Source organism: Aquarana catesbeiana, linkage group LG01 (assembly GCF_042186555.1).
Source record: "Aquarana catesbeiana isolate 2022-GZ linkage group LG01, ASM4218655v1, whole genome shotgun sequence".
In the NCBI taxonomy this organism is placed as follows: domain Eukaryota; kingdom Metazoa; phylum Chordata; class Amphibia; order Anura; family Ranidae; genus Aquarana; species Aquarana catesbeiana.
The window spans coordinates 95,163,622-95,307,800 of NC_133324.1; the positions used below are offsets into that span (position 1 = coordinate 95,163,622).

Sequence of the window (144,179 nt, forward strand, 5' to 3'; positions counted from 1 at the left end):
CCACCAAGTTAAGGACGTGAGCCAAACAGGGCACATGGGTCATTTGTCCCTGTCGGAGGGCAGAGAGGAGGTTGGTGCCATTGTCGCAAACCACCATTCCTGCCTTAAGTTGGCGTGGCGTCAACCACCTCTGAACCTGCCCCTGCAGAGCTGACAAAACCTCTGCCCCAGTGTGGCTCCTGTCCCCCAAGCACACCAGCTCAAGCACCGCATGGCATCTTTTGGCCTGCGTACTTGCGTAGCCCCTTGAACGCCTACGGAGCACCGCTGGTTCCGAGGAAGAGGCCATGGAGGAAGAAGAAGAGGAGGGGGTGGAGGAGAGAGGTGTGTCACAATCAGCATTTTGGAGGCGTGGTGGCAGAACAACCTCCAACACTACTGCACCTTGTCCTGCATCCTTCCCAGCTGCCAGCAGAGTCACCCAATGCGCCGTGAAACTTAGGTAACGTCCCTGTCCATGCCTGCTGGACCATGAGTCAGCGGTAATATGCACCTTACCGCTGACCGCCCTGTCCAGCGAGGCATGGACATTGCCTTCCACATGCCGGTAGAGAGCCGGAATCGCCTTCCGTGAGAAAAAGTGGCGTTTGGGTACCTGCCACTGAGGAACCGCACATTCCACAAACTCATGGAAGGGGGCAGAGTCTGCCAACTGAAAAGGCAGCAGTTGAAGTGCTAGCAATTTTGCCAAGCTAGCATTCAACCGCTGGGCATGTGGATGGCTGGGAGCAAACTTCTTTCGGCGGTGCAGCAGCTGGGGCAGGGAAATTTGCCTGGTACAATCTGACGTCGGTGTACCAAAAGCAGATTGCCCACAAGTACTTGGCTGTGACACACCTAATTCTACACCTTCATTCCTCTCACTGCAGGTCTCAGAGAGGACTGAAGGTCTAGTGGGGTTGGAAATCTCAGCTGATGAGGAGCAAGGAGAGATCCTCTTTGTTCTTTGGTGTGGGTCTTTTAGATACGCTTGCCAACGAACTGCATGGCAGGTCAACATATGTCTGGTCAAGCATGTGGTACCCAAGCGGGAGATGTTTTGGCCACGCGAGATACGCTTGAGACATATGTTGCAAATAGCAGCGGTGCGATCTGATGCACTCGTCTCAAAAAAGGCCCACACCAAAGAACTATAACGCGCAGAGACTGCAGTGCCCTGCACATGTGGAGCTTTGGGGTGTGATGCAGTCAATGTGCTGCCCTTAGGCTGGCCCCTGGAGGGCATCCTGCCTCGTTGGTGATGTGCCGCCGCCTCCTCCTCCTCCTCCTCCTCCTCCTCCTCCTCCTCCTCCTCTCTCCTATCAGGCACCCACGTTGAGTCAGTGACCTCATCATCCCCTCCCTCCTCATCACTGGAGCAAACCTGGCAGTATGCTGCAGCAGGGGGAGCATGACTGCCAGATTGCTGTCCTTCTTGGGCACCCCCTCTGTCCGTGCTCATGTTACTGCCTTCATCGAGCTCAGTATCGTCATCAGAGCCTTCCAAACGCTGGGCATCCTCCTGGAGCATGTACCCAACACTGTGGTCAAACAGTTCGAGGGAATCCTCATGAGGACATGGTGGAGCTAGGGAAGGAGTCACTGATGACATTGAGCTGAGGGAAGAGGCCGCTGCTTTGCCAGACAAAGCACCCTGGGCATGGGTGAGAGAGGATGAGGAGGATGAGGACGGCTTGGTCATCCACTCGACCAAGTCTTCCGCATGTTGCGGCTCAACACGGCCAGCTGCCGAAAAAAAGGCCAAGCGTGTCCCATGGCCACGTGCTGATGAGGATGCACCGTCTCCACGACCAGCACTAGACACAGAGCCTGCTTGCCCTCTCTTATTGGCTTGTGACTGTCTGCCTCTCCTTCTTGGCCTTCCAGACATACTAATGGCCTGTAGCTGCACTAAGCTGGGATAGAACACCTGTAATTTTCTTCAAGTAGCTTTATATACTGTAACCAGACAAGCCTGCCTGTCAGTAGGAAGATAACAGGAACGGATCTAGCTGAACACTGTGAGCAGGACGCACTGTACTAAATGTAAATAGTCTAGCTGCCTGACCGTGGTACTAATAGGATCAAATAGAACACCTGTAATTTTCTTCAGGTAGCTTTATATACTGTAACCAGACAAGCCTGCCTGTCAGTAGGAAGATAACAGGAACGGATCTAGCTGAACACTGTGAGCAGGACGCACTGTACTAAATGTAAATAGTCTAGCTGCCTGACCGTGGTACTAATAGGATCAAATAGAACACCTGTAATTTTCTTCAAGTAGCTTTATATACTGTAACCAGACAAGCCTGCCTGTCAGTAGGAAGATAACAGGAACGGATCTAGCTGAACACTGTGAGCAGGACGCACTGTACTAAATGTAAATAGTCTAGCTGCCTGACCGTGGTACTAATAGGATCAAATAGAACACCTGTAATTTTCTTCAGGTAGCTTTATATACTGTAACCAGACAAGCCTGCCTGTCAGTAGGAAGATAACAGGAACGGATCTAGCTGTACACTGTGAGCAGGACGCACTGTACTAAATGTAAATAGTCTAGCTGCCTGACCGTGGTACTAATAGGATCAAATAGAACACCTGTAATTTTCTTCAGGTAGCTTTATATACTGTAACCAGACAAGCCTGCCTGTCAGTAGGAAGATAACAGGAACGGATCTAGCTGAACACTGTGAGCAGGACGCACTGTACTAAATGTAAATAGTCTAGCTGCCTGACCGTGGTACTAATAGGATCAAATAGAACACCTGTAATTTTCTTCAGGTAGCTTTATATACTGTAACCAGACAAGCCTGCCTGTCAGTAGGAATTTAACAGGAACGGATCTAGCTGAACACTGTGAGCAGGACGCACTGTACTAAATGTAAATAGTCTAGAAGATAACAGGAACGGATCTAGCTGAACACTGTGAGCAGGACGCACTGCACTAAATGTAAATAGTCTAGAAGATAACAGGAACGGATCTAGCTGAACACTGTGAGCAGGACGCACTGCATTAAATGTAAATAGTCTAGATAGAAGATAACAGGAACGGATCTAGCTAAACTGAATACAGTGTATATATATATATGCAACACCTGGGATGCATATATATACACAATACACTGTAAGTGCAGCTAACTGACTGACTGTTCTGCCTAATCTATCTAACTCAAATCAAATGACACTGTCTCTCTCTCTCTCTATCTCTCAGCACACCGGAACACACACTACACAGGGCCGCCGTGCAGGCGGCCTTATATAGTGTGGGGTGTGTACTAAATCCCCTGAGCCATAATTGGCCAAAGCCACCCTGGCTTTGGCCAATTACAGCTCTCTCTACTGACGGCGCTGTGATTGGCCAAGCATGCGGGTCATAGTGCATGCTTGGCCAATCATCAGCCAGCAATGCACTGCGATGCCGCAGTGAATTATGGGCCGTGACGCGCCACACGAATTTAGCGCGAACGGCCCATAACGTTCGCAATTCGGCGAACGATCGAACAGCCGATGTTCGAGTCGAACATGGGTTCGACTCGAACACGAAGCTCATCCCTACTCCCTGAAGACCCAGATATTACATTTTTTGTAGATTTGAGTATGCAGTTTATCACCCAGAAGGATACTCTGTATTCAAAGTCATTGGATCCTTTTTGCCCAGCTCAAGAAGCAGAGCTCCATGTTTTAGCAAAGCCTGTGAGCTATAAAAAGAATGTATATTTATATAGATAGTCGAGATATAGAGTGCTTTTGGTTCCATTTGAAGGGCCAGAAGTTTGTTTTTACTTCGGCAGGTAAACCAATAAAGCATGCCAAGTTAATTTGATTGGCTGTTTTCAGCCTTCCAGCTTCTTGCTGAGGTAGCCATATTAACTTTCACACATGGAAGCAGACCAGGCGACTAAGGATGCTGCATTTACAGCCCCGGAAACTTGATGGGTCTGTGCAACTCACAGATTCCACCCTAGTTCTGGCCCAGTATAGCTGGGATTAATAATTCAACTTTAAGGACCCCAGAACGAGAAGAACAAGTGGTCCACAGGGGGCAACTTCTTATGAAACAGGACTTTGGAAAAGGTGATCATTTATGTCTGCCAGCCACTCTTTTCCCTCCAGCTTGACACATGGACTGTGTCATCAGTCACAAGCAGTTATGGCTGCCTTAGTAAATGAGCGTGGGATAGAGCCAGGGTTCTCCACAGTTGTTTTTATAACATACCACTTCTTGTTTTACCTGTTACCAAAGGTGTTACCAAAAGCTGAACATCCCTCCCAGAGATTACAAAAAAGATATATCCAGATGCCCAAGTTAGGATCTTACAAGTATGCATTTTGTCTGTATGGACATGTTTCTTGGATGTCCAGTGGCAAATGCTACTGCAAAGGCCACAGAAAAAGTGTTATCAGAAGTAGTTTGTAAGTACAGAGTGCCAGAAAGTACAGAGAGTAACAGAGGAAATCATTTTTTATAGGAGAGTCCTTAATAGAAGTTTTGAGGTTTTATTTTTACACCCCTTACTGTCTACAATGTAGCGGACAAAGTAGAGTAAGAAACTAGAAAACTTTTGCCTGAATGTTTTCTTAAATTTTATCAGGCTTTTAAGGGGGATATTGGACTCTCTCCCTATGAGATTTGGTTTGGGAGTGTGTTACTCACTTGCTTATATTTTGTCTCAGCAGCTGAAGTCCTCCATTCGGATCTCACGGAGAATGCTGATGATCTTTTAAGGTTTTTTACAAACTCATTTATGTGTTTTCTCCCTAATTCCAGATCCTAAAAGTTTGGAAGGATCTAAAACTAAAGCCAGGTGACTTGTGGATTGTTAAGAGACATTTATATATAAGGAAATGTTTGGAGACTCAATACAGCATCTATTTCATGTACAGTTTTTGCAAAACTTGAAGGAAAAGTCACCTGGATCCACACCAGACACTGCAAAAATGACTAAATTAAAGAAATCTCTGTGTTTGATTTGTTTCCCTATTGTGATCACAGTCTAGGGTACTTTTTGATTCAATTACTTTAATTGTAAGGGATATATTTGAAAAGTAGTTTAGCCATGTTGAAGTCATATTTTGTCTTTTGTATGTCTTCCATTTTATGTAGAATTGTCTGTGTTTACATATGCTGATAAGTCAGCATATCCACAATTCAGCTAGAAGGCCATTCTGGCCACAGGAGTGTACAGCCAGTACTCTGTAAATATGTCTTATCAATCATTTGTTTTTCACAATGAAAAGTCATTTTGTAATGAAAAAGTTGCTCAGCTATTATTTTCTCCACAATGGAGTTTTTTGCCTCTTTGGCCAGGACTACCTCCACCTAAGCGTGTGGAGGTTTCCTGGTTAAAGGTGATAGCAGGTATGGTTAGTGATCAAAATATTGATCAAAAGAGGGGAGACTGTAATGGAAATTTGTAAGTTCTGTATATAATTGTATTGTATTTTGTATGTATTGCACTCTGCCCTCACTGTGCACACGGCACTAATAATGTTTTCAGTAAATGTTTACATTCTTTCGAGTCCTGATTAGAATTAGCCTGCCTATGTAACGCCCCTTGTTACCATAAATGTACAATTGTAATATTAATGTGATACCTACGTAATCATGTGCATAAAAACCTTCAATTGCATCATAATAAAGCAGAACAGTAATTTGGAAAGATGCTGAGCGTATCTTTTGTGTCTGTTCCCTACTGCAGTAGTTATTATTAATTTGGAACCACTAATCAATATGAGGATAGGGGTTGCCTATCATCAATTTAACCGAGTCACTTTGTAACCAGATGTCCTTCCTCATTCTTTATGGGGCCAATATGGTCTGTCCTCCCTTTTTTACTGTTTACATACTTACATACTTAAAGAATTTCTTGGGATTTTTTTTGCTCTCCTCCGCTATGTGTCTTTCATGTTCTATCTTAGCCGTCCTAATTGCATCCTTACATTTCTTGTTGCATTCTTTATAAAGTCTGAATGCTGATGATGATCCCTCAACCTTGTATTTTTGAAGGCTTTCTCCTTTGCTTTTATATGCATTTTTACATTGGAGTTAAGCCATCCAGGACTTTTGTTCGCTCTTTTAAATTTATAACCCAATGGGATGCATTGGCTAATGCCCTTATTTAATATGCTCTTAAAGCAAACCCATCTCTCCTCCGTGTTCTTTGTTCCTAAGATTTTACCCAATTTATGCCTTCTAGCAAGGTTCGTAGTTTAGGGAAGTTGGCGCTTTTGAAATTCAGTGTCTTTGCATTCCCCTTATGTTTCCTATTTGTGTGAATTATACTGAAGCCAATTGACCTGTGATCGCTGTTACCTAAATTGCCCTGTATTTCCACATCCGTGATCAGGTCTATTTTGTTGGTAATCAGTAGATCCAGTAACGCTTTATTTCTAGTTGGTGCGTCTACCATCAGACCCATAAAATTGTCCTGCAAGACATTTAGGAACTGGCAAGCCTTAGATGAATGTGCGGTTCCCTCCGCCCAGTCTATGTCTAGATAGTTAAAATCCCCCATTATGATAACACTTCCCATCCTTGCTGCTAATCCAAATTGTGATAGGAGATCTGTCTCCCCTTCCTCCCTCGAGTTAGGGGGCTTATAGCATACTCCCAGTATTATTTTCCCCTAAGCTTCATACCTTTGGAGCTCTACCCATAAGGATTCCACCTCCTCCCTAGCTCCCTCAGTGATGTCATCTCTCACATTCACTTGTACATTATTCTTGATATATAGGCATACCCCTCCCCCTTTTTACCCTCTCTATCCTTGCGATAAAGGGTATACCCTTGAATGTTTGCCAGCCAATCATGAGAGCTGTTGAACCAGGTCTCTGAAATTCCCACAAAATCCAAATCCTCCTCCTACAACAGCCTTTGGTCAATACTTTGCTGAAGCACCTTTGGCACCAATTACAGTCCCAAGTCTTTTTGAGTATGATGCTACAAGCTTGGCACACTTTGCAGGACCTCTCAAGCCCCATCAGGTTGGATGGGGAGTGTCAGTGCACAGCTATTTTCAGATCTCTCCAGAGGTGTTCAATCGGGTTCAAGCCTGGGCTCTGACTGGGCCACTCATGGACAGTGACAGAGTTGTTCCGTAGCCACTTCTTTGTTATCTTGGCTGTGTGCTTAGGGTCGTTGTCCTGTTGGAAGATGAACCTTCGCCACAGTCTAAGTTGCAGAGTGCTCTGGAGCAGGTTTTCATCAAGGATGTCTTTGTGCATTGCTGCATTTATCTTTCCCTCGATCCTGACTAGTCTCTCAGTTCCTGCTGCTGAAAAACATTACACAGAATTATGCTGCCACCACCATGCTTCACTGTAGGGATGGTATTGGCCAGGTGATGAGCGGTGCCTGGTTTCCTACAGACATGACGCTTGCCATTCAGGCCAAAGAGTTCAATCTTTGTTTCATCAGACCAGAGAATTTTGTTTCTCATGGTCTGAGAGTCCTTCAGGTGCCTTTTGGCAAACTCCAGGCTGGCTGTTATGAGCCTTTTACTGAGGAGTGACTTCCGTCTGGCCACTCTACCATACAGGTCTGATTGGTGGAGTGCTGCAGAGATGGTTGTTCTTCTGGAAGGTTATCCTCTCTCCACAGAGAAACGCTCTGTCAGAGTGACCATTGGGTTCTTGGTCACCTTCCTGACTAAGGCTCCTTTTTCCCGATCACTCAGTTTGGCCAGGCGGCCGCTCTAGAGACAGTCCTGGTGTTTCCACACTTCCATTTACAGATAATGGAGGCCACTGTTCTCATTGGGACCTTCAATGCTGCAGAAATGTTTCTGTACTCTTCCCCAGATCTGTGCCTCCATACAATCCTGTCTCGGAGGTCTACAGACAATTCCTTGTACTGGCTTGGTTTGTGCTCTGACATACACTGTTAACTGTGGGACCTTATCTAGGTAGGTGTGTGCCTTTCCAAATCATCTCCAATCAACTGAATTTACCACAGGTGGACTCCAATCAAGTTGTAGAAACATCTCAAAGATAAACAGTGGAAACAGGATGCACCTGAGCTCAATTTTGAGTGTCATGGCAAAGGCTGTCAATACTTATGTAGAAGGGATTTTTTCATTTTTTATTTTTTCACGTTGTCAATATGGGGTATTGTTTGTAGAATTTTGAGGAAAATAAGGAATTTAATCTATTTAGAATAAGGCTGTAACATAAGGCTGCAACATAACAAAATGTGGAAAAAGTGAAGCGCTGTGAATACTTTCCGGATGCACCGTACAATGCGATACGGTTGCAGCGAGTTTCCAAAAGTAGTGCATGCACTATTTTTGGTTCAGTGCAGTGCAATTTATTTTGAATGGGCTGATATTGCACCGCCACAGAACTGGATGTGAATTGCACAGGAATGCACAGCCCATTCCAGTGCGATTCCCACAGTGAGCGGGCCCTAAGCAACACAGCTGGGTAACCTCCCTACCCCCCGGCTAGTAATTAGACAATGAAGAAGCAAAAATATGCTGATGAGCTCATCTCCTTGCTCTCACCTCCTGTCAGAATGTTTCTTGTCAGCATATTTGCATGCACCACATCTGCTGTTCTCACTCTCTCGGACCAAGTTCTCTGGTAAAGAGGATTAAAACAGGCTGATGCCAAGACAAATTCAGACACAAGTTGAATTTATAGAAATATATATTTTTTAATGAATACATAACTGCAATAACTGTTTTTTTTCCTGAGAAATAATCAAGTGGGTTTTGGAGGGACTGTATACAATTATAGGACATACAAAACAAAGCTAATGCAACCTGGATCTTTACAACTCCAGATCCAAATACTGTCTGCATTTTAATTAATTTTTAATGTACATGTTCTGTATTGTAAAACTTGAGTGACTCGTCTACTTATTGATCCATTTGTACTCTGCTGAAATGAAGCACTACGTCCTCCACCTGTAGTAATACTAGTATTAACTTGACTGATGGAACTGCTGCTTTGATGCCAAAAATCTTCTCTCTATAAGCCAGACGTTCTGCACTGGGAGTCAGAGAGGCCGATTAGCTGCAAATTTATCTTTTCAACTTTGGTGCCATAAGTAACTAATCAACCTGGGCAGTTACGAGGATGACAACTGTAAAAATGACTGTTCCAGGTTTCAAGTCTCTAAATCTCATATTTTGTGCTATATGAATAGTTTTGACAAATAGATTTGCTGAGTTTGTAGCCATGTTTGGAAGCCCTCCGCATCAGGACTCCTTCCAGGCTACAGACCAATTTCCACGACCCTATATTTTTTTAAATTATGACTTATAAATTATTAAAGGAGGACTGCAGGCTATGATACTATGTACATTTACATAGGCACCAGCCCATTTACAAAAAATCAAACAATAACATACGTGATTTAACTGACTTTTTAAAGTGAACCTGTCCTTTGCCCTTGCAAGCAAAGAGCAAAAGGCTCATTTCCTCCCGCTGCCTATGCCAATAATCCATTTGGCTGCAAAAAGTAAAGAAAAAAAAAGAAGAATTTTGACTCACCTGTAAACTCCACATAGGGTGCAGTACAGGATACAGGTAAAGTATTTATAGGGCTTGGGTTATAGGCTCATACCTTCATGTGTATGGACACTGGCAAAGCTTTCAAGGGCACCTCCCCTATAAACTATCCCACTCCGTGAATCCTCGGTTTTGTAGCAAGCAATGCAGTGTAAACAAGGAATTGAAGGGAGGGCGGCCAGTGTCCTGTACTGTATTTCAAGATATGGCATTCACAGTTGAAGTGTCTGTCACCCTAAAAAAAAAAAAAAATTGATCTTGTTCCTTTAAAGCATGTTATATAGCACAGTGCTTGTGCTGTGTAATTTGGCCCCCTGTAACGCCTGAAATACCTGGCTGATCCTGCTTGGTTCTGCTCCCCCCTCTGTAAACTGACCATGGTTTATCATGGCTGCTGAACCCTGACACCGTGGTCAGTTTACTGCCCTCCGTCATTTGCAGCTCTCCTCTGTCCTCCTCTCCCCCTCCCTCCTTGCCTGTCTGCTCATGACAGTGCCTGCCCCCTCCTGCTGCTGAAATAACACTTAACGTGTCATATAATCATCTGTTTTTTGTTATGCTATGTGCCTCAGTCTCTGTGTTTTATAAAAAAAATGTTGCCTATACCCCATTTCAGAGCGGCGCTCACATGACCGGCTGGCTCTCTCCTCCTATCATCTCAACTGATGTCAGCGGGGGAATCTCGGCCCCTCCCGCTCTAGCTGTCAGATCGAGAGGGGAGAGAGGCGGCCGGTCACGTGAGTGCCGAGCGACGCTCTGAAATCAGGTATAGACTGCATTTTTGTTATAAAACACAGACTGGGGCACATAGCATAACGAAACACAGAGGATTATATAAATATGCCAAGATGATTATCTTAACCGCTTCAGCCCCGGAAGATTTTACCCCCTTCCTGACCAGAGCACTTTTTGCGATTCGGCACTGAGCTGCTTTAACTGACAATTGCGCGGTCGTGCGATGTTGCACCCAAACAAAATTGATCTTTTTTTCCCACAAATAGAGCTTTCTTTTGGTGGTATTTGATCACCTCTGCGGTTTTTATTTTTTGCGCTATAAACAAAAAAAGAGCGACAGTGTCATTCATATGGGTTTACCCTCCTGTTTTCAGTGCCAATATTAATGTAATAGATCATCTATGGCCCCAGGTTATGTTGCAGGCATGTTTGATGTGTGCCATTTTTATAAGGGTCTAATAGCTGAGGGAACAAAGGTATATAGTCCTCTAGGAAGCAGAGTTTGCTGCTGCACTAACGTGATGGTACCCTATGGTGCACCGACATATCATGGCCACTATGAGGGAGAGAGACACAAAACTACAGTATTTCACAAAAGTGAGTACACCCCTCACTTTTTTGTAAATGTTTTATTATATCTTTTCATGTGACAACACTGAAAAAATGGCACTTTGCTACAATGTTAAGTAGTGAGTGTACAGCTTGTATAACAGTGTAAATTTGCTGTCCCCCAAGGGGCGGAGCCAGTGAGCGGCATGTGAGGAGCTTGGGAACGGAGCTCCGTAAGCAGATCCTGTGGTAATCCTGGGCGAAAGACACTAAACTTCTTCTCAGGAGTGCAGGGGATGAGTACAGGGACACCCCGGGAACCTCCGGGGATGGTGAAATACGGTCCCCCCTGGCCAAAATCGACCGGAGAACGGCTGGCGAAATATGCCTGGGATCCCAAAATGGCGCCGGCACACAGGAGGAGGAGGGCGAATAGCCGCCGCTCCATAGACCCAACGTTAGCCCGCAGAAGGCGTCACCTCAGCTGGACAGGGTGAGTCCTAAACAACAGAGGGCTGATGTGCTGAGGAGGGGGAGATCCTTAGACAGGCTGAGAGACTGCAGGGCCAGTGCTGACAGGACTGCGGAGGGGGGAGAGGAGCCATCCTTAACTCAGATTATGGCTGCCATACAGGGATGTCAGAACAAGTTGATAGACCACTTTGAGGAGCTGAAGGTGGAATTTTCCTTCATGAAACATGACATGCAAAAACCAAGGGAGAAAGCACAGCTCACAGATCGTCGCATTACTTCCCTGGAAGATATAGTCAGGCCCTTGGATACAGCAGCACAGGTGACTAAGAAGACACTGTCTGAACATACATTAAAGATGGCTGACATGGAGGATCGTATGAGAAGGAACAATATTAGGCTGGTGGGGTTCCCGGAGGGGGTGGAAGGGAGGCGTCCTGAAGAATTTCTTGAGAAATGGCTGATAGAACATATGCCTCCTAACACCTTTACAACCATGTTTGCCATTGAAAGGGCACACCACATCCCAGGAAGGGCTCCTCCGAAGGGAGCCCCCCCCCCAGATCCATGATAACAAAAGTACTGCATTTTCGTGATCGAGAAAATATCCTCAGAGGAGCCCGGACGGGCCCTGATTTAATGATTGATGGATGTCGTATATCAATATATCCAGACTTCTCTGCAACTATCCAGAAGCAGAGGGCCTCCTTTCAACCTGTAAAGAAGAGATTGAGAGACCTTAGCCTGATTTACAGCATGCTTTACCCTGCCAAGCTGAGGGTGGTGGATAATGGGAAAACATATTTTTTCAATAACCCAACTGAAGACTTGGAGTGGTTGGATACACGTGGTCGCCAGCGAAACAGGATTTCTCCCCACCCGCCATGATTGCGGCGTATGAAACAACAGGTCGGGGGGAAAGAAAAGAAGAGAAGGACTGTCGGGGGAAAAAAAAATTTTTTTTGGATTGTTTTTTTCATGTTTTATTTGATGATTAGTCTTCAAAGATATTCTGGATCCTCATAATGACAGCTTCCCATATATACCTGGAGGGGGGCGTTTTTGATTTAGTTTGAGCTGTTCCGGGTTGTTTTTTATGCTTTATTCTTTGTGTTGGTATTTGGAACTGTTCTTGACACTGTACAGTTCTAGAAAATGTGCCTACACTTGTACGGATATGTAAGAACAATGATCCTCTTATGGGACAAACAGCCTGAGGAACAGAACAAAACATTTTTTTTGGTTTCTTTTCATATTCTTTTACTATCTTTTGCTGATATTGGGACTGTTTATGTCACTTACCAGTAATGTATGCTGAGTCTGCAAGATGCTCTAGGCTCTACAGTGTACCTAGTTTAGACCTTTTTTATTATTTCTTTGAAAGTCACAGGGGGTGAGGAAGGAGGGGGGAAAGGTAAATCATTTTCCCTGTTTTTTTTTTTCATGACATCTCTCGTCCCCTAACAGGAGAACAGTTATTGAATATAAGGTAAGGTATAAGGTAAGAGATGGCCGCCCTTTGGTGACCAGTCTCATGTGACAGTTCTAAGTCGCAACTCTGTTACCTACTCGAACACAGGTTATGGGAATAAAGTGCCTAGCAAGTTGGGGCTGGGTGCGGGGAGGGGGGTGGGGGAAGTTGTGGAGTTTTTTAGGGCAAGGGTTCTATGTTAGCGTACAGATGGGATTGTCTTCATTCGGTGTTTTTGCATTAGGTATTTCCAAGGCCTAAAGTGCTATGATATGTGTGTGGGGGGAGGAGCCTGGAGACCCAACTCTAAAGAGGATCATACCCGAAGGTGGAGGGAACACCTTCACTCAATTCTTCTCTCTTTATACGTACCCGTCATGGAGGAAAATCTTAAGGTTCTGGCCTGGAATGTCTAAACGCTAAATTTAAACGCTCTTTGATATTTGATTGTATTAAAAAATACAAACCTCACCTAATACTCCTCCAGGAGACTCACCTTCAGGGGTCCAGGCTTCTTTCCCTAAAAAGGGCTTACATAGCTGGGGCTTATCATTCCAGTTATTCCTCCTATGCGAGGGGAGTTTCCACTTTGGTCACCAAGGCAATGCCCATATCTATTCACACAGTACGAACTGACATTAAAGGGCGTTATGTTATACTGGTTTTGAAGGTAATGAATAAGTTGCTAATATTTGTAAACCTGTATGTGCCTCCTCCCTTTTCGCTAACACATATGGATGATATGATGAAGGATACATATGAGGTGGCGGAAGGGAGGATCTTCATTTTGGGTGATTTTTAATTCCGTCTCTGACCCAGTTTTGGATAGGCTGGGGGGACAATTGGCACCCCTGCCCCCCTGGCGGGGTGGGTGTTTACTCATGGTTTTAGAGATGTCTGGCGTTTTCACCATCCTGATGTTAGGGAATATTCCTGCTATTCGGAAACGCACAAGACGCTCTCCAGAATAGACACTATCCTGACTGAGGGGGAGGGTATGACATTAGTTAGGAAAGTGTCTTACTTACCCAGAGCACTGTCTGACCACTCCCCTATGATGTTGGAACTTAATCTGGGACGGAGGCCTGGGTTGCGCCTCTGGCGGATGGAGGCTAGCTGGCTCCAGGAAGAATATGTAACAATCAAGTGAACAGAGGCTATCAAACATTATTGGGTTGACAATGCCGGTTCTGGGTCCTTTTTTCTTCAATGGGAAGCCTTTAAAGCCACGCTGCGGGGGGTGTTTATAGCGGAAGTAAATAGTTTTAAGAAACAGCTAACCTCCACAATGCAGCATAAGGAAACAGAGGTGTCCCTGGCGGAGGCAGAATATGTTAGGAACCCCACAGAGGAGAGGTTGCTGGTATTGCGGATGAGAACCAGGGAGTACAAGACAGCACTAACTGACCATACCACGAAGCTTAGCCTGGCCCAGCACAGGCGTATATTTGAATTTGGCGACAAGAATGGCAGGTTACTGGCATACTTGGCGCGGCCGGAATATGTTTCGGTCCATATCAAATCGGTCTTTGATGACTGCAAGTTGGAAGTCTGTGACTCGGCGGATATCTTGAATACTTTTGTTCTATTCTATAAGGATCTCTATAAGTCTTGTGCTCCTCTGGGGACAGAAGCAATGGAAGCATACATAGGTGACATTGATCTCCCTAGGTTGACCAATGATGACAGCGCTGCTCTGGAGGCTGGCATTACGGTACAGGAGGTGGAGGAGGCGATTGCCTCCTTTCCCCCTAGAAAGTCCCCTGGCTTGGATGGTCTTCCATCGGAGTGGTACTGTGCTTTTCGTTATAGTCTAGCTCCCCGTTTGCTTAGAGTGTTCAATACGGCCAGGTCGGATGGTGAGTTACCCCCTTCTATGAGGGAAGCTCTGGTTGTTTTGATCCCTAAGGGGGGAAAGATCCCCGGGAGTGTGACTCGTACCGTCCGATCTCGATGAACGTGGATACAAAAATATTGGCCAAAATAATTGCAGGTAGGCTGCAGGTAGTCATCTCCAAATTGGTAGATGCAGATCAAACAGGATTTATCCAGGGTTGGTGCACCCAAATTAATATTAGGAGGCTTTTTTTTGAATCTTCAGACTGTTCATGACAACTCCGGGACTAGAGTGGTGGCTTCTTTGGATACAAAAAAGGCCTTCGACTCGGTGGAATGGCCGTACTTGTTTCACTTATTGAAATCATATGGCTTTGGCCCTGTTTTCATCTCCTGGGTGCGGTTGTTGTATACAGATCCACTGATCAGAATAAGGGTTAATGGCATTATCTCAGACCCCTTCCCTATATTTAGGGGCACCAGACAGGGGTGTCCACTTTCACCCCTCCTGTTTGCCCTGGCCATAGAGCCTTTAGCAGTCCAACTGAGATCTAGCCCACGATTGACCGGTTTGAGGATAGGGGAATTCGAGGAGCGAGTGTCACTCTATGCAGATGACATGTTGCTATATCTGCAGGATCCCGGATCCTCACTCCTTGAGGCTTTCCGACTGATTCAGGAGTTTGGAGACTATTCTGGATTCCGTATAAACTGGAAAAAGTCTTCCCTTTTCCCCATTGATGAGGCGGTGAAAGTCCCACCGGGGTGCCCCATTCCGCTATCCACATCTTTCAGGTATCTGGGAATTGAGATTCAGTTACCCATTTCTAAGTTCCTGGAGACCAATTTGTCACCGATTGTGGGAAGGTTTCGGGAGAAGGTTCAAAGGTGGCAGAACTTGCCGATTACCCTGATGGGACTGATAAATCTGTTTAAGATGATTTTTCTACCCAAGTTTCTCTATATTCTCTCAAACTCCCCAGTTTTTGTGACATTACGGGTCTTTAGGCATATTGACTCTATTATTGTAGGTTTTTTGTGGGGCTCTAAAGCTCCCAGGGTGTCACTAGCGATCTTGAAACTACCAGTTAAATTGGGTGGGATGGCCCTTCTGGATCTGCGCTCCTATTTTCTGGCCTCACAGCTCTCTTTTCTGCACTGGCGACTGTCTCCACAGACACCCAATGCAACTACCTTGTTGGAGGCGGCAATTTTCACTTCACAGGAAACCCTTCAGAACATACTATATAGGAAAGGGATTCCGGGGAGAAAGGTGGGCTTGGTAATGTCGTTACCGGGGAAGGTCCAGTGACATGGGCAAATATGGTATTAAATATTTGCACCACATTTGCAGGGATGGCCGTCTGTGTACTTTTGCTCAGTTGAGAGAACAATTTGGAGTGCCTAGGACTTGGCTCTTCAGATATGCGCAACTAAGGCAGGCAGCGTATACCCAGTTTGGTGGGTTTGAAATTTGGGTACAGAACACTGTTCTTGAAAGAGTTCTGATTGACCCGGATGTGTCTAAGAGGATTTCCAGATACTATGGGGCGATTGACCCGGGGAAAGTGAGCCTAACTTTGAGAGCCAGGGAGAGATGGGAGATGATTGTCCCGGAGTTGTCGGAAGAACTGTGGCAGGAGGTATTGGACACATTCTTAGTGTCTGTTATCTCCTCTATGGATAGAATGATTCAGTATCGATATTTGCACCAACAGTATTATACACCGGCTAGATTACATCGAATGCATAGGAGGGACTCTGCTACTTGCCATAAATGTGGGAAAGAGGAGGGCACTTTTGTACATATGGTATGGGAGTGCATAAAGGTGAGACCGCTATGGTCTCAGGTCACTGAATTTATATCAGACAAGTTTGCTTTACCAAATATTTGCTCTCCCATGAGGTGTTTGCTTGGGATTTTTGACCAAGAGGAGATGAATGCACACACTAAATTGTTCCTACGAATCCTGTACTTTGGAGTAAAAAAGCTCATTGCGAGGAAATGGATACATGAGGAACAATTAACGCTGGGGATGTGGATTAAAATAATAAATGCGGATTTGATGATGTACAAAATGACATATGAAGCTAGAGGGGCTACCAGGAAGTTTAGAAAGATTTGGTTCAGGTGGATAGACTCTAATGCCGCGTACACACGAGCGGACTTTACGGCAGACTTTGCTTGGCGGACGGGATTTGGTCGGACAATTCGATCGTGTGTTGGCTCCAGCGGACTTTGTTTTCTCAAAAGTTGGACGGACTTAGATTTGAAACATGTTTTAAATTAATCCGTCGAAATCGAGTCCGGTCGAAAAGTCCGCCGTCTGTATGCTAGTTCGACGGACAAAAAGCCACGCTAGGGAAGCTATTGGCTACTGGCTATGAACTTCCTTGTTTTAGTCCGGTCGTAAGTCATCACGTACAAATTCGACGGACTTTGGTGGATTGTGTGTAGGCAAGTCCGTTCATTCAGAAAGTCCGTCGTAAAGTACGTTGAAAAGTCCGCCGGGCAAAGTTTGCCGTAAAGTCCGCTCGTGTATACGCGGCATAAGAATTCTTTGGATGAGGAGGGGTTCTAGTCAATGCAAAATATATGGTGGATGGATATCGTTTGCTGTACTCCCTTTCCTATGGGTAGGCCAGGTATTATTGTCTATTGAACGAACAGGAACACTGAATTGTTGACATCCCGGGGGGGGGGTTTCTTTCTTTATATGCTGTTCTGAATTCATACATTATAGTAAAGTTCTAAATATATTATATTAAAAAAAAAAATGCACATGTCTATCTCAACATAGGGTAGGTTCGGTGCCCGGAACGCCATATTCTGGATACAGAGCTGTTTGCACTATGGCTGCTATGTTTTTTTTTTTTGGCAATATGTTTGAGGATGTAATATATGTACTAAGTACTGTATGTATACTTCTGTTGTGCACAATAAAAACGTTAAAAAAAAAAAAAAAAAATTCTGTCCCCTCAAAATAACGCCACACACAGCCATTAATGTCTAAACCGCTGGCAACAAAAGTGAGTACACCCCTAAGTGAAAATGTACAAATTGGGCAGAAAGTGCCAATATTTTGTGTGGCCACCATTATTTTACAGCACTGCCTTAACCCTCTTGGGCATGGAGTTCACCAGAGCTTCACAGGTTGCCACTGGAGTCCTCTTCCACTCCTCCATGACAACATCACAGACCTGGTGCATGTTAGCGACCTTGTGCTCCTCCACCTTCCGTTTGAGGATGCCCCACAAATGCTCAATAAGGTTTAGGTCTGGAGACATGCTTGGCCAGTCCATCACCTTTATCCGCAGCTACTTTAACAAGGCAGTGGTCGTCTTGGGGGTGTGTTTGGGGGTCGTTATGTTGGAATACTACCCTACGTCTCAGTCCCAAAGGGAGGGGGATCATGTACTGTGAGATATTGAAGGAGAGCATGTTGGCATTCATGGTTCCCTCAATGAACTGTAGTGCCCCAGTGCCAGCAGCACTTCTGCAGCCCCAGACCATGACACTCCCACCATGCTTGACTGTAGGAAAGACACACTTGTCTTTATACTCAACTGGTTGCCGCCACACACGCTTGACACCATCTGAACCAAAATAAGTTTATCTTGGTCTCTTTAGACCACAGTACATGGTTCTATTAATCCTTGTCCTTAGTCTGCTTGTCTTCAGCAAACTGTTTGCGGGCTTTCTTGTGCATCATCTTTAGAACAGGCTTCCTTCTGGGACGACAGCCATGCAGACCAATTTGATGCAGTGTGAGGTGTATGGTCTGAGCACTGACAGGCTGACCCCCCACCCCTTTAACCTCTGCAGCAATGCTGACAGCACTCATATGGTTCTCCTTCAGTATCTCACAGTACACTTCCCAAAGACAACCTCTGGATATGATGCTGAACATGTGCACTCAACCTCTGTGGTCGACCATGGCGAGGCCTGTTCTGTTAAACCGCCGTATGGTCTTGGCCACTGTGCTGCAACTCAGTTTCAGGGTGTTGGTAATCTTCTTATAGCCTAGGCTAGTGATGGCAAACCTATGGCACATGTGCCACAGCTGGCACGCAGAGCCATCTTTTTGGGCACTTGAGAGGGTCCAGGTTCACAGTGGGGAGATCTCGGCAGCAAGCAGCGGCGAGGTGCAGGAAACTGTCTGCACGAGTGAGTGGGTGGCCCCACATGGGAGGGAGAGAAGAGCTTCACCACTTACTTGAGGGCTGAAGAGGGGGGCAGCAGGTGCAGCATCCCTGGTGCCTTCCAGAGCCTGGACTATCAAACCTCCTCTTCAACAGTGAGGCCTGGAGAACAGATTGACTGTGGGACTGGAAGACGAGGACAGGTGGGAGGTGCAGGCTGCGAGGGAGCCGCTGGATGGAACAGAGCAGAGAGCTCTCCCGGATCAAGGGCGGAGACAGGTACCGGACCCAATTATACACTGACTACATGCAGACAAAGACTGAGGCAGAGCAGGGACTGCAGAATAGGACAGAGCTAGAGGTCTCTCTCCCCTCTCAGCCCCTCTCTTTTTCAGTCTCCTCTCTCTGTGTCCCCCCTCCCTCTCACCCATTTCTCTCTGTTCCCCCTTCTCTCTCAGCATCTCCCTCACACTCCTCTCCCCCCTCTTTTTTAGTTCCCCCTCTCAGCCCACCTGCCTCTTTCTCAGCCCCCCTCCCTCTCTCTGTCCCCCCTTAATCTTAGCTCCCTTCTCTCTCAGCATCTATCACAGTCCCCCCTCTTTCTCACTGTCCTCCCCTCTCTCAGCCCCCCTCTTTTTCAGATCCCCCTCTCTCTGTCCCCATCCCTCTCTCTCTGTCCCCCCCTCTCAGAATCTCTCTCACACCCCTCTCTCTTTCTCCCCTTTCTCTCTCAGCCCCCTCCCTCTCACTTAGCATCTATCTCACACCCCTCTCTCTCTCACACACACCCCCATCTCTCACAACCCCTCTCTTTCGCGAATTGCCGTATTGGCACTTTGAAAAACAAAATCAACTTATTTATTTCAGTTTAGGCACTCAGGCTCAAAAAGGTTCACCATCACTGGCCTAGGCCATCTTTATGTAGAGCAACAATTATTTTTTTTCAGATCCTAGGAGAGTTCTTTGCCATGAGGTGCCATATTGAACTTCCAGTGACCAGTATGAGAGAGTGAGAGCGATAACAAAAAATTTAACACACCTGCTCCCCATTCACACCTGAGACCTTGTAACAAAAACGAGTCACATGACACAGAGGAGGGAAAATGGCTAATTGGGCCCAATTTGAACATTTTCACTTAGGGGTGTATTCACTTTTGTTGCCAACGGTTTAGACATTAATGGCTGTGTGTTGAGTTATTTTGAGGGGACAGCAAATTGACACTGTTATACAAGCTGTACACTCACTACTTTACATTGTAGCAAAGTGTAATTTCTTCAGTGTTGTCACATGAAAAGATATAATTAAATATTGACAAAAATGTGAGGAGTGTACTCACTTTTGTGAGATACTGTATATATTTTGCCCACAAAACAGCTTTTTCCTGAGGGACATAATTCATGCCCTAGCAGTGGACCCTCCTTTAACTTCCTGCTACCGAGGGTAGCCTCCATCTAATGTCAAAACGATAAATTTGCACGAGTCTTGTTTATTACGAAAACTTTTACTCAGATCTTACTCCTAGGATATTTATGCTTTACGACAGTATGATGTCTATGCAAGTCTTGCTGGTATGAGTTTGCACTTTGGGCTTAGACTTACCATTGTCATTGAACATGTCCAGGTAAAACGTTTTTTTCTCTTCATGTTTTTGGATAGAGCATGCTCATCAGGTTTTTACTGCTAAAGAGATTCCCCCCTTACTTCGGGCTTGTGTTGATGGTATCAGTTTGAGACACTTCTTAGATCATTTAGAATTAATAGGTGAATTTGACCTGCAGTGGACCTCCTTCTTACCTACTTCATGTGTGTTTTTGCATTCCCATTAACTTATATAGGAATGCAAAAGCCTGCCGACACAAGCCCTTGCTGTCCTAGTGACAATAGTTTTACCAGACAGGAAATTAGAGAAAATGTTCAACAGTCAGACATAAAAATCTAACAGAGGTTCTAACCTTTCCCTATTTTCTGTCTCTGGTGCTGCTGGATATTTCCTCATTTCTGTCTGGTTTAAGTATTCTCTATCAGAGCCCTGGATAGTAGAGTTGAGAAGGGTTAAAATCCCTGTTTTTTTTCTAATCAAAGCTAGGGAAAAAAATGGCAGGACAGAGTTCAGGTGTATGTAAGAGCAAAACTTCTTTCTGGTTTTGGATAGTGTGGGGAAGGGTTAGACCAACCCGCGGTCCAAGAGATTTCAACATGTGGGCAAGCTTGTAGGGACATCATGCAAGCAGAGAAGCCATTGTGGTCAACAGGGACAAGCTAGATACAGCCATGTACAGCCAACAAAGAAGATCCAAGCAGACACCACTGGAGGGATGTCAGGGCTGCTAAGTTTGTAATAGCACCGGCAGCAGTGAAGGCAGGGACTCCTGATAGCGCAGGCAAATAAATGCCACATGGCTGTATCTAGGGAGGTGCCCCCCCAAAGCCTCCTGCCCACAACCTCCCCACACAGCACCTATAGTTGAGATCCAGTCCCTTTATCTATTATTTTATTTTTTGTTAATTCTAGCATGGCTTCCACATCGCAAAAGAAAACAGAATCCCAAAAAAAGAAAACCTGCAGATAAAGTTAGATTGTTCAAGGAAAATTATTACTCAGATAGGTACATTATCTACATCAGTGATTGTAAACTTGTGATCTGACTTTTTCTGCTCATCAGCTATCCTTATTGATTTTGTATTTTACGTGTGGCCCAAGACAATTCCTCTACTTCCAAGGTGGCCTAGGAAGTTCAATGGGTTGTACACCCTTGCTTAAACCTTCTGCCAAGTTTCTGGCATGGTCTATCACCTTCACCAAGACGTGAGGGGAAATCTTCCAATGATGACAAATGTTCCAATGACATCTAACCATGATTGCAATTTCCCTCACTTTTGGGGGATTTGCTTTTACTGTTGCATCTCCAAGTCAGGACAGGAAGGGAACTCTCTCCAGCAGGACACCAAAAAGTAACTTGATAGGAATTTTAAGGCTGCTTTCACACTGAGGCGCTTTACAGACACTATAGCGCTAAAAATAGCACCTGTAAAGAGCCTCTTCTCTCACTCCAGTGTGAAAGCCCGAGTGCTTTCACACTGGAGCAGTGCTTAGGCAGAACGCCAAAAAAAGTCCTGCAAGCCACATCTTTGAGGCGCTGTAGGAGCGGTGTATACACCGCTCCTACAGCACCCCTGCCCATTGAAGTCAATGGGCAGTGGCGCTTTGTGGGTGCATTTAACTCTTTATCAGACGTTAGCGGGGGTTAAAAGCTCCCTGCTAGCGGCCAAAAAAATTACAGTAAAGCGCCGCTAAAAATAGCGGCGCTTTGCCTCCGCCCCCAACGCCCCCGTGTAAAAGTAGCCTAATACTTTTTCATTCAATTCAAAAGTTTAAAAAAAAAAAAAAAAAAAAAAAAAAAAAAAAAAAAGGGGAGGAGAGAATGCCCCTAGAAGATAGATTCCTTCTATTTCTAACCTGCACTGGGACATGGAAATAATGCTATGCTTTAGAAATTCCTTTGCAATGAAGCGTCTACAAGAAAACATTCTATTAATTTGGAATGTATTGTATTGTATTGTATTGTATTGTATTAAGAGAAGAGGCCACAAGCCTTCAGTTCATCAAAGGCACACTGCCAAATAGTCCAGGCTTCTATTTGCTGTATGACAGTTACAATTTATGTCTGACCACTGCCAGCAGTACACAGTATTAAAAAAATCTTTATTTATCTATATATCTTTATTTATGTGCAGCAGATATTACTTTCTGGAGGAAAGCAGTATGTCAATGTCTTTTATGGCCTTTGAAGTCTTTTCCAAAACTGAATGTATATTCATGTCACCCATTGTCTGCCGCAGGCTGTCTTCTGTGCTGGGCTGGCTGGAGAGTTTCACATCAGCTCTGTGGCTCTCTGTGCTCCCATTCTCTAGAAGAACTCAAGACCAGATGGTTAAGGATGTAAAACAAAGTACAGTTTTTGCTTTTTAATGAAACTTATTTTCATTAAAAAAGCACAATAAATGCTTCTACCTATTATTAATGGAAATGTAGCTAAAATGCAAATTACCACATCTAAGAGCAGGACTGACATGTCAATATAATTTTTTTTTTTTAACAAGAAAAGGAAGGAGTCAGCTGCACCACTGATTACTCACTATTGATGTTGACATGTCAGCCCTGAAGGAGTCATTCACCTTGCAGCAGCGCATGTCCAGAATGACCTGGGCCTTCAGTCATTCAGAACTTTCTGAGGTCAGTCAGTGCATGCACTTCCATTGCATGAATGACTCATTCAGGGCCATCAAAACAGTGTGTAATCAGTGCTGCTGGTTACACATCATTCAAAGTGACAGGTCAGCCATGAGCAGCAGCCAATAGGGTGCATTAATGATGTACCCTACATCATTAGTGTCTGCATGTAAACAGAAGGGAAAACTTTTACATGTGTTCAGCGTAAAAAATACCAATGTTTTTGGCACCTGGATGCAGCTGTGTCCTATTTTTTTACACTGCTGACCACAGACTAGCATAATTCTGCAATACCTGTATACAAAAGCAGACACTGAGTGCATCTGTATGCAGCAGGCCAGGCATGCTTATGAGTGGTGATGAAGGGGACACCAATTGGTCAAAAAAAAAAAAAAATAGCAAAATAGTTAGATTGAAAAAATTATAATATATATATATATATATATATATATACACATATACATATACATATACATATACATATATACACACACACACACACACACACACACACACACACACACACACACACACACACGGTACACCTGTTCAATTGCTTAGTAACAAACTGCTAATCAGCCAATCACATGGCAGCAACTCAATGCATTTAGGCATCTAGACATGGTGAAGACGACTTGCTGTAGTTCAAATCGAGGGGAAGAAAGAGGATTTAAGTGACTTTGAACGTGGCATGGTTGTTGGTGCCAGACGGGCTGGTCTGAGTATTTCAAAAACTGCTGATATACTGGGATTTTCACACACATCCCTCTCTATAGTTTACAGAGAATGGTCCAATAAAGAGAAAATATCCAGTGAGTGGCAGTTGTGTGGACAAAAATGCCTTGTTGAGGTCAGACGATGGGTTCTAGATGATAGAAAGGCAACAGTAACTCAAATAACCACTCGTTACAACCAAAGTAAGTAAGAACAGAAAACTGAGGCTACAGTTCGCACAGGCTCACCAAAATTGGACAATAGAAGATTGGAAAAAGGTTGCCTGGTCTGATGGGTCTTGATTTTAGCTGCGACATTCAGAGGGTAGTGTCAGAATTTGGCATAAACAACATGAAAGCATGGATCCATCCTGCTTTGTATCAATGGTTCAGCCTGGTAGTGGGGGTGCAATGGTGTGGGGGATATTTTCTTATCACACGTTGGGCCCCTTAGTACCAATTGATCATTGTTTAAATGCCATGGCCTACCGGAGTATTGTTGCTGACCATGTCCATCCCTTTAAGACTACAGTGTACCCATCTTCTGATGGCTCCTTCCAGCAGGATAATGCACCATGTCACAAAGCTCAAATGATCTCACCATTGGAACATGACAATGAGTTCAATATATTCCTATGGCCTCCACAGTCACCAGATCTCAATCCAATAGAGCACCTTTGGGATGTGGTGGAACAGGAGAGAGTCAAGAGAAGAGCAACAAAACGAATAAAGGGACTGGAGGACCTTAGGTTATGAGGAAAGGTTACGAGCACTGAACTTGTTCTCGCTTGAGAGGGGATATGATTTCAATGTACAAATACCGTACTGGTGACCCCACAATAGGCATAAAGCTTTTCCGCGAAAGGCAATTTAATAAGACACGCGACCATTCACTAAAACTAGAAGAAAAGTGGTTTAACCTTAAACTGCATAGCGGGTTCTTTACTGTAAGAGCAGCAAGGATGTGGAATTCCCTTTCACAGGCGGTGGTTTCAGCGGGGTACATCAATAATGTCAAAAAACTAAAAACTTAGATAAGCACCTGAACAACCACAACACAAAAGGGATATACAAAGTAATACTGACATATAATCACATGGGTTGGACTTGATGGATTTGTGTCTTTTTTCAACCTCGCCTACTGTGAAACTCATTGTTGTACATAAGTGGCGAGTGTGTGAAAACACACACACACACACACACACACACACACACACACACACACACACACACACTAAATCATCAGGCAGGGTTCACACCTAATACTGATGCGGCTCACAGCAGGGGTCTGTTGCATTCCTGTTTTCTGTTTCAGGGACGAATCAGGCCAGAATTTTTGTCGGGCAACTTTTTCAAATTTCTTGGGGCACCTACAGACAATGGAGTTGATTTACTAAAAATGGAAAGAGCAAATCTGGTGCAGCTCTGCATAGAAATCAATCAGCTTCCAATTTTTCTGTTGGCAAAGCTTAATTGAAAAAGCTGAAGTTAGAAGTGGATTGGCTACCTACACTGGGCTTTGAGCAAAGCATGCCCGCTTACATCAGCACCTCTGCCAACCAGACCACAGTGACCCCCGCTTCAGTGCTGTATGGAGAGTTTTGGCATTGTTCGCACTTACACTTAAGAGAACTCCTCCAGACCACGAGTAAACTGTGCCTAGGACCTCTTCCAAGTAGTACTAGGCACAGTGAGCGTAACCGTTCCCAGGCATGGTTCAGAGCACTCACACTACAGAAATTAACCAGACCAAGAGGATGGGCCATGTCCAGATATGGTTCACAGTGCACTCAGACACCCAAGGGTGGCACATTTGTCTGCCCAGTAGTGAGTAAGGCTCAAAACAAACTCAGAAAATAAAAAAAACGCAGTCATGTTCTTTCATACAAAGGATACATTGAAACCTCCGAATTTTCCGGAGTTCAGCTTCCACAGACCTAGAAAAAAAAAAAAGGAGCAGCATTAGAACACTAAAATCTTAAACCTCTCATAATTAGGTTATTTTAGGCCTTTGTTATCAGGGTGACTCTAGCCAGCTTTATCCCTTTCTTTTGACGTTTATTTTTTTAATGCTACAAAATTGATTGACTGCAGCTGGATAATTATTTTATAACATTTTTGGTGCAGAGTCACCACATTTATAGTGATAGAGAAGGCAGATTGGAGTTCCAATACCAAAGATGTTCAATGGCGTTGAAGTTAGGGGGTCTGTGCAGTTCAGTTCCTTCAAATGCCTCATCAAACCTTGCCTTAAGACCTCTTTCACACTGGGGCCACCCATGCGTTAAAGTGAGCGGCGCTAATTAAGCAACCCTTTTTGGCCGCTAGAGGGGCGATTTGAACCCCAAAGAAGGGGTTAAAAACGCCCGTGTTACGGCGCTTCCGAAGTGCTGCCCAATCATTTCAATGATGCTGCTTGCATGACTTTTCCTAACTTTCCGCAAGCGCACCGCCTCAGTGTGAAAGACACACTGAAATGAATGGGAGGTGCTATTTCTAGCGCTAAAAAACTCTTGAAAACCGCCTCAGTGTGAAAGGGGTCTTAGGGAGCTGGCTTTGTGCACAGGGGTACAGTCATGATTAAAACATAAAATGTCTTTCCCAATTTATGCCACAGTTTTGGAAGTAGACCATATTCTAAAACATCTGTGTGCTGTAGCATTAACAGTATGTTTCACCGGAAAAACCTAAAGTCAAAACCCATCATTTGCATGCTTGTTAAAAGGCTTGTGATACAGTAATGTAAGAGAGAGATGGAGTTAGCACCAAGTAACTCAAATTAATACAAGCATGACAAAACTTTAAAAAGAGGCCATTTAATACACTTCCATTTTAGGATCTGGAAGGTAGAGTAGAATTTTTTTTTACTTAGAGCCAATTAAGACAACCACTTTAAAATGACCAAGGTTCACTCCAGGAAGAAATGGAGTACTGCCTCATGTACATAAACGTATGCAGAACCTCCCACCATCACCTACCAATTTTCTGTAACAACTGGAACAGGTATACTTCTCTGAGCTCCGTCATCTAGACTTCGGCACCAGGCTACTGCAGGTCTGATGTAGCTGTAAGGAAAAAAGCATAATGTGTAATCAGCCTTGCTGCTGGTTACTATCATGGAGTGCATTTGGTCATCTTAGGTATACCTTGCATACTCTCCAGGACTTTCCAGTTCAACTAGTTTTGATGCACCATTTGGAAACTGCAATCTACACCATCCAAGATGATTGTGTTTATGAACGAAGGATAAGGGAGATATATTCATGCTGTCTTGCAGCTAAAAAAGGGAAAAGATAAAAAAAAAAAAAAGTTTCTTATACAGGCATTATAAACATTTCAACACAGTGAAACTCACCTGAACTATGGTGGAAATACTCCATAATAATTAGCGGTATGCTAGTAAACCTGCCCCATCTTCAAAGCTGATTAACTTATTCAACACCGCTTCTTTTCAAGTGTTTAAAGAAATAATTACAAAAGGTGATGACTCACATTACATTGTTAGTCAGACAATGTATAATCTCTTCCCCAAATGAATGTTTTTTAAATTTTCATTCCATTTCGTCGTTGTACACGATTATACAACACAACGATGCACTGCTTGCCTTGAATTGGGCATTTAGACAAAGGGATGACATTCCCTATATACAAAAGACGTTTGAGGTTAGTGCTTGAGTACTGCCTCACACAACTATTTCTGGTATGGAGGGCATTTTTTAAACACAAAAGGTGCGGCGTTGCAATGGGTGCAAAGTTTGCACCGAGTCTAGCCAACCTCTTTATGAGTGAGTGGGAAGATAAATTCATCTATGCCCAAAGGACTGAGTTACTGTTCTTCAAAAGGTATATTGATGACCTGTTCCTGGTATGGGCAGGGACTGAACAGTCTTTGAAGGATTTTATGAGTTTTTTTAAAAATAACAATAAACTTGAATATCAATATAGTAAAGACAAGGTCAATTACCTAGATGTGACTGTTGTGAAACAGACAACTCGCTACCAAAGTATTTTTTAAATCTTCAGACCAAAATAGTTATTTGTCAATGAACAGAGGGCATCATCCAATCTGGCTAAGAAATATACCAAAGGGCCAGTTTACCCGAGTCAGAAGGAATTGCACTTTCGGTTCTGACTTTGTGGCCCAATCTGAAATTTTAAAAAATTAATTTATTGAGAAAGGATACCAAGCGGATATTCTTGACTCAACAATACGCCAAGTGGGGCAATCTTCACAAACTACTTGCTTGGAAAATATTATAAATTATATAATATTATTCCTCTCATTGCACTCATTTCCACTCCCTCTATATAATCATTTTTCATTCACACACACTTCAAGACACCCCACACCCTATCCCTAAAATCAACCTTTCACACCCCCCCCCCCCCACCCACTCCATCACAATAGACACTAATTTAGGATTCTACATTTGAAATTTCAATAGTACTTGACCAAAAATAAAAAATTCCAATTTGATTCTTATTTAAAAACAACCAATACTTGAATCAAAAACCAAATGGTATCCTATAAATAAATAAGGCACCTGTGGCTAATTAGCCATAATATGGGAGATACCATATAAAGTGCACAGCCTCCAGAGGATTCCAAGATGATCCCAGGAGAGCTGCTGCACATGAAAGATCCCAGTCCTAAAAGTGCTTTTATTTGGAATGCTGAACTAATGTTCTGTGTTGCCAACACTTCATTTAATAAGAACTAGAGAGTCCATTTATATTATTTTTTTATTTTTTATAATTCATAGGCACATCCCTGCACATCAGAGCGATATACCTTTGTTGTCAGGAGATTAAAAATTGCAACATTTGTCCATACACATTCCTTAACAGCTAAGGTAACTTAGTGTATTTTTGTGCTTGGTTATTTTTTATTTACACAGAATGGTTTACACAATTTTGCACTTTTAAACTCTCACATATTTTGTTCACTCACTTTACACACTAGCATCCATTAAGATATACATGGCACTTATTATTCCTCTCACTCTTTCTACATAATATATACATACATACATACATACAACCCTTCAATCCCCCCCACCCCCATCACAATAGACACTAATTTAGGATTCTACATTTGAAATTCCAATAATACTTAACCAAAAATAAAAAAAAGTTCCACTTTGATTTTTATTTAAAAAAATACTAATACTTAAATCAAAAACCAAATGGTATCCTATAAATTAAATAATATTAAATATATAATTCCAAACGGACCAGTATATATGGACATTAACAGACTCAGCATGTTCCACTAGTACTGCAAATGCACAAAGTAATCATTTTTAATCTTACTACACTTTTACCATTTCATTGAGATTATTGCAAAACATTACAGGTGCTGTACATTTCCCCATCCCAGGAGGGTCCATGTGTGGCTCCTTGTAGGCCTTCTGGACCCGGGCTTCATCTTGAAGAGGTGGGAATGGAATGTGGAGATTTTTTGACCGCTGGGATCTTTTTAAACAATTTATGGCTATAGGGTAGAGTTCCATTTCCTGAGCGGTAATCATCAATTTACTAATATATCACGTGCACAAATGCTCACAGAATATGAGGTATTGAACATATGGATGTTTTGATATAATCTTTTTAGAGCAAAAAAAAACCCCTGAAAGACTATGACCAAATAAGTTGAAATGCATTGTAGTGTTCGTGTGGATATCATTCTTGTAACGTACTGTCAATTGATAGTTTTACTGTGTAATAATTGACAGCTGTAATGGAACATGATTGTACAAACCTGTAGCCAGAACTCATTAAATCATATTCCCATTCTTGTACTAATTTTGTCCAATAAAGATTTTACAATATTATGAACTATATCAAAACTTGATTAGAATACCTAGCTGCTAAAAAAAAACCCTTGGGGGAATCCTTCCATTTTTTTCAGTTATTCTATGGTGTGTAACCACCCCCCTCCAAAGTAATGCTTGCAGGGGAATGCAGTGTGGGTGTATCAGGGATGTAACTTCTTTCATAAAAACTAGAAAGGGTCATCTAAGTGGCTGAAGCGGAGGATCCCTAGCTCAGCATTGAATCACCAAGAGAATTGCACACATCCAACTAGCTTGCTGCACTCAAATAGTTTCAAGGTAAAAAGGCAACACATGCTGTCAGGTCTCCTGAATGGTTTTCTATTCTAAACTCTGGGGCTGAACTATATAACTAAGCCATCATTCTCATATTTATAGATACATCAGCTTCTTGTGTGCAGAAATGTACAATTTCAAAACGACACAATTTTAACTACTTGCTTACTGGGCACTTATACCCCCTTCCTGCCCAGGCCAATTTTCAGGTTTTAGCGCTGTCACATTTCGAATGACAATTGCGTGATCATACAACACTGTACTCATATGAAATGGTTATTTTTTTTTTTTTAAGACAGATAGAGCTTTCTTTTGGTGGTGTTTAAATCACCTCTGGGTTTTTATTTTTTGCTAAAACAAAAAAAGCTGGGGAAACCACACACACACACACACACACACACACACACTTTCTTATTTCTGGTAAGATTTTGCAAACAAGTAATTTTTCTCCTTCACTGATGAGGTCGCAGTGATAGGCACCGATAATCAGTGCCCATATCCCCTGTCAGGATTGCCGGTTACCGGCTCCCCTCACACTGTGAGAGCGTGTGAGGAAAGTACTGGCAAGTCTGTTTACACTATGATCAGCTGTGATTGGACACAGCTGATCATGTGGTAAAGGGCCGCTGCGATCAGAGCGTGCTGTATGTGTACCCCAGGGGGCGCGCAAGGGGAGTGGTTCCGGAAGGACGTCCATGGATGCCCTCCCAGAATAGAGCCGCGCTGTAGCAGTCTTCTTTCAGCTACAGTTCAGTAAGGAAGTGGTTAATGATAATTAGCGCAGCCCGAATGCTTTTATGACAACTGTATGAACTAAAACTGTATAATAATTTTAAAATATTCAACCTATTGTATTGATGTGCTATTCTAAGAATAATCATGCCTTTATGGGACCATGTACAAACAGCAATTCTGCCTATAATTCATATCAGTACACAGAATAAGTAGTAACATGCTAACCGATGAAACAAGATATTACATCATTATAAAAAATTATATTATGTTAAAGATATTACATTAACCTTCTATGAGGAGGTGAGTTGCCATCTAGATAAAGGAAGGCCCGTAGACGTGGTGTATCTGGATTTTGCAAAAGCATTTGCCACAGTTCCCCATAAACGTTTACTGTACAAAATAAGGTCCGTTGGCATGGACCATAGGGTGAGTACATGGATTGAAAACTGGCTACAAGGGCGAGTTCAGAGGGTGGTGATAAATGGGGAATACTCGGAATGGTCAGGGGTGGGTAGTGGGGATCCCCAGGGTTCTGTGCTGGGACCAATCCTAATTAAATTTGTTTATAAAAGACCTGGAGGATGGGATAAACAGTTCAATCTCTGTATTTACAGACGATACTAAGCTAAGCAGGGCAATAACTTCTCCGCAGGATGTGGAAACCTTGCAAAAAGAGCTGAACAAATTAATGGGGTGGGAGACTACATGGCAAATGAGGTTCAATGTAGAAAAATGTAAAATAATACATTTGGGTGGCAAAAATATGAATGCAATCTATACACTGGGGGGAGAACCTCTGGGGGAATCTAGGATGGAAAAGGACCTGGGGGTCCTAGTAGATGATAGGCTCAGCAATGGCATGCAATGCCAAGCTGCTGTTAATAAAGCAAACAGAATATTGGCATGCATTAAAAGGGGGATCAACTCCAGAGATAAAACGATAATTCTCCCGCTCTACAAGGCTCTGGGCCGGCCGCACCTGGAGTATGCTGTCCAGTTCTGGGCACCAGTCCTCAGGAAGGATGTACTGGAAATGGAGCGAGTAAAAAGAAGGGCAACAAAGCTAATAAAGGGTCTGGAGGATCTTAGTTATGAGGAAAGGTTGCGAGCGCTGAACTTATTCTCTCTGGAGAAGAGACGCTTGAGAGGGGATATGATTTCAATTTACAAATACTGTACTGGTGACCCCACAATAGGGATAAAACTTTTTCGCAGAAGAGAGTTTAATAAGACTCGTGGGCACTCATTACAATTAGAAGAAAAGAGGTTTAACCTTAAACTACGTAGAGGGTTCTTTACTGTAAGAGCGGCAAGGATGTGGAATTCCCTTCCACAGGCGGTGGTCTCAGCGGGGAGCATTGATAGCTTCAAGAAACTATTAGATAATCACCTGAATGACCGCAACATACAGGGATATGTAATGTAATACTGACACATAATCACACACATAGGTTGGACTTGATGGACGTGTGTCTTTTTTCAACCTCACCTACTATGTAACTATGTAAAAAATAAAATAAATAAAAAAAAAAAAAAAAAAAAAAAAAATTATTATTTACCTCTTGCTCTTTATTAAAATTAGTAAAGTCCCAAATCATGAATAAAATTGCACCATCCAAGAAGTTGCCAAGAACCAGATTGTCAGAATAAACAGCAAACTTTCCTTTGTCCGGCATGAAACATTGTTCCAGCAGAATTGGCATTGTGACGCCAGTATCAGCCCCAGAGTCCTGCAATGAGAGGGAGGTTTATATATTAATTTGCATAACCAGTCATTTGTGAGCAATAGCTATAATAGCTATAATATAAATATACTTGCACCAAAAGAGGAGTAGGCTGGAATACCATGCTTGTGCCTGCAGGCACCATGACAGAAGACAGTGTGTGGGCAATGGTCTGTGGACAGCTAAGCATCACACGCATATAATCTTGTTAGACATCCCACCACAAAACAATGGGAATGAAAATAGCTTTGCGTTCCCCCCAACAATCGGTCAACCTAATAGAGCAATTTTAGATAAAGAAGAGTATCACATTTATGAAATGCCCCACTGGGACCCCTTAAAAAAGGTCTTGAAAAAACAGCAGAGTTCAATGGAAACTAAGAATTTTGGGTCAGTTTTATTTTGCATCTTCTTTCAGAGTTTAAAACTGTATAAAATGATATACACATAATCTTTGTATTACAAATACACATTTACTATAGGACACTAGACACATTCAGTTGTGGTTCAAATTTCAGCATGAGCTATTGTGCTCTGTAACAGAATTTAATAGAATGAAAATTTGCAGGAAAGGAGCAAAGTGCACTATAACATCTTGAATGTAAACGCATTTTTTAGGGTGTGCCCCCCCAGGTCTGTTTTTTATTACCCTTCAATGATATGGAAGAAAGGACTTCCCCATTGTCAAGGCTGGGTTAGAAATCCAGAAGACTGGGGAATTCCTTGCTTGGCTGAATAGAAACAAAAAGGTAGGTTGAGAGAAGGATTGTGCTTGTTCCATACCAAGATTAAGGAGGGATTAAGGAGGGATATGATCAACATGTACAAATACATAAGTGGTCCATATACAGGGGGTCCCCGGGTTACAAACAAGTTAGGGACTGTAGGTTTGTTCTTAAGTTGAATCTGTTTGTAAGTTGGAACAGGTACATTTTTTAAGTGTAGCTTCAGCCAAAAAAAATATTTTTAAGCTTTTTGGATAGCATAGGGAAGGGTTAACACCCCTATAACATTTGTTTTGCTGTCTGTGCCCCTGTTAAGAAGATTTCACCTCACTTTGTGTCCCAATGACAATTGGATTTTGAAAATTTTGGGTTGTTGTGGAAACGAGCCTTGGTGATAAAGCATCAGTGGAGGTACCTTTTCCCCATAATAGCTCTTACAGGAGCGAATTTCCCTTCCTAGGGGTAGATTTCCTCTCACTTCCTGTTGTCTCCCTCCGTTTGTAAGTCGGATGTTTGTAACTAGGGGACCCCCTGTAGTAAACTTGGTGTTGAGTTATTCACTTTAAAAGGTCATCACAGAGGACAAGGGGGCACTCTATGTTCAGAGGAAAAAAGATTTCATCTCCAAAATACGGAAAGGTTTCTCCACAGTAATGCCCCGTACACACGGTCGGACTTTGTTCTGACATTCCGACAACAAAATCTTAGGATTTTTTCCGACGGATGTTGGCTCAAACTTGTCTTGCATACACACGGTCACACAAAGTTGTCGGAAAATCCGATCATTCTGAACGCGGCGACGTAAAACACGTACGTCGGGACTATAAACGGGGCAGTGGCCAATAGCTTTCATCTCTTTATTTATTCTGAGCATGCGTGGCACTTTGTCCGTCGGATTTGTGTACACACGATCGGAAATTCCGACAACGGATTTTGTTGTCGGAAAATTTTATAGCCTGCTCTCAAACTTTGTGTGTCGGAAAATCCGATGGAAAATGTGTGATGGAGCCTACACACGGTCAGAATTTCCGACAACAAGGTCCTATCACACATTTTCCGTCGGAAAATCCAACCGTGTGTACGGGGCATAAGAGCTGTGAAAATGACTCCCTCCAGGAGGGGGTTCTGGCCAGCTCGGGCCTGGATCCTTTCCTAAATTTATATAATATAAAACTGGGTACTAACATTTATAGGTAAAGTTGATCCAGGGAAAATCTGATTGCCTCTCGGGGGATCAGGAAGGAATTTTTTCCCCTGCTGTAGCATATTGGAGAATGCTTTGCTGGGGTTTTTCGCCTTCCTCTGGATCAACTGTGGATGAAGGATTGTGTATATGGTATTGTATTTTTTTTATATATGTGTTGCATGATTGCACAGTTGTCAGTTAAAGCGAAGCAGTGACATATCGCAAAAAATGGCCTGGTCAGGAAAGGGGTAAAACCTTCTGGAGCTGAAATGGTTTAAAAAAAAAGTAGGCTATCATGAGATTCAAAACTCTCATGAAGAAGAATCACATGAGTTGAGGTCTCTGACCCTGGGGCCTGAGCATGAGATCTGAGAGAGACCAATTTGCTTTCTGAAGCCTGAATTGTCTGAATAGTGTTGCGGACGTTTGCAAATAAGGGAGAGGAGTCTTGCAGAAGAAGGCCCTCTAGATACTTTGTGAACTGAATCAGGGCTGTCTTTAACGAGGCAGCTGGCTAAGGCCCAGTCATTGTTGTGGGGCCCAAAGCAGCTGCCCCTTGAGCCCGCGCCAGAGGCACAACTACCAGCGGGACATTTGAAGGGTCAACCCCGATGGAGGGTGCTGAGCCACGCACAGCACAATTCCGGAATAGAGCGTAGGAGAAGAGGGCAACACAACACCCTGCATCGCTCCCTCTGCCCGTCTAGCCACGCCCACTCACGGCATTACCACCTACACTGCCCGTTCCCGCTGTACCACTCCCTCTGCCCTTCTAACCACACCAACCCGCGCCATCACCCCCTTCACTGGCCACTCCCGCTGGGGACACGCCCAGCGGGAGGGGATGCACAACTTGGCAAGATGATATGCTATTACTGGTATGTGTAGGAGAGTGCTGCACATGACGGCCGGGGAGCGGGAGGGGTCAGGGGGAGAGGAAGGAAGAGAATTTAGGCTCCAAGCAGACAGCTAAAATATGTATACATGGTACAGTGTTCTGTCAGGTCTCCTCAGCTCATTCTTCAAACTCCAGGACTGGTGTGGGCTGGTGGGGGCAGGGTGTGCGCTTACTGAAAGGGTCAGTCCAATTTACCAAAAATCTGCTGCTGTAGATAAAAAGGAAACTGTGCGCCTATGAACAATGTTGAATTATATACCCCTCCAGAAGCCTGTCCAAAACTCCCATAGGAGAGTTCCCTGGCCTGCCCTGTTGCTAGGAAATTGCTATGGAGCACTTGCCTTTGTTGCATGCCTCCGTCATCACATGTCCACTCCCTCAGGATTTAAACACTGCACATGCACTTTCTTCAATGTTGCCATGGTGATGAGCTCGGCATCATGGCAATGGGGTAGATGGTCACAGCACTAGTGTGGCATTTGAATCCAAGAGCTTGTGGTGGGCATCAGCGGCTGGAGTGCCACAGCAACATCTCTTTGGATTCAGACATGCAGGTGCACGGTGCGCCATCTACCTTATTGTCATGACATTGAGCTGGCCACCGTAGAAACTAGAGAAAATGCAATAATTGGTGTTTGCATCAGGGAGAGTGTGCTCTTGCAATGGCAGCACCAGTATTTGGAGCTCCAGAAAAACTCCCACAGCACGTGTTCCCCCATCCTGTTGCATTGATGCCCTCTGCCATGGCAAGAGCAGACGTTCTCACAATTCAAACACTGCCCATTCTCTCTCCTGTTGTCATGAAGCGGAGCTCAGTGCTGTGGCACCTGGTTAGATGGTACACTGTGCATGTGTGGCATAGCCGGTACAGTGAAGAGGGAGAGTTGGAGGTCTCCATTGTGTGGAGAGATCGATCTTGGGGAGTGAGGGAGACACGTGGAGGGAGCCGAAAGAGGGGAACCGAATGGAAACTGACTGACAGGTGACGGCAGATGTCACTGACCCCATCCTCACCCAGCACTGCCACTCATCCCATTCCCCCCACCAGCACTGCCACTCATATCATCCCCCTGCCCCCCTAGCACTGCCAATGAATAATAAAACCCCCTCCAGCAACCAATGGGTAAGTGGTAATGATGTGCTGTAACCTCCTATAAGCCAATCAGTGAGCGGCAAGGATGTGCAGTACCTTCTAGCAACCAATCAGTGAGCAGTAATGTGTGCTGTAACCTCTGGCAACCAATTGCAATCATTGCCTGATCTGCTGTAGTAAAGTGGTTTTGAGTCTACCTGCCATTTATTGCATGTCTCAGAGCAGGTGGAGAACGAAATTGGGCCGGGGCCACCGGCCCCGGTTTGAAGGACGATTCTATCATTGTGCATTTTGAGAAGTGGCTCTGACAGACAGAGTCTGGATTTCCCCTATCGTACGTGCTGTAGTGATGGCCACGAGGAAAATGGTTTTGAGTGTCAGCAGGTGTAAAGAAGATTTCTTGTAGCGGCTCAAAGGGACTTTTGATGATCCCCCTCAGTATCACCGACAGATCCCATGTGGGACATCTGTGTCTTGGGTGGTCTGTATTTTGCCAACGCTCCGCAAAAGCGAGAGACCAACGGGTTCTTCTTGTAGTGTCCGTTCTAGATACACCGACAGCGCTGCTATCTGGACCTTCAGCGTACTGAGTGCTAGACCTTTATCAACACCCTGTTGTAAGAACTCAAGAATAGTCGGTGTATCCATCTTTTGTCTGTTATTTTCCGAGCACCAGCTGTTTAATTTTCTCCAGGTCTTTCTGTAGATGGCCCTGGTGTTCGGCTTCCCAGTGCTCAGAAGCGTCGCCACCACTTTATCTGAGAGTGCTTTTGATCTCAGGAGGTCTTCCTCAGTAACCAGGCTGCCCATTTGAAGCTTTCTTGTCTTAGGCCTGTTAGGGGTCCCGGACACATCAGGTCGTCCCTGAGAGGAAGTAGCCACGGCCCTTCGGCTGAGAGACTGAGAAGCTGAGAGAACCAGGCTCTTTTGGGCCAATATGGTGCTATCAGTATGAGCTTTGTTTGCTTTTGTAGGAATTTCTTCACCACCCGAGGAATCAGATGTACCGGAGGACAGGCGTAGAACGTTATGAAACTCCGCTGTTTTGGAGTGCGTCTGTCCCCAGAGGCCGGTCTTGCGGGTTTAGCGAGCAGAAACGCTTCACCTGGGTGTTTTTCCCGGGATGCAAAAAGATCTATATCTGGTACTCCCCAGCGGGCTGCAATTTCCCTGAACACCTCTGGGTGTAATACCCATTCCTCTTGGGAGATCTCTTGGCAGCTGAGGAAGTCTGCCACTTGATCTGTTTTCCCCCCCTTAGTTGAACCACTCACCAGCGACAGTAGGTTCCCTTCTGCCCATCGACATATCTGGTTGGTGAAGTGGCTTAAGGAGGGGCTCCTCGTGCCCCCTTGTTTGTTCACATAAGCTACTGCCGTGGCGTTGTCCAATAGGATCAGGGTGTGATGACTTAGTTGGTCTTGGAAATGTTTTATGGCTTTGGCTATTGCCATAAGCGCCCTCCAATTTGAAGACGCCTGGGCCTCCTCCGGGGACCATTTCCCCTGAGCAGGTTGCCCCGCTAGGTGGGCTCCCCATCCCCAACTGCTCGTATCTGTGTTAAATTTTTGTAAGGGAAAAGATCGGGAAAGACCATGCCAGACCTTGGTTTAAAATTTGTGTGGATCCTCCACCACCAGAGCGACCTCTTCACTGAGGTTAGGAGAATGCCCCATACACACAATAGGATTTTCCGATGGAAAATGTTTGATAGGAGCTTGTTGTCGGAAATTCCGACAGTGTGTAGACTCCAGTGGACATTTTACATCAGAATTTCCGTCACACAAAATTTGAGAGCTGGTTCTCAAATTTTCCGACAACAAAATCCGTTGTCGGAAATTCCGATCGTGTGTACACAATTCCGACGCACAAAGTTCCACACATGCTCGGAATCAAGCAGAAGAGCAGCACTGGCTATTGAACTTCATCTTTCTCGGCTCGTTGTACGTCACCACGTTCTTGACGTTGGGAATTTCCGACCAACTTTGTGTGACCGTGTGTATGCAAGACAAGTTTAAGCCAACATCTGTCGGAAAAAAAAAAACATGGATTTTGTTGGGTGTACAGGGCATAGGGGTGTCCTGTCCAGATTTTCTTATTGATCTCTTAAGAGAAAGACTTGTAGGGGCCTTAGATGATTGTACTGCTGGTATCGTCGAGGTCATCAGACCTAGAACCGACATCAGCTCCCTGATGGATATTGAGAGGATGTTCTCTACAGAACTTACTCTCTTGACAAGGCCTTGGATCTTCTCCTCCAGTAGGGAGGTCTTCTGCTCTATGGAGTTGAGCAGATATCCCAGAAACCTAATGTTCTGCGTGGGACACAGGTTGGATTGGAAACACTAAAGCCTCGTACACATGATCTGATTTTTGGCCAATACAGCGTCAGACTTTTGTCCGTAGGGTGTGTGCCAGGAACTTGTCTTGCATACTAAAGGCACACAATTGTCGGCCAACAAACACGAACATAGTGATGTACTACGTGGAATTTCAGCTCTAGAGCACCACCTTTTGGGCACCTTCTGCTAATGTCGTGTTCGGTGAGAATTGATTCCGAGCATGCGTGTTTGTACTTTGGACTTGTGTCGCGGACTTGTGTACACACACGATACATAAATCTGACAACAGACCGTTGTCCACCGAAAATTTACTAGCCTGTCATCCAACATTTGTTGGCCGAAAGTTGGACAACTATTGTCTGATGGAGCGTCCGAATGGTCGGATTTTAAGCAAACAGTCTGTCATCGCACAATTCCCTGCCGGAAATCCAATTGCGTGTACGAGGCTTAAGACTGACCAGGGACCTGAGGGACCGACTTTTTAAAGAAATTACTGGCAATGTGTTTCCTGTGTGTGAGGAGGAGCTTCATCTCTCAAGGGCTGACCTGGAAAACGACTGGGGGAAACATTTTACCAGTGTTCAATCACCTGAACATACCAGCTTAAAATCGAGTCTGTGAAAAATCAAGCCTATGTCTTGTACTGTGTGATTAACATAAGTTTTTGTTCAGCTGCAAGCAGTGTATATAGGAAAACCCTCATGAAAACTAACTATATGAAAAACTTTCTAAAGATTCAAATCAGTCAGAATGTACAATACACGGCAAACAGCATGCAAATATGTTTAGAGGTGAGCCTTTTCTGTGACAATTTCCATTGTGGAAAGGAAATTGGTTAGTCTAATACACACGAAAATAAAATGTTCAACAGATGGGTTACCATACCATTTTCCAGCAGCCGGAGTAGGAAAGGGAGTTCAGACTAAGCTTCTTACTGCAACAGAGTTCCAGAAACCTACAGAGCAGGGGAACGAAAAACGGGAAATAAGAAGCCTTGGAAGTTCACTACAGAAAGATTGGCTCCAGACAAATACAATGATTTCAGTTAACTGCTAAATCTGTCCAGGAAATGGTGTGACCCTGCCAAGTCAAAACGTCTGTCCACTTTACCTTACATAAATACTACAATAATGGATTAAAAGGTGCCATGAGGATTTACTGATCCAGTATACAAAATAATGCCTAGGGCATAGTTGGACCTACTTAACAGATGCACATGATGTAATGTTTAAATGCAAAATTATTGCATGTTTGACTGAAGCATGACCTAAGAGAACCTGTTATCAGGGTCAAATTTCTGCACAGTCAACACAGGCCATTGTCTGAGGCATTGGGGTCACCAGGTCATCACCCATATATAATGTTGCTGACTATAAGGCCTCATTGCACACTATGTTTTTACATCTGCTGTTTTTGGCTTCAGACGTTTTATTCTGCAGCCAATAAACTCCCCAGTATGTTATCCTATGTATCCATGCACACATAGGCTGTTATCAGCAGGTTTTGGCAGGGGTGTTATCTGGCTGGAAAAAACCCCCTGAACTAGTAGGTTTTGAGAGGAGTTTTTCAGCTGTAAAACAGCTCCAACTCTGTAAAAAGCTGAAAACAGCCTAAAAACGTGGCTATAAGATTTTATGGGAGTATAATTTTTTGCTAAAAAAACACTACAGCCAAAAAAACACTAGTGTAAAAATGCTGAAAAACTCTCTACAGCTAACATTACTGGCTTTTTGATAACGTCCAGTGTGCATGAGGCCTTAGTAATACATTCTTGTATACAATAAAGTAGGGCTGAAACAACTAATCGATTAATCGACAACTAATCGATTATGAAATTAATCGATTACTATTTTCATAATCGATTAATCGGCCAGTAATATAATGGGATTAAAAAAAACCTAAAATGAGCCCTTTATAGTACAAAAAGAGCAAATAATCGCTACTGCAAATATTACTTTCACAGTTCTACACTGAAAAAAATAAACCCCTTACAGTAGTGATTATCTGCTTTTTTTTGTACTATAAAGGGCTAATTTTAGTTTTTTTCACCCCATTACGTTACTAAATGTCTTAGGCCTGGTTCACATCTATGTGCTTTTTGCAGAAACGCACTACAGTTCATTTGCATGGTTTCACGGGAAACGGTGCTTTTTTGGTTCAATATACTTCAATAGAGAAGCTGCAGAAAAGCATTTAATGCGTTTTTGCAGCAATATGTGTTTTTTAATCCGCCCAACAAAAAATTGGCCAAAAAAAATGCAAAAACGCATATCGCAGCAAAATCACGTGCACAAAAATCAAAACACACTGCAGAAACAGATGCAAACTGCATAGGTGTGTACTGAGCCTTATGCTGGCCACACCGATCAATTTTCAGACGAGAACATTCAGACGAAAAATCTTTGTACATTCGCTGAATGAAAGAACGAATGTTCTTAAAATTAAATTTTTTTTTTTTGAAGGAAGACATTGTTTTTGTTTTTAATAGAAAAATTTGATCACCGAGTCTGATATTGACCAGATTCACCCTTTAATAGTATATACAGTATATCTCTCCTCTAATAGTATATACAGTATATCTCTCCTCTAATAGTATATACAGTATATCTCTCCTCTAATAGTATATACAGTATATCTCTCCTCTAATAGTATATACAGTATATCTCCTCTAATAGTATATACAGTATATCTCTCCTCTAATAGTATATACAGTATATATCTCCTCTAATGGTATATACAGTATATCTCTCCTCTAATAGTATATACAGTATATCTCTCCTCTAATAGTATATACAGTATATCTCTCCTCTAATAGTATATACAGTATATCTCTCCTCTAATAGTATATACAGTATATCTCTTCTGTCTGTTATGCTCAGAGTGGATTCGATATTTTGCTCCCTAACCATATAGTTTGTTATTTATATTTTACCACTGCATAGAGATATTTAAGAATAAATTACCTTTTTTTAAAACTGTACACATTAACTAAATTATACACCACACTTTTTTTTAAGGTTATTAACCGAATAATCGATTAATCAAAACAATAATCGGCCAACTAATCGATTATGTAAATAATCGTTAGTTGCAGCCCTACAATAAAGGGTTTCGGACTATTCTGCCTGCCAGGCGTTTGTCAATGTCATTGACATGTGCCCATATTAGGTCAATGGTCACAATCATCTCCATCCTCAAGGGCTTGACTATGACAGCTGACTTTTGGGTTCAGACCAAAATCGGAGCCAAAATGCAAGACAATCCTCAAAGCTCATCTTTAGCCAGTACCATCTAGCTGGGTCCTTATAGCTGCCTCTGTAAACTATGTACTTTTATTTTGGGGGAATAATGTCTTACATACTTACAGTTCACCCAATAATATCCATACACCTGAAACCAAACTGCTAACAGAGTTATGCCGCGTACACACGATCACACATTCCGACAACAAAATCCATGTTTTTTTTCCCGACAGATATTGGCTCAAGCTTGTCTTGCATACACACGGTCACATAAATCTTGTCGGAAATTCCGATAGCCAAGAACGCGGTGACGTACAACACGTACGACGAGCCGAGAAAAATGAAGTTCAATAGCCAGTGAGGCTCTTCTGCTTGATTCCGAGCATGCGTGGAACTTTGTGCGTCGGAATTGTGTACACACGATCGGAATTTATGACAATGGATTTTGTTGTTGGAAAATTTGAGATTCAGATATCAAATTTTGTTTGGCGGAAATTCCGACGGAAAATGTCCGATGGAGCCTACACACGGTCAGAAATTCCGACAACAAGCTCCCATCGAACATTTCCCGTCGGAAAATCCTATCGTGTGTACGCGGCATAAGGAGACAATTCACCCATTCTTTTTAGTTCTAAGTATACTGATGCAGAGAGGAGAAACAATCTCCCTTAGACCTCTCCACTATCTCAGAGTGCCTTGTGTGGCTTTGACTTATTTTTTTTTTGTTGGTGTTATAGTAAATAAAGGAGTTGTAAACCCTCAGGGTTTTTCATCTTAGTGCATTCTATGCATTAAGTTGAAAAACCTGTGCTGCAGCTGCCCCCCCCAGAGCCCCCTTTTTTTTACCTGAATGTTCTAGTGATGAGGACGAGCCCAGCTGCTGTCTTGGGTCTTCATTGGATAGATTGATAGCAGCGGGAGCCATTAGCTCCCGCTGCTGTCAATCAAATATAGTGACATGGGAGTCGGGGGTGGGGCAGAGTCCTGCTGTCTGTCAATAGATGCAGCAGCAGGACTCGGGAGTGCGCCCACACGAGAGAAAGAGGAAGAGAAGGATCTGTGCAAAACACCTTGCGCAGAGGAGGCAAGTATAACATGTTATAAATAAAAAAAAAAAAAAAAACACACACCCCACACACACGAGACTTTACAATCACAAGTCTATTTATACACGTTTAAATTGCACTCATTCAGCCTAATGGCTGGTCAAGAGAAAAATTACTTGACACTCCAAAGACATGCTGGTAGGTCAATTGGCTCCGATCTAAAAAATTGGCCCTAGTATCTGTATGGAAATGAGGTAGAGACCTTAGATTGTAAGCCATTTGAGGGCAGGGACTGATGTTAATGTCCTATATATATATATATATATATAAATCACTGTGTACATATGTCAGTGCAATATAAATATCTGTATTTATTAAAATAAGCAGCTGCAAAGGTTGATTGAAAACCAGAGCACTGACTTCATCTGATACGATGCAGTTAGTGTTCATGTGAGAATTTTCCACCCAAAATTTTAGCAGATTAAAAGCGGAGTGCCACCCAAAAATGGAACTTCCACTTTAAAGGAAGGTGACCCCCTGACATGTCACATTTGGCATGTCATTTTATTTTGGGGGGGGGGGGGGGGGGGGGGGGGGAGTGGATACCTTCTTTATAGAGGGTCCCAGCTCTCACTTCCTCGGCACTGGAAGGGAGATCACCTCTCCCCCCTCCCTCTCGGTAATTATATGGGACGCGTCACAGATGATTGCCCGGCCAGTCACGGCGCGCCTTGTGCATGCGCAGTGCGTGCCCGGCTGTGAAGCCACAGCCGGGCGCCCACAGTGACTATGCCGGCGCCACAGAGAGGAGGGGGAGATGAGCGGGGCTTCGTTCCCCCACATCACTGGACCCTGGGACAGGCAAGTGTCTGATTATTAAAAGTCAGCAGCTGCAGTATTTGGAACTGGAATTCGATGAAATTTGAGCCATGCATGGCTAGCTTAGGGTTAGACCAGGGGTGTCCAAATTTTTTTCAAAGAGGGCCAGATTTGATGAATTGAACATGCCTGAGGGACGACCATTTTGCCTGACATTCTTTGAACCATTAAAATTAAATGCAAACTAATACATTGCCCAACAAGAATTATCTTTCCTTTGTGGCTGTGTGTGAAGAGTCTAAGGATGAGCTCAGGCGTGTTATTTGAATATACCGTATTTATCGGCATATAACACGCACCTTCACTTTAAGAGGGAAGTTTCAGGAAAAAAAAAAAAAATTTACCTTTTAAATAAAAGAACTGTGAAACAAAATAAAGGGTCAATACCCATCTGCAGCCTCACCATTGCCATGAATGCAGCCTGATCTATGTCCATCTGTAGCCTCGGAGGGGACAGGGAGCGGTGCGGGATGAGCACCAACAGATTACATACAGGAGAATCTGTATACTCAGCGGCCTCTTTAATACAAAGTCCCGCCTCCTATGATAGACAGAACAGTTGTCCAATGCCAGCCCAGGAGACGGGACTTCCTATTACAGATGCTGCCGAGTAAACAGGAGATTCTCCTGTATGTAATCTGAAGGCACTCGTCCAGCCCCCTCCCAGAACGATAAAAACGGTATATATCTTTTGTGGCCCCCCAACAAATCCTCCAGCGGCGCTCGAGGATATGTTGGGGGCCACAAAAGATAAACATATCCAAAATTACCAGTGGGGCTGCATTAAACCAGAACATGGGCTGTAATTGGCCCGTGGGCTGGAATTCGGACATGCTTGGGCTAGACAGATGCGAATCTAAGAAAAAAAAAAAAGGAAGAAGCAGCCAGGCAACTAGAGTATAAGTATGATCTGAAATGAGATGAATTGTTGTCCATGGAACTTTGCACACAGCTGAGTAAAGATATACAGCATTGGGTACAGATCAGTAACAAAAATAGAAAAGTTTGAGTGGAGTAAGTGAGAATATCACAATACTGGCAATGAAGAAGAATTGTACTAGTCTATATGCTTGCACAGCTTTACAGTTTTTGGCCCCTTGCACATGGACGTCACCAGGTTCCTGAGTAAACATCAGTAAAATTATAAACGCCCGTGTGCAAGGGGCCTAAGAGAGGACAGGAAGCAAAAATCCAGCCCTGCCTGTACAGAATCCAGCCCTGCCTGGCTTTTGTTACTAATTAATCATTCAGCGACAGAACAAATATACATATCAGAACTAACATTCACTGGTCACATGCTTGCTCCAGTGCAGTGGCTTGCTAGTAAAGCAAGGATAATGCACTGGAGCTTGTGCCATCCAAACAAGTTAATAAAATTCCTCTTTTCTAACAAATGTCCTTTAAAGCACAAAAGCTCAGAGATATGGCAAAGCGATACTGCCGACCCCAAATTACACAATCCAGCAATAGACATTCCTTCTGCAATGCAGACCAAGTACTTATACATATGAATAAAATGACAAAGAATGTGAGAAGGAAAAAGGGAAATGAAAAGGCTTATATACTTCTAAACCAATATCCCATTACAATAAAAAAAAAAAAATGAATACTGCCACAGTACATATGCATGATTTACAGATGATTACGAACAGAAAATTCACAATACATACACTACCAGAATAATAAGAGATGGCCAATAGAAAATTAAACATATAAAAAATAAATAAATAAATAGAAGTAAAGACAGATACTTTCAAGGGAAATTTCATGTATGGCAGGCGAGGAGAGTAATTATTCATGATCATTGCAGGGCTACTAGACTTAATTTACAATATAGTTAATAAAACAAAACAATCTCATCGCTATATACTGCTACACTCACACAACTACACTGAAACAGTTTATACATAAGATCCATCCATTTTGACCATTACCCCAAAAGTCATAAGGGGGCAGATCTGACATGGAAGAAAAGCCCTGCTCCTCTATCAAGATGGCTGTTTCCAGACAGAAACACAGTGTGTAATGAAACATGGTAAGTCAGTAAAGGGGAAAAGATCAACTACAGAGAGCAAATAGGCAAAACGGACGATTTCTCTTTTTTCCTCAGATTTTTTCAACACTACTGGTTCTCTTTAAAAAGATACAAACTATGGCTCTTCATGCAGATACTTCCTTTACTAACTTAGTGGTTACCGGCATGAAATAAGCACGTTTCAAGTGTCTAAAAACCCGCTAATACTTCAGCTTCGTCAATGCTGCACCAATTATTGAAGTAAGAATAAAAACAACACCTTTAGGAGTTGCTTCTTCAAAAATAAGCTGGCGGTGGGAGAGTCCATATTTGATAGGTCTCTTTTTAAAAAGTGTGTCTGTACTAAACTCTAAACCTGCAATGTGTTAACAGAATTCCATCCTAGATGAAGTCAGTATTTGCATAGGGTGACCGACTTCATCACAGAAAGTGTCTAAAAAGGAAGAAGTGTCCATGCAGTACGGCACGATGAAAGGTAGAATCAATTTAGAAGGTTGGAGGGGGTGGGCAAGCTCTGTCACTACTGGGAATTGCCAAAGCTTTGCCCAATCAGCCTGGTATTCAGGCTTAGCGAAGGCAATGAAAGCTGGTGCAGGATTGTGGAGGCTGCTTTTAGGTGCCTGCACTTTAGACCTGCTATGAAAGCTTTAGCAGTTCAGTGAAGAAATCCAGTTGTTCTCTGGCCTGCTGTTTGAACCAAGCACCAACCTTTTAGCTTGAGAAAGGATGGAACGGACTGAATACAAAGTTCTCGGCTTGTCTGGAGGCAGGTCTCTGACAGTATACAGCCGGTCTTCTACCTATAAAACATAGAACAAAATTGAAGTCAGTTACTTTGAAACCCTTGGCGAGACATGTGGGCCAACCTAGAAGCTTATCCTGTATCGTCCATTAAAGTGGTTGTAAACCTCAGACAATAAATATGAACAGAGCATATCCCTCTATAGTGTGTACTTGTCTCAATTAAAAGCACTAAGTGTAATTTCTGTCTGCTGTTTTCATCCTCTGCCATCAGCATGAGTCACTTCTGACATGTTTTCCTGACACCAAGAGAGAAAAATGGTGACAGCGGGGGGACCTCCAACAGATTGACAGCTTCAGCTCTGTTCCTGTGAGCTGTGTAAAGGGGGCGTGTCTCTTCCCTCCAATCAGCTCTGAGACCTCTCCTTGCTAAGCTCTGCAGAGTGTAACTTCAGCTCTCCTCCCCTTTTCTGAGCTCTCAGACAAGGTTATAAATTCTGGACTTTGAACAGATGTAAAGAGAAGACTGCGGATAAACCGATTTTCATCTCTGTATCACCTGAGGATAGTCCCTTCACTGGGTATACATAAGGATTTACAACCACTTTAATGTGACTAACATCTTGTGCCTTCCCCCGCGCCAAGAAAAAAACCTCCACAGTCCTATTACTGTCCATTCTTTGAAGACTTGGGATAGTGTGAAGTATTCAGGTAAACTGCTATTCCCTCACATGCCCCTCCCAACCATCTTGGAAAACACCTGGTTCATGCCTGGTTTGGAACTACCAAGCCTTTTAAAATACACAAATAACACAGCACCCTTTATAAAATGAAATAAACAGTGCATAAACATCCTACTCAGCTAAATGGTGCATAAAAAAAAAAAAAAGCAAAAAATAGTTTCCTCTCCTGAAAAGTCTAAGACTAAGGAAATGCATTGGCCAGGAATAAGCAATGTTACATCATAATGCACACAGATGGCTGTTTCAATGTGTAATCTCATCTTTTTACCTCTATTTATGGGGTATATTCTTTATCTGGGACCCGATGATGGGATGAGTAGATCAGGTCTGAATGGTTTTGGACAAGCCTACTGTATTTTGACTTATATTATAAGTGATCAACAGAATCTGATGAGTACACCTGAATAAGGAGAGTGGTAAAAAAAAAAAAAAAAAAAAAACACACACACCACACACACACACACACACACTGATTTACTAAAAGGCAAATAGACTGTGCACTGGTACTGTATATCCAAACCAGAAGAATAAATAAGTAATGTAAATGTTTAAATAAAATTGTTTGATGCAAATATTTGTCATAAGTTATCATTCAAGCAAATGTGTCAAAAAAGTGTCAGTGCCTAAAATTAAAGTGCAATCCATGACTTCATGAAAATATTAAACGTTTAAACAAAAAAAGTCCATTGTAAAGTGCAAAAAGATTTGATTGACATATGGATCAATTACATCCTCTCGGACGATCCCCAGTGCTCTAAAAGCGACAGTGCAGTGGTATTAAACTTCAATTTAGTCCATGTGCGCTGTGCCCCAGACCCATTGGGTCCAGACTCACCAAATGTAGTTGACCTCTTATAGCGAATGCAAAAAGAGATCAAAAGAAAGCTTTCAAAAGCTCCGCTGTGTGCGTCTAGGTGTTCCTTAATGCGGTCTCCTTTTACACAGGCCAGTCTTGGAGTTAACATGTGTATAAAGCAGAGAGGGATATCATCACACAAAAACATCAACACACAAACACATTCACACATAAAAATGCTACTCACATTGTTTGGTGCCTCCCCGGCACCCAAGGATCATCTGCCAGTAATATTTTTAAAAATGCTGCTAACCGCCGCTCTGGGGGCGGCAGCCGATACTGTCCATGTATGGACTTGGAGACTCGAGATAACCCGCTCTCCCCTGCTCGTACGGGTTTCGTCTCTTAATTAGACAATCAGGAGGCAGGGTTCTTTGTTTGAGCCTTGGTTCACACTGTAGCGATGCGGAAACCAGCACGATTACAGCTCCGATTTCCGCATCGCATCTCTCCCACAGGTAGTTCACACTGCCCTTTGCAAACTGCGGCGGGTGTCAGTACAATGTCAATGACACCCCTAGATCGGTTTGCAGAGCGAACTATGAAAACACATAGGAATCAAATCGAATGGGTGAGAATGTGATCCGATTCCAGTGCAGGAAAAAAAAAAAAAAAACAGCCCCTGCACCATTTTCCTGCAAATCAAATGCAAGTTCAGCCATACAACTGTATGGCTAAACTCTCATTGCACAGACATCGCATGCGATTGGCACCGCAGTGCGGGTGCGAGCCACATGCGATGTCTGTGTTTGCACAAGTGTGAACCCAGGCTAAATGTTTAATATTAATTTTCATGAAGTCACGGATTGCACAAAGTAGATCTTTGCCTTTCAGTCACGTCTTTATTGTACTTTTTTATATATAACAACCATAATGTATAACCTTGTGAATATGTATGGATCCCCTTACACACACACACACACACACACACACACACACACACACACACACACACACCTTTTGATAAATGAATCTTTAAAAAAAAAAATATGCTAAAAAGTTAGCATCTGCTATACTCCTGATGTAATAAAGAGAGTTTAAAAAAGTGAGTTTGTTTAGAGGACAATAGAGCACAGGCAGCATGTAGCCCGAGTCTCACATTTCCTGCTGAAGTATCCATAACAACAAGCAAACATTGCAGCAAGAAGAGGGAGACACCCATATCCCATAAAGTCTGCAGCAGATGGGTAGAGCTGGGGCAGAGCTCTGGCTGCAGAGTCCCAGAAAGTGGTAAATGAGTAGACCCGACATCTTAAAAATATTCTTCATGGAAGTGCACCTGTTATATTACCTGTCCTATTTCTTTATTAACGAAATAATGCTTGAAATATTTTCCGAGGTGCTCTGCCTCAGAACGGAAAACAGATCCATCTCCTGGGTATATTTCCACTGAAAGAGTGCCATCCATATTGAACCTAAAATAGATGATCACATTTACATATAAACATGAGAAGAATGCAGCTTAGAATTATACAAGTGATGTTATGTACTTCATTTTAGAGCTTTACAGAGCAATACTGCAGTATTAAAAGGGCCACTCTTCATAAAGGACATATATTTCAGTTATTGACAAATGCTGCTGGTTTGACTCTCTGGCTTCCAGACAGGATCCCCTATTAAAAATCCTTCCATTAAGCCCCGTACACACGATCAGAAAATCGTACAGAAAATACCGCTTTTGAAGCGATCGTATAATAATCTGATCGTTAATACACAGCTTTCGAGAGCTGACAGTTCATCTGAAATTATCCGATGGGACAAGCATGAAAACTTCTCGTACGATAGCAGATCGTACAATTTTTGTACAAAAATACGATGCAATACATCACTTCCACAATTTTATTAGAATTCAGAATTTTTGTAATTTTAGTAACCTCTTCATGGTTGATATGAGATTAAAATGCAAAAAAAAAAAAAAAAATATATATATATTCCGATAATTTCATCGTGTGTACCAGGCATTACGTCCACACACTGCAGAAATAGAAATCTCATTGTTTCCGACCGATTCAACACACAAGAAACTATCCACTACCTATATACCTGTTACTTAGGGAGCGACATGGGCAGACAGGAATTACCCCTTGGGTCCTTTCACAAGGGGTTGTCCGTTTGACAGACTCCACTTGCTCAGCAGGGGATCGCTCCGTTAATCTCCTGACAGATCTGTCTCCACTCACCGTGCAGAGATGGACCTGTTAGAGCCCGGTTCTCCTCTATGGGGAGATCGGATGAAAAGGACCGCCTGTCCATTTATATCCGATCCCATAGATGGATGAAAAATAGGGTCACCATCCGTCTAGATTTGGCGGACAGGATCGGATAGCAGCGGACATGTCACCACTGACATCCACTGCTCCATAGGGGTGAAGAGTGTCCGATCTGTTTCCGCCTGAAAAACGGACAGGCGGACCTAAATCGGAAAGCCTGGAAAGGGCCTTTAAAGTGGTTGTATACCCCAATTTGTCATTTTTACCTACAGGTAAGCCTATAATAAGGCTTACCTGTAGGCAAAATTAATATCTCCTAACCCAGTACAGTTTAGGATATATTCCATTTGCCTGCAGCCGCTGACATCAGCGGCCCATGCGCTCCTAATGTCCAGCTGAAGGTCTGGCCGACGCTGCCGGGAAGAAGGTTCCCGCGTGCATGCGCAGGAGTGACGTCATCTTGGCTCTGGCCACTCACAGCGCTGGAGCCGTGAACCCAGACGAAACGCAGAGGCCAAGATGTCAGCTCCCTTGGTGTGGACCAGGCATCAATACGGGGGCTTTGATCTAAGGTAAGCATTTCATAATGAGCTAGTATGCGGTGCATACTAGCTTATTATGCCTTTGCCTTGCAGGGTTTTTTTTTTTTTTTTTTTTTTTTTTTTTGGATGTGTGGGTATACAACCTTTTTAAGTACTTCAATATGTTTATTACTTTGCTGGGGAGGTTTTCCCCCCATCCCAATAAGACAGAAACTTCACACAGTGATAGTACCAACAACCAGCCATGCCAACCCCTGTATGTATGTTTCAGCACAGGGCATATGGAGAATGTAGTATGTAATGCCACGCCATGCCAACACATCAAGCCATTTATTCAGACAGTTATGAGCTTTAGGATGTTAGCTGGATTTGCATATCCTAAAAGATGCTATTAACATGTGATATAGTCATCAATACATCCAACCTGTAAAGGACACCATTGTGAATCATCACTTTTAAAGGCAGAGGATGAGCTGTCAGAAAATCTTCTTGTTCCAAAGTGAAATTAGCAAAATTCCATCTAAAATAAAAAATATCGGTTGAGAATTTCACCTAAAACATAAAGCCTACACTGGGCAACTGAAATACAAAAAACAAATATAAAAATGCATGTGTGTGTTTTATGTCATAAATTTAAATTACAGCCCCCGCATATAATACAATCATTTAAAAATATGAGGATATTCATATCATATTTACCATCATTTATAAAATGAGGATAGAATGATATTGTTAATGATGAATATGATATAACAGTATAAAGCTTTTTTTTTCAGGGGTGATAAAATAAAAACTAGAACAACAATAGGGTCTCTATAAAAGCCCTAGTTCTGCTGGGCTCTCGAGGGCCAGGGAAACCTTTGAGTGAGGAACATTTCCCCTCCTAGACTGTGTACTGTTGCCTTTAGCATGTCTCTTATAACCTTGGAATGTGTAATATTAGCTATTAAATAAGTCAGCAGAATAAAGGCAGGAAATAAAGCATCCAACTCCATGCAAGTGATGCTTGCTATTTGAGTATAGCTTATGCCAGGTACACATGGGCCGAATATCACCAGAAATCAGCCAGTACAGTAGAAACCACCTGACATTCGGCCCGCGTGTAAAGCTCCCTGTCCGACAGAAGGTGGTCTCACGATTGGTTATTGTCGAACGGGCATGCAGCCAATGTCCTGTGTGTTCTGGCGGGGGGGTCACCCTGTCAGTACACAATAGCAAAGAGGGGGAGATCGCTGTACTAACTTCACTTATGTTAGTACAGCAATCTGTCAAATTTTTTTGTTCAGCCCCCTGGTTGAATAAAAAAAAACAAAAAAAAAAAAATACAAAACAAAACCAAACACCACACACACAACTTATTGTGTGTGTACCAGGCTTTAGGACAAGGGCTTCTTTGGGGGGGGGGGGGGGTCTTTGAATAATGAGAGCATTCAAATTTAGAAGCTCAAAAGTTTTTTCCAATTACTTCAGAAAACTCTGTGACAGACCTAGCCGGGAGAGAGACTTCTGTTATGTCCATCATAGGGACTGGGCGTGACTGAACGGCGCCGAGAAGAGCCGAGAACCCTCGGCTATGTGTATCTCGGCTCCGCCCAGTCACTGTGTTCCCGGCGGCGCTCGTTCAGCTGAACGAGCGCCCCCGAGTCCCTCCGAACTCCGCGGCGCCATATTTAAAAATACACAGTGTAACTTGTGTATGTCGACGGCGGTGTATGTTGGGGACAAGGCTGCACTGGGGACAAGGCTGCACTGACCACTGGGGACATGGCTGCACTGGGGACAAGGCTGCACTGACCACTGGGGACATGGCTGCACTGGGGCAAAGCTGCACTGACAATTCTGCACTGGGGCAAAGCTGCACTGACAAGGCTGCACTGGACACTGGGGCAAGGATGCACTGACAAGGCTGCAGATGGACACCGATAACGCTGCATTGATGGGCATTTAAATGTAAGTTTTTTTTCCTTAAACTTCCCTCCTAAAAGTTTTTTTCCTTATAATTCCCTCCTAAACTTGGGGTGTGTGTTATATGCCGGCGCGTGTTATACGCCGATAAATACGGTAAGTCTCTAGTATGGGATCTAAGAGTCATTAGATCCCCATTGTTATTTGTGTTTAATTAACTCTGCTATTGTGATAATGTGGATTGGATTTTCTGAACTTACATGGCCAGTCTGGCCTAAAGGTCATGTCTGAGTCATCTAGGCTGTCTAAAGGGATTAATTAGCTCATGTTAATTAGGTTAATTAGGTTACAGCTGTATTGTTAGAGTAATATGAGCAGGAGGTCTGCACCTCCTCTTTTAGTGTATAAAAGAGCCTGTATATTGCAATAAAGGAGATTCCTGGTTGAACTTACATACAGCCTGCCTGGTGTTTGTTCTGAGCTATCACAACTGGGTTAGAACGGCACATAGCTGTAGTTCTAATCCCAGAGCATTGGATGACCGAGCAATCAGATGTTGCGATCTGCAATCTGATTCTATAGCAGCAGAGGAGTGTCGGGAGAGTGGAACCGAGCAAACAAGGGGCTCGTTACAAACTCACAATCATTGGTGTCACTGGGACCCATTGTTAGCATCATTGGGAAGAATTAGTATCAGTGAATACATTAGCACCCCCAAGGGCCTCATAAAAAGCAAGCAAAAGGGCCGCAGTTTGGAGACCACTGCTGTAAAAAAAAAAAAAAAAAAAAAAAAAAAGAAAAAAGGGGGAGGAGTTAACAATGTGAGTGTTCATTGCAAGGTACATCCCAATAGGTCTGAGGATGGACAGGATCACCATATTGTTCTCAGTGAGGTTTTTTTTACCGTACTAAGAACAATATGGTGATCCTGTCCATCCTGTGAGGTATATCATATATTTATATTTTATCTCATATACATTCTGAGCTTTGGAATTCAGGCAGCAATGCATTATGGGAGGGTTGCAAAGCATGCATGTGTGTATTATTCTTTGGAATTTTCAGAAGGGCACCAGCAGTGATCAGAGGAGTAGATGGATGCAAAAGCAGTCAATGGGGTTGATATACTAAAGGCAAATATACTGTGCACTGAAAGTGCAGTTGCTCTAGATCTGAGGGAAAGTGCTGCTGATTTCTAAAACCCAATCACGTGCAAGCAAAAAATGCTGTTTTTTATTTTCCTTGTATGTGATTGGGTATTCTGTGCAAAGTGAAACTCAGGAGCAAGTGCACTTGCAGTGCACAGTATATTTGCTTTTAGTAAATCAACCCCAGTTTTTACACTAAAGGGTGCCTATTGTTTAGTGAAGGAGGAGGTGGGTTTGTTGGGTATTATTTTATACAGATGTGCTTTAGGGTAACCCAGCCTGATTCTTACAATCTGTGGGTGGACATACAGTAGATGCCCCACTTGTTAGGAGGGAACCAGCGATCCATTGTACACATTAGAAAACCTGCTCTGATCACGGTTATTCCCCCCCTTATAAGCAAATATCTTCAGCCACTACTCTGATGCATTCCCTCGCCATTTACAATGTGTGGACAGAGATGAGCTACTGGCACACACACTCGCCTGACTTTGTGGCCTGCAGAAAATCAGATCATGTACACGTGCCCAACAGATGTCCAAACTCTGTATTTAGCTTTAGCATTATATGGCCCTGGGCAGAGCAGCAGACAATACACAGGGCACAAAATAAGTACCTGTGCAGGTGTGATGCAGGACAGCTGAGAGGCAGGGCTCGAGGTAAAACAGATGAAGCTCCTTTCCTGAGATGTTTTGAGCACTCATCATCAATAATCGTACAAATATCTGAAGATCGCTCTGTATCTCTTTGTGTGGACTGTGTGTGGAAATGAAGAGCTAAGTTCATGGGTTGGTGGAATGACAGTGGACATACCGCTGTAGAGTAGCGCTGCACCAGCCATGTGTACTGGAAGGCATGCTTTGTCACAAATGATTGGGAGTCTTCTTGCAGCACACAGGAGGAATATTTCCATATTCTACTGTCTCTAGTTTTATCACTTGTTGGGTTTGGTTCACTGCTCACTGGGTTCTCTTTGTTCTGTGATGTGGGGATACAGCTGAGCTGGCATAAAAACTCCACTGTGAACTCTTGCTGAGAGATGGGCATGTATAAATGGGCATGTCCATCTACCGAGGAAACCTTTACACCGCCATCTTCCAGACGTGTCACACACCCGGCGTCATCATCCACAGAGGGCCATGTGACTTCAGATATATCCTTCATAAGGCTCTGAGAGAACAGGGAAAAAAAAAAAAAACAAAACAGCAGTCATTGCATTATCTCCTTCTGTCAATCATTAGCAAAATACAGAATTCTGCTTTAACACTGTTTTTTTGTCCATTTAAAATATATTTTAACCACTTGACCTTTAGGCCTTTTTTTTTTTTTTTTACACTATTGCTTACATGTAAAAATCTGTATTTTTCGCTGAACTATTAGTTAGAACCCAGTTCCAAAACATCTGGGATGCCAAGGTTCGCCATCACTGCGTTAGAGAATAAATTGTTTTGCAATTTTTTTTTTTTTTTTGTCACATGGTATTTGCACAACGGTTTTTCAAATGCAAATTTTTTATAAAAAAATAATTTTTTTTAAAAAAAATTTAATGCAAAAAAAAAAAAAAAAAAAAAAAAAAAAAAAAAAACGCACACACCACACAATACATAACCCAATTTAAAATATAAATGATATTACGCTGAGTAAATAGATACCATATATGTCACGCTTTAAAATGGCGCAAGCCCGTGCAACGGTGAAAAACTACATATATTTTACTATCCATAGGCGACCCTTTAAAAGCCTTTACAGGTTTGCTAGAATTACTGCCCATTATTGGACGTACGTGGCGATACCTCACATGTGTAAGACTGTTGCCGTTTGGGTGACCGACGCATGCGATGGCCTTTGCGCTAAGACAGTGGCACTTTAAATTTTTTTTTTTAGTTATTTTTACACCTTTTGCTTTAATTTTTTACTCATTTTTTTTTATCACTTTTATTGCGGTCACAAGGAATGTAAATATCTCTTGTGACAGCAATAGGCATGTGACAGGTGCTCTTTATGGAGAGATCTGGGATCAGCCTGGATTTCACATCACTTCCTCAAACTCAACCTACCCAAGACCGAGCTCATAATATTTCCTCCCCCTACGTGCCCCTTCTGATTTCTCTGTCAAAAGCAACAGCTCAACTATCAACCCCTCCTCCTCATGCCAAGGTTCTAGGTGTAATCCTGGACTCTGAATGATCCTTTCGGCCCCACATCCGATCGCTTTCCAAAGCTTACCGCCTCAGCATCTCCAAGATACCCCCCTTCCTAACCTATTTTTACCACAAAGCTTCTAATCCACTCCCTGGTTATCTATAGCCTTGACTACTGCAACTCCCTCCTCATTGGCCTACCCCTAAACAGGCTATCCCCCCTTCAGTACATCAGGAATGCTGCTGCAAGGCTCATCCACCTTACAAATTGCTCAGCATCTGCTATCCCTCCATTGGCTGCCACTCAACCAACAAATTAAATTCAAAATACTAATGCCGCGTACATACGGTCAGACTTTTCGGCTACAAAGGTCCGACAGCCCGTCCGACAGACTTGCGGCAGACTTTCTTACAAACGGACTTGCCTACATACGATCACACAAAAGTCCGACGGATTCGTACGTGATGACGTACACCGGACTAAAATAAGGAAGTGGGTTTCTGCCCGTCGGACTAGCACACAGACAAACGGATTTCTGGGTCCGGCGTAGTTACGACGTAAAGATTTGAAGCATGTTTCAAATCTAAAGTCCGTCAGATTTGCGGCTGGAAAAGTCCGCTGAAAGTCCGCTAAAAGTCCGGGGAAGCCCACACACGATCGGATTGTCAGCCAGCTTTAGTCCGTCGGACTTTTGTAGACGAAAAGTCCGACCGTGTGTACGCGGCATAACAATAACTTACAAAGCCATTCACAACCTGGTCTCAAAATACCAACCAAATCCTCCTCTTTGCTCCTCCCAAGGCCTCCTGCTCTCTAGCTCTCTTGTCACCTCATCCCATGCTCGCCTCCGGGACTTCTTCTCAGCCTCTCCCATCCTCTGGAATGCTCTACCCCACCCTGTCCGACTATCTCCTACTTTATCTACTTTCAGACGATCCTTGAAAACTCCTCAGAGAAGCCCATCTGGCCCCCACCTAACATTTCTACATTTATTTTTGCCATCAGCACATTTCCCACAGTTATTATCTCTTGAGCCTCCCTCTTAGACTGTAAGCTCTAATGAGCAGGGCCCTTTGATTCCTACTGTAATAAAGTGTAATGTATTTGTACTGTCTACCCTCAAGTTGTAAAGTGCTGCGTAAACTGTTGGCGCTATATAAATTCTGTATAACCCCTTGCCGCCGAGCATATGCAGATGTGCGTACTCGGCTTTCGGGTGTTATACCGGGATGATGCCCGCAGCTACAGGCATCATCTTGGTACTGTTTTTTAGAGCTAGCGATCGGCTTTCCAGGTATAACAACCGATGCGGCTAAAAGCCACTCGGCTGTTATACCGGAGGAGCAGCAGGGGACATCCCCCCCTTCCGCCGCCTCCCGCCGCTCTTACCGGCCGCCCGATCACCAATCCGCCGCCTAGTGACATGGCTTCGTTCCAGCCTCCTAATTGTAAACGCGGAAGCTACGTCATGACGTCACTTCCCGTTTACTCGGCTGCCAAAGGCGCCGGCTTTAAAAAAATATACAGTATTCAGATTTGCCGAAAACGGCGATCTGAATACTTTGAAGTGCAAAGGAGGGATCGGGGGTCTTTTAGACCTTTAGGTCTTCTCTGTAAATTGACACTTTCTCGATTTATCCAAATCTATAATATTTCTCAGCAATAGCTGCAAGTTTGGTGTGCAATATTTAGAAAGTCCTTTTTGTTACATTTGTGTAAAAGGCTGCAAATTGTCATAGAAGCAATATCTTCACACAGAGGTGGATAAAATACATACAATTCTTTTCTCCGCAGGGATGAGACTTGATGGCAGAAATGGACGGCTAGAGAAAGTGTTGCGAAAGTTCAGGGCCTGAAGAACTTGATCCTAAAGAACAAAGAAAAAGGGAATAGAACATTTCAGATTTTTAATTTTTTTTTTCCTTTATTTTATTTAGAACTTGGACCGATTGGGACATGCTGGAAATCTTTTGTTGATCGGTGGCTGCTGGCGCTTATCAGTGTATTCTGACAGTTGCGAGTCCCACTGTCAGACTACAATGTCCTGGCAGGGATATTGCTCCATCAACCTCCTTTGTGTGGATGGAGGAACCTTTTATTTATTTATTTTCATTCAACCTGCTGGCTGAATAATAAAAAAAACAAAAAAAACAAAACACCCCCCCTATAGTCTTGCTTAAGGTGCCTTTTAGGACCCTTTCACACTTGTGCGACTTGTCCTGCAACTTGGGACTGCAAAGTCGCATGACAAGTCGTACCCCATGATTTCCAATGAGTACCATTCATATCTGTGTGACTTCAAGTCGCAGCGGCTTCAAAGTAGTCTCTGCACTACTTAGGTCCGACTATGATGCGAGTTGAGGTCCATAGAGCTCAAGATTACGCAGGCATTGCTTAAAGTCGCATCAAAATTGCGACAAAATCACGCGACTTTCAGGTCGCTCGAGTGTGAAAGGGGCCTTAGGGCTCATTGAGATGGGTGATCTGGGCCGGATAAGCTTCTGCAGTCGGAGGTGGCCAATAGCCGGATCTGAATGCAGCAGCATTCTGTGCTATGAGCAGAAACAAACAGGACAATTAGCACCAACCAGTTTCTGCGTAGACAGAAACACAGTCCCTTGACCGTTGCTGCCGGCATACGCACAGTTCCAGCAGCCCGTACAAATCAATGACAGGCGGACAGCCACCGCCACGGTTCACACACTGCGTGTATATCCACTGACCAAAATTGCTGATTTTCGAAGTCAGGCACCCTGGCTCACCAGGTTGAAGAATTCCTAACCAAGAGATTTCAAAAGAAATGCTTTTTATTACTCCAGCTCAATGAGATTTTTACCAGTCCAGCTGGGTAAGCTTCTCTCTGTGCCTTCATGTCAGCCCATTCTGTCACAACCATTTAACTTGTGAGTAAAAAATAAATCCTTATGTCTCAGGACAGGATACTGTGAAGCTAAAAATGTATGCTTTAGAGGTATAGCTACTGAGTGTTGTCACAGCTCCAGCTTGCAGTACAATAACAACTGAAATCACTCTACCGCTGGCTGGAGCTGTGACATTCTGTGCATGCGCCGCTGACACATCAATGACTCAATGGGGGACATTTATCAAAACTGTTGCACATAGAATCTGGTGCAGCTGTGCATAGTAACCAATCAGCTTCCATTCACATTAGCGTGTCTCCAAAGTCGCATGATTTCCAGTGCGACTTTTGATCTGACTTTACATTCTATGGATCAAAGCCACATCAAAAGTCACACCAAAAGTTGTGTAGGCACCTTTTCAAAGTCACAGCGAATTTAAGTCGCACAGATTTGAATGGGTGCCATTGAAAAGAATAGGGTGCGACTTGTCGCACAGTTGAAGTTAGATACTGATTGGTTACTATGCACAGCTGCACCAGATTCTGTGTGCACCAGTTGTAGTAAATCTCCCTCCAATGTGTCATCAGTGTCACAGGCACTGCTTGATTGCTCATTGTTGATATGAACTTAGCCAGGAGCAGCATCCAATAGGGTCCACGTATGCTGTACATGCATTTGCACAAACATTACATGCGTACAGCAAATACACAGGTTCTTTCTGCTGGCAAGATTCTGTGTATTTTGAATGAGCCCTACAGCAGCCATGCACTATACAATCTGGTTTGTACAATCTCCTTTAGATCTACCATCAACTATGTAGTACGAGGGACTGCCTGATTGGATACAAACGAAAGGTATTGTTAGGTTTGTCCTCATATTACATAGTTTTGATAAATCTAAAAGGAGATTGTACAACCAGATTGTATAGCATATGGCCAGCTGAGGAGTTATTTTTTTAGGAAAACAGGGTGGATAGATAGAATATGAATATATATATATATATATATATATATATATATATATATATATATATATATTTTAGAGGGAATTTTTTTTTTTTGTTTTTTTTTTTAAATAAACCACTTTGAAGCTGCAGCCTGTTCTGTCCCCATTTCCCCCCATCGATGCAGCTCACCATCTCTCATGAAATCACCGAGCTGTCATCCGTTTCCTCGGCTCTCAGTCAGCAGTGACACACACAGTCCCGCCTCCGCCATAGGCATTGGACCAGCTCCTGTGATAGACAGAACACTGGGCCAATGCCAGTGGCGGAGGTGGGACTGTGTGTGACGTGCGAGCCGAGAGAGACCCGAGGGGAGAAGAGATGACGGCTCGGTTATTTCCGGCAGCACTCGTCCCCTTCCGAGGTACACGGTCGGCGTATAACACGCACCTGCGATTCCCCCCCCCCCCTATTTTCAGGGGAAAAAAAAGTGTGTGTTATATGCTGATAAATATGGTATATACTGCTTTATCCCATTGTTTTGCAAATCTATATACACTACAAACTGTACGACTGAATCGGTTCTGATATCGCTGTTTTACTAACCTGACAGCTTATTATTCTAAATAGGAAACCTTCATTTTGTTTGCAAATATTAAAGATTCTAACTACCAGCAAGAATGATTCCTTACATTTAAAGAGAACCTGTCATTTCAGATCCATCATGGCAGCGCCTGTTAGCGGCATCCACTCACCTGCTGCCACCACGCCCCTCACCTTGTTGTGTCACTGCCGCATCACCAGCCGTCCCATTAACCACTTGAGCCCCGGACCATTATGCTGCCTAAGGACCAGAGGTCTTTTTCCAATTTGGCACTGCGTCGCTTTAACTGCTAATTGCGCGGTTATGCAATGCTGTACCCAAACGAAATTTGCGTCCTTTTCTTCCCACAAATAGAGCTTTCTTTTGATGGTATTTGATCACTTCTGTAGTTTTTATTTTTTGCGCTATAAACGGAAAAAGACCGAAAATTTTGAAAAAAAATGATATTTTCTACTTTTTGTTATAAAAAAAATCCAATAAACTCAATTTTAGTCATACATTTAGGCCAAAATGTATTCAGCCACATGTCTTTGGTAAAAAAAATGTCAATAAGCGTATATTTATTGGTTTGCGCAAAAGTTATAGCGTCTACAAACTAGGGTACATTTTCTGGAATTTACACAGCTTTTAGTTTATGACTGCCTATGTCATTTCTTGAGGTGCTAAAATGGCAGGGCAGTACAAAACCCCCCCAAATGACCCCATTTTGGAAAGTAGACACCCCAAGGAAATTGCTGATAGGCATGTTGAACCCATTGAATATTTATTTTTTTTGTCCCAAGTGATTGAATAATGACAAAAAAAAAAAAAAATATTTACAAAAAGTTGTCACTAAATGATATATTGCTCACACAGGCCATGGGCCTATGTGGAATTGCACCCCAAAATATATTCAGCTACTTCTCCTGAGTACGGGGATACCACATGTGTGGGACTTTTTGGGAGCCTAGCCGCGTATGGGACCCCGAAAACCAATCACCGCCTTCAGGATTTCTAAGGGTGTAACTTTTTGATTTCACTCTTCACTGCCTATCACAGTTTCGGAGGCCATGGAATGCCCAGGTGGCACAACCCCCCCCCAAATGACCCCATTTTGGAAAGTAGACACCCCAAGCTATTTGCTGAGAGGCATATTGAGTCCATGGAATATTTTATATTTTGACACAAGTTGCGGGAAAGTGACACTTTTTTTTTTTTTTTTTTTTTTTTTGCACAAAGTTGTCACTAAATGATATATTGCTCACACAGGCCATGGGCCTATGTGGAATTGCACCCCAAAATACATTTAGCTGCTTCTCCTGAGTATGGGGATACCACATGTGTGGGACTTTTTGGGAGCCTAGCCGCGTACGGGGCCCCGAAAACCAATCACCGCCTTCAGCGTTTTTAAGGGCGTGAATTTTTGATTTTACTCTTCACTGCCTAACACCGTTTCGGAGGCCATGGAATGCCCAGGTGGCACAAACCCCCCCCCAAATGACCCCATTTTGGAAAGTAGACACCCCAAGCTATTTGCTGAGAGGCATGGTGAGTATTTTGCAGCTCTCATTTGTTTTTGAAAATGAAGAAAGACAAGAAAAAACTTTTTTTTTTTTTCTTTTTTCAAATTTCAAAACTTTGTGACAAAAAGTGAGGTCTGCAAAATACTCACTATACCTCTCAGCAAATAGCTTGGGGTGTCTACTTTCCAAAATGGGGTCATTTGGGGGGGTTTTGTGCCACCTGGGCATTCCATGGCCTCCGAAACTGTGATAGGCAGTGAAGAGTGAAATCAAAAATTCACGCCCCTTAGAAAGCCTGAAGGCGGTGCTTGGTTTTCGGGGTCCCGTACACGGCTAGGCTCCCAAAAAGTCTCACACATATGGTATCCCCGTACTCAGGAGAAGCAGCAGAATGTATTTTGGGGTGTAATTTCACATATTCCCATGGCATGTTTGAGCAATATATCATTTAGTGACAACTTTGTGCAAAAAAAAAAAAAAAAAAAAAAAAAAATTGTCTCTTTCCCGCAACTTGTGTCGCAATATAAAATATTCCATGGACTCGACATGCCTCTCAGCAAATAGCTTGGGGTGTCTACTTTCCAAAATGGGGTCATTTGGGGGGGTTTTGAACTGTCCTGGCATTTTATGCACAACATTTAGAAGCTTATGTCACACATCACCCACTCTTCTAACCACTTGAAGACAAAGCCCTTTCTGACACTTATTTTTTACATGAAAAAGTTTTTTTTTTTTTGCAAGAAAATTACTTTGAACCCCCAAACATTATATATTTTTTTTAAAGCAAATGCCCTACAGATTAAAATGGTGGGTGTTTCATTTTTTTTTTTCACACAGTATTTGCGCAGCGATTTTTCAAACGCATTTTTTGGGGAAAAAACACACTTTTTTAAATTTTAATGCACTAAAACACACTATATTGCCCAAATGTTTGATGAAATAAAAAAGATGATCTTAGACCGAGTACATGGATACCAAACATGACATGCTTTACAATTGCGCACAAACGTGCAGTGGCAACAAAATAAATACATTTTTAAAAGCCTTTAAAAGCCTTTACAGGTTACCACTTTAGATCTACAGAGGAGGTCTACTGCAAAAATTACTGCCCTCGATCTGACCTTCGCGGCGATACCTCACATGCATGGTGCAATTGCTGTTTACGTTTGACGACAGACCGCCGCTTGCGTTCGCCTTAGCGCAAGAGCAGGGGGCGACAGGGGTGCTTTTTTTTTTTTTTCTTTATTATTTTTTTGCTTTTTTATCTTATTTTTAAACTGTTCCTTTCATTTTTTTTTTTTTTAAATCATTTTTATTGTTATCTCGGGGAATGTAAATATCCCCTATGATAGCAATAGGTAGTGACAGGTACTCTTTTTTGAAAAAATTGGGGTCTATTAGACCCTAGATCTCTCCTCTGCCCTCAAAGCATCTGACCACACCAAGATCGGTGTGATAAAATGCTTCCCCAATTTCCCAATGGCGCTATTTACATCCGGCGAAATCTAAGTCATAAAATGCTCGTAGCTTCCGGTTTCTTAGGCCATAGAGATGTTTGGAGCCACTCTTGTCTCTGATCAGCTCTATGGTCAGCTGGCTGAATCACCGGCTGCATTCTCAGGTTCCCTGTTGAGACAGGAGAGCCAGAGAAAAACACGGAAGACGGTGGGGGGGGGGGGCATTCCCTCCCACGGCTTGTAAAGGCAGTCTAGAGGCTAATTAGCCGCTAGGATTGCTTTTACATGAAAGCCGACCGCTGGCTGAAAAGAATGATACCAAGATGATACCTAAACCTGCAGGCATCATTCTGGTATAACCACTCAAAGTTGTGAATGGCGTACCTGAAGACAAAAAAATGGTTAACAATAAAGCACAGTAAACAATAAAGTATAAATAATTACATACCTGAAAAACAAACATGATAAAACATAATAACAATAACAATAACAATAACAATAAAACACTGCAGAATAGAATACAGTAAAAAAAGAGCAGAACAATAGAGAGAGAGAATAGAGAGAGAGAACAATAAAACGACAACTATTTTTTTTTATTTTATATATATTTTTTTTTTTTTTACACTTTTTTTGTAACTAACTTTTATAACTGTAACCGGTTCCAGGTTCGGGTCTCTCAAAATGCGATGGCATCTTGGGAGACCCTGTGAAAGTGTGCCTAGTCTGTGCAATGCTGTACCCTACGCTAATACTCAACTAGTGTATGGTAGCGTTCAAAACATTCACCAATGCAAAGACCAGGATTGTCAGGACAGAAGGGACAATAATAGCGGGTGTCACGCCTATATCCGCGTTTGCTGCAGACACAACATCTTTTTGGGGGGGGTTCGTTGGGTAGGGGTACTCGGGAGCACATAAAAATGCCTCTCATGCAGCCGACTGCATTTCGTTGGGGGATGTGAATGGGGGAAGTACGGGCGCTGCAGAAGTGGTGGGTTCCCAATTAGGATTGGCGAATGCAGCAGGAAGGGCACTATGGGCACGACGGGCCTGTGTTTGTCTTTTTGGTGGCAGCGGGACACTACTTGTGCTTGTCACCTCACCAGCTTGAACTGCACTTATGGGACTCGCCACGTCACCAAGTGTTACTGCAGTGCTGGTTTGACTACGACCGGGGTGTACTAGGCCGCTGGTGCTTGCCAGTTCAATAAAAAGCTTCCAAAAAAACTGTTAACGATCGCAGGGATCAGGCCTGACTCTGCGAACGCTGCAGTTATGCGTTTAGTGTTTTGTAAGTGACAGTGATCGATCGATACTGCACTTGGGTGGGCTGGACTGGGCCGGGCGGAGGGGCAAAACGCAGGTGCTAGCAGGTATCTGGGTTGATCCCGCTAACACTGCGTTTTTGGGAACCCTAAACTGCTGGGGACGCTAGTATAGATCTGATCTGATCGGATCAGATATTGATCCGTTCAGATACTATACCACTAAAGGAGGCGTATGCTGCGTGCGTGGGTGTTAGTGGTACTGGCGCTAACCTGACGCTGCCTGGGGCCGGTGCTTGCTAGTTCACCAAAATGCTACCAAAAAAACTGTTAGCGATCGCAGGGATCAGGCCTGACTCTGCGAACGCTGCAGTTATGCGTTTAGTGCCTTGTAAGTGTCAGTGATCGATCGATACTGCACTTGGGTGGGCTGGGCTGGGCCGGGCGGAGGGGCACAACGCAGGTGCTAGCAGGTATCTGGGCTGATCCCGCTAACACTGCGTTTTTGGGAACCCTAAACTGCTGGGGACGCTAGTATAGATCTGATCGGATCAGATATTGATCCGATCAGATACTATACCACTAAGGGAGGTGTACGGTGCGTGCGTGGGTGTTAGCGGTACTGGCGCTAACCTGACGCTGCCTGGTGCTTGCTTGCCAGTTCACCAAAATGCTACCAAAAAAACTGTTAGCGATCGCAGGGATCAGGCCTGACTCTGTGAACGCTGCAGTTATGCGTTTAGTGTTTTGTAAGTGACAGTGATCGATCGATACTGCACTTGGGTGGGCTGGGCGGAGGGGCAAAACGCAGGTGCTAGCGGGTATCTGGGCTGATCCCGCTAACACTGTGTTTTTGGGAACCCTAAACTGCTGGGGACGCTAGTATAGATCTGATCAGATCAGATATTGATCCGATCAGATACTATACCACTAAGGGAGGCGCATGCTGCGTGCGTGGGTGTTAGCGGTACTGGCGCTAATCTGACGCTGCCTGGGGCGACGCATATCACCGCCGGGCGATCAGGGGGCTAAACCTTTATTAGGTAATAAACGGCGGGTGCCCTGACACTATAAAAAATAAACGAACTAACCTGCGTCACCCGTAACGGTTATACGGTGATCAGTGGTGAAAGGGTTAACTAGGGGGCAATCAAGGGGTTAAAACATTTATTAGGTAGTATATGGGGGTCCCTGTCACTATAAAACGCTGACGGCGAACCTAAATATTTACCTCACTAACTAGCGTCACCAGCGACACTAATACAGCGATCAGAAAAATGATCGCTTAGCAACACTGGTGACAGGGGGTGATCAAGGGGTTAAAACTTTATTAGGGGGGTTAGGGGGGTACCCTAGACCTAAAGGGGGGTAATACTCACTGTCCCAACACTGTAACTGTCACAAACTGACACTATGCAGTAATCAGAAAAAAAAAAAAAAAAAAACCTGCTGGTGTCAGTTTGTGACAGGGGGGGGGATCGGGGTGTTTTGTATGCCTGGCATGTTCTACTGTGTGTGTTGTGCACTCACATTGATGTCTTCTCCCCTCGGCGCTGGAACGGAAAATACCGAGCCGAGGGGAGAAGACATCATTTCCTTTGCTGCTGTTTAGCATACAGCAGCAAAGGAGTGTTCCCATTGGCCGGCGGCGATCGCGAGGGGGGGGCCACGAACGGATGGCCTCCCCCTCATCTCGGATCGCCGGGGAACAGAACGGGACCGCTTCGGGCACCGGGGGGGGGTCCGATCGGACCCCCCACCCGCGAGAGGCAAATCACGTACATGTACGTGATTTTGCCTGCCCGTGCCGCCTTGCCGACGTAAATCGGCGTTAGGCGGTCCTTAAGTGGTTAAAGTGAATGGGACGGTCGGTGAGTCAACAGCGGGTCAGAGGAGGAGCCTCTGAGGGACAGAAATGACAGTTGCTCTTTAAACATTATGATTTAAATTAAGTCTTTCTCCACCCTGTAGGAAAAACAATTGGAATTAACCGTTTCTTCTAGGTCCAAGCAGCAAATTTTGTTGAAGGATAGGTTCATCACTTGAACATGTTACCCCCCGTACATGTTCAAACAGACCCCTCTCTTCACCTTAGCACCCCCCATTACCTGTGATAGCAGGTGAGGGTTCCTCTCCCCTGCAGCCACTGTCACATTTGAAATCGGTGTCGCTGTGCAGGGCCTCCGCCAGCGAAGTCGCATCATTTATTCACGGGGATCTTCAACCTCAGCAGATGGACTTGTAGTTTCAATGAACTGTGTGATTACTGATCATTACTCTCGTAGTCCATTCACAATAAATGACGTAAATAGACACCCTCCCGGAAATGTGCGACCGTGCTGTAGCCATCATTCATCTATAGCGCGGTCAGGAAGAGGGGAAACCGCTCTGCATCAGTACTGCATAGACCTCAAGAAGGAGAAGTTAATCCCACAAACTAAAAAATAAAATGTTAGGGCTTAGGTATGCCAATGGCAGCCCTTGCTGCCCCTCTGAAAAGCAATCTGTGGTGGATCACTCTTCAGAGGGCATTTGACAGGCAGCAGGGAGACATCTGTTTTAACCCTGTAATGCCCATACCACCTACATTGCATGAGGTTACAGATCACATCCAGAAGGGCCCCATGCACTTGAATAGTTTGTACTCCCCTCTGAATGGGACGAGTGTATCATTTTTTGCCGGGGACGGTGAAGCAAGGCATTGCAGCTGTGCCACACATACATCTCCCTACAGCTGTGGTGCTGGGTTAAAGGGGCGGACGTAATTGAAGAAGCTGATTGGTTTCTATGCAGAACTGCACCAGGTTTTGCACTCTCCAGTGTTAGTAAATCCCCCCTCAGTGTAGAATGTGTCCGGGTTGGTCCTTATCATTTGCTCTCTTCTTACCCGGCAGCTGCTTGTCACAAACTCAGTCCTGTGTCTCCCCCTCTCTGGCTTCTGTACAGGGTGAGCTCCAAGCAGAGGCTTCTCACACAGGAACTCAGTGCCGCAGGGTGACAGGCAGAGCCTTCCTTCTCCTCCATACTGAACCTCCACAGAGTCATCAGAGAAAAGGAACAACCTGCAGCCAGAGGACATTCTTCTCCTGTACAGGAAGTGTGCCTGGGCTTCCTGCTAATCTACAGGGACTTTCTGTTGTGCTACACCCTCCCACCATCCAATCAGAGTGCTCTCAGGGACTACTGAGGACATGTTGATAGGATAGTGGGTGTTCAGGGGGCGGGCTGTAGCTCTAAGTTCCTGTCACTTAGCAACCAAGGGATGCCAGTCACTAGAGAGCAAACTCTCCCTCAAGGATGTCTCCATCCATGTAGCTTGTATTGTGTAACATTCATAGGGTTGTCCCGGCAGATCTGGTTATGGACAGGTTACTAGGCATGAATGCCAGCTGAAACTGATTTCAACAACATTGGAATGGGAAGCATTGATTATGACATACCTCCCAACTGTCCCTGATTTGGAGGGACTGTCCCTGATTTGGAACAATGTCCCTCTGTCCTCCTCATTTGTCCCTCATTTTGGTCTGATCTATATACCTGTATTAAAAATGCACTATATGTCTTATCAAAAAGTGTTTTACATTGTTAAACCTTTCATCCCATTTCTAAATTGTTCCATTTGTACATTTCAAAAGCCAATATAAAGGAATAGTATTGGTTAAAAAAAAAGCACTTGTGGGTTTAACCAATCATTTTTTGTATATTAATTCTCATTGTAAGGGGACATGGCAGGGGTAGGGGCGGACTGACAACTCATGGGGCCCCCGGGCAATAGGAGATTATGGGGCCCCCGGGCAATAGGAGAAGATTATGGGGCCACCGGGCAATAGAAGATTATGGGGCCACCAGGCAATAGATTATGGGGCCACACAGCATACACATACAGTATACACACACAGAATACACATACACACACATTTTTACATACTGTCCCTGGTTTTATTGAGGCTGGCAACCCTGATGGGGCCCCTTAGTGACATGGGGCCCTCGGGCAGTGCCCGAGTGCCCGAATGGTCAGTCCGCCCCTGGGCAGGGGGCGCATCCTATTAATACATACTTTTGCTTATGGGTGTCCGTCATTCCCATCTCAGAAAGTTGGGAGGTATGGTTATGAGGTATAATAATGCCTCGTACACACGTTCCAATTGTCGTACGACGTATCGTTCGCATTTTGTTGCATAAAACTAATATCGAATACAGCGGCGCAAAATGTGCTCTACGAAAAGTAAGATTTTTGTCGTACGATTCTGGAAAAACCTTCCGCTGTGCGTAGCTACATATTTTAAATAATGTCAAATACGTTTGACCCCTGTGTCTTTCTGGTTTATTTTCGTGTTTCCAATCATGCGTGGTGTTCGTCTATCTATTTTTAGCGTACTGATTAAACGATTGTCATACGGTAGGCTGTCGTCCAAGCAAAGTTTTTGTGTTTGTCCCTTCAGATTTTGTTGGACGGACTGTCGTGATCAGCTGTCGAAAGCTGTGTACTAACGATCAGATTATCGAACGATCAATCCGAAAGCAATTTTTATCATCCGATAATCGGAATGTGTGTAAAAGGCATTAGGCTCTAGGAGGGAAAGACTCGGATAGGGGGATAATCTCCTTTTGAAACATACAGGCGGTCCCCTACTTACAAACATCTGACTTACAAACGACTCCTACTTACAAACGGAAGGAGACAACAGGAAGTGAGAGGAAATCTACCACTAGGAAGGGAAATTCTCTCCTGTAAGAGCATAGTTGCCAACATTGTAAAAAAAAATTTAGGGACACTTTTTTGACTGTAGGCGGAGTCACACTATTATAAGGGGGCGGGGCATGCATTTGTAGGCGCGACAAAGGAAAGTAAAGATGCGGCGCGCTCTGTATTCCAGAGTTTAACAATCAGCAGCTAAAGATACTCCAAACACCTGGTGTTAGCGCTTTAATCATCCCGGCACCATGGTTGTTATGGTGTCAGGATGATTGAAGCGCATTATTTCTATTATTACATTGTAATATAGAATTAAATCATTCAACTCACCATAATGCAGAATCAGTGGGACCCCTGAGTGTGTCGCCTGCCACCAGGTGCCCCCAGCAGAGTCCGTCCTTGCATCAGGTGCCCCCAGCAGAGTCTGTCCATACATCAGGTGCCCCCAGCAGAGTCTGTCTTTACATCAGGTACCCTAGAAGCAGAGGCCCTCCTTACAGATCTGTGTCCCTGGCAGTAGAGCCCCTCCTTACATCTGGTGTCAACAGCAGCGGAGGCCTCCTTTATATCTGGTGTCCCTGGCAGAGGAGCCCTCCTTACAGATCTGTGTCCCCCAGCAACAATGCCCTCCTTACTTCAGTATCACCAGCAGCTGGCAGCCCTCCTCACAGAATGATCTGTGCCCCCCAGCAACAGAACCCACCTTACTTCAGTGCCCCATGGCAGCAGCAGCTGAGCCCTCCTTACAGAGCAATCTGTGTCCCCCAGCAGTGCAACAGCTACAGTTCCTGGCTTTCTCGTGTGTTCAGTGGAGAGGGAAGCAGCCGATTGGCTGCCCCTTCCCTCTCCACTGAACACAAGGGGAATGTTTTTTCCTAAAACAATCCCGATTTTCCCGGGACAAAGGCAAAATCCTGGGAAATGAATCGGGACGAGCTCCGATCGGGACGAGGGTCCCAAAATCGGGATTGCCCCGGGAAAAAATAAAAAATAAATAAAAAATTGGGACTGTTGGCAAGTATGCAGTCATCCTGACACCATACCAACCATGGTGCCGTGATAGTTGAAGTGCATTATTTCTATTACATTGCAATATAAAATGAAATAGTTCAACTCACCATAATGCAGAATCAGTGGGATCCCTGAGTCTTACTTGCCACCAGATGCCATCAGGTGCCCCCAGCAGAGTCCCTTCTTACATCAGGTGCCCCCAACAGAGTCCCTTGGCTCTGCTGCTCGTCGGATTGATATAGCTTGCATAGTGGAGAATGTGGTAATGTTAAATAGGAAATGTTGGTAGGGCATTGTACAGAGGACTGTAGTATGTACAGCAGGTCTAAGATAAAGGGCAGTGTACAGAGGCCCATAAAATGTAGGGTGGTGCGTCTCCCATTGTAAAAATAGGACAGTGGAATAAATCCTCCAAAAGTTTACTTCAACTTTAATGCAGGAAGGAGGGAGGGAGGGAAGGAAAAAGAAGAAGAGGGAGGGAAGGAGGGAAGGAAAAAGAAGAAGAGGGAGGGAGGGAAAAAGAAGAAGAAGAGGGAGGGAGGGAGGGAAAGAAGAAAGAAAAAGAAGAAAAAGGAGGGAGGGAAGGAAAAAGAATGAGAGGGAGGGAGGGAGGGAAGGAAAAAGAAGAAGAGGGAGGGAGGGAAAAAGAAGAAGAAGAGGGAGGGAGGGAGGGAAAGAAGAAAGAAAAAGAAGAAAAAGGAGGGAGGGAAGGAAAAAGAATGAGAGGGAGGGAGGGAGCGAAGGAAAAAGAAGAAGAGGGAGAGAGGGAGGGAGAGAGGGAAGGAAAAAGAAGAAGAGGGAGGGAAGGAAAAGAAGAAAAAGAGGGAGGGAAATAAGAAAGAAAAAGAAGAAAAAGGAGGGGGGGAAGGAAAATGAAGAGGGAGGACAGACGAAAGGACAGAAAGAAAGAGAAAGAGAGAAAAAGGACAGAAAGAAAGAGAAAGAGAGAAAAAGGACAGAAAGAAAGAGAAAGAGAGAAAAAGGACAGAAAGAAAGAGAGAAAAAGGACAGAAAGAAAGAGAGAAAAAGGAAAGAAAGAAAGAAAGAAAGAAAGAAAGAAAGAAAGAAAGAAAGAAAGAAAGAAGAAGGAAGAAGAAGGAAAAGAAGTAAGAGGGAGGACAGAAAGAAAGGAGAGAGAAAGAGAAAGAAGAAGGAAGAAGAAGGAAAGGAAGAAAGAGGGAGGACAGAAAGAAAAAGTGGTAAAAAAGCAGGAGTAGTATGGCGCTGCCCTTATGGAGACAAAAACGTCTTGCAGCACCTCTAACAAAGGGAATTCGCTAACTTTTGCCATGCTTGATTTGTTCATTTGAAATGTGAGTACATTTGTCTATTAAGTTTTAATAAAAGTTCTCCTATGGTTTTACACGATGGGCATACCTTCTTTCCTTTACATGTAATTACTACACCACAATATGCAAGTAAAGTTTGGGGGATATCCTTGATTGCTACACAGTGGCAGACCCTGTGACCATCCATACCCTTGCAGGGGAAAGGAGAATCCGGTGAGTGCAAGCATTGTCAGAGCATGCAGACAAGGCACTAATTAAAGAAACCAACACCTGGATAAGAAGCTTTCCTACAGATATTTGACCCTCAAAGATTGAACACTACAAAATACTCCAAAAAGAACTTGTTTTTTCATAAACTGAACTTTTCCTATCCAACTAATACTGGTCACAGCACAAGAGTCACTATTTATGATGGATAATTTGCACAATGTTGTATAGATTTGTATGATTTAACACTGGTCACTTTAGTAATGCTGCACTATGCACTTTTGTTGAATAATTGAAGCACCTTAGGTTGCAATTGTACTTTTAACGGGAAGGACTTGGCACCAGTCACATATTTATTCATTTTTGGCACACACACTTTAGGAATTATAAAGTCATTATAAAGAAAGAGTTTTTTATTTATTTATTTTTTTTTGTCTCCATAAGGGCAGCGCCATACTATTCCTATTTTCCTTTTTTTTTCTTTTTTCCTTTTTAACACTTTCCACCTAGATGATATTGTATCCATATCCATAACTACTTTATTACTTAATTTAAAGGGCACAATGCACTTTTGTTGAACAATTGGAGCACCAGTTGTTGTTTTTTCTCTTCTAATAGAAATATTCGCCACCAGTCACAGTTTTATTCAATTTTTGAACACATACAGGTTTTAGAAGCAATTCTATAAGTACACTAGGCAATACATTCACTACAAAGAAGAAAATATCTTTTTGTCTCCATAAGGGCAGCGCCATACTACTCCTGCTTTTTTACCATTTTCTAATACTTTCCACTTAGGTGGTATTGTATGTGTAGAGGCAGCAGCCATATCCATAACTAAAACATTCAATTCATTGCGCGGATTTACCCCATACACCTACTAGAAAGAAATAAAGGACAGAGAAAGAAAGAAAGAGAAATGGAAGGAAAGACAGAGGGAGGACAGAAAGAAAGAAGAAAAAAAAAAAGAACACCGCCGCCATAGGAATCCATGTGTCCGGCATCCTGAAAGGGGCAGGGTGCATGGATAGGGGTCGGTGGCAGGGATGGGGGGTGGCGCCTGTGCGCCCACAATGCACGGGCCACCACTGCTCTCCCTCCAAGAAGTTCTGCAGCAGCTGAGACACTCAGCCCAGGCTCACACTAGCGCAATCACAGACATCGCATGTGATGTCTGAGATGCGAGTTAAGCCATATAACTGTATGGCTGAACTCACATTAGATTCTCACAGAAAAAAGTGCAGGGACTTGTTTCCCCCCCCCACACTAGAATCGGATCGCATGGGTGTTCCCACCTATGCGATCCAATTCCTGTGCGAGTTCACAGTTCGCAATGCGATCTGTAAACCGATCTGGGGGTGTCATTAACAATGTATTGCACCCACAGCGGTTCGCAGAAGGCAGTGTGAACTGTCTGTGGGAGAGGAGAGATGAGGGAACCAGAGCTGTAATCACGCATCGCATCAGTGTGACCCTAGACTCAGGGAAAGCCATCAGAGGTGGGGGAAGCAAAGCCTGGCTTAGTGCACAACACTACTCACCAGGCACATCAGTCACCTGCCTCCAGATGAGCTTGAGGAAGAGAAGCAGATCGCCCCAATGACATGTAAAATGAAGCCAAGATGGAGGGGTGTGGCCAGCACAGGAGGGGCGGGGCCGGCACAGGTCCGATGCGGGGAAGGGAAATCCCTACTGACAGCAGAAATTTCATCGGTTTTAATGATGCTGCGGACCCGCTCCTTAACCGATAATTGCCTGCAATCTCTTGTATACATTTCATCTGACAACGGGGGAATCCCACTGACAGATGAAAGAATCAAACCTGAAGGTATCGGCGCATTTGCACGAGTACTGTTACTCGTGCAAATGCTTAAAGTAGTTGTTAACCCTTTACAAACACTTTATGCTACAGGTAAGCCTATAATAAGGCTTACCCGTAGCCACCCAGGATATCTCCTAAACCTGCACGGTTTAGGAGATATCCCCTGTATCCCCTGATGTCATCGGCACATGCGTACTGGGGCAAACTGAAGCATGCGTGGGAGTGACTAGGACGGCTGCCGGGGCATCGATCGATCTAAGGTATGCTACGCATACTAGCTCATTATGCCCTTGTCTTGCAGGGGTTTCTTTCTCTTTTTTTATTAGGGTTTATAACCACTTTAATATTGGCACACTGTGGCTTCCTGTCAACCACTTCCTGTCAAGAAAGAAAATGAGGGGGTCCACCTTCAGCCATCCAACCCCATAAACTCCACCCACTGCCGCCCCCCACCCCCTATTTTTATTTTATTTTTTTAAATACACCAAAATCTTAGGAGGTGGGGGGCGGTAATAGGAAGCGGCAGTGGGTGGCCTTTATGGGGTTGGATGGCTGAAGGTGGACCCCTTTTTTTTCCCATGGGGGGGAGGTGTGATAGAAAGCAACAGTGAGCACGGCCTTGATAGGGGGGTAGATGGGAAATGACGGTGGGTGACCTGGTTAGATTTTTGTGTATTTAAAGTGGAGGACCACCCTAAAAAAAAATATTACATCAAACTGTTCCTACAAATCTGGAGAAAAAAATAAATAAAAATTTTAACTTACCAGAAATGGCTGTTGCTAGGCAGATCGTCCTAATCTGCCACTTCCTACATCGCGGTGATCTTCAGTCTTCTCCTCCTCGCGTTGTCTTCTGGGGAATAGGGAGCGCTGTGTTCTGGGAACTGTCTGTGTCCCACAACACAGCACGCCCCATTCACAAAGCGCTGCGCGACTCGCGCATGTGCAGTAGGAAACAGGCAGTGAAGCCGCAAGGCTCCACTGCCTGTTTCCCTTAGTTTGAATGGCGTTGCCTGGACCGGAGAGCCGAGGGCAGCCGACATTGCGGGCACCCAGGACAGGTAAGTGTGCTTATTAAAAGTCAGCAGCTACAGTGTTTGTAGCTGCTGACTTTAAAAAAAAAAAAAAAAAAATTCTCAGCTGGCCCACCGCTTTAAAAAATAGAAAAATAACAGGGTCACACACCGCCACTTCCAATCTACCCCCCCCCCCCCCCCATCAAGGCCATGCTCACTGTCGCTTCCTATCACACCCCCCAAAATGGGAAAGAAAAGAAAAGGAGGGGGTCCACCTTCAGCCATCCAACCCCATAAAGGCCACCCACTGCCGCTTCCTATTACCGCCCCCCTAGACTATTGTGTATTTAAAAAAAATAATAAAAATTAGGGGGTGGGGGGCGGTAATAGGAAGTGGCAGTGTGTGTCCTTTATGGGGATGGATGGCTGAAGGTGGACCCCTTCTTTAGGGGGTGGGTGTGATAGGAAGCGACAGTGAGCACGGCCTTGATGAGTTTATTTTTTTTTTGGGGGGGGGGAGATAGGAAGTGACGGTGGGTGACCCCCTTATGGGGACAAATAGCTGATGGTGGCCCAGTTAATTTTTTAAATGCACAAAAATCTAACCAAGGGGGCCACCATCAGCTATTTGTCCCCATAAGGGGGGTCACCCACTGCCACTTCCTATCCCCCCCCCCCCAAAAAAAAAAAAAAAACCCATCAAGGCCGTGCTCACTGTTGCTTCCTATCACACCCCCCCCAAAATGTGACAAAAAGAAAAAGGAGGGGGTCCACCTTCAGCCATCCAACCGCATAAAGGCCACCCACTGCCACTTCCTATTACCACCCCCCACCCCCTAGATTTTTGTGTATTTAAGAAAATAAAATAAAATTAGGGGGTGGGGGGGTGGTAATAGGAAGCAGCAGTGGGTGGCCTTTATGGGGTTGGATGTCTGAAGGTGGACCCCTCCTTTTCTTTTTCCATTTTGGGGGGGTGTGATAGGAAGTGACAGTGAGCACGGCCTTGATGGGGTTTTTTTTTTTTGGCTGAAGGTGGACCCCTTCTTTTTTTACATTTTGGGGGGGTGTGATAGGAAGCAACAGTGAGCAGGGCCTTGATGGGGGGGGGTAGATAGAAAGTGGCGGTGGGTGACCCCCTTATGGGGACAAATAGCTGATGATGGCCCGGTTACATTTTTAAATACACAAAAATCTAACCGGGCCACCATCAGCTATTTGTCCCGATAAGGGGGTCACCCACCGCCACTTCCTATCCCCCCCCCCCCCCCCAAAAAAAAAAAAAACCCACCCATCAAGGCCGTGCTCTCTGTCGCTTCCTATCACCCCCCCCCCCCAAAAACTGAACTCCTTGTGCCCCCACCAAAATGTGTATATATATATATATATATATATAATCTTTTTTTTAATTAACTAAATTATATATAAAAAAGAAAAAACCCACACACAATTTTCCCCTAAGAGAGCACACCAACCCACTGTACCAAATCAACCCCCCCACCCCAAAAGGGAGGGAGAATTTTTTTTTCCCTCTAACAGAAGCTGGGAGCACTTACTGTGTGTAAAATAAGTGACTCGCTCGCTTCCTCCCCCCACGTGGCACTGAGTGTCCGTGGTCCGGCCTCGGGCTCCCCCGGACCTTTCAAGTTGAAGTTCTCCTCCTCGGGGTCCCTCCCAGGCTGAGGCAGCAGTGTCAACAGGAGGAGGCGAACCTCCTCCGAGTCCTGGCGTCCTGGCACCTTAGCCTACACAGCAGCGCACCTCCTTCTCTTCCATCCATGTGCTCCAACTACGACTGCGCAGGTCTGGGCGGGCTGGCGTGGTAACTTAAGTAGCCACGCCCTCGCTTACCATACTTGGCAAATCAAGGAAAGGAGAAAGAGCATGTGTCCTCCTTGTCCAATAGAAGACAATTGGCAGTCGGTAAAAAAATCAGCTTTGCCATTGATCACACCCTCCCCTCCCCCCAGCACTGCCAGTGAGCCCAGGAGTTTTCTGTCTATTGATGGGTCCCCTCACCACCCCAGTCCATGGTGTGGCGGCAGTGAGGAGATGGTGTGCTGTAACCTTTAGAAACCAATCAGTGAGCAGTATTTATGTACAGTAATCTCTAGCAACCAATCCTAAAACCTTTATTAACCTCCTACAGGCCATTCTGCTGGGCAGGTAAGTCATGGACACCTACAGTCTGCACTGAGTGCTCCCTTTTAGTTATTTTGTCAGCGGATCTCTTATCACAGGGGGGGTGGATTATTCACTGAGTGCTATTAAAGTGTATTTAACCCCAGATGGTTTCCATTAGTCTTCTTTTTTTCCAGTTTATTTTCACCTGGTGATCCTGCCAGTAACGAGGGTGACGACGCTCACTCGCTGTACTGTATATGGAGGAGCAGCTTTGTCAGGGGAGGTGTTCTGTAGTTCAAGGGGAGAGCTGGAAACATTGTAACTTATAAAGAGTGCACAGGAAGTCATTAACTTACAAGATTTCTGGCAGGATCAATAGCTTAAAAATATACATATTACATAGTAGGTGAGGTCGAAAAAAAGAAACAAGTCCATCAAGTCCAACCTATGTGTGTGATTATAAATACATTTAATTTTTTAATATCTATCTATCTATCTATCTATCTATCTATCTATCTATCTATCTATCTATCTATCTATCTATATTCACTTGTAGAGGAGAACCGCACTCTGCTTACAGTTTAGTGCCAGCAATCAGGTCTTCCCACCGACCTTGTATATAGAAAAAAAGCCCAAGAGGTTGCTGCACTTAAAAACTTCTTTGCTTTATTTCACAATATCTTCAGGAGAGATTTACAAAGCAAGTATAATCCTTTCAAGCAATATCAAAGGCAAGAAATGCCTACACAGTTTCAGACATGAGTAGATTCAGATATGGATGGATGGATGGATTACGTTTCGGGCTAGTCAGCTTACGCCCTTCCTGAGATCCATTGAAGCACAGCTATATATATATATGACGTAAAGTTTGTTTGGGTACAGCGTCGCACAACCGCGCAATTGTCAGTTAAAGCGACGCAGTGCCGTATCGCAAAAAATGGCCCGGTCATTCAGCAGCCAAATCTTCCGGGGCTGAAGTGGTTAAAAAAAAAGCAAAAAAACTTTACAATCACTTTATCCACTTCTATACCGGACACTTTCACCCCCTTCCTGCCCAGGACCATTTTCAGCTTTCAGCACTGTCTGACTTTGGATGACAATTGCGCGGTCATGCAACGCGGTACCCAAACTAAATTTTTATCATTTTCTTCCCACAAATAGAAACTTTCTTTTGGTGGTATTTGATCACCTCTGCGGTTTTTATTCCTTTGTTCCTGCAAAGCAGGAATATGGATCAATGCCTTCCCCTAGTACAAGCACCTCCCCCACAGTACACCACACTGGCTAGGCACACAGTTAACCCTTTGATCGCCCCTGATGTCTAACCCCTTCCCAGCCAGTGTCATTAGTACAGTGACACTGATCACTGTATTAGTGCCACTGTTTCCCACAAAGTGTCAGTTAGTGTCTGATTTGTCCACCGCAATATCGCAGTCCCGCTATAGTTCTCTGATCACCGGCGTTAGTATTATTAAAAAAAATTATAAAAATTAATGAAATTTCCATAACTTTATCCCATATTTTGTAGACACTATAACTTTTGCGCAAACCAATCACTATAAGCTTATTGGGATTTTTTTTCTTTTTTTACCAAAAAATATGTAGAATACATATTGGCCTAAATTTATGAATTTTTATAGGAATTTTTATTCACTTACCTTTTTTTTTTATCAGGTATGTTTTACAGCAGAAAGTTTAAAAATGTTTTTTTGTTTAACCATTTCAATACCAGGCACTTAGACACCTTCCTGCCCAGGCCAATTTTCAGCTTTCAGCGCTGTGGCAATTTGAATGAAAATTGCGCTGTCATGCAACACTGTACCCAAATTTTCAATCATTTTGTTCCCACAAATAGAGCTTTCTTTTGGTGGTATTTGATCACCTCCGCAATTTTTATTTTTTGTGCAACAAATAAAAAAAGACCGAAAATTTTGAAAAAAAAACAAGTTTTTCTTTGTTTCTGTTACATTTTTTTGTAAATAAGTACATTTTCTTCTTTAATGATGGGCACTGATAGGCGGCACTGCTATGCGGGACTGATGGGCACTTGTATGTGGCAATGATAGGTACTTATGGGTGGCACTGATGGGTACTTATGGGTGGCACGGATGGACACTGATAGGTGGCACTGATGAACACTGATGGGTGGCACAGATGACACTGATGGGTGGTATTGCTTGGCATCCCTGTTTTGTAATGTGCCACAGAGGTGCCAGTCAGTGTCCATTTGTGGGCACAGATTGGCATATTTTTTCACATGTGGATGGCCATGGGGGATGTACCTGGCCATCCACATGCTGGGGGCTTCCCTGGTGGTCTAGTGTGGGCATCTGAGGGGGGGCTGCACTGATAAACAATCAGGGCAGACCCCCCCTGTCAGGAGAGCCGCCAATCGGCTCTCCTCTACTCGCGTCTTCCTGTTTACATCGTGACTAGCCGCGATTGGACACGGCTGATCACGTAATAAAGAGCCTCCGCCGGAGGCTCTTTACCGAGATCTGTGTAGTGGTGTGTCAAATTGACACACCACACCACCGATCGCCGCGATGCGCGCCCCCATGGGCACGCGGCGGCTGTTATCCTGAAGGACGTCATATGACGCCCAGTCAGGATAACTGAACCACCGCCCGGCCGTCATTCTGCTATAGGCCGGGCGGGAAGTGGTTAACGCTCAAAAAAGAAAAAAACGCATTGGTGATCAAATACCACCAAAAGAAAGCTCTATTTGTGGGAAAAAAAAAGCACATACATTTTATTTGGGTACGCCGTTCCAAGGCCGCGCATTTGTCTGTTAAAATAATGCAGTGCCGTATCGCAAAAAATGGCCTTGTCATGAATGGGGGTAAATCTTCCAGAGGTTAAGTGGTTAAAAGTCTGCTGGGTGCCAAGTGTTTGGTCTTTTATATACTGTACTGAGAAGTAAATGATTATTTATTTTTTCTTCTGTAGATGATTGAAGACCCCATCCAGATGCAGAGGCTGAAGTTTGCCTTCGAGTCAGATGGGCTTTTAGGTAAACTTGGGGAAAATTAAAGACGAAGTTAAAAAAAAATAAAGTTGTGATCTCTGGAGCAAAAGAAGATTTGGTTGAAAGTCTAGGGGTGAATGCATTGTCACCTTGTCTATAGTAACTGATGGTCTTACAGTTGGCTTCAAAATGTGACCGGTGTTCCCAACCTCACCTACCACAGTATCTGCACCCTCTGCTATTTACTGGGGTCTTCAGGGTCTAATGTACCTCTCCCCTTCTTCCCAGCAAAATCCTTTTCTCTGATATTAAATCTTCCAGAATACCCTCTCATTCCGTCCATTGCCCTCCATGCTGTTTCTTGATGGCATTAGCAATTATTTGTGGGTATTTTTGTTGCATGGAAGTATAGACAAATCTTTCCACAATCTAGGAGCCTCCAGAGAGCAAAGAGCAAACATCTAAACAATTGATACACTTCTGTTAAATTTCACCCCCTAACAGTGGATATATATATATATATATACCGTATTTATCGGCGTATAACACGCGCCGGCGTAGAACACGCACCCCAAGTTTAGGAGGGCAGTTTAAGGAAAAAACTTTTAGGAGGGAAGTTTAAGAAAAAAAACTTACATTTAGATGCCCATCAATGCAGCCTCATCAGTGTCCATTTGCAGCCTTTTCCAGTGTCTTTGCAGCCTTGCCCAAAATTGCAGCATGTTTGGTATTTTAATTTTAGCGCCGCCGAGATACACAGAGCTGGATGTCCTGGGTACTCGGCTCCTCTTGGCTCTCACAGTCCCGCCCAGTCCCGCTCCTTGGCCTGGCTCCTATGATGTACATAACACAGGTCCAATGGCGGGACTGGGCGTGACTGCGAGTGGACAACACTGAAGAAATTACACTTTTCTACAATGTAAAGTAGTGAGTGTACAGCTTGTATAACAGTGTAAATTTGCTGTCCCCTCAAAATAACTCAACACGCAGCCATTAATGTCTAAACTGCTGGCAACAGAAGTCAGTACACCCCTAAGTGAAAATGCCCAAATTGGGCAAAATTAGCCATTTTCCCTCCCCGGTGTCATGTGACTCCTTAGTGTTACAAGGTCTCAGGTGTGAATGGGGAGCAGGTGTGTTAAATTTGGTGTTATCGCTCTCACTCTCTCATACTGGTCACTGGAAGTTCACCTCATGGCAAAGAACTCTCTGAGGATCTGAAAAAAAGAATTGTTGGTCTACATAAAGATGGCCTAGACCAGTGATGGCGAACCTTGGCACCCCAGATGTTCAAATACACTGCAGAGTGCATGAGCATCATGGGAAATGTAGTTCCAAAACATCTGGGGTGCCAAGGCTCACCATCACTGGCCTGGCTATAAGAAGATTGCCAAGACCCTGAAACTGAGCTGCAGCACGGTGGCCAAGACCATACAGCGGTTTAACAAGACAGATTCCACTCAGAACAGGCCTCGCCATGGTCGACCAAAGAAGTTGAGTGCACGTGGTCAGCGGCATATCCAGAGGTTGTCTTTGGGAAATAGATCAAGATAAACTTATTTGGTTCAGATGGTGTCAAGCATGTGTGGCGGAAATCAGGTGAGGAGTACAAAGACAAGTGTGTCTTGCCTACAGTCAAGCATGGTGGTGAGAGTGTCATGGTCTGGGGCTGCATGAGTGCTGCCGGAACTGGGGAGCTACAGTTCATTGAGGGAACCATGAATGCCAACATGTACTGTGACCTACTGAAGCAGAGCATGATCCCCTCCCTTCAAGGACTGGGCCGCAGGGCAGCATTCCAACATGATAACGACCCCAAACACACCTCCAAGATGACCACTGCCTTGCTAAAGAAGCTGAGGGTAAAGGTGATGGACTGGCCAAGCATATATCCAGACCTAAACCCTATTGAACATCTGTGGGGCATCCTCAAATGGAAGGAGCGCAAGGTCTCTAACATCCACCAGCTCTGTGATGTCGTCATGGAAGAGGACTCCAGTGATAACCTGTGAAGCTCTGGTGAACTCCATGCCCAAGAGGGTTAAGGCAGTGCTGGAAAATAAATATTGACACTTTGGGCCCAATTTGGACATTTACTCTTAGGGGTGTACTCACTTTTGTTACCAGCGGTTTAGACATTAATGGCTGTGTGTTGAGTTATTTTGAGGGGACAGCAAATTTACACTGTTCCACTCACTACTTTACATTGTAGCAAAGTGTCATTTCTTTAGTGTTGTCACATGAAAAGATAGAATAAAATATTTACAAAAATGTGAGAGGTGTACTTACTTTTGTGAGATACTGTATATGAAGTTGACATATCCTAAAGAGATCACTCCTTGACACAATGGGGGAGATTTCCTAATACTGGAGCACTTAGGCACCGAAAATATATATATTTTTTACATTTATTTTTTTTAAAACAAATTTCTTCATCAGTTTAGGCCGATGTGTATTCTTCCACATATTTTTGGTAAAAAAAATTGCAATAAGCGTATATTGATTGGTTTGCGCAAAAATTATAGCGTCTATAAAATAGAGAATAGATTTGTGGCATTTTTATTTATTTATTTTTTTTAACTAGTAATGGTGGTGATCTGCAATTTTTATCGGGACTGCGACATTCCGACGGACAGATCGGACACTTTTTTGGGGACCAGTGACATTTATACAGCGATCAGAGCTAAAAAAATAGGCACTGATTACTGTATAAATGTCACTGGCAGGGAAGGGGTTAACACTAGGGGGCTTGTACAAGTCAATCATGGGCCGTCGGAGAACATCGAGTCCTCCCAACCCACGGGCACTCCCCCACAGCGTGCAGGGAGAGCGACCGCGTGCCCACCCGCAACTAAGCCTGCGCGAGCCGCCGTACAGGTAGGGCGATTCGCGCAGGAGGGCCATTGTGCCACCGTCAAACGGCGGCGGCTGGTCTCAAAGCAGTTAATCGTTCATCAAATGACCAAAAAAAAAGCAGAAAAACAACAACATGCTTTGGAGGTCTGAACTCCCCTCCCCCCCCCCTTATACAACGGGAGAGATTTACTAAAACTGGAGCACTCAGAATCGGGTGCAGATGTGCATGGGAGCCAATCAGCTTCCAGGCAGGGCTGGTGCAAGGATTTTTGACACCCTAGGCGAAACCTCATTTTGGCCCCCCCGGCTCCACCCATGACTTCACCCTCTTTGCCATGCACATGTATACCCCACCTTTTTAATGAAGTGCCCATCAATGCAGCCTTCCAGTGCCCATCAATGTAGCCTCACCAGCGCCCATCAATGCGGCCTTCCAGTGCCCATCAATGCAGCCTTCCAGTGCCCATCAATGCAGCCTCACCAGCGCCCATCAATGCATCCTTTCAGTGCCCATCAATGCAGCCTCACCAGCACCCATCAATGCAGCCTTCCAGTGCCCATCAATGCAGCCTTCCAGTGCCCATCAATGCAGCCTTCCAGTGCCCATCAATGCAGCCTCACCAGCGCCCATCAATGCAGCCTTCCGGTGCCCATCAATGCAGCCTCACCAGCGCCCATCAATGCAGCCTCACCAGCGCCCATCAATGCCGCCTTCCAGCGCCCATCAATGCCGCCTTCCAGTGCCAATCAATGAAGCCTTCCAGTGCCCATCAATGCAGCCTTCCAGTTCCCATCAATGCAGCCTTCCAGTGCCCATCAATGCAGCCTTCCAGTGCCCATCAATGCAGCCTTCCAGTGCCCTTCAATGCAGCCTTCCAGCGCTTATCAATGCAGCCTTCCAGTGCCCTTCAATGCAGCCTTCCAGCGCTTATCAATGTAGCCTTCCAGTGCCCTTCAATGCAGCCTTCCAGCGCTTATTAATGCAGCCTTCCAGCGCCCATCATTGCAGCCTTCCAGCGCCCATCAATGCAACCTTCCAGCGCCCATCAATGCAACCTTCCAGCGCCCATCAATGCAGCGTTCCAGCGCCCATCAATGCAGCCTTCCAGCGCCCATCAATGCAGCCTTCCAGTGCCCATCAATGCAGAATTCCAGTGCCCATCAATGCAGAAATCCAGTGCCCATCAATGCAGAAATCCAGTGCCCATCAATGCAGCCTTCCAGTGCCCATCAATGCAGCCTTCCAGTGCCCATCAATGCAGCCTTCCAGTGCCCTTCAATGCAGCCTTCCAGCGCTTATCAATGCAGCCTTCCAGTGCCCATCAATGCAGCCTTCCAGTGCCCATCAATGCAGCCTTCCAGGGCCCATCAATGCAGCCTCACCAGTGCCCATCAATACAGCCTTCCAGCGCCCATCAATAAATATTTGCTTGCTTCCATTCTTTCAGGAGTCAGGACACAGACACATTCCTCTGCCGCTGCTGTGCCTCTGACACTATGTGTGAATGGAGCGGCAGCTGCCTGCTGATGCCGAGACTTAGTTGCTTGCTGCAGAGAGAAGAGAGTAGGAACGCCAGTGTCCGGGCGCCCTAGGCAGCAGTGTGCCCTAGGCGGGTGCCTAGTTTGCCTAGTGGTAGCACCGGCCCTGCTTCCAGGTTTTATTGTCCAAGCTTAATTGAAGAAGCTGAAGTTAGAAGCTGATTGGCTCCCATGCACAGTTGCACCAGATTCTGAGTGCTGCAGTTTAGTACATCTTTCCCATTGTATAAGGGGGGGGGGGGGGGAGTTCAGACCTTCAAAGCAAGTTGTTTTTCGGCTTTTTTTTTTTTTTTTTTTGGTCATTTGATGACTGATTAAGGTTTCCTTGGACTCATTCTGTAGGTTGGCGCTCTTCATGCGATCTTCCTCATTCTGACCGCTGTGGGGTTCGGCGGGGTCACCATTGAGGACACATTTTCAGTGTGATTTGTCTGGCAGAGAAGGTTCGGTGCCTAAAACTCTAGAGAGATTTCAGGAGTCGGGTCGCCGTGTCGCTTTGAAAATGCATTTGTGGTGCGTAAATGATGTGGAATATTTCTGCTAATTTCAGCATATTTTCATGAATGGATTATTGGTATAAATGGGCCTCCAATAGTTCCGGCTTCCTGTGGAATGTCAGGGCTGGCTCCTCCCTCCGACTCTTTGGGGGTGGATCTGACACTTTGTATATCATCTGCTTAAAGATTGGGGGGGAGGGGTCATTTAACGACAGCTTGACCCCAAAAACCCGATACAGATCACTTCCTGCCTCTGGAGACACCGGCTCAGCTATCGTGGGACTTACAGGGAAATGTTACACGGTGATGATAGAATTATCAAATTTAGTTTTATTTATTGGAATTAGAGGTGTAAAAATCATCTGAAAAGCGAACCCGGACTCTTTATATTGTGATGAGATTTTGTAATAAAGATTACATGGGAGGAATATGATAATGACTCCGGATTGGTGTATGTGCACGGCCAGGATGATGATAAACTGTAATTGTGGAGTAATTCCACGACATCGATCGATGACAAACCCCTCCCCCCTGTCATTCCCCCCACAATGGAGAGCTGTGAATGGGCCTTACATTTTATTTTATTTTTCTATGAATGGATGAGAGGTATAAATGGGTCTCTTATATCTGCCTGTAGTCCTAGTTTTAACACTGAACTCCAGGCAGACATGTAAATACACAGATTATTTACCTGTGACAACCCCCTCAGAAATTACATACATGACACACGGGTCAGTCACAGATTACATACATGACACACGGGACAGTCACAGATTACATACATGACACACGGGTCAGTCACAGATTACATACATGACACACGGGACGGTCACAGATTACATACATGACACACGGGACGGTCACAGATTACATACATGACACACGGGACGGTCAGAGATTACATACATGACACACGGGACGATCAGAGATTACATACATGACACACGGGTCGGTCAGAGATTACATGCATGACACACGGGACGGTCAGAGATTACATGCATGACACACGGGACGGTCAGAGATTACATACATGACACACGGGACGGTCAGAGATTACATGCATGACACACGGGACGGTCAGAGATTACATGCATGACACACGGGACGGTCAGAGATTACATGCATGACACACGGGACAGTCAGAGATTACATACATGACACATGGGAAGGTAAGAGATTACATACACGGCACACGGGATGGTCAGAGATTACATACACGGCACACGGGATGGTCAGAGATTACATACATGACACACGGGACAGTTATAGATTACATACATGACACGCGGGACAGTCAGAGATTACATACATGACACGGGATGTCAGAGATTACATACATGACACACGGGACAGTCACAGATTACATACATGATCACGAGATGGTCACAGATTACATACATGACACACGGGACAGTCAGAGATTACATACATGACACACGGGATACATGAGGAGGAGATGGCACCCCATTGGTCACGCAGGGCCGCTGTTAGAAATCACGGGGCCCCCTACAACCTACCTGACAGGCCCCCCCCCTGGAAATCAAATAAAACTAGCAGTGTATACGAGACATTGGGCCACATTGACATTTGAAGTTACCTGAATGTGTGACAAAGTGCACAGGTAACGGGCAATCTGCAGAGCATTTCAGAAATGTACTTCACATGCGCAAAGAACTTGTGGTGCCCAATAATTGTTAATGGCGCCCCAAATGCAATGATCAGACATGTGTTTTGTCTTGTGGAAAAGCTGCATGCCTTAAAAATTTCTAAAGCCTCTATGATGTGTTTGTCACATATATGGGGGCCCATTCAAGTGAAAAACAAGAAAAAAGAAAATGCGATGAGGAATGTTGGTTATGTGAAGTATACAGGGACCTTAGGGATGGGATATAGAAATGGCTGGGCAGAGATTCCTGGCAGCTGGAGAGACATAGAGATGTCTTCACTGGCTTCTTGCTCAGCACTGCAGTGACAGCTCTCTGCACTTCTAGGCTGGCTTCATATTCACCTCTCTCCAAAATCCTAAAGTTTTGTGACTTTGTTCCCCTCCCCCACTCACCCCCTCCAGCAGAAATACTACTCCATCCAAACCCTGGAGTTCAGTGACAGTATGATCTGGAGGGAGGGGGGTCAGAGGTCAGGACTCAGGGAGGAGCTGAAGAAAGCTTCCTATTCACCCTGACCAAAGACAACACTGACGAGGGGGCGTTTCAGGCCTGGAAAGTAATGCTCCTCCAGGAACTCCTCCCTCTTCCAGGCCACACCCCCCCCCCTCAAGCAGCAGCTTGCAGGAGATAGGCTGGGAACCTGTAGGGGGCGGAGACTCCAATGTCTGGCATTTATGGGGCTAATGGTTTCCATGGAAATCATCACCTCGGCTTGTTTACCTTCTGCCGTCTTGTGAGCCACACATGCGCAGTAGCTGCAGGGAGAATTTCATGCTCCCGCCTGTGAAGTCACGTGGCCTCATTCTGACCGTTACGTGCAACACGTGACTGCTGCAGAGAGACCTAACGGCTCTGGTGGGAGTGGGCGTGATCAGCGCATGGGACGGGCGTGACCAGAGGATGAATAGCCAATCAGGAGCTGGAGGCTGGAGCCGTTACACTTGTGACGTCACGGCTTGATCAGATAAACAGCCGAGCGGGGAAGGGAGCGCGTCAGTGTGAGGAGAGCGGTGAGGAGGAAACATCTCCACCACAGAGCTCCGGAGGGAGGAGCCATTGTCCGGACTACAGACGGGTCACAGCGTGTCTGTGTATCCGGGGAACCTGCCTCCTCTGCTCAGCCTCTGAAGAACTACAACTCCCAGCAATCTCTGTCCACATGAGGAACTACAACTCACAGCATGTACTGTGTAAGTAATGGGGGTTCAGCTCCCAGCCTGGAATAGGCTGTTACAGGACTACATATCCCAGCATGATTTCTTCTATAGATGTACTACAAGTCCCAGCAATCTCTACATACCCCAGCCTGCTACCCTCCCCCTCCTCGGGTAATTGCACCCCACACTCCTCTCCCGCTGGTCGGGACTGGGGGGGGGGTGCAATTCCCCCTGAGGAGGGGGAGGGGCCGGGGAGCAGACTGGGGTATGTAGAGATCACTGGACCTGTAATATCTCCATAGAGAAAATCATGCTGGGATATGTAGTCCCACAGCATCTTATTCCAGGCCGGGAGCGGAACCCCCATCACTTACACAGTGCATGCTGGGAGTTGTAGTTCCTCATGCGGACAGAGATTGCTGGGACTTGTAGTTCCTTTAGAGCCTGAGCAGAGGAGGCAGATCACACAGACACGCCGTGACCCGGCTGTAGTCCGGACAATGGCTCCTCCCTCCAGAGCTCTGTGTGGGGGATGGTCCCTCCTCCCCCGCTCTCCACACACTGACACCCACATCTCCACTCACCTACCACCGAGGGTGGGGCTCCAATTGCCCGCCCTCCCCCACACACGGGGCCGATCCAGGAATCATCTCCACCACAGAGCTCCGGAGGGAGGAGCCATTGACCGGACTACAGCCGGGTCACAGCGTGTCTGTGTATCCGGGGAACCTGCCTCCTCTGCTCAGGCTCTGAGGAACTACAACTCCCAGCAATCACGAGTTGTAGTTCCTCATGCGGACAGAGATTGCTGGGACTTGTAGTTCCTTTAGAGCCTGAGCAGAGGAGGCAGATCACACAGACACGCCGTGACCTGGCTGTAGTCCGGACAATGGCTCCTCCCTCCAGAGCTCTGTGTGGGGGATGGTCCCTCCTCCCCCATTCTCCACACACTGACACCCACATCTCCACTCACCTACCACCGAGGGTGGGGCTCCAATTGCCCGCCCTCCCCCACACACAGGACTGATCCAGGAAATATTCGATTGCCTCTCGGGGGATCAGGAAGGAATTTTTTCCCCAGCTGGAGCACATTGGATCATGCTTTGCTGGGGTTTTTCGCCTTCCTCTGGGTCAACTGCCTCACAACCCAATACACCCACTCATCTACCATCAAGAGGGGACGCTACCACCCTGGGCATAGTGTGAGTGTGGCCAGTGGAACTTCCCCCCAAGTTTCATCTGCCCTCACTCCCCCATGCCCAGCATACTGGTAATACCCCCTGTCCCATTTATATGCAATCATCTACCACCAAGGGTGACAATGCCTCAGGCTCTGCTACACCCACTCATCTACCACCAAGAAGGGACGCTACAACCCTGGGTAGGGGGTGAGTGTGGCCAGTGGAACTTCCCCCCAAGTTTCAGCTGCCCTCACTCCCCCATGCCCAGCATACTGGTAATACCCCCTGCCCCCACCTACACCCACTCATCTACCACCAAGAGGGGACACTACCACCCTGGGTAGGGGGTTAGCGTGGCCACTGGAACTTCCCCCCAAGTTTCATCTGCCTTCACTCCCCCACGCCCAGCATACTGGTACCAAGCCCACCTACATGCACTCATCTACCACCAAGAGGGGACGCTACCACCCTGGGTAGGGGATAAGTGTGGCCAGTGGAACTTCCCCCCAAGTTTCATCTTCCCTCACTCCCCCACGCCCAGCATACTGGTACTGACCCCACCTACATGCACTCATCTACCACCAAGAGGGGACGCTACCACCCTGGGTATGGGTTGAGTGTGGCCAGTGGAACTTCCCCCCAAGTTTCACCTGCCCTCACTCCCCCACACCCAGCATACTGGTAATACCCCCTGCCCCCACCTACACCCACTCATCTACCACCAAGGGTGACAATGCCTCAGGCTCTGCTATACCCACTCATCCTTTTTTTTTTTTTTTTTTTCACTAAACTTGACATATCCATTAAAACAACCTTCATAACATATTTATATTGATCACATCTTTATACACTTCCCAATCCCCCCCCCCCCCCCAAAAAAAAGACTTTCCCTTCTCCCCCCTCCCTCCACCGCTCCTCCCTCCTCCAAATACCTTATATTAAATATGCTCCCAATTCACCCAAACCAAGAGAACAAAAAATTAAGAGGCTTCAATGAGCCATGTCCATATCACTCTTAACACTCCCCAAAAAAAAAATATGAGGCTTCTATAAGCCATACTCCACCCCTTACCTATCTATAGTGAATATGCACCTCATCTTCCTTTAACCATATGTACTCCTTCTTGCCCACACCCCCTCATCTACCATCAAGAGGGGACGCTACCACCCTGGGTATGGGGTGAGTGTGGCCAGTGGAACTTCCCCCCAAGTTTCTGCCCTCACTCCCCCATGCCCAGCGTACCCCCTGCTCCCACCTACATACACTCATCTACCACTAATAGTGGCAATGCCTTTAGGTTCCACAGAAAATGGGGTGCCTTGCCGTGGCTCTGTGGCTTACGCATGCATTTGTAAATGTGTGCAACTAAACCCCTGTCTTTGACACATACTGCTCAACAGGACATTTTGGTTGGTCACAGGCTGGTCGGTAAGTTGAGTGTGGAAATGTCTTATTTTTATGTGTTTGCATTTGCAAAGCTCCTTGCTGCGGTGACCAGTTACAGGTGGGGGCGGGCAGTAACCACTTTTTTGTACCAGCAAGGGTGGCAATACCTCTTAGGCTCAGCTACACCCACTCATCTACCACCTAGGGTGGCAATGCCTTTTACTGTAAAGTGTTTTCTACATTTGCAATATAGTCCTATGTATGGGATTTTTTTTATTTGATATTGTAATAAAATTTGACTAATATTACTTAACAGTACTGGTGTGGTACTGTTACATTTCTATATAACTGTGTTCTTTAGAGTGTTTGCTTTATGTAAACAGATGGGGATGGGGATCCCATTTGGTTTTTCCGATCCGCCCAGTGCTTGATTGAAAAAAAAAATACACTTCTATGGCCAACCTTAAGGACTTTAGCAGCCCATATTATGCAAATTTCTTTCACACAATGGGTGAACGGAAAGAAAATTGCTTGATTTCCCCCATCAACACAGATGGGGGAATCCCTCTCATAGTGCTATTGTATTTTGCCAGCGGGGTGCTTTCCATGCTGGAAGAACAGAATGATCACTGCCGGCAGTGATTGCCTGAATAAAAATCCCACAGACTGGTTGGACTGAAGTCAATCGATTTCAGTACAACCAGCCTGCCCATGGATAGATTGAATCTCAGGCCTGTCCATGCTGAACCAGCCGAGGTTCAATCCTTCTGTGGCCGGCTATAGATTGTAAGATCCGAGAGGGCTGATATGAATGTGCAATATAAATGTGTAAATTGTCTGCATTATAGAAATACTTGTGATAAATAAAGTACATTTATGTTTCAATAAAATCCTGTAAATTGAAAAGTTGTAGCTGGTGACTGGGTCTCTTTATAGGATATTTAGTGAAAGCAATAAAGAGTAACAACCTTATGTAGGGACAAACCTGCAACTAAACATATATATAGAGTTAGGGCCGCACTTTACAGAGGAGCCTTGGCGGGGCGCTGCGGCTTCCACATAAATTTGCAAATGAGTGCAACAAAAGCCTCTGTTTTTACTCTGAATTGTTAGAAACGACAATTTGTTTATTTTGCTGGCTGGCTGGTAAGTCTGCTAGGAATTTCTTTGCCTATATTGTGCAATCTCCATCCATGTGCAACCATAAAAAGACAGAGAGGGCGCCCAGACCTAATGCTTTATCCTAAAACCATCCCTTTATTAATATAAAAAGTGGTAAGTATTGTACTCACAAGATGATAAATGTATCAAGCACATCACATAATACACCGTCATCCAATCCACATTGCATCATGTGGTAGGAGAAGGTGAAGATCCAATACGCTAATGCATTTAGAGGACTAGCTTCTTCAGGGCTCTGAGGAAGAGGCTAGTCCTCGAAACATGTTAGCCTATTGGCTCTTCACCTTCTCCTACCACATGATCTGATGCAATGTGGATTGGATGACGGTGTACTATGTGATGTGCTTGATACATTTGTCATCTTGTGAGTATAATACTTACCACTATTTATATTAATAAAGCGATGGTTTAAGGATAAGGCTATTTTCACATTAGGACCGCGTTAGCACTAAAGCGCCGCTCATTTTAGCGCTGTTTAAGCGGCGCTTTTCGGCCGCTAGCGGGACACTTTTAACCCTCCCCGCTAGCGGCCGAAGAAGGGGTTAAAAACGCCCGTGTTGCGGCTCTTCCAAAGCGCTTTTCAGGCGCTGTGGAATCACTGCCCATTCATTCCAATGGGCAGGGCGTTTTGGGAGCGCTGTATGATGCTGCTTGCAGGACTTTTTGTAACGTCCCCCAAGCGTACCGTCCCAGTGTGTAAGCACTCGGGCTTTCACATTCGGGCGGCATGGGAGGCAGTTTACAGGTGATATTTCTAGCGCTAAAGTGTCTGAAAACTGCCTCCAGTGTGAAAAAGGGGTCTACAGCACTAAGTCTTTGTGCCCTCCCTGTTTTTTTTTTTTTTGGTTTCAGTTGTTCCAGACGCCCCCAGTCCTAAGAGGCAGCAAGACGAAGTGTACCTATACAAGCCAGGACGGATATATAGCCAACTTACATTGTGTGGGTTCACTCCCAAGCGCAGGAGGTTTTTGTGTGGATTTGCTTTTTGCTCCTTTCATTTGCACCTTACTGCGAAGGCAAGTTATACATTGGGGTGGTTGCCATCTTTTTGTATGGCTTGCTCACTGGAATTGATGTGGGGACACAATGGATGCCTTCAGCTGCCATTGCGCTTTTGCTGGGTTTCTAATGTGTCCCTGTACCTTTAACACCTTCCCGCCTGGCCTGAGGGCTGGACGGGACGTCATATGATGTCCTCCCCAGAATGCACCTCACGCGCCCCACATTTCGTGCTGCAGCCGGACACAACGGATGACAGATCAGTGTACCGGCATGCTGCCGGTGCCATGTGATTACTATGACCAATCACCGCTGACCACATGACAATTGTACACAATGAATGGCTTCTATTTATGCAATTCATTGCGTGTACTATTATGTTGCTCTTTGCGATTGGCCACAGTGATCAAATGGCACAGACAGGGCCAATCACAGCCTATCTGTACCATGTGATTAGCTGTGGCTAATTACAATAGTAAACATGGAATGAATAGATTTCATTCAGCAAAAATGGTTGCTTATACCAGTAAAATATAAGCAAATCATAGTGTGTAAAAAATAAAAATCCTGATCACCTCCCCAGAGTAGTACAGTGTTACTATGTATGGGAAAACTGTATTGCTCTGGTCACAGTATGTAAAAAAAGAAATCATAAAAACAAAAAAAAAAAAAGTCATTAAAAAAATGTAGAAAATTTAAAAAAAAATGTAGAAAATTTTTTAAAAATCTTTAAAAAGGTTGTTTTTTTTTGTTTTGTTTTTTTGTTTTTTTTTGCATGCCGTCACCAGTGTCCCTGATCACTGCCACACCAGTTATATGAGGACACTGTACAGCACTGGTTACAGTATGTAAACAAAAAAAAATGGGGAACATTGTTTTTTTTTTCATTTCTTCATTTTCCAAAATATTGCAACAAAAGATTACGACTTCAAAAAACCCCACTGTGCCTCTTACTAAATACCTCAGACTGTCTACATTCCAAAAAGGGGGTCATTCAGGGGGTATTTGTACTGTCCTGGCATTTTTGGGCCTCAAGAAATGAGATTGGCCGTCAGTACATCAGGATTGATCCATTTTCAGATAGATATCATATAGCTTGTGGACTCTCTAACTTTCCTACAGACTAAATAATATACACTGATTTGGGTTATATTCACCAAAGAAATGTAGCAGACTACATTTTGGCCTAAATTTCTGAAGAACTGTTATTTATTTGTTACGTTTCATAACAGAAACAAAGAAAAATGTGTTTTTCAATATTTCCGGTCTTTTTTTGTTTATATAATAAACAAAAAAAACCCAGTGGTGATTAAATGCCACCAAAAGCTCTATTTGTGTGAAAAAAAAATTATAAAAATTTCATTTGAGTACAGTGTTACATGACCGCGCAATTGTCATTCAAACCGTGATGGCGCTGAAAGCTGAAAATTGGCCTGGGCAGGAAGGGGCTGAAAGTGTCCGGTATTGAAGAAGAGGTTAATGAAAAGAAAAACAGCAAAATGGATCCCCTGCAGCTGACCGACCCCCCCCCCCTCCCCCAGAAACAGTAGACCCCCTCCCCCAGAAACAACAGATCCCCAGCAAGAACAGAATTCCAGCATCAATAGAGCCCCCCACCAGCAACAATAGACCACCCCCCAGAAACAATAAACCCCCAGCAACACCAGAACTCCAGCAACAATAGATCCCCCAGCAACAATAGGTCTCCCAGGAGCCAGCGTCAGTAGACCCCTCCCTCAACAGTAGATCCCTCCGAACAACAATAGAGCCCCCCACCAGCAATAAGCCCCCCCACTAGAACCAATAGGTCTCCCAGGAGCCAGCATCAGTAGACCCCTCCCGCAACAGTAGATCCCTCCCAGCAACAATAGAGCCCCCACCAGCAATAAGCCCCCCCCCCCACCAGACCACCAGAACCAATAGTTCTTCCAGGAGCCAGCATCAGTAGACCCCTCCCTCAACAGTAGATCCCCCCCTCAGCAACAATTGAATCCCCCAGCAACATAAGACCCTCCCAGCAACAAGAGTTTCCCTGCCAACAATAAACCCCCCACCCCCCTCGGGATAATAGATCCCCCAGCAGCCAACATCAATAGACCCTCCAGCACCCCATGGAATTACATACATTCAGTGCTGGAGGTGCCGGTGTTCTGACTAGAACTGTCCTCCTATCGCATAGTGTCCGCCCCGTACTGCGCAGGCGCAGCGCTTGCGCAGTACGGAGCAGAAGGAGATGCCGAAAGTGTCCGAAGTTGATCAGCTGACCATCAGCTGTACACGGCGCTTAGGCGATGGCTTTGTAAGAGGGCCCCTCGCGGGCTCGCTTCGCTCGCCACGCTTCGCTCGCCACGCTTCAGGCACGGCCTCGCTGCGCTCGGCAATTATTTATTCTAACTCTATGTCCACTTGGATAGTAGGGAATGAACCTGGACATAGGGTGAGAATAAAAGCGCAGGCGCCGTGTACAGCTGATGATCAGCTGTTAAACTTCGGAGACTTTCGGCGCCTCATTTGTCCTCCGTACTGCACCTGCGCAGTACAGGGTGGACACTATATGATAGGGGACTGTATTCGACAAGACACCGGAACTGCGCTTCCCTGCATTAACACTGAATAAAGCCCTGTGCTTCAGGTGGTGTGAAGCCTGCCATCTGGGAAGAGGCGGGGCCCCGATGGCACCATTATTACATTTTATAGACATAGAAAAACATCTTTTCACTCGGCATCTTCAGCAAACCATACATGCGGTTTCTGCTGACCGTCCATTCACCAACCCATCCTTAGACACACACATTGTACTACTCCCTGAACCACACCAAGATATGATGCATTGCAATATTTAGCCACCTATTTCACACATTAACCAGTTCCCGACCGCCCCATACCAGTTTTACTGCTACAGGATGGCTGCACTGCACAGGGTCACGTACATGTAAGTGATCTGTGTTCCCGAGCCGGGGGGGGGGCGCGCGTGCCCGCCAGCCAGGGGTGCTGTGATTGGCTCCAGCACCGATCAGTCTTCAGGTCCAGGCCAATCATTTTTGCCCTGGACCTGCTGATCGGTTCTGACAAATAACAGAACAGCATGTGCCTGCGCTTGTAAAACACAGGCACAGGAAATGACGGCCTCTTCTCTCCTGGAGCCCTTTACAGTTCCAGAGATAGAAGAGATGGCATCAGACAGTGAGTAACAGCAGCACACTGGACGGGTTGTGGCCAGTGGGAGCAGAAAATGTCCTGGCGTCAGTGGGAGTAAACAATGCCCCATCATTGGTATTACGGGGAGTAATAGTGCCTCATCTTTAATATTAGGGGGTGTAATAGTGCCCCATGTTTGGTATAAGGGGGGAGTAAACAATGCCCCATCATTGGTATTAGGAGGGAGTAATAGTGCCCCATCTTTAGTATTGGGGGGGTAAACAATGCCCCATCATTGGTATTAGGGGGAATAATAGTGCCTCATCTTTAGTATTAGGGGGAGTAAACAATGCCCAGTCATTGGTATTAGGGGGGGTAATAGTGCCCCATCTTTGGTATTAGGGCAGTGCTTGACAAATTTGTTTGGAATCTAGAAGCCAGCTAAAAAAGTTAGGAGAAAGTTTTTTAAATCAGCTGCCCAGCTTCCAGAACTGCATGTCTGGGGCCTCGGGCAATAAGAATTGCTCACGCCTGATGCCAAACGAAAAAAGACAGAAGATTAAAAAAAAATATATATATATTTTTTGTTTGTGAAAAGATTTTGCAGATAAGTCATTTTTCTCCTTCACTGATGAGGCTGCACTAATGGGCACTGATGAGGTGGCGCTGATGAGGTGGTACTAAAAGGTGGCACTGTTGAGGCCGCACTGATGGGCGCTGATGAGGCTGTGTTAATGGGCATTGATGGGCACTGATAAGAACTGATAGGCTGCACTGTTGAGGTGGCACTGATGGGCTGCACTGATGGCCACTAATAGGTGGCACCCCCCGTTCACAGTGGCAGTAAGGAAAAGGCAACCGATCAAGCCCGCAACCTCAACCCCAGCTGTTAAACTGGGAAGATGATGTCAGAGGTGGGCAGGCAGTGAGAGAAAGCCTCGCTCATCACAGCACCGCTCACCAGAGGAGGGCGCTGCTTTGCAAAAAGGAGCATGTATCCCACTCCAGCAGGCCGCAAAACAGCGGCCTCAATTTTGGCCAGCCCAACATAAGTCCGCCAGTGGGGGCACGTGGAAAGAATCCAGACAGCTGCTGTAGCCCAGGCGCCAGGACACAATTTCCAGTTGCCATTGTGACCTGAGGCCTGGGTTTTGTCAAGCCCTGAATTAGGGGGAGAAATAGTGCCCCATTATTGGTATCAATGGGAGGAAAAGTGCCCCGTCATTAACGGGGAAAGAGACACGCCGGTACTCCGGGGGGGGGAAAGCGACACGCCGGTACTCCGGGGGGGGAAAGCGACACGCCGGTACTCCGGGGGGGGAAAGCGACACGCCGGTACTCCGGGGGGGGGAAGGCGACACGCCGGTACTCCGGGGGGGGGGGAAGCGACACGCCGGTACTCCGGGGGGGGGGGAAGCGACACGCCGGTACTCCGGGGGGGGGGAAGCGACACGCCGGTACTCCGGGGGGGGAAAGGGGACGCCTGTACTCCAGGGGGGGAAAGGGGACGCCTGTACTCCAGGGGGGAAAGGGGACGCCTGTACTCCAGGGGGGAAAGGGGACGCCTGTACTCCAGGGGGGAAAGGGGACGCCTGTACTCCAGGGGGGAAAGGGGACGCCTGTACTCCAGGGGGGAAAGGGGACGCCTGTACTCCAGGGGGGAAAGGGGACGCCTGTACTCCAGGGGGGAAAGGGGACGCCTGTACTCCAGGGGGGAAAGGGGACGCCTGTACTCCAGGGGGGAAAGGGGACGCCTGTACTCCAGGGGGGAAAGGGGACGCCTGTACTCCAGGGGGGAAAGGGGACGCCTGTACTCCAGGGGGGAAAGGGGACGCCTGTACTCCAGGGGGGAAAGGGGACGCCTGTACTCCAGGGGGGAAAGGGGACGCCTGTACTCCAGGGGGGAAAGGGGACGCCTGTACTCCAGGGGGGAAGGGGACGCCTGTACTCCAGGGGGGAAGGGGACGCCTGTACTCCAGGGGGGAAGGGGACGCCTGTACTCCAGGGGGGAAGGGGACGCCTGTACTCTAGGGGGGGGGACGTGTACTCTAGGGGGGGGGGGGGGACTTCAAAAAGTGTGGCGCTATAAACTCCGTAAGTAAGTGATAAATGAAATGAATCTAAATAATAAAACACTCTTAAATATTAAGTGATTACAAAGCAAACATTTCAGTGTGAACCAAAAAGTGCTTACGTGAATAAATGTGACTAGTGGACAAAATAATAGCACTTAAATACATTCACTAAATCCAATGATAAGTGAAAAAACATCACAAAATGGTATTAGATATAAAGTCCATATCATTATGAGTGAGAAAAAAAAAATTAAATATAAGCAAAAAATCTGTGATAACGGTGCATAAGCGATGATGAACAGGTGTCTCCTGAGCATGCAGAGGGGTTGTTTAGACCCAGCAACCTGGTAGGTGAATGGACCGCAGGGAGACCAGAAGTGCACAGAAGATTGAAATCAGTGCCAGGACCGTCACCAGGAATCATGGAGGCTTACCAGAGATAGTGGCCTGAAATAGCATATGCCAAAACAGGTCAAAAAGGCTTGATGACCAACAGGTCTGAGTATTATATCTGGTCAGATGTCATCATCACACAGAAAGGGGGGAAGGAATTAGCACGGCTTCCTCTTCAATGGATACACCATAAGCCAAGCGATTAATTTGTGTGGCATGTGAGGGATAAAAACACTCACATAGCGTGATAACGTTTTTAAACTTGGATTTATTAAAATAGCGAATAAAAACAGACTCACATTTTTAGAAGGTAAAAACAGCATGTAGATCGTGTAGCGGTAGTCATGAGAGGTCCACCCGACATGTTTCAACTAAACAGTCATCATCTGGGGTGTGGACCCCCTCATCCCACCGCTCTTTATATAAAGAAATGGTGACCCCCACTGGAAGTGTCTGAAACCGGAAGTACTTCGGATGGCCGCCACTTCCGGTTCAAAGGGGCATATAAAGCAAATATGCTAATAGTTCCTTAAAAACTAAGAGGGACTGTGTACATAGAAACCTATAATATATTTTGAGCCCCGATTTATAATAAAAATAGCGAATACAGTTTGGCATTGGTCCGGTTGTTTAATCCGGAAACCAAGCCTCGCTGTCAGTACGTAATACATAGTGAGTGGGAGCGCAGCGGCGCCGCCGCGCTCCACACTCAGTGCCAAGCCTCGTTTGCGTGTTGCGCAATGACGTCATGCGCAGGTCACAATAACATAGTGAGTGGGAGCGCAGCGGCGCCGCCGTGCTCCACACTCAGTGCCAAGCCTCGCTTTCGTGTTGCGCGATGACGTCACGCGCAGGTCACAATAGCAACGTCAATACGCTCCAGGCTTCATCAGCCAAGCCTCTCTATCAGTCCGCCAGCAACCACATTTGATAGGGTCGCAGCTTTACAGGAAGTAGAGCCCGGCCTCAATAAGGGGCCGGAAGAGCCGCCAAGGTGTCACCAAAGGTGAACAAATACAGAGAAGCATAATAGTAAAATATATAAGAGCTTGGATGATTCAGTATATATAGTGTATGCCTAAAAGCTTATAGGTAATGTCCAAATGGATTACATTTAGGCATAAAAAATATTAGATAAACATGAGTTTATATAAAATAATTTTATTAAAAAAGGAGAGCGTACTTCACCACACTAAAGTGTAAAGGCTCAAACATAGAGCCCACCAGACACTCCCAATGAGGGGCATCAGTACAGTCCATAAAACAGCTTAGATGCCCAAAACACATATAGAGTATATGGGATTAATCGAAAAACCATAATTATGATAGATAGTACAATACATAATTAAATATAAAATTAAAAAAACATATCAGTGACCGGACTGAAAATAAATAAAATGAATGGTATGTGCCCATATAAGGTATAAAAAAAGAGAGAGATCAAAAATACATTACGCCTGATTGATAAATGAGTTGCATTATTATTATTGCATGTTTGACTGAAGCATGACCTAAGAGAACCTGTTATCAGGGTCAAATTTCTGCACAGTCAACACAGGCATTGTCTGAGGCATTGGGGTCACCAGGTCATCACCCATATATAATGTTGCTGACTATAAGGCCTCATTGCACACTCTATGTTTTTACAACTGCTATTTTTTGGCTTCAGACGTTTTATTCTGCAGCCAATAAACTCCCCAGTATGTTATCCTATGTATCCATGCACACATAGGCTGTTATCAGCAGGTTTTGGCAGGGGTGTTATCTGGCTGGAAAAAAAACCCTGAACTAGTAGGTTTTGAGAGGAGTTTTTCAGCTGTAAAACAGCTCCAACTCTGTAAAAAGCTGAAAACAGCCTAAAAACGTGGCTATAAGCTTTTATGGGAGTATAATTTGTTGCTAAAAAAACACTACAGCCAAAAAACCCTAGTGTAAAAATGCTGAAAAACTCTCTACAGCTAACATTACTGGCTTTTTGATAACGTCCAGTGTGCATGAGGCCTTATTAATACATTCTTGTATACAATAAAGGGTTTCGGACTATTCTGCCTGCCAGGCGTTTGTCAATGTCATTGACATGTGCCCATATTAGGTCAATGGTCACAATCATCTCCATCCTCAAGGGCTTGACTATGACAGCTGACTTTTGGGTTCAGACCAAAATCGGAGCCAAAATGCAAGACAATCCTCAAAGCTCATCTTTAGCCAGTACCATCTAGCTGGGTCCTTATAGCTGCCTCTGTAAACTATGTACTTTTATTTTGGGGGAATAATGTCTTACATACTTACAGTTCACCCAATAATATCCATACACCTGAAACCAAACTGCTAACAGAGTTATGCCGCGTACACACGATCACACATTCCGACAACAAAATCCATGTTTTTTTTCCCGACAGATGTTGGCTCAAGCTTGTCTTGCATACACACGGTCACACAAATCTTGTCAGAAATTCCGATAGCCAAGAACGCGGTGACGTACAACACGTACGACGAGCCGAGAAAAATGAAGTTCAATAGCCAGTGAGGCTCTTCTGCTTGATTCCGAGCATGCGTGGAACTTTGCGCGTCGGAATTGTGTACACACGATCAGAATTTATGACAATGGATTTTGTTGTTGGAAAATTTGAGATTCAGATATCAAATTTTGTTTGGCGGAAATTCCGACGGAAAATGTCCGATGGAGCCTACACACGGTCAGAAATTCTGACAACAAGCTCCCATCGAACATTTCCCGTCGGAAAATCCTATCGTGTGTACGCGGCATAAGGAGACAATTCACCCATTCTTTTTAGTTCTAAGTATACTGATGCAGAGAGGAGAAACAATCTCCCTTAGACCTCTCCACTATCTCAGAGTGCCTTGTGTGGCTTTGACTTATTTTTTTTTTTGTTGGTGTTATAGTAAATAAAAGGAGTTGTAAACCCTCAGGGTTTTTCACCTTAGTGCATTCTATGCATTAAGTTGAAAAACCTGTGCTGCAGCTGCCCCCCCCCAGAGCCCCCTTTTTTTTACCTGAATGTTCTAGTGATGAGGACGAGCCCAGCTGCTGTCTTGGGTCTTCATTGGATGGATTGATAGCAGCGGGAGCCATTAGCTCCCGCTGCTGTCAATCAAATCTAGTGACATGGGAGCCGGGGGTGGGGCAGAGTCCTGCTGTCTGTCAATAGATGCAGCAGCAGGACTCGGGAGTGCGCCCACACGAGAGAAAGAGAAGGATCTGTGCAAAACACCTTGCGCAGAGGAGGCAAGTATAACATGTTATAAATATAAAAAAAAAAATAAAAAAAAAAAAACACACCCCACACACACGAGACTTTACAATCACAAGTCTATTTATACATGTTTAAATTGCACTCATTCAGCCTAATGGCTGGTCAAGAGAAAAATTACTTGACACTCCAAAGACATGCTGGTAGGTCAATTGGCTCCGATCTAAAAAATTGGCCCTAGTATGTGTATGGAAATGAGGTAGAGACCTTAGATTGTAAGCCATTTGAGGGCAGGGACTGATGTCAATGTCCTATATATAGGACATTAAGCAGCTGCAAAGGTTGATTGAAAACCAGAGCACTGACTTCATCTGATACGATGCAGTTAGTGTTCATGTGAGAATTTTCCACCCAAATTTTAGCAGATTAAAAGCGGAGTTCCACCCAAAAATGGAACTTCCACTTTAAGGGAAGGTGACCCCCTGACATGTCACATTTGGCATGTCATTTTATTTTGGGGGGGGGAGTGGATACCTTCTTTATAGAGGGTCCCAGCTCCCACTTCCTCGGCAGCGGAAGGGAGATCACCTCTCCCCCCTCCCTCTCGGCAATTATATGGGACGCGTCACAGGTCCCAGATGATTGTCCGGGCAGTCACGGCGCGCCTTGTGCATGCGCAGTGCGTGCCCGGCTGTGAAGCCATAGCCGGGCGCCCACAGTGACTATGCCGGCGCTGCAGAGAGGAGGGGGAGATGAGCGGGGCTTCGTTCCCCCACATCACTGGACCCTGGGACAGGCAAGTGTCTGATTATTAAAAGTCAGCAGCTGCAGTATTTGGAACTGGAATTCGATGAAATTTGAGCCATGCATGGCTAGCTTAGGGCTAGACCAGGGGTGTCCAAATTTTTTTCAAAGAGGGCCAGATTTGATGAATTGAACATGCCTGAGGGCCGACCATTTTGCCTGACATTCTTTGAACCATTAAAATTAAATGCAAACTAATACATTGCCCAACAAGAATTCTCTTTCCTTTGTGGCTGTGTGTGAAGAGTCTAAGGATGAGCTCAGGCGTGTTATTTGAATATACCGTATTTATCGGCATATAACACGCACCTTCACTTTAAGAGGGAAGTTTCAGGAAAAAAAAATAAAAAATTTACCTTTTAAATAAACAAAATGTGAAACAAAATAAAGGGTCAATACCCATCTGCAGCCTCACCATTGCCATGAATGCAGCCTGATCTATGTCCATCTGTAGCCTCGGAGGGGACAGGGAGCGGTGCGGGATGAGCACCAACAGATTACATACAGGAGAATCTGTATACTCAGCGGCCTCTTTAATACAAAGTCCCGCCTCCTATGATAGACAGAACAGTTGTCCAATGCCAGCCCAGGAGACGGGACTTCCTATTACAGATGCTGCCGAGTAAACAGGAGATTCTCCTGTATGTAATCTGAAGGCACTCGTCCAGCCCCCTCCCAGAACGATAAAAACGGTATATATCTTTTGTGGCCCCCCAACAAATCCTCCAGCGGCGCTCGGGGATATGTTGGGGGCCACAAAAGATAAACATATCCAAAATTACCAGTGGGGCTGCATTAAACCAGAACATGGGCTGCAATTGGCCCGTGGGCTGGAATTTGGACATGCTTGGGCTAGACAGATGCGAATCTAAGAAAAAAAAAAAGGAAGAAGCAGCCAGGCAACTAGAGTATAAGTATGATCTGAAATGAGATGAATTGTTGTCCATGGAACTTTGCACACAGCTGAGTAAAGATATACAGCATTGGGTACAGATCAGTAACAAAAATAGAAAAGTTTGAGTGGAGTAAGTGAGAATATCACAATACTGGCAATGAAGAAGAATTGTACTAGTCTATATGCTTGCACAGCTTTACAGTTTTTGGCCCCTTGCACATGGACGTCACCAGGTTCCTGAGTAAACATCAGTAAAATTATAAACGCCCGTGTGCAAGGGGCCTAAGAGAGGACAGGAAGCAAAAATCCAGCCCTGCCTGTACAGAATCCAGCCCTGCCTGGCTTTTGTTACTAATTAATCATTCAGCGACAGAACAAATATACATATCAGAACTAACATTCACTGGTCACATGCTTGCTCCAGTGCAGTGGCTTGCTAGTAAAGCAAGGATAATGCACTGGAGCTTGTGCCATCCAAACAAGTTAATAAAATTCCTCTTTTCTAACAAATGTCCTTTAAAGCACAAAAGCTCAGAGATATGGCAAAGCGATACTGCCGACCCCAAATTACACAATCCAGCAATAGACATTCCTTCTGCAATGCAGACCAAGTACTTATACATATGAATAAAATGACAAAGAATGTGAGAAGGAAAAAGGGAAATGAAAAGGCTTATATACTTCTAAACCAATATCCCATTACAATAAAAAAAAAAAAAAAATGAATACTGCCGCAGTACATATGCATGATTTACAGATGATTACGAACAGAAAATTCACAATACATACACTACCAGAATAATAAGAGATGGCCAATAGAAAATTAAACATATAAAAAATAAATAAATATAAGTAAAGACAGATACTTTCAAGGGAAATTTCATGTATGGCAGGCGAGGAGAGTAATTATTCATGATCATTGCAGGGCTACTAGACTTAATTTACAATATAGTTAATAAAACAAAACAAACAATCTCATCGCTATATACTGCTCCAGTCACACAACTACACTGAAACAGTTTATACATAAGATCCATAAGATCCATCCATTTTGACCATTACCCCAAAAGTCATAAGGGGGCAGATCTGACATGGAAGAAAAGCCCTGCTCCTCTATCAAGATGGCTGTTTCCAGACAGAAACACAGTGTGTAATGAAACATGGTAAGTCAGTAAAGGGGAAAAGATCAACTACAGAGAGCAAATAGGCAAAACGGACGATTTCTCTTTTTTCCTCAGATTTTTGCAACACTACTGGTTCTCTTTAAAAAGATACAAACTATGGCTCTTCATGCAGATACTTCCTTTACTAACTTAGTGGTTACCGGCATGAAATAAGCACGTTTCAAGTGTCTAAAAACCCGCTAATACTTCAGCTTCGTCAATGCTGCACCAATTATTGAAGTAAGAATAAAAACACCTTTAGGAGTTGCTTCTTCAAAAATAAGCTGGCGGTGGGAGAGTCCATATTTGATAGGTCTCTTTTTAAAAAGTGTGTCTGTACTAAACTCTAAACCTGCAATGTGTTAACAGAATTCCATCCTAGATGAAGTCAGTATTTGCATAGGGTGACCGACTTCATCACAGAAAGTGTCTAAAAAGGAAGAAGTGTCCATGCAGTACGGCATGATGAAAGGTAGAATCAATTTAGAAGGTTGGAGGGGGTGGGCAAGCTCTGTCACTACTGGGAATTGCCAAAGCTTTGCCCAATCAGCCTGGTATTCAGGCTTAGCGAAGGCAATGAAAGCTGGTGCAGGATTGTGGAGGCTGCTTTTAGGTGCCTGCACTTTAGACCTGCTATGAAAGCTTTAGCAGTTCAGTGAAGAAATCCAGTTGTTCTCTGGCCTGCTGTTTGAACCAAGCAACAACCTTTTAGCTTGAGAAAGGATGGAACGGACTGAATACAAAGTTCTCGGCTTGTCTGGAGGCAGGTCTCTGACAGTATACAGCCGGTCTTCTACCTATAAAACATAGAACAAAATTGAAGTCAGTTACTTTGAAACCCTTGGCGAGACATGTGGGCCAACCTAGAAGCTTATCCTGTATCGTCCATTAAAGTGGTTGTAAACCTCAAACATTAAATATGAACAGAGCATATCCCTCTATAGTGTGTACTTGTCTCAATTAAAAGCACTAAGTGTAATTTCTGTCTGCTGCTTTCATCCTCTGCCATCAGCATGAGTCACTTCTGACATGTTTTCCTGACACCAAGAGAAAAATAGTGACAGGGGGGGGACCCCCATCAGATTGACAGCTTCAGCTCTGTTCCTGTGAGCTGTGTAAAGGGGGCGTGTCTCTTCCCTCCAATCAGCTCTGAGACCTCTCCTTGCTAAGCTCTGCAGAGTGTAACTTCAGCTCTCCTCCCCTTTTCTGAGCTCTCAGACAAGGTTATAAATTCTGGACTTTGAACAGATGTAAAGAGAAGACTGCGGATAAACCGATTTTCATCTCTGTATCACCTGAGGATAGTCCCTTCACTGGGTATACATAAGGATTTACAACCACTTTAATGTGACTAACATCTCGTGCCTTCCCCTGCGCCAAGAAAAAAACCTCCACAGTCCTATTACTGTCCATTCTTTGAAGACTTGGGATATGTGAAATATTCAGGTAAACTGCTATTCCCTCACATGCCCATTCCAACCATCTTGGAAAACACCTGGTTCATGCCCGGTTTGGAACTACCAAGCCTTTTAAAATACACAAATAACACAGCACCCTCTATAAAATGAAATAAACAGTGCATAAACATCCTACTCAGCTAAATGGTGCATAAAAAAAAAAACAAAAAGCAAAAAATTGTTTCCTCTCCTGAAAAGTCTAAGACTAAGGAAATTCATTGGCCAGGAATAAGCAATGTTACATCATAATGCACACAGATGGCTGTTTCAATGTGTAATCTCATCTCTTTAACTCTATTTATGGAGTATATTCTTTATCTGGGACCCGATGATGAGTAGATCAGGTCTGAATGGTTTTGGACAAGCCTACTGTATTTTGACTTCTATTATAAGTGATCAACAGAATCTGATGAGTACACCTGAATAAGGAGAGTGGTAAAAAAAAAAAAAAAAAAACCCACAACACACACCACACACAAACATTGGGATTGATTTACTAAAAGGCAAATAGACTGTGCACTGGTACTGTATATACAAACCAGAAGAATAAATAAGTAATGTAAATGTTTAAATAAAATTGATGCAAATATTTGTCAAAAGTTATCATTCAAGCAAATAATGTGTCAAAAAAGTGTCAGTGCCTAAAATTAAAGTGCAATCCATGACTTCATGAAAATATTAAACGCTTAAACAAAAATTTGATTGACATATGGATCAATTACATCCTCTCGGACGATCCCCAGTGCTCTAAAAGCGACAGTGCAGTGGTATTAAACTTCAATTTAGTCCATGTGCGCTGTGCCCCAGACTCATTGGGTCCAGACTCACCAAATGTAGTTGACCTCTTATAGCAAATGCCAAAAGAGATCAAAAGAAAGCTTTCAAAAGCTCCGCTGTGTGCGTCTAGGTGTTCCTTAATGCGGTCTCCTTTTACATAGGCCAGTTTTGGAGTTAACATGTGTATAAAGCAGAGAGGGATATCATCACACAAAAACATCAACAAACACATTCACACATAAAAATGCTACTCACATTGTTTGGTGCCTCCCTGGCACCCAAGGATCATCTGCCAGTAATATTTTTAAAAATGCTGCTAACCGCCGCTCTGGGGGCGGCAGCCGATACTGTCCGTGTATGGACTTGAAGACTCGAGATAACCCGCTCGCCGCTACTCGGGCGGATTTCGTCTCTTAATTAGACATCAGGAGGCAGGGTTCTTTGTTTGAGCCTAGGTTCACACTGTAGCGATGCGGAAACCAGCACGATTACAGCTCCGATTTCCGCATCGCATCTCTCCCACAGGTAGTTCACACTGCCCTTTGCAAACTGCTGCGGGTGTCAGTACAATGTTAATGACACCCCCAGATCGGATCGCAGAGCGAACTATGAAAACACATAGGAATCAAATCGAATGGGTGAGAACACCCATGCGATCCGATTCCAGTGCAGGAAAAAAAAAAAAAAAAAAAAAAAACAGCCCCTGCACTATTTTCCTGCAAATCGAATGCAGGTTCAGCCATACAACTGTATGGCTAAACTCTCATTGCACAGACATCGCATGCGATCGGCACCGCAGTGCGGGTGCGAGTCACATGCGATGTCTGTGTTCGCACAAGTGTGAACCCAGGCTAAATGTTTAATATTCATTTTCATGAAGCCACGGATTGCACAAAGTACAACTTTGCCTTTCAGTCACGTCTTTATTGTACTTTGTTATAATACAACCATAATGTATAACCTTGTGAATATGTATGGACCCCCTTAATTTCTTGTTTTGTTTGTATGAAAAACCTTTAAAAAAAAAAAAACACACACACACACACACACACACACACACACACCCCTTTTGATAAAATATGCTAAAAAGTTAGCATCTGCTATACTCCTGATGTAATAAAGTGAGTTTAAAAGTGAGTTTGTTTAGAGGACAATAGAGCACAGGCAGCATGTAGCCCGAGTCTCACATTTCCTGCTGAAGTATCCATAACAACAAGCAAACATTGCAGCAAGGAGAGGGAGACACCCATATCCCATAAAGTCTGCAGCAGATGGAGTCCTAGAAAGTGGTAAATGAGTAGACCCGACATCTTAAAAATATTCTTCATGGAAGTGCACCTGTTATATTACCTGTCCTATTTCTTTATTAACGAAATAATGCTTGAAATATTTTCCGAGGTGCTCTGCCTCAGAACGGAAAACAGATCCATCTCCTGGGTATATTTCCACTGAGAGAGTGCCATCCATATTGAACCTAAAATAGATGATCACATTTACATATAAACATGAGAAGAATACAGCTTAGAATTATACAAGTGGTGTTATGTACTTCATTTTAGAGCTCTACAGAGCAATACTACAGTATTAAAGGGTCACTCTTCATAAAGGACATATATTTCAGTTATTGACAAATGCTGCTGGTTTGACTCTCTGGCTTCTAGACAGGATCCCCTATTAAGAATCCTTCCATTAAGACCCGTACACACGATCAGAAAATCATACAAAAAATACCGCTTTTGAAGCGATCGTATAATAATCTGATCGTTAGTACACAGCTTTCGAGAGTTGACAGTTCATCTGAAATTATCCGATGGGACAAGCATGAAAACTTCTCGTACGATAGCAGATCGTACAATTTTTGTACAAAAATACGATGCAATACATCACTTCCACAATTTTATTAGAATTCAAAATTTTTGTAATTTTAGTAACCTCTTCATGGTTGATACGAGATTAAAATGCAAAAAAAAAAAAAAAAAAAAAATATTCCGATAATCTCATCGTGTGTACCAGGCATTACGTCCACACTCTGCAGAAATAGAAATCTCATTGTTTCTGCTGATTCAACACACGAGAAACTATCCACTACCTATATACCCGTTACTTAGGGAGCGACATGGGCAGACAGGAATTACCCCTTGGGTCCTTTCACAAGGGGTTGTCCGTTTGACAGACTCCACTTGCTCAGCAGGGGATCGCTCCGTTAATCTCCTGACAGATCTGTCTCCGCTCACTGTGCAGAGATGGACCTGTTAGAGCCCTGTTCTCCTCTATGGGGAGATCGGATGAAAAGGACCGCCTGTCCATTTATATCCGATCCCATAGATGGATGGAAAATAGTGTCACCATCCGTCTAGATTTGGCGGACAGGATCGGATAGCAGTGGACATGTCACCACTGACATCCGCTGCTCCATAGGGGTGAATAGAGTGTCCGATCTGTTTCCGCCTGAAAAACTGACAGGCGGACCTAATCGGAAAGCCTGGAAGGGGCCTTTAAAGTGGTTGTATACCCCAATTTGTCATTTTTACCTACAGGTAAGCCTATAATAAGGCTTACCTGTAGGTAAAATTAATATCTCCTAAACTTGTACGGTTTAGGATGTATTCCATTTGCATGCAGCTGCTGACATCAGCGGCCCATGCGCTCCTAATGTCCAGCTGAAGGTCCGGCAGACGCTCCTGGGAAGAAGGTTCCCGCGCGCATGCGCGGGAGTGACGTCATCTTGGCTCCGGCCACTCACAGCGCTGGAGCCGTGGAACCCAGAAGAAACGCAGAGGGCAAGATGGTGTGGACCAGGCTGCAATACGGGGGCTTTGATCTAAGGTAAGCATTTCATAATGAGCTAGTATGCGGTGCATACTAGCTCATTATGCCTTTGCCTTGCAGGGTTTTTTTTTTTTAAGAGATGTGTGGGTATACAACCTTTTTAAGTACTTCAATATGTTTATTACTTTGCTGGGGAGGCTTTCCCCCCATCCCAATAAGACAGAAACTTCACACAGTGATAGTACCAACAACCAGCCATGCCAACCCCTGTATGTATGTTTCAGCACAGGGCATATGGAGAATGTAGTATGTAACGCCACGCCATGCCAACACATCAAGCCATTTATTCAGACAGTTATGAGCTTTAAGATGTTAGCTGGATTTGCATATCCTAAAAGATGCTATTAACATGTGATATAGTCATCAATACATCCAACCTGTAAAGGACACCATTGTGAATCATCACTTTTAAAGGCAGAGGATGAGCTGTCAGAAAATCTTCTTGTTCCAAAGTGAAATTAGCAAAATTCCATCTAAAATAAAAAATATAGGTTGAGAATTTCACCTAAAACATAAAGCCTACACTGGGCAACTGAAATACAAAAAAAATATATAAAAATGCATGTGTGTGTTTTATGTCAAATTTAAATTACAGCCCCCATATATAATACAATCATTTAAAAATATGATGATATTCATATCATATATAAAATGAGGATAGAATGATATTGTTAATGATGAATAATGATATTCATCATCATTAAGAATATGATTTAACAGTATAATGCTTTTTTTTCAGGGGTGATAAAATAAAAACTAGAACAGCAATAGGGTCTCTATTAAAGCCCTAGTTCTGCTGGGCTCTTGAGGGCCAGGGAAACCTTTGAGTGAGGAACATTTCCCCTCCTAGACTGTGTACTGTTGCCTTTAGCATGTCTCTTATAACCTTGGAATGTGTAATATTAGCTATTAAATAAGTCAGCAGAATACAGGCAGGAAATAAAGCATCCAACTCCATGCAAGTGATGCTTGCTATTTGAGTATAGCTTATGCCAGGTACACATGGGCCGAATATCACCAGAAATCAGCCAGTACAGTAGAAACCGCCTGACATTCGGCCCGCGTGTAAAGCTCCCTGTCCGACAGAAGGTGGTCTCACGACTGGCTATTGTCGAACGGGCATGCAGCCAATGTCCTGTGTGTTCTGGCGGGGGGTCACCCTGTCAGAACACAATAGCAAAGAGGGGGAGATCGCTGTACTAACTTCACTTATGTTAGTAGAGCAATCTGTCAAATTTTTTTGTTCAGCCCCCTGGGTTGAATAAAAAAAAAAAAAAAAATACAAAACAAAACCAAACACCACACACAACTTATTGTGTGTGTACCAGGCTTTAGGACAAGAAGGGCTTGGCACTGGGACCCATTGTTAGCATCATTGGGAAGAATTAGTATCAGTAAATACATTAGCACCCCCAAGGGCCACATAAAGAGCAAGCAAAAGGGCCCCAGTTTGAAGACCACTGCTGTAAAAAAAAATGAAAAAGGTGAGTGTTCATTGCAAGGTACATCCCAATAGGTCTGAGAATGGACAGGATCACCATATTGTTCTCAGTGAGGTATTTATACCGTACTAAGAACAATATGGTGATCCTGTCCATCCTGTGAGGTATATCATATATTTATATTTTATCTCATATACTGCCTCTGATCCCATCTACATCTCCCATTGCCACTGGTGCCCCCTCAAAGATCTGTACAAAAACTTGCTTTCCCTGATTGTTTAGTTTTGCATTCTGAGCTTTGGAATTCAGGCAGCAATGCATTATGGGAGGGTTGCAAAACATGCATGTGTGTATTATTCTTTGGAATTTTCAGAAGGGCACCAGCAGTGATCAGAGGAGTAGATGGATGCAAAAGCAGTCAATGGGGTTAATATACTAAAGGCAAATATACTGTGCACTGAAAGTGCAGTTGCTCTAGATCTGAGGGAATGTGCTGCTGATTTCTAAAACCCAATCACGTGCAAGCAAAAAATGCTGTTTTTTATTTTCCTTGCATGTGATTGGGTATTCTTTGCAAAGTGAAGCTCAGGAGCAAGTGCACTTGCAGTGCACAGTATATTTGCTTTTAGTAAATCAACCCCAGTGTATATATACACTAAAGGGTGCCTATTGTTTAGTGAAGGAGAAGGTGGGTTTGTTGGGTATTATTTTATACAGATGTGCTTTAGGGCAACCCAGCCTGATTCTTACAATCTGTGGGTGGACATACAGTAGATGCCCCACTTGTTAGGAGGGAACCAGCGATCCATTGTACACATTAGAAAACCTGCTCTGATCACGGTTATTCCCCCCCTTATAAGCGAATATCTTCAGCCACTACTCTGATGCATTCCCTCGCCATTTACAATGTGTGGACAGAGATGAGCTACTGGCACACACACTCGCCTGACTTTGTGGCCTGCAGAAAATCAGATCATGTACACGTGCCCAACAGATGTCCAAACTCTGTATTTAGCTTTAGCATTATATGGCCCTGGGCAGAGCAGCAGACAATACACAGGGCACAAAATAAGTACCTGTGCAGGTGTGATGCAGGACAGCTGAGAGGCAGGGCTCGTGGTAAAACAGATGAAGCTCCTTTCCTGAGATGTTTTGAGCACTCATCATCAATAATCGTACAAATATCTGAAGATCGCTCTGTATCTCTTTGTGTGGACTGTGTGTGGAAATGAAGAGCTAAGTTCATGGGTTGGTGGAATGACAGTGGACATACCGCTGTAGAGTAGCGCTGCACCAGCCATGTGTACTGGAAGGCATGCTTTGTCACAAATGATTGGGAGTCTTCTTGCAGCACACAGGAGGGATATTTCCATATTCTACTGTCTCTAGTTTTATCACTTGTTGGGTTTGGTTCACTGCTCACTGGGTTCTCTTTGTTCTGTGATGTGGGGATACAGCTGAGCTGGCATAAAAACTCCACTGTGAACTCTTGCTGAGAGATGGGCATGTATAAATGGGCATGTCCATCTACCGAGGAAACCTTTACACCGCCATCTTCCAGACGTGTCACACACCCGGCGTCATCATCCACAGAGGGCCATGTGACTTCAGATATATCCTTCATAAGGCTCTGAGAGAACAGGGAAAAAAAAAAAAACACAAAAACACACACAGCAGTCATTGCATTATCTCCTTCTGTCAATCATTAGCAAAATACAGAATTCTGCTTTAACTATTTTTTTGTCCATTTAAAATATTTTAACCACTTGACCTTTAGGCCTTTTTTTTTTTTTTACCATATATGTCACGCTTTAAAATGGCGCAAGCCCGTGCAACGGTGACAAACTACATATATTTACTATCCATAGGCGACCCTTTAAAAGCCTTTACAGGTTTGCTAGAATTACTGCCCATTATTGGACGTACGTGGCGATACCTCACATGTGTGAGACTGTTGCCGTTTGTGTGACCGACGCATGCGATGGCCTATGTGCTAAGACAGTGGCACTTTAAATTTTTTTTTTTAGTTATTTTTACACCTTTTGCTTTAATTTTTTACTCATTTTTTTTTTATCACTTTTATTGCGGTCACAAGGAATGTAAATATCTCTTGTGACAGCAATAGGCATGTGACAGGTGCTCTTTATGGAGAGATCTGGGATCAGCCTGGATTTCACATCACTTCCTCAAACTCAACCTACCCAAGACTGAGCTCATAATATTTCCTCCCCCTACGTGCCCCTTCTGATTTCTCTGTCAAAAGCAACAGCTCAACTATCAACCCCTCCTCCTCGTGCCAAGGTTCTAGGTGTAATCCTGGACTCTGAATGATCCTTTCGGCTCCACATCCGATCGCTTTCCAAAGCTTACCGCCTCAGCATCTCCAAGATACGCCCCTTCCTAACCTATTTTTACCACAAAGCTTCTAATCCACTCCCTGGTTATCTATCGCCTTGACTACTGCAACTCCCTCCTCATTGGCCTACCCCTAAACAGGCTATCCCCCCTTCAGTACATCAGGAATACTGCTGCAAGGCTCATCCACCTTACAAACTGCTCAGCATCTGCTATCCCTCCATTGGCTGCCACTCAACCAACAAATTAAATTCAAAATACTAATGCCGCGTACATACGGTCAGACTTTTCGGCTACAAAGGTCCGACAGCCCGTCCGACGGACTTGCGGCAGACTTGCGGCTGACTTTCTTACGAACGGACTTGCCTACATACGATCACACAAAAGTCCGACGGATTTGTACGTGATGACATACAACGGCCTAAAATAAGGAAGTGGGATTTTGCCCGTCGGACTAGCACACAGACAAACGGATTTCTGGGTCCGGCGTAGTTACGACGTAAAGATTTGAAGCATGTTTCAAATCTAAAGTCCGTCACATTTGCGGCTGGAAAAGTCCGCTGAAAGTCCGCTAAAAGTCCGGGGAAGCCCACACACGATCGGATTGTCAGCCAGCTTTAGTCCGTCGGCGTCCGTCGGACTTTTGTAGACGAAAAGTCCGACCGTGTGTACGCGGCATAACAATAACTTACAAAGCCATTCACAACCTGGTCTCAAAATACCAACCAAATCCTCCTCTTTGCTCCTCCTAAGGCCTCCTGCTCTCTAGCTCTCTTGTCACCTCATCCCATGCTCGCCTCCGGGACTTCTTCTCAGCCTCTCCCATCCTCTGATAAAATACATACAATTCTTTTCTCCGCAGGGATGAGACTTGATGGCAGAAATGGACGGCTAGAGAAAGTGTTGCGAAAGTTCAGGGCCTGAAGAACTTGATCCTAAAGAACAAAGAAAAAGGGAATAGAACATTTCAGATTTTTAATTTTTTTTTTCCTTTATTTTATTTAGAACTTGGACCGACTGGGACATGCTGGAAATCTTTTGTTGATCGGTGGCTGCTGGCGCTTATCAGTGTATTCTGACAGTTGCGAGTCCCACTGTCAGACTACAATGTCCTGGCAGGGATATTGCTCCATCAACCTCCTTTGTGTGGATGGAGGAACCTTTTATTTATTTATTTTCATTCAACCTGCTGGCTGAATAATAAAAAAAACAAAAAAAACAAAACACCCCCCCTATAGTCTTGCTTAAGGTGCCTTTTAGGACCCTTTCACACTTGTGCGACTTGTCCTGCAACTTGGGACTGCAAAGTCGCATGACAAGTCGTACCCCATGATTTCCAATGAGTACCATTCATATCTGTGTGACTTCAAGTCGCAGCGGCTTCAAAGTAGTCTCTGCACTACTTAGGTCCGACTATGATGCGAGTTGAGGTCCATAGAGCTCAAGATTACGCAGGCATTGCTTAAAGTCGCATCAAAATTGCGACAAAATCACGCGACTTTCAGGTCGCTCGAGTGTGAAAGGGGCCTTAGGGCTCATTGAGATGGGTGATCTGGGCCGGATAAGCTTCTGCAGTCGGAGGTGGCCAATAGCCGGATCTGAATGCAGCAGCATTCTGTGCTATGAGCAGAAACAAACAGGACAATTAGCACCAACCAGTTTCTGCGTAGACAGAAACACAGTCCCTTGACCGTTGCTGCCGGCATACGCACAGTTCCAGCAGCCCGTACAAATCAATGACAGGCGGACAGCCACCGCCACGGTTCACACACTGCGTGTATATCCACTGACCAAAATTGCTGATTTTTGAAGTCAGGCACCCTGGCTCACCAGGTTGAAGAATTCCTAACCAAGAGATTTCAAAAGAAATGCTTTTACTTACTCCAGCTCAATGAGATTTTTACCAGTCCAGCTGGGTAAGCTTCTCTCTGTGCCTTCATGTCAGCCCATTCTGTCACAACCATTTAACTTGTGAGTAAAAAATAAATCCTTATGTCTCAGGACAGGATACTGTGAAGCTAAAAATGTATGCTATAGAGGTATAGCTACTGAGTGTTGTCACAGCTCCAGCTTGCAGTACAATAACAACTGAAATCACTCTACCGCTGGCTGGAGCTGTGACATTCTGTGCATGCGCCGCTGACACATCAATGACTCAATGGGGGACATTTATCAAAACTGTTGCACATAGAATCTGGTGCAGCTGTGCATAGTAACCAATCAGCTTCCATTCACATTAGCGTGTCTCCAAAGTCGCATGATTTCCAGTGCGACTTTTGATCTGACTTTACATTCTATGGATCAAAGCCACATCAAAAGTCACACCAAAAGTTGTGTAGGCACCTTTTCAAAGTCACAGCGAATTTAAGTCGCACAGATTTGAATGGGTGCCATTGAAAAGAATAGGGTGCGACTTGTCGCACAGTTGAAGTTAGATACTGATTGGTTACTATGCACAGCTGCACCAGATTCTGTGTGCACCAGTTGTAGTAAATCTCCCTCCAATGTGTCATCAGTGTCACAGGCACTGCTTGATTGCTCATTGTTGATATGAACTTAGCCAGGAGCAGCATCCAATAGGGTCCACGTATGCTGTACATGCATTTGCACAAACATTACATGCGTACAGCAAATACACAGGTTCTTTCTGCTGGCAAGATTCTGTGTATTTTGAATGAGCCCTACAGCAGCCATGCACTATACAATCTGGTTTGTACAATCTCCTTTAGATCTACCATCAACTATGTAGTACGAGGGACTGCCTGATTGGATACAAACGAAAGGTATTGTTAGGTTTGTCCTCATATTACATAGTTTTGATAAATCTAAAGGAGATTGTACAACCAGATTGTATAGCATATGGCCAGCTGAGGAGCTATTTTTTTTTAGGAAAACAGGGTGGATATATATGTATATATTTTAGAGGGAAGTTTTTTTTTTTTGTTTTTTTTTTTTTTTTAAATAAACCACTTTGAAGCTGCAGCCTGTTCTGTCCCCATTTCCCCCCATCGATGCAGCTCCCCATCTCTCATGAAATCACCGAGCTGTCATCCGTTTCCTCGGCTCTCAGTCGGCAGTGACACACACAGTCCCGCCTCCGCCATAGGCATTGGACCAGCTCCTGTGATAGACAGAACACTGGGCCAATGCCAGTGGCGGAGGTGGGACTGTGTGTGACGTGCGAGCCGAGTGAGACCCGAGGGGAGAAGAGATGACGGCTCGGTTATTTCCGGCAGCACTCGTCCCTTTCCGAGGTACGCGGTTAGCGTATAACACCCACCTGCGATTCCCCCCCCCCCCTATTTTCAGGGGAAAAAAAGTGTGTGTTATATGCTGATAAATATGGTATATACTTCTTTATCCCATTGTTTTGCAAATCTATATACACTACAAACTGTACGACTGAATCGGTTCTGATATCACTGTTTTACTAACCTGACAGCTTATTATTCTAAATAGGAAACCTTCATTTTGTTTGCAAATATTAAAGATTCTTACTACCAGCAAGAATGATTCCTTACATTTAAAGAGCACCTGTCATTTCAGATCCATCATGGCAGCGCCTGTTAGCGGCATCCACTCACCTGCTGCCACCACGCCCCTCACCTTGTTGTGTCACTGCCGCATCACCAGCCGTCCCATTAAAGTGAATGGGACTGTCGGTGAGTCAACAGCGGGTCAGAGGAGGAGCCTCTGAGGGACAGAAATGACAGTTGCTCTTTAAACATTATGATTTAAATTAAGTCTTTCTCCATCCTGTAGGAAAAACAATTGGAATTAACCGTTTCTTCTAGGTCCAAGCAGCAAATTTTGTTGAAGGATAGGTTCATCACTTGAACATGTTACCCCCCGTACATGTTCAAACAGACCCCTCTCTTCACCTTAGCACCCCCCCCATTACCTGTGATAGCAGGTGAGGGTTCCTCTCCCCTGCAGCCACTGTCACATTTGAAATCGGTGTCGCTGTGCAGGGCCTCCGCCAGCGAAGTCGCATCATTTATTCACGGGGATCTTCAACCTCAGCAGATGGACTTGTAGTTTCAATGAACTGTGTGATTACTGATCATTACTCTCGTAGTCCATTCACAATAAATGACGTAAATAGACACCCTCCCGGAAATGTGCGACCGTGCTGTAGCCATCATTCATCTATAGCGCGGTCAGGAAGAGGGGAAACCGCTCTGCATCAGTACTGCATAGACCTCAAGAAGGAGAAGTTAATCCCACAAACTAAAAAATAAAATGTTAGGGCTTAGGTATGCCAATGGCAGCCCTTGCTGCCCCTCTGAAAAGCAATCTGTGGTGGATCACTTTTCAGAGGGCATTTGACAGGCAGCAGGGAGACATCTGTTTTAACCCTGTAATGCCCATACCAACTACATTGCATGAGGTTACAGATCACATCCAGAAGGGCCCCATGCACTTGAATAGTTTGTACTCCCCTCTGAATGGGACGAGTGTATCATTTTTTGCCAGGGACGGTGAAGCAAGGCATTGCAGCTGTGCCACACATACATCTCCCTACAGCTGTGGTGCTGGGTTAAAGGGGCGGACGTAATTGAAGAAGCTGATTGGTTTCTATGCAGAACTGCACCAGGTTTTGCACTCTCCAGTGTTAGTAAATCCCCCCTCAGTGTAGAATGTGTCCGGGTTGGTCCTTATCATTTGCTCTCTCCTTACCCGGCAGCTGCTTGTCACAAACTCAGTCCTGTGTCTCCCCCTCTCTGGCTTCTGTACAGGGTGAGCTCCAAGCAGAGGCTTCTCACACAGGAACTCAGTGCCGCAGGGTGACAGGCAGAGCCTTCCTTCTCCTCCATACTGAACCTCCACAGAGTCATCAGAGAAAAGGAACAACCTGCAGTCAGAGGACATTCTTCTCCTGTACAGGAAGTGTGCCTGGGCTTCCTGCTAATCTACAGGGACTTTCTGTTGTGCTACACCCTCCCACCATCCAATCAGAGTGCTCTCAGGGACTACTAAGGAGATGTTGATAGGATAGTGGGTGTTCAGGGGGCGGGCTGTAGCTCTAAGTTCCTGTCACTTAGCAACCAAGGGATGCCAGTCACTAGAGAGCAAACTCTCCCTCAAGGATGTCTCCATCCATGTAGCTTGTATTGTGTAACATTCATAGGGTTGTCCCGGCAGATCTGGTTATGGACAGGTTACTAGGCATGAATGCCAGCTGAAACTGATTTCAACAACATTGGAATGGGAAGCATTGATTATGACATACCTCCCAACTGTCCCTGATTTGGAGGGACTGTCCCTGATTTGGAACAATGTCCCTCTGTCCTCCTCATTTGTCCCTCATTTTGGTCTGATCTATATACCTGTATTAAAAATGCACTATATGTCTTATCAAAAAGTGTTTTACATTGTTAAACCTTTCATCCCATTTCTAAATTGTTGCATTTGTACATTTCAAAAGCCAATATAAAGGAATAGTATTGGTTAAAAAAAAAGCACTTGTGGGTTTAACCAATCATTTTTTGTATATTAATTCTCATTGTAAGGGGACATGGCAGGGGTAGGGGCGGACTGACAACTCATGGGGCCCCCGGGCAATAGGAGATTATGGGGCCCCCGGGCAATAGGAGAAGATTATGGGGCCACCGGGCAATAGAAGATTATGGGGCCACCAGGCAATAGATTATGGGGCCACACAGCATACACATACAGTATACACACACAGAATACACATACACACACATTTTTACATACTGTCCCTGGTTTTATTGAGGCTGGCAACCCTGATGGGGCCCCTTAGTGACATGGGGCCCTCGGGCAGTGCCCGAGTGCCCGAATGGTCAGTCCGCCCCTGGGCAGGGGGCGCATCCTATTAATATATACTTTTGCTTATGGGTGTCCGTCATTCCCATCTCAGAAAGTTGGGAGGTATGGTTATGAGGTATAATAATGCCTCGTACACACGTTCCAATTGTCGTACGACGTATCGTTCGCATTTTGTTGCATAAAACTAATATCGAATACAGCGGCGCAAAATGTGCTCTACGAAAAGTAAGATTTTTGTCGTACGATTCTGGAAAAACCTTCCGCTGTGCGTAGCTACATATATTTTAAATAATGTCAAATACGTTTGACCCCTGTGTCTTTCTGGTTTATTTTCGTGTTTCCAATCATGCGTGGTGTTCGTCTATCTATTTTTAGCGTACTGATTAAACGATTGTCATACGGTAGGCTGTCGTCCAAGCAAAGTTTTTGTGTTTGTCCCTTCAGATTTTGTTGGACGGACTGTCGTGATCAGCTGTCGAAAGCTGTGTACTAACGATCAGATTATCGAACGATCAATCCGAAAGCAATTTTTATCATCCGATAATCGGAATGTGTGTAAAAGGCATTAGGCTCTAGGAGGGAAAGACTCGGATAGGGGGATAATCTCCTTTTGAAACATACAGGCGGTCCCCTACTTACAAACATCTGACTTACAAAGGACTCCTACTTACAAACGGAAGGAGACAACAGGAAGTGAGAGGAAATCTACCACTAGGAAGGGAAATTCTCTCCTGTAAGAGCATAGTTGCCAACATTGTAAAAAAAAATTTAGGGACACTTTTTTGACTGTAGGCGGAGTCACACTATTATAAGGGGGCGGGGCATGCATTTGTAGGCGCGACAAAGGAAAGTAAAGATGCGGCGCGCTCTGTATTCCAGAGTTTAACAATCAGCAGCTAAAGATACTCCAAACACCTGGTGTTAGCGCTTTAATCATCCCGGCACCATGGTTGTTATGGTGTCAGGATGATTGAAGCGCATTATTTCTATTATTACATTGTAATATAGAATTAAATCATTCAACTCACCATAATGCAGAATCAGTGGGACCCCTGAGTGTGTCGCCTGCCACCAGGTGCCCCCAGCAGAGTCCGTCCTTGCATCAGGTGCCCCCAGCAGAGTCTGTCCATACATCAGGTGCCCCCAGCAGAGTCTGTCTTTACATCAGGTACCCTAGAAGCAGAGGCCCTCCTTACAGATCTGTGTCCCTGGCAGTAGAGCCCCTCCTTACATCTGGTGTCAACAGCAGCGGAGCCCTCCTTTATATCTGGTGTCCCTGGCAGAGGAGCCCTCCTTACAGATCTGTGTCCCCCAGCAACAATGCCCTCCTTACTTCAGTATCACCAGCAGCTGGCAGCCCTCCTCACAGAACGATCTGTGCCCCCCAGCAACAGAACCCACCTTACTTCAGTGCCCCATGGCAGCAGCAGCTGAGCCCTCCTTACAGAGCAATCTGTGTCCCCCAGCAGTGCAACAGCTACAGTTCCTGGCTTTCTCGTGTGTTCAGTGGAGAGGGAAGCAGCCGATTGGCTGCCCCTTCCCTCTCCACTGAACACAAGGGGAATGTTTTTTCCTAAAACAATCCCGATTTTCCCGGGACAAAGGCAAAATCCTGGGAAATGAATCGGGACGAGCTCCGATCGGGACGAGGGTCCCAAAATCGGGATTGCCCCGGGAAAAAATAAAAAATAAATAAAAAATTGGGACTGTTGGCAAGTATGCAGTCATCCTGACACCATACCAACCATGGTGCCGTGATAGTTGAAGTGCATTATTTCTATTACATTGCAATATAAAATGAAATAGTTCAACTCACCATAATGCAGAATCAGTGGGATCCCTGAGTCTTACTTGCCACCAGATGCCATCAGGTGCCCCCAGCAGAGTCCCTTCTTACATCAGGTGCCCCCAACAGAGTCCCTTGGCTCTGCTGCTCGTCGGATTGATATAGCTTGCATAGTGGAGAATGTGGTAATGTTAAATAGGAAATGTTGGTAGGGCATTGTACAGAGGACTGTAGTATGTACAGCAGGTCTAAGATAAAGGGCAGTGTACAGAGGCCCATAAAATGTAGGGTGGTGCGTCTCCCATTGTAAAAATAGGACAGTGGAATAAATCCTCCAAAAGTTTACTTCAACTTTAATGCAGGAAGGAGGGAGGGAGGGAAGGAAAAAAGAAGAGGGAGGGAGGGAAGGAAAAAGAAGAAGAGGGAGGGAAGGAGGGAAGGAAAAAGAAGAAGAGGGAGGGAGGGAAAAAGAAGAAGAAGAGGGAGGGAGGGAGGGAAAGAAGAAAGAAAAAGAAGAAAAAGGAGGGAGGGAAGGAAAAAGAATGAGAGGGAGGGAGGGAGGGAAGGAAAAAGAAGAAGAGGGAGGGAGGGAAAAAGAAGAAGAAGAGGGAGGGAGGGAGGGAAAGAAGAAAGAAAAAGAAGAAAAAGGAGGGAGGGAAGGAAAAAGAATGAGAGGGAGGGAGGGAGCGAAGGAAAAAGAAGAAGAGGGAGAGAGGGAGGGAGAGAGGGAAGGAAAAAGAAGAAGAGGGAGGGAAGGAAAAGAAGAAAAAGAGGGAGGGAAATAAGAAAGAAAAAGAAGAAAAAGGAGGGGGGGGAAGGAAAATGAAGAGGGAGGACAGACGAAAGGACAGAAAGAAAGAGAAAGAGAGAAAAAGGACAGAAAGAAAGAGAAAGAGAGAAAAAGGACAGAAAGAAAGAGAAAGAGAGAAAAAGGACAGAAAGAAAGAGAAAGAGAGAAAAAGGACAGAAAGAAAGAGAAAGAGAGAAAAAGGACAGAAAGAAAGAGAGAAAAAGGACAGAAAGAAAGAGAGAAAAAGGACAGAAAGAAAGAGAGAAAAAGGACAGAAAGAAAGAGAGAAAAAGGACAGAAAGAAAGAGAAAGAGAGAAAAAGGACAGAAAGAAAGAGAAAGAGAGAAAAAGGACAGAAAGAAAGAGAGAAAAAGGAAAGAAAGAAAGAAAGAAAGAAAGAAAGAAAGAAAGAAAGAAAGAAAGAAAGAAAGAAAGAAGAAGGAAAAGAAGTAAGAGGGAGGACAGAAAGAAAGGAGAGAGAAAGAGAAAGAAGAAGGAAGAAGAAGGAAAGGAAGAAAGAGGGAGGACAGAAAGAAAAAGTGGTAAAAAAGCAGGAGTAGTATGGCGCTGCCCTTATGGAGACAAAAACGTCTTGCAGCACCTCTAACAAAGGGAATTCGCTAACTTTTGCCATGCTTGATTTGTTCATTTGAAATGTGAGTACATTTGTCTATTAAGTTTTAATAAAAGTTCTCCTATGGTTTTACACGATGGGCATACCTTCTTTCCTTTACATGTAATTACTACACCACAATATGCAAGTAAAGTTTGGGGGATATCCTTGATTGCTACACAGTGGCAGACCCTGTGACCATCCATACCCCTGCAGGGGAAAGGAGAATCCGGTGAGTGCAAGCATTGTCAGAGCATGCAGACAAGGCACTAATTAAAGAAACCAACACCTGGATAAGAAGCTTTCCTACAGATATTTGACCCTCAAAGATTGAACACTACAAAATACTCCAAAAAGAACTTGTTTTTTCATAAACTGAACTTTTCCTATCCAACTAATACTGGTCACAGCACAAGAGTCACTATTTATGATGGATAATTTGCACAATGTTGTATAGATTTGTATGATTTAACACTGGTCACTTTAGTAATGCTGCACTATGCACTTTTGTTGAATAATTGAAGCACCTTAGGTTGCAATTGTACTTTTAACGGGAAGGACTTGGCACCAGTCACATATTTATTCATTTTTGGCACACACACTTTAGGAATTATAAAGTCATTATAAAGAAAGAGTTTTTTATTTATTTATTTTTTTTTGTCTCCATAAGGGCAGCGCCATACTATTCCTATTTTCCTTTTTTTTTCTTTTTTCCTTTTTTCCTTTTTAACACTTTCCACCTAGATGATATTGTATCCATATCCATAACTACTTTATTACTTAATTTAAAGGGCACAATGCACTTTTGTTGAACAATTGGAGCACCAGTTGTTGTTTTTTCTCTTCTAATAGAAATATTCGCCACCAGTCACAGTTTTATTCAATTTTTGAACACATACAGGTTTTAGAAGCAATTCTATAAGGACACTAGGCAATACATTCACTACAAAGAAGAAAATATCTTTTTGTCTCCATAAGGGCAGCGCCATACTACTCCTGCTTTTTTACCATTTTCTAATACTTTCCACATAGGTGGTATTGTATGTGTAGAGGCAGCAGCCATATCCATAACTAAAACATTCAATTCATTGCGCGGATTTACCCCATACACCTACTAGAAAGAAATAAAGGACAGAGAAAGAAAGAAAGAGAAATGGAAGGAAAGACAGAGGGAGGACAGAAAGAAAGAAGAAAAAAAAAAAGAACACCGCCGCCATAGGAATCCATGTGTCCGGCATCCTGAAAGGGGCAGGGTGCATGGATAGGGGTCGGTGGCAGGGATGGGGGGTGGCGCCTGTGCGCCCACAATGCACGGGCCACCACTGCTCTCCCTCCAAGAAGTTCTGCAGCAGCTGAGACACTCAGCCCAGGCTCACACTAGCGCAATCACAGACATCGCATGTGATGTCTGAGATGCGAGTTAAGCCATATAACTGTATGGCTGAACTCACATTAGATTCTCACAGAAAAAAGTGCAGGGACTTGTTTCCCCCCCCCACACTAGAATCGGATCGCATGGGTGTTCCCACCTATGCGATCCAATTCCTGTGCGAGTTCACAGTTCGCAATGCGATCTGTAAACCGATCTGGGGGTGTCATTAACAATGTATTGCACCCACAGCGGTTCGCAGAAGGCAGTGTGAACTGTCTGTGGGAGAGGAGAGATGAGGGAACCAGAGCTGTAATCACGCATCGCATCAGTGTGACCCTAGACTCAGGGAAAGCCATCAGAGGTGGGGGAAGCAAAGCCTGGCTTAGTGCACAACACTACTCACCAGGCACATCAGTCACCTGCCTCCAGATGAGCTTGAGGAAGAGAAGCAGATCGCCCCAATGACATGTAAAATGAAGCCAAGATGGAGGGGTGTGGCCAGCACAGGAGGGGCGGGGCCGGCACAGGTCCGATGCGGGGAAGGGAAATCCCTACTGACAGCAGAAATTTCATCGGTTTTAATGATGCTGCGGACCCGCTCCTTAACCGATAATTGCCTGCAATCTCTTGTATACATTTCATCTGACAACGGGGGAATCCCACTGACAGATGAAAGAATCAAACCTGAAGGTATCGGCGCATTTGCACGAGTACTGTTACTCGTGCAAATGCTTAAAGTAGTTGTTAACCCTTTACAAACACTTTATGCTACAGGTAAGCCTATAATAAGGCTTACCCGTAGCCACCCAGGATATCTCCTAAACCTGCACGGTTTAGGAGATATCCCCTGTATCCCCTGATGTCATCGGCACATGCGTACTGGGGCAAACTGAAGCATGCGTGGGAGTGACTAGGACGGCTGCCGGGGCATCGATCGATCTAAGGTATGCTACGCATACTAGCTCATTATGCCCTTGTCTTGCAGGGGTTTCTTTCTCTTTTTTTATTAGGGTTTATAACCACTTTAATATTGGCACACTGTGGCTTCCTGTCAACCACTTCCTGTCAAGAAAGAAAATGAGGGGGTCCACCTTCAGCCATCCAACCCCATAAACTCCACCCACTGCCGCCCCCCACCCCCTATTTTTATTTTATTTTTTTAAATACACCAAAATCTTAGGAGGTGGGGGGCGGTAATAGGAAGCGGCAGTGGGTGGCCTTTATGGGGTTGGATGGCTGAAGGTGGACCCCTTTTTTTTCCCATGGGGGGAGGTGTGATAGAAAGCAACAGTGAGCACGGCCTTGATAGGGGGGTAGATGGGAAATGACGGTGGGTGACCTGGTTAGATTTTTGTGTATTTAAAGTGGAGGACCACCCTAAAAAAAAATATTACATCAAACTGTTCCTACAAATCTGGAGAAAAAAATAAATAAAAATTTTAACTTACCAGAAATGGCTGTTGCTAGGCAGATCGTCCTAATCTGCCACTTCCTACATCGCGGTGATCTTCAGTCTTCTCCTCCTCGCGTTGTCTTCTGGGGAATAGGGAGCGCTGTGTTCTGGGAACTGTCTGTGTCCCACAACACAGCACGCCCCATTCACAAAGCGCTGCGCGACTCGCGCATGTGCAGTAGGAAACAGGCAGTGAAGCCGCAAGGCTCCACTGCCTGTTTCCCTTAGTTTGAATGGCGTTGCCTGGACCGGAGAGCCGAGGGCAGCCGACATTGCGGGCACCCAGGACAGGTAAGTGTGCTTATTAAAAGTCAGCAGCTACAGTGTTTGTAGCTGCTGACTTTAAAAAAAAAAAAAAAAAATTCTCAGCTGGCCCACCGCTTTAAAAAATAGAAAAATAACAGGGTCACACACCGCCACTTCCAATCTACCCCCCCCCCCCCCATCAAGGCCATGCTCACTGTCGCTTCCTATCACACCCCCCAAAATGGGAAAGAAAAGAAAAGGAGGGGGTCCACCTTCAGCCATCCAACCCCATAAAGGCCACCCACTGCCGCTTCCTATTACCGCCCCCCTAGACTATTGTGTATTTAAAAAAAATAATAAAAATTAGGGGGTGGGGGGCGGTAATAGGAAGTGGCAGTGTGTGTCCTTTATGGGGATGGATGGCTGAAGGTGGACCCCTTCTTTAGGGGGTGGGTGTGATAGGAAGCGACAGTGAGCACGGCCTTGATGAGTTTATTTTTTTTTTGGGGGGGGGGAGATAGGAAGTGACGGTGGGTGACCCCCTTATGGGGACAAATAGCTGATGGTGGCCCAGTTAATTTTTTAAATGCACAAAAATCTAACCAAGGGGGCCACCATCAGCTATTTGTCCCCATAAGGGGGGTCACCCACTGCCACTTCCTATCCCCCCCCCCCAAAAAAAAAAAAAAAACCCATCAAGGCCGTGCTCACTGTTGCTTCCTATCACACCCCCCCCAAAATGTGACAAAAAGAAAAAGGAGGGGGTCCACCTTCAGCCATCCAACCGCATAAAGGCCACCCACTGCCGCTTCCTATTACCACCCCCCACCCCCTAGATTTTTGTGTATTTAAGAAAATAAAATAAAATTAGGGGGTGGGGGGGTGGTAATAGGAAGCAGCAGTGGGTGGCCTTTATGGGGTTGGATGTCTGAAGGTGGACCCCTCCTTTTCTTTTTCCATTTTGGGGGGGTGTGATAGGAAGTGACAGTGAGCACGGCCTTGATGGGGTTTTTTTTTTTTGGCTGAAGGTGGACCCCTTCTTTTTTTACATTTTGGGGGGGTGTGATAGGAAGCAACAGTGAGCAGGGCCTTGATGGGGGGGGGTAGATAGAAAGTGGCGGTGGGTGACCCCCTTATGGGGACAAATAGCTGATGATGGCCCGGTTACATTTTTAAATACACAAAAATCTAACCGGGCCACCATCAGCTATTTGTCCCGATAAGGGGGTCACCCACCGCCACTTCCTATCCCCCCCCCCCCCAAAAAAAAAAAAACCCACCCATCAAGGCCGTGCTCTCTGTCGCTTCCTATCACCCCCCCCCCCCCCAAAAACTGAACTCCTTGTGCCCCCACCTAAATGTGTATATATATATATATATATAATCTTTTTTTTAATTAACTAAATTATATATAAAAAAGAAAAAACCCACACACAATTTTCCCCTAAGAGAGCACACCAACCCACTGTACCAAATCAACCCCCCCACCCCAAAAGGGAGGGAGAATTTTTTTTTTCCCTCTAACAGAAGCTGGGAGCACTTACTGTGTGTAAAATAAGTGACTCGCTCGCTTCCTCCCCCCACGTGGCACTGAGTGTCCGTGGTCCGGCCTCGGGCTCCCCCGGACCTTTCAAGTTGAAGTTCTCCTCCTCGGGGTCCCTCCCAGGCTGAGGCAGCAGTGTCAACAGGAGGAGGCGAACCTCCTCCGAGTCCTGGCGTCCTGGCACCTTAGCCTACACAGCAGCGCACCTCCTTCTCTTCCATCCATGTGCTCCAACTACGACTGGGCAGGTCTGGGCGGGCTGGCGTGGTAACTTAAGTAGCCACGCCCTCGCTTACCATACTTGGCAAATCAAGGAAAGGAGAAAGAGCATGTGTCCTCCTTGTCCAATAGAAGACAATTGGCAGTCGGTAAAAAAATCAGCTTTGCCATTGATCACACCCTCCCCTCCCCCCAGCACTGCCAGTGAGCCCAGGAGTTTTCTGTCTATTGATGGGTCCCCTCACCACCCCAGTCCATGGTGTGGCGGCAGTGAGGAGATGGTGTGCTGTAACCTTTAGAAACCAATCAGTGAGCAGTATTTATGTACAGTAATCTCTAGCAACCAATCCTAAAACCTTTATTAACCTCCTACAGGCCATTCTGCTGGGCAGGTAAGTCATGGACACCTACAGTCTGCACTGAGTGCTCCCTTTTAGTTATTTTGTCAGCGGATCTCTTATCACAGGGGGGGTGGATTATTCACTGAGTGCTATTAAAGTGTATTTAACCCCAGATGGTTTCCATTAGTCTTCTTTTTTTCCAGTTTATTTTCACCTGGTGATCCTGCCAGTAACGAGGGTGACGACGCTCACTCGCTGTACTGTATATGGAGGAGCAGCTTTGTCAGGGGAGGTGTTCTGTAGTTCAAGGGGAGAGCTGGAAACATTGTAACTTATAAAGAGTGCACAGGAAGTCATTAACTTACAAGATTTCTGGCAGGATCAATAGCTTAAAAATATACATATTACATAGTAGGTGAGGTCGAAAAAAAGAAACAAGTCCATCAAGTCCAACCTATGTGTGTGATTATAAATACATTTAATTTTTTAATATCTATCTATCTATCTATCTATCTATATTCACTTGTAGAGGAGAACCGCACTCTGCTTACAGTTTAGTGCCAGCAATCAGGTCTTCCCACCGACCTTGTATATAGAAAAAAAGTCCAAGAGGTTGCTGCACTTAAAAACTTCTTTGCTTTATTTCACAATATCTTCAGGAGAGATTTACAAAGCAAGTATAATCCTTTCAAGCAATATCAAAGGCAAGAAATGCCTACACAGTTTCAGACATGAGTAGATTCAGATATGGATGGATGGATGGATTACGTTTCGGGCTAGTCAGCTTACGCCCTTCCTGAGATCCATTGAAGCACAGCTATATATATATATGACGTAAAGTTTGTTTGGGTACAGCGTCGCACAACCGCGCAATTGTCAGTTAAAGCGACGCAGTGCCGTATCGCAAAAAATGGCCCGGTCATTCAGCAGCCAAATCTTCCGGGGCTGAAGTGGTTAAAAAAAAAGCAAAAAAACTTTACAATCACTTTATCCACTTCTATACCGGACACTTTCACCCCCTTCCTGCCCAGGACCATTTTCAGCTTTCAGCACTGTCTGACTTTGGATGACAATTGCGCGGTCATGCAACGCGGTACCCAAACTAAATTTTTATCATTTTCTTCCCACAAATAGAAATTTCTTTTGGTGGTATTTGATCACCTCTGCGGTTTTTATTCCTTTGTTCCTGCAAAGCAGGAATATGGATCAATGCCTTCCCCTAGTACAAGCACCTCCCCCACAGTACACCACACTGGCTAGGCACACAGTTAACCCTTTGATCGCCCCTGATGTCTAACCCCTTCCCAGCCAGTGTCATTAGTACAGTGACACTGATCACTGTATTAGTGCCACTGTTTCCCACAAAGTGTCAGTTAGTGTCTGATTTGTCCACTGCAATATCGCAGTCCCGCTATAGTTCTCTGATCACCGGCGTTAGTATTATTAAAAAAAATTATAAAAATTAATGAAATTTCCATAACTTTATCCCATATTTTGTAGACACTATAACTTTTGCGCAAACCAATCACTATAAGCTTATTGGGATTTTTTTTCTTTTTTTACCAAAAAATATGTAGAATACATATTGGCCTAAATTTATGAATTTTTATAGGAATTTTTATTCACTTACCTTTTTTTTTTATCAGGTATGTTTTACAGCAGAAAGTTTAAAAATGTTTTTTTGTTTAACCATTTCAATACCAGGCACTTAGACACCTTCCTGCCCAGGCCAATTTTCAGCTTTCAGCGCTGTGGCAATTTGAATGAAAATTGCGCTGTCATGCAACACTGTACCCAAATTTTCAATCATTTTGTTCCCACAAATAGAGCTTTCTTTTGGTGGTATTTGATCACCTCCGCAATTTTTATTTTTTGTGCAACAAATAAAAAAAGACCGAAAATTTTGAAAAAAAAACAAGTTTTTCTTTGTTTCTGTTACATTTTTTTGTAAATAAGTACATTTTCTTCTTTAATGATGGGCACTGATAGGCGGCACTGCTATGCGGGACTGATGGGCACTTGTAGGTGGCAATGATAGGTACTTATGGGTGGCACTGATGGGTACTTATGGGTGGCACGGATGGACACTGATAGGTGGCACTGATGAACACTGATGGGTGGCACAGATGACACTGATGGGTGGTATTGCTTGGCATCCCTGTTTTGTAATGTGCCACAGAGGTGCCAGTCAGTGTCCATTTGTGGGCACAGATTGGCATATTTTTTCACATGTGGATGGCCATGGGGGATGTACCTGGCCATCCACATGCTGGGGGCTTCCCTGGTGGTCTAGTGTGGGCATCTGAGGGGGGGCTGCACTGATAAACAATCAGGGCAGACCCCCCCTGTCAGGAGAGCCGCCAATCGGCTCTCCTCTACTCGCGTCTTCCTGTTTACATCGTGACTAGCCGCGATTGGACACGGCTGATCACGTAATAAAGAGCCTCCGCCGGAGGCTCTTTACCGAGATCTGTGTAGTGGTGTGTCAAATTGACACACCACACCACCGATCGCCGCGATGCGCGCCCCCATGGGCACGCGGCGGCTGTTATCCTGAAGGACGTCATATGACGCCCAGTCAGGATAACTGAACCACCGCCCGGCCGTCATTCTGCTATAGGCCGGGCGGGAAGTGGTTAACGCTCAAAAAAGAAAAAAACGCATTGGTGATCAAATACCACCAAAAGAAAGCTCTATTTGTGGGAAAAAAAAAGCACATACATTTTATTTGGGTACGCCGTTCCAAGGCCGCGCATTTGTCTGTTAAAATAATGCAGTGCCGTATCGCAAAAAATGGCCTTGTCATGAATGGGGGTAAATCTTCCAGAGGTTAAGTGGTTAAAAGTCTGCTGGGTGCCAAGTGTTTGGTCTTTTATATACTGTACTGAGAAGTAAATGATTATTTATTTTTTCTTCTGTAGATGATTGAAGACCCCATCCAGATGCAGAGGCTGAAGTTTGCCTTCGAGTCAGATGGGCTTTTAGGTAAACTTGGGGAAAATTAAAGACGAAGTTAAAAAAAAATAAAGTTGTGATCTCTGGAGCAAAAGAAGATTTGGTTGAAAGTCTAGGGGTGAATGCATTGTCACCTTGTCTATAGTAACTGATGGTCTTACAGTTGGCTTCAAAATGTGACTGGTGTTCCCAACCTCACCTACCACAGTATCTGCACCCTCTGCTATTTACTGGGGTCTTCAGGGTCTCATGTACCTCTCCCCTTCTTCCCAGCAAAATCCTTTTCTCTGATATTAAATCTTCCAGAATACCCTCTCATTCCGTCCATTGCCCTCCATGCTGTTTCTTGATGGCATTAGCAATTATTTGTGGGTATTTTTGTTGCATGGAAGTATAGACAAATCTTTCCACAATCTAGGAGCCTCCAGAGAGCAAAGAGCAAACATCTAAACAATTGATACACTTCTGTTAAATTTCACCCCCTAACAGTGGATATATATATATATATACCGTATTTATCGGCGTATAACACGCGCCGGCGTAGAACACGCACCCCAAGTTTAGGAGGGCAGTTTAAGGAAAAAACTTTTAGGAGGGAAGTTTAAGAAAAAAAACTTACATTTAGATGCCCATCAATGCAGCCTCATCAGTGTCCATTTGCAGCCTTTTCCAGTGTCTTTGCAGCCTTGCCCAAAATTGCAGCATGTTTGGTATTTTAATTTTAGCGCCGCCGAGATACACAGAGCTGGATGTCCTGGGTACTCGGCTCCTCTTGGCTCTCACAGTCCCGCCCAGTCCCGCTCCTTGGCCTGGCTCCTATGATGTACATAACACAGGTCCAATGGCGGGACTGGGCGTGACTGCGAGTGGACAACACTGAAGAAATGACACTTTTCTACAATGTAAAGTAGTGAGTGTACAGCTTGTATAACAGTGTAAATTTGCTGTCCCCTCAAAATAACTCAACACGCAGCCATTAATGTCTAAACTGCTGGCAACAGAAGTCAGTACACCCCTAAGTGAAAATGCCCAAATTGGGCAAAATTAGCCATTTTCCCTCCCCGGTGTCATGTGACTCCTTAGTGTTACAAGGTCTCAGGTGTGAATGGGGAGCAGGTGTGTTAAATTTGGTGTTATCGCTCTCACTCTCTCATACTGGTCACTGGAAGTTCACCTCATGGCAAAGAACTCTCTGAGGATCTGAAAAAAAGAATTGTTGGTCTACATAAAGATGGCCTAGACCAGTGATGGCGAACCTTGGCACCCCAGATGTTCAAATACACTGCAGAGTGCATGAGCATCATGGGAAATGTAGTTCCAAAACATCTGGGGTGCCAAGGCTCACCATCACTGGCCTGGCTATAAGAAGATTGCCAAGACCCTGAAACTGAGCTGCAGCACGGTGGCCAAGACCATACAGCGGTTTAACAGGACAGATTCCACTCAGAACAGGCCTCGCCATGGTCGACCAAAGAAGCTGAGTGCACGTGGTCAGCGTCATATCCAGAGGTTGTCTTTGGGAAATAGACCAAGATAAACTTATTTGGTTCAGATGGTGTCAAGCGTGTGTGGCGGAAATCAGGTGAGGAGTACAAAGACAAGTGTGTCTTGCCTACAGTCAAGCATGGTGGTGAGAGTGTCATGGTCTGGGGCTGCATGAGTGCTGCCGGAACTGGGGAGCTACAGTTCATTGAGGGAACCATGAATGCCAACATGTACTGAGACATACTGAAGCAGAGCATGATCCCCTCCCTTCAAGGACTGGGCCGCAGGGCAGCATTGCAACATGATAACGACCCCAAACACACCTCCAAGATGACCACTGCCTTGCTAAAGAAGCTGAGGGTAAAGGTGATGGACTGGCCAAGCATATATCCAGACCTAAACCCTATTGAACATCTGTGGGGCATCCTCAAATGGAAGGAGCGCAAGGTCTCTAACATCCACCAGCTCTGTGATGTCGTCATGGAAGAGGACTCCAGTGATAACCTGTGAAGCTCTGGTGAACTCCATGCCCAAGAGGGTTAAGGCAGTGCTGGAAAATAAATATTGACACTTTGGGCCCAATTTGGACTTTTACTCTTAGGGGTGTACTCACTTTTGTTACCAGCGGTTTAGACATTAATGGCTGTGTGTTGAGTTATTTTGAGGGGACAGCAAATTTACACTGTTCCACTCACTACTTTACATTGTAGCAAAGTGTCATTTCTTTAGTGTTGTCACATGAAAAGATAGAATAAAATATTTACAAAAATGTGAGAGGTGTACTTACTTTTGTGAGATACTGTATATGAAGTTGACATATCCTAAAGAGATCACTCCTTGACACAATGGGGGAGATTTCCTAATACTGGAGCACTTAGGCACCGAAAATATATATATTTTTTACATTTATTTTTTTTAAAACAAATTTCTTCATCAGTTTAGGCCGATGTGTATTCTTCCACATATTTTTGGTAAAAAAAATTGCAATAAGCGTATATTGATTGGTTTGCGCAAAAATTATAGCGTCTATAAAATAGAGAATAGATTTGTGGCATTTTTATTTATTTATTTTTTTTAACTAGTAATGGTGGTGATCTGCAATTTTTAATCGGGACTGCGACATTCTGACGGACAGATCGGACACTTTTTTGGGGAACAGTGACATTTATACAGCGATCAGAGCTAAAAAAATAAGCACTGATTACTGTATAAATGTCACTGGCAGGGAAGGGGTTAACACTAGGGGGCTTGTACAAGTCAATCATGGGCCGTCGGAGAACATCGAGTCCTCCCAACCCACGGGCACTCCCCCACAGCGTGCAGCGAGAGCGACCGCGTGCCCACCCGCAACTAAGCCTGCGCGAGCCGCCGTACAGGTAGGGCGATTCGCGCAGGAGGGCCATTGTGCCACCGTCAAACGGCGGCGGCTGGTCTCAAAGCAGTTAATCGTTCATCAAATGACCAAAAAAAAAGCAGAAAAACAACAACATGCTTTGGAGGTCTGAACTCCCCTCCCCCCCCCCTTATACAACGGGAGAGATTTACTAAAACTGGAGCACTCAGAATCGGGTGCAGCTGTGCATGGGAGCCAATCAGCTTCCAGGCAGGGCTGGTGCAAGGATTTTTGACACCCTAGGCGAAACCTCATTTTGGCCCCCCCGGCTCCACCCATGACTTCACCCTCTTTGCCATGCACATGTATACCCCACCTTTTTAATGAAGTGCCCATCAATGCAGCCTTCCAGTGCCCATCAATGCAGCCTTCCAGTGCCCATCAATGCAGCCTTCCAGTGCCCATCAATGCAGCCTTCCAGTGCCCATCAATGCAGCCTCACCAGCACCCATCAATGCAGCCTTCCGGTGCCCATCAATGCAGCCTCACCAGCGCCCATCAATGCCGCCTTCCAGCGCCCATCAATGCCGCCTTCCAGTGCCAATCAATGAAGCCTTCCAGTGCCCATCAATGCAGCCTTCCAGTTCCCATCAATGCAGCCTTCCAGTGCCCATCAATGCAGCCTTCCAGTGCCCATCAATGCAGCCTTCCAGTGCCCTTCAATGCAGCCTTCCAGCGCTTATCAATGCAGCCTTCCAGTGCCCTTCAATGCAGCCTTCCAGCGCTTATCAATGTAGCCTTCCAGTGCCCTTCAATGCAGCCTTCCAGCGCTTATTAATGCAGCCTTCCAGCGCCCATCAATGCAGCCTTCCAGCGCCCATCAATGCAACCTTCCAGCGCCCATCAATGCAACCTTCCAGCGCCCATCAATGCAACCTTCCAGCGCCCATCAATGCAGCGTTCCAGCGCCCATCAATGCAGCCTTCCAGCGCCCATCAATGCAGAATTCCAGTGCCCATCAATGCAGAAATCCAGTGCCCATCAATGCAGAAATCCATTGCCCATCAATGCAGAAATCCAGTGCCCATCAATGCAGCCTTCCAGTGCCCATCAATGCAGCCTTCCAGTGCCCATCAATGCAGCCTTCCAGCGCACATCAATGCAGCCTTCCAGTGCCCTTCAATGCAGCCTTCCAGCGCTTATCAATGCAGCCTTCCAGTGCCCATCAATGCAGCCTTCCAGTGCCCATCAATGCAGCCTTCCAGGGCCCATCAATGCAGCCTCACCAGTGCCCATCAATACAGCCTTCCAGCGCCCATCAATGAATATTTGCTTGCTTCCATTCTTTCAGGAGTCAGGACACAGACACATTCCTCTGCCGCTGCTGTGCCTCTGACACTATGTGTGAATGGAGCGGCAGCTGCCTGCTGATGCCGAGACTTAGTTGCTTGCTGCAGAGAGAAGAGAGTAGGAACGCCAGTGTCCGGGCGCCCTAGGCAGCAGTGTGCCCTAGGCGGGTGCCTAGTTTGCCTAGTGGTAGCACCGGCCCTGCTTCCAGGTTTTATTGTCCAAGCTTAATTGAACAAGCTGAAGTTAGAAGCTGATTGGCTCCCATGCACAGTTGCACCAGATTCTGAGTGCTGCAGTTTAGTAAATCTTTCCCATTGTATAAGGGGGGGGGGGGGGGGGGAGTTCAGACCTTCAAAGCAAGTTGTTTTTCGGCTTTTTTTTTTTTTTGGTCATTTGATGACTGATTAAGGTTTCCTTGGACTCATTCTGTAGGTTGGCGCTCTTCATGTGATCTTCCTCATTCTGACCGCTGTGGGGTTCGGCGGGGTCACCATTGAGGACACATTTTCAGTGTGATTTGTCTGGCAGAGAAGGTTCGGTGCCTAAAACTCCATAGAGAGATTTCAGGAGTCGGGTCGCCGTGTCGCTTTGAAAATGCATTTGTGGTGCGTAAATGATGTGGAATATTTCTGCTAATTTCAGCATATTTTCATGAATGGATTATTGGTATAAATGGGCCTCCAATAGTTCCGGCTTCCTGTGGAATGTCAGGGCTGGCTCCTCCCTCCGACTCTTTGGGGGTGGATCTGACACTTTGTATATCATCTGCTTAAAGATTGGGGGGGAGGGGTCATTTAACGACAGCTTGACCCCAAAAACCCGATACAGATCACTTCCTGCCTCTGGAGACACCGGCTCAGCTATCGTGGGACTTACAGGGAAATGTTACACGGCGATGATAGAATTATCAAATTTAGTTTTATTTATTGGAATTAGAGGTGTAAAAATCATCTGAAAAGCGAACCCGGACTCTTTATATTGTGATGAGATTTTGTAATAAAGATTACATGGGAGGAATATGATAATGACTCCGGATTGGTGTATGTGCACGGCCAGGATGATGATAAACTGTAATTGTGGAGTAATTCCACGACATCGATCGATGGCAAACCCCTCCCCCCTGTCATTCCCCCCACAATGGAGAGCTGTGAATGGGCCTTACATTTTATTTTTCTATGAATGGATGAGAGGTATAAATGGGTCTCTTATATCTGCCTGTAGTCCTAGTTTTAACACTGAACTCCAGGCAGACATCTAAATACACAGATTATTTACCTGTGACAACCCCCTCAGAAATTACATACATGACACACGGGTCAGTCACAGATTACATACATGACACACGGGACAGTCACAGATTACATACATGACACACGGGACGGTCAGAGATTACATACATGACACACGGGACGGTCAGAGATTACATACATGACACACGGGACGATCAGAGATTACATACATGACACACGGGTCGGTCAGAGATTACATGCATGACACACGGGACGGTCAGAGATTACATGCATGACACACGGGACGGTCAGAGATTACATACATGACACACGGGACGGTCAGAGATCACATACATGACACATGGGACACTCAGAGATTACATACATGACACACGGGACAGTCACAGATTACATACATGACACACGGGATGGTCAGAGATTTACATACATGACACACGGGACGGTCAGAGATTACATACATGACACACGGGACGGTCAGAGATTACATACATGACACACGGGACGGTCAGAGATTACATGCATGACACACGGGACGGTCAGAGATTACATGCATGACACACGGGACAGTCAGAGATTACATACATGACACATGGGAAGGTAAGAGATTACATACACGGCACACGGGATGGTCAGAGATTACATACACGGCACACGGGATGGTCAGAGATTACATACATGACACACGGGACAGTTATAGATTACATACATGACACGCGGGACAGTCAGAGATTACATACATGACACGGGATGTCAGAGATTACATACATGACACACGGGACAGTCACAGATTACATACATGATCACGTGATGGTCACAGATTACATACATGATCACGTGATGGTCACAGATTACATACATGATCACGAGATGGTCACAGATTACATACATGACACACGGGACAGTCAGAGATTACATACATGACACACGGGATACATGAGGAGGAGATGGCACCCCACTGGTCACGCAGGGCCGCTGTTAGAAATCACGGGCCCCCTACAACCTACCTGACAGGCCCCCCCCCTGGAAATCAAATGAAAACTAGCAGTGTATACGAGACATTGGGCCACATTGACATTTGAGGTTACCTGAATGTGTGACAAAGTGCACAGGTAACGGGCAATCTGCAGAGCATTTCAGAAATGTACTTCACATGCGCAAAGAAGTTGTGGTGCCCAATAATTGTTAATGGCGCCCCAAATGCAATGATCAGACATGTGTTTTGTCTTGTGGAAAAGCTGCATGCCTTAAAAGTTTCTAAAGCCTCTATGATGTGTTTGTCACATATATGGGGGCCCATTCAAGTGAAAAACAAGAAAAAAGAAAATGCGATGAGGAATGTTGGTTATGTGAAGTATACAGGGACCTTAGGGATGGGATATAGAAATGGCTGGGCAGAGATTCCTGGCAGCTGGAGAGACATAGAGATGTCTTCACTGGCTTCTTGCTCAGCACTGCAGTGACAGCTCTCTGCACTTCTAGGCTGGCTTCATATTCACCTCTCTCCAAAATCCTAAAGTTTTGTGACTTTGTTCCCCTCCCCCACTCACCCCCTCCAGCAGAAATACTACTCCATCCAAACCCTGGAGTTCAGTGACAGTATGATCTGGAGGGAGGGGGGTCAGAGGTCAGGACTCAGGGAGGAGCTGAAGAAAGCTTCCTATTCACCCTGACCAAAGACAACACTGACGAGGGGGCGTTTCAGGCCTGGAAAGTAATGCACCTCCAGGAACTCCTCCCTCTTCCAGGCCACACCCCCATCCCGCCCACTCAGGCAGCAGCTTGCAGGAGATAGGCTGGGAACCTGTAGGGGGCGGAGACTCCAATGTCTGGCATTTATGGGGCTAATGGTTTCCATGGAAATCATCACCTCGGTTTGTTTACCTTCTGCCGTCTTGTGAACCGCACATGCGCAGTAGCTGCAGGGAGAATTTCATGCTCCCGCCTGTGAAGTCACGTGGCCTCGTTCTGACCGTTACGTGCAACACGTGACTGCTGCAGAGAGACCTAACGGCTCTGGTGGGAGTGGGCGTGATCAGCGCATGGGACGGGCGTGACCAGAGGATGAATAGCCAATCAGGAGCTGGAGGCTGGAGCCGTTACACTTGTGACGTCACGGCTTGATCAGATAAACAGCCGAGCGGGGGAGGGAGCGCGTCAGTGTGAGGAGAGCGGTGAGGAGGAAACGTCTCCAACACAGAGCTCCGGAGGGAGGAGCCATTGTCCGGACTACAGACGGGTCACAGCGTGTCTGTGTATCCGGGGAACCTGCCTCCTCTGCTCAGCCTCTGAAGAACTACAACTCCCAGCAATCTCTGTCCACATGAGGAACTACAACTCCCAGCATGTACTGTGTAAGTAATGGGGGTTCAGCTCTCAGCCTGGAATAGGATGTTACAGGACTACATATCCCAGCATGATTTCTTCTATAGATGTACTACAAGTCCCAGCAATCTCTACATACCCCAGCCTGCTACCCTCCCCCTCCTCGGGTAATTGCACCCCACACTCCTCTCCCGCTGGTCGGGACTGGGGGGGGGGTGCAATTCCCCCTGAGGAGGGGGAGGGGCCGGGGAGCAGACTGGGGTATGTAGAGATCACTGGACCTGTAATATCTCCATAGAGAAAATCATGCTGGGATATGTAGTCCCACAGCATCTTATTCCAGGCCGGGAGCGGAACCCCCATCACTTACACAGTGCATGCTGGGAGTTGTAGTTCCTCATGCGGACAGAGATTGCTGGGACTTGTAGTTCCTTTAGAGCCTGAGCAGAGGAGGCAGATCACACAGACACGCCGTGACCCGGCTGTAGTCTGGACAATGGCTCCTCCCTCCAGAGCTCTGTGTGGGGGATGGTCCCTCCTCCCCCGCTCTCCACACACTGACACCCACATCTCCACTCACCTACCACCGAGGGTGGGGCTCCAATTGCCCGCCCTCCCCCACACACGGGGCCGATCCAGGAATCATCTCCACCACAGAGCTCCGGAGGGAGGAGCCATTGACCGGACTACAGCCGGGTCACAGCGTGTCTGTGTATCCGGGGAACCTGCCTCCTCTGCTCAGGCTCTGAGGAACTACAACTCCCAGCAATCACGAGTTGTAGTTCCTCATGCGGACAGAGATTGCTGGGACTTGTAGTTCCTTTAGAGCCTGAGCAGAGGAGGCAGATCACACAGACACGCCGTGACCTGGCTGTAGTCCGGACAATGGCTCCTCCCTCCAGAGCTCTGTGTGGGGGATGGTCCCTCCTCCCCCGCTCTCCACACACTGACACCCACATCTCCACTCACCTACCACCGAGGGTGGGGCTCCAATTGCCCGCCCTCCCCCACACACAGGACTGATCCAGGAAATATTCGATTGCCTCTCGGGGGATCAGGAAGGAATTTTTTCCCCAGCTGGAGCACATTGGATCATGCTTTGCTGGGGTTTTTCGCCTTCCTCTGGGTCAACTGCCTCACAACCCAATACACCCACTCATCTACCATCAAGAGGGGACGCTACCACCCTGGGCATAGTGTGAGTGTGGCCAGTGGAACTTCCCCCCAAGTTTCATCTGCCCTCACTCCCCCATGCCCAGCATACTGGTAATACCCCCTGTCCCATTTATATGCAATCATCTACCACCAAGGGTGACAATGCCTCAGGCTCTGCTACACCCACTCATCTACCACCAAGAAGGGACGCTACAACCCTGGGTAGGGGGTGAGTGTGGCCAGTGGAACTTCCCCCCAAGTTTCAGCTGCCCTCACTCCCCCATGCCCAGCATACTGGTAATACCCCCTGCCCCCACCTACACCCACTCATCTACCACCAAGAGGGGACACTACCACCCTGGGTAGGGGGTTAGCGTGGCCACTGGAACTTCCCCCCAAGTTTCATCTGCCTTCACTCCCCCACGCCCAGCATACTGGTACCAAGCCCACCTACATGCACTCATCTACCACCAAGAGGGGACGCTACCACCCTGGGTAGGGGATAAGTGTGGCCAGTGGAACTTCCCCCCAAGTTTCATCTGCCCTCACTCCCCCACGCCCAGCATACTGGTACTGACCCCACCTACATGCACTCATCTACCACCAAGAGGGGACGCTACCACCCTGGGTATGGGTTGAGTGTGGCCACTGGAACTTCCCCCCAAGTTTCACCTGCCCTCACTCCCCCACACCCAGCATACTGGTAATACCCCCTGCCCCCACCTACACCCACTCATCTACCACCAAGGGTGACAATGCCTCAGGCTCTGCTATACCCACTCATCCTTTTTTTTTTTTTCACTAAACTTGACATATCCATTAAAACAACCTTCATAACATATTTATATTGATCACATCTTTATACACTTCCCAATCCCCCCCCCCCCCCCCCCAAAAAAAAGACTTTCCCTTCTCCCCCCTCCCTCCACCGCTCCTCCCTCCTCCAAATACCTTATATTAAATATGCTCCCAATTCACCCAAACCAAGAGAACAAAAAATTAAGAGGCTTCAATGAGCCATGTCCATATCACTCTTAACACTCCCCAAAAAAAAAATATGAGGCTTCTATAAGCCATACTCCACCCCTTACCTATCTATAGTGAATATGCACCTCATCTTCCTTTAACCATATGTACTCCTTCTTGCCCACACCCCCTCATCTACCATCAAGAGGGGACACTACCACCCTGGGTATGGGGTGAGTGTGGCCAGTGGAACTTCCCTCCAAGTTTCTGCCCTCACTCCCCCATGCCCAGCGTACCCCCTGCTCCCACCTACATACACTCATCTACCACCAATAGTGGCAATGCCTTTAGGTTCCACAGAAAATGGGGTGCCTTGCCGTGGCTCTGTGGCTTACGCATGCATTTGTAAATGTGTGCAACTAAACCCCTGTCTTTGACACATACTGCTCAACAGGACATTTTGGTTGGTCACAGGCTGGTCGGTAAGTTGAGTGTGGAAATGTCTTATTTTTATGTGTTTGCCTTTGCAAAGCTCCTTGCTGCGGTGACCAGTTACAGGTGGGGGCGGGCAGTAACCACTTTTTTGTACCAGCAAGGGTGGCAATACCTCTTAGGCTCAGCTACACCCACTCATCTACCACCTAGGGTGGCAATGCCTTTTACTGTAAAGTGTTTTCTACATTTGCAATATAGTCCTATGTATGGGATTTTTTTTATTTGATATTGTAATAGAATTTGACTACTATTACTTAACAATACTGGTGTGGTACTGTTACATTTCTATATAACTGTGTTCTTTAGAGTGTTTGCTTTATGTAAACAGATGGGGATGGGGATCCCATTTGGTTTTTCCGATCCGCCCAGTGCTTGATTGAAAAAAAAAAAATACACTTCTATGGCCAACCTTAAGGACTTTAGCAGCCCATATTATGCAAATTTCTTTCACACAATGGGTGAACGGAAAGAAAATTGCTTGATTTCCCCCATCAACACAGATGGGGGAATCCCTCTCATAGTGCTATTGTATTTTGCCAGCGGGGTGCTTTCCATGCTGGAAGAACAGAATGATCACTGCCGGCAGTGATTGCCTGAATAAAAATCCCACAGACTGGTTGGACTGAAGTCAATCGATTTCAGTACAACCAGCCTGCCCATGGATAGATTGAATCTCAGGCCTGTCCATGCTGAACCAGCCGAGGTTCAATCCTTCTGTGGCCGGCTATAGATTGTAAGATCCGAGAGGGCTGATATGAATGTGCAATATAAATGTGTAAATTGTCTGCATTATAGAAATACTTGTGATAAATAAAGTACATTTATGTTTCAATAAAATCCTGTAAATTGAAAAGTTGTAGCTGGTGACTGGGTCTCTTTATAGGATATTTAGTGAAAGCAATAAAGAGTAACAACCTTATGTAGGGACAAACCTGCAACTTAACATATATATAGAGTTAGGGCCGCACTTTACAGAGGAGCCTTGGCGGGGCGCTGCGGCTTCCACATAAATTTGCAAATGAGTGCAACAAAAGCCTCTGTTTTTACTCTGAATTGTTAGAAACGACAATTTGTTTATTTTGCTGGCTGGCTGGTAAGTCTGCTAGGAATTTCTTTGCCTATATTGTGCAATCTCCATCCATGTGCAACCATAAAAAGACAGAGAGGGCGCCCAGACCTAATGCTTTATCCTAAAACCATCCCTTTATTAATATAAAAAGTGGTAAGTATTATACTCACAAGATGATAAATGTATCAAGCACATCACATAATACACCGTCATCCAATCCACATTGCATCATGTGGTAGGAGAAGGTGAAGATCCAATACGCTAATGCATTTAGAGGACTAGCTTCTTCAGGGCTCTGAGGAAGAGGCTAGTCCTCGAAACATGTTAGCCTATTGGCTCTTCACCTTCTCCTACCACATGATCTGATGCAATGTGGATTGGATGACGGTGTACTATGTGATGTGCTTGATACATTTGTCATCTTGTGAGTATAATACTTACCACTATTTATATTAATAAAGCGATGGTTTAAGGATAAGGCTATTTTCACATTAGGACCGCGTTAGCACTAAAGCGCCGCTCATTTTAGCGCTGTTTAAGCGGCGCTTTTCGGCCGCTAGCGGGACACTTTTAACCCTCCCCGCTAGCGGCCGAAGAAGGGGTTAAAAACGCCCGTGTTGCAGCTCTTCCAAAGCGCTTTTCAGGCGCTGTGGAATCACTGCCCATTCATTCCAATGGGCAGGGCGTTTTGGGAGCGCTGTATGATGCTGCTTGCAGGACTTTTTGTAACGTCCCCCAAGTGTACCGTCCCAGTGTGTAAGCACTCGGGCTTTCACATTCGGGCGGCATGGGAGGCAGTTTACAGGTGATATTTCTAGCGCTAAAGTGTCTGAAAACTGCCTCCAGTGTGAAAAAGGGGTCTACAGCACTAAGTCTTTGTGCCCTCCCTGTTTTTTTTTTTTTTTGGTTTCAGTTGTTCCAGACTCCCCCAGTCCTAAGAGGCAGCAAGACGAAGTGTATCTATACAAGCCAGGACGGATATATAGCCAACTTACATTGTGTGGGTTCACTCCCAAGCGCAGGAGGTTTTTGTGTGGATTTGCTTTTTGCTCCTTTCATTTGCACCTTACTGCAAAGGCAAGTTATACATTGGGGTGGTTGCCATCTTTTTGTATGGCTTGCTCACTGGAATTGATGTGGGGACACAATGGATGCCTTCAGCTGCCATTGCGCTTTTGCTGGGTTTCTAATGTGTCCCTGTACCTTTAACACCTTCCCGCCTGGCCTGAGGGCTGGACGGGACGTCATATGATGTCCTCCCCAGAATGCACCTTGCGCGCCCCACATTTCGTGCTGCAGCCGGACACAACGGATGACAGATCAGTGTACCGGCATGCTGCCGATGCCATGTGATTACTATGACCAATCACCGCTGACCACATGACAATTGTACACAATGAATGGCTTCTATTTATGCAATTCATTGCGTGTACTATTATGTTGCTCTTTGTGATTGGCCACAGTGATCAAATGGCACAGACAGGGCCAATCACAGCCTATCTGTACCATGTGATTAGCTGTGGCTAATTACAATAGTAAACATGGAATGAATAGATTTCATTCAGCAAAAATGGTTGCTTATACCAGTAAAATATAAGCAAATCATAGTGTGTAAAAAATAAAAATCCTGATCACCTCCCCAGAGTAGTACAGTGTTACTATGTATGGGAAAACTGTATTGCTCTGGTCACAGTATGTAAAAAAAGAAATCATAAAAACAAAAAAAAAAAAAAAAGTCATTAAAAAAATGTAGAAAATTTAAAAAAAAAATGTAGAAAATTTTTAAAAAATCTTTAAAAAGGTTGTTTTTTTTTGTTTTTTTTTGCATGCCGTCACCAGTGTCCCTGATCACTGCCACACCAGTTATATGAGGACACTGTACAGCACTGGTTACAGTATGTAAACAAAAAAAAATGGGGAACATTGTTTTTTTTTTCATTTCTTCATTTTCCAAAATATTGCAACAAAAGATTACGACTTCAAAAAACCCCACTGTGCCTCTTACTAAATACCTCAGACTGTCTACATTCCAAAAAGGGGGTCATTCAGGGGGTATTTGTACTGTCCTGGCATTTTGGGGCCTCAAGAAATGAGATTGGCCGTCAGTACATCAGGATTGATCCATTTTCAGATAGATATCCCATAGCTTGTGGACTCTCTAACTTTCCTACAGACTAAATAATATACACTGATTTGGGTTATATTCACCAAAGAAATGTAGCAGACTACATTTTGGCCTAAATTTCTGAAGAACTGTTATTTATTTGTTACGTTTCATAACAGAAACAAAGAAAAATGTGTTTTTCAATATTTCCGGTCTTTTTTTGTTTATATAATAAACAAAAAAAACCCAGTGGTGATTAAATGCCACCAAAAGCTCTATTTGTGTGAAAAAAAAATTATAAAAATTTCATTTGAGTACAGTGTTACATGACCGCGCAATTGTCATTCAAACTGTGATGGCGCTGAAAGCTGAAAATTGGCCTGGGCAGGAAGGGGCTGAAAGTGTCCGGTATTGACGAGGTTAATGAAAAGAAAAACAGCAAAATGGATCCCCTGCAGCTGACCGACCCCCCCCCTCCCCCAGAAACAGTAGACCCCCTCCCCCAGAAACAACAGATCCCCAGCAAGAACAGAATTCCAGCAACAATAGATCCCCCCAGCATCAATAGAGCCCCCCACCAGCAACAATAGACCACCCCCCAGAAACAATAAACCCCCAGCAACACCAGAACTCCAGCAACAATAGATCCCCCAGCAACAATAGAGCCCCCCACCAGCAACAATAGGTCTCCCAGGAGCCAGCGTCAGTAGACCCCTCCCTCAACAGTAGATCCCTCCGAACAACAATAGAGCCCCCCACCAGCAATAAGCCCCCCCACTAGAACCAATAGGTCTCCCAGGAGCCAGCATCAGTAGACCCCTCCCAGCAACA

General features: G+C 44.8%; 2 protein-coding genes across 5 annotated transcripts; both read right to left on the reverse strand.

The window, feature by feature from the left end:
* Positions 1–22,400: 22,400 nt before the first annotated feature.
* Positions 22,401–103,289, reverse strand: LOC141132974 (uncharacterized protein C5orf34 homolog). Of its 3 annotated transcripts, none has more exons than XM_073622029.1 (12): positions 102,206–103,289; positions 57,719–57,808; positions 54,416–54,969; positions 51,174–51,269; positions 49,289–49,412; positions 46,366–46,457; positions 39,341–39,410; positions 32,047–32,217; positions 26,789–26,919; positions 26,621–26,707; positions 25,539–25,579; positions 22,401–22,615 (listed from the first exon to the last, which is right to left on the reverse strand). In XM_073622029.1, exons 1-12 carry the CDS (start codon positions 102,236–102,238, stop codon positions 22,440–22,442), a joined length of 1,665 nt encoding a protein of 554 aa, XP_073478130.1. In that variant the 5' UTR covers positions 102,239–103,289; the 3' UTR covers positions 22,401–22,439. The 3 variants fall into 3 exon arrangements, with proteins under 3 accessions (XP_073478130.1, XP_073478113.1, XP_073478122.1); XM_073622012.1 differs by lacking the exon at positions 102,206–103,289 and adding an exon at positions 67,461–67,707; XM_073622021.1 differs by lacking the exon at positions 102,206–103,289 and adding an exon at positions 66,682–67,453.
* Positions 103,290–103,422: 133 nt separating this feature from the next.
* LOC141132990 (uncharacterized protein C5orf34-like) lies at positions 103,423–117,627 on the reverse strand. Of its 2 annotated transcripts, none has more exons than XM_073622043.1 (6): positions 117,389–117,627; positions 113,554–113,643; positions 111,430–111,983; positions 109,289–109,384; positions 107,433–107,556; positions 103,423–104,645 (listed from the first exon to the last, which is right to left on the reverse strand). In XM_073622043.1, the coding sequence occupies exons 1-6, from the start codon at positions 117,578–117,580 to the stop codon at positions 104,493–104,495; spliced, it is 1,209 nt and encodes a 402-aa protein (XP_073478144.1). In that variant the 5' UTR covers positions 117,581–117,627; the 3' UTR covers positions 103,423–104,492. The 2 variants fall into 2 exon arrangements, with proteins under 2 accessions (XP_073478144.1, XP_073478151.1); XM_073622050.1 differs by lacking the exon at positions 117,389–117,627 and adding an exon at positions 116,610–117,380.
* Positions 117,628–144,179: the final 26,552 nt, after the last annotated feature.

Bases quoted from the DNA above. Each gene is read 5' to 3' on its own strand.
- LOC141132974 (XM_073622012.1), bottom strand. From the start codon at position 67,652: ATGTCCTCTGGCTGCAGGTTGTTCCTTTTCTCTGATGACTCTGTGGAG. The intron at 51,270-54,415 runs GTACTTATTTTG...TTTTTATTTTAG, and splicing joins CCTGCATCACACCTGCACAG to ATGGAATTTTGCTAATTTCA. The intron at 25,580-26,620 runs GTAGGTGATGGT...TTTTTTTTCTAG, and splicing joins CCAGTTGTTACAGAAAATTG to GTCTGTGGAAGCTGAACTCC.
- LOC141132990 (XM_073622043.1), bottom strand. From the start codon at position 117,580: ATGTCCTCTGACTGCAGGTTGTTCCTTTTCTCTGATGACTCTGTGGAG. The intron at 109,385-111,429 runs GTACTTATTTTG...TTTTTATTTTAG, and splicing joins CCTGCATCACACCTGCACAG to ATGGAATTTTGCTAATTTCA. The intron at 107,557-109,288 runs GTTGGATGTATT...CATCTATTTTAG, and splicing joins CACAATGGTGTCCTTTACAG to GTTCAATATGGATGGCACTC.